The following is a 144,179-nucleotide window of genomic DNA, read 5'->3' on the forward strand; positions in this document are numbered from 1 at the left end:
CTTCTCTAATCACAGTAACAAAATTCCTTATTACAACATTAGAAAGAAGAGCACTAATATCTAGAATATATAAAGATTCAAAATATTAGACTCCCAAAATAAAAGGCTCAATAAAAAAGTGGGCAAATGCAACAAATAGACACTTCTCAAAACAAGAAGTACAAATGGCCAATAAATAAATGAAAAAATGTTTATCATCTCAGGCTATTAGCGATATGCAAATTGAAATCATAATAAGATTCCATCTCACTCTGGAAAGAATGACATTATCATGAAATCAAATAGTAAGAAATACTGGTGAGGCTATGGGAAAAAAGATGCTTCACATTATCAATAGATAAGTAAACTAGTACAACCATTTTTGAAATCAATATTCAGATTCCTGAAAAAACTAAAACCACAAATTCCATTTGACCAAGCTATTCCCCCTCTAGATGTCTTCCCAAAGAGTTTAAGTCATCATATTACAGTAAAATATGTATACCCATGTTTATAGCACCACAATTCATAATAGCTAAATCTTGAAATGGCCTATATGCCCATCCACAGCTGAATAGGTAAAGGAAATATAGTACTTATACACAATGAAGTATTACTCTGCCACAAAGAAGCATAAACTTGAATCATTTTCAGGAAAGTGGATGGACCTTCAGACCATAATGTTAAGTGGAATATACCAGACACACAATGTTAAATATTTCATGGTTTGTCTGATGTAAGAAACCTCAGTATAAATAAAAAGCAAAATAAAAAACAAGAAGAAGAAGAGAGATTGAGCTTTCTCATATGAGATTAAGAGATTTTTTTAAAAAATGACTCAAGATGTGTCATGTACACGTACCGCATCTTCATAGTGAATGTTGTCATTATGTCTTGGAACCATCTGCTAAAAAATAAAAACTTTTTTAAAAACTTTATTGAATAAGGTAAGATGGGAAGCATTGTGGCCTATGTAGGCGAATCCTCTAAAACAGCTCTACTAAGGAACAGTTCTGAACAGGATTACACTGAGAACCACTGAGTCCTTCTGCCTGCAACCTCTGCCCATAGAAACATTTCCCAGTGAGGAGTAGGAAGCCTGGCTTCTCAAAGTCTGCAGAATGAGCTCCACTCACTACATCAATTTTGCTGTCAGCAAGTGTCATCAAGGTGAGAATTGTCTATTTTTAGCCTATGTCAGCCTTCAGCTCCAGCAAAAAAGATAAGAAAAAATGTTCGCGCCCCCTGCAATAACAAGCCTTGTCCACGGAGGCTTCCTGTGCGCTCCCTCAGCATCTAGGAGCTCTGCCGCGATCATTCAGGCTGCTCAAGGTTGAGCATCTATTCACACCACTTTGAAACTGAAACACTCAGCTTTTCCAAAACAACCCACCTATTAGGTCTAGGCCTCTCCACCCCCTGCCTTGGGAAAAATAATCAGAACAGCTTCCTCTTCTCTTTTCTTCACTTTATTATGTATTTCAAGGTTGAAAGGAAATGCAAGATCAATGATTTTCCTTTAGAATATGACACGGATTTTTTTTGCCCACAAAATAGGTACCATAGATGTTGTGCAGGCACTGGTTATGACACCTGATGAGGCCGGCTTTAACAAGTTCTCTCAGGCTGCTTGCTGTTCTACTCTTGGAGTGGTTCACTTGCTGTCTTTACTTGTGTTCCTGCTGACGCTTTAAAGCAATGTGTTTGTCTCCATTTAAGCCAGTACACAAAACCAGTCTCAGCAGTTTTATTCACCCAGAGGCCAACATCATATTTCAAGAGCTAAAAATAGAAGAATTTAGAAAAGATGCATCAGAGGGTTTAAGGCATTAACTCTGGATTTGCCCAATATATCCCCAAACAAGGACAACAGTGTTCATCCTGAGGTGTCATCCTCAGTAACGGATTACATTCTGTGATTTAGAAAGTCTTTGTTTTAAATTACCAGTTCATTTAACTATTATATCTTCTGCCAGCAAATTTTATTTTTTTCTTTATGAGTGTTTTTACTCATCAGTAATTTCCCTAATTCTTCCTGTTTTCTTTATATCTTCTTTTTGCTTACCGATTCTTCAAGGAAATGTGGCCTACAGATGTTTTAAACAGTAACAAGTTCATACTCACCAAGCAAACATTAAGAAGCATCTACCTTATTAAGGTAGCTAAGAATGGCCACATAGAATAAACAGTATGAAGCTTTGTCCTCAAGGATCTCATATAACAGAAAAATAGCAATGTATTCATCCCACACAATAATATGACAGATTCTGTTAAATTCCTTAATGTTGTCATTTCATTGGCTCATGGTAACTGATTTCAGCATCTGCAATTTTGCCTGGTTGTAATGTACACCTTCTTCTGGAGTCACAGCAGTCTTTAAAAACCCCAAATCAGATCACTGCTTGCTCTAAAACCTTCTTAGAGTGTTCACATTTGCTATCAAGGAAAACTTCAGTCTCCATAGAAATAGACTCAGTGCTTTTCATGGTTTGAACTTGGCTGAGCTCTCCATTCTCTCAGTGCTCACTCACTTTCTGTTTTCTTTTTTCCACCAAAGAAACAAAGTCCCCTTACTGTGCTACCCTTAGTGTTTGGTAGTGTCTGGATTATTGAACATTATTTGTAACTATCTTTTTTAAATGGAAAATGTTCAGTCTTTACTTGAAAAGATAAAATTCAAGTTTACAACTTAACATTCACTATGCCCAAGGGGCAACTTGGAATGTTGCATTGATTCATCCTTGACATAAAACCCAGAGTTCCTTGCAGAAACAACACAGATCTGGAGTTCTGTGGAAACACATGACCCTCTGAAGCACAGCAACAGACAATAAACAGAGAAGAGAGTCTAAGATGGTGCTAGATGCTGAGTCAAACACATTTAACTCACTTCCTTATTCTAGGATTTTTAAAAATCAAGCACACTATGGTGAATCTTCAAACAAGTTATAATTTATAGTATGTAATTAACTTGACCAAAAAATACGTTTCCTAATACTGGCTTGCAAACAATAAAGGAAAGAGAAAGGGGAAAACTAAATAAGAAGTGATCAAAACGTTAAAACAAGAATTGGATAAGGAAAGCATCCTGAAAGCAAAAGGATCAGTTTCTAGCCAAAGTTCAGAGAAAGGGGTGCAATGGATGAGAAGGGAACACAGTGGGAGAGGCGGCTCACAGTGAGGTGCAATGACACAGCACCACTGCGGAGAAAGTGTTGTAAGCCCTGAACACAGGGCAGCCGCCCAGAGCTGTCCCCATGCTGGATGAGGTGGAGGCAGCTTTCAGCTTCCACTGCACAGCCCACACCCACAGGGCCAAGAGCTCTGCAGTCTTAATTCAGTTCAGTCTGTGCATGTAGACAGGACCCCAGATGGAGCCAGGGTGATGCTTCTGCCTGTTGGAATTATATAACTGATGGACCATAGTCCCCAAATTGAGCATATTTATTTATTTTTGACAATCTCATTCATTAGAGCAAGCATATTGACTGTTTAACATTCCAGAATTATTTGCTAAGAGGCAAATAACAAATATGACCCCAGAGAGATTGCTGACTGCCAGTATATCTGTGCTTATTTTACATTCCCCATCCACCCCCCCCACACACACACACACGCACACGCACACACTTCCGTTCTATTTTATGTGCCATTTCTCTGTTTTACTTCACTTTTTCCCTTTGGAATCAGGCTTTTAGAGAGTCTCATTTTCTGCATATTTTCCACCTTCCTTTTTTCCTGCCTTCTCCCTGACCAACAAATGCTGTAGAGTAGACACACTCATTCATCTCTAAAACCTTATCTGGGGGAGCACATGTTTCCTTTCTTTGAGGTCAGATTAACTATTCCTTATATGCAACACAAAGAAGAAATATGCATTGGCAGCAAATTCTGCTACGGTAAACCAGCATTTCTGTCCACTTTGTTAAGCCAATTTCACATGCTTAAACATGCCTTTTGTCATTGACAACAAAAGCAAAAGGCAGCTGAACTCTGGTTAATAAATCATTTTCTGAGGCAGAAAAAATTGCTTGCAAAATATGATGCCAGACATTTAAGACTATTCTATAGAGTTTCAGTCATGAGTCTACCCAATTTCCTTATGATTAAAACTGTTTCAACAAAAGACATTTAAAGGAACACAAGGAGTAACTAAATTTAAAAACAAGCTTATTGAGTACTTGAGGTAGACCTTATATTTGCAGAAGGGTTTATGGGATAAATTATTTTTCCACAGAGAATCAGTAATAAGAAGATATTATAGAAGTATTTCAAGAAGATATCAATTGCAAGAAATATCAGCAAGTTTTTTTAAAATCCTGAATCACCTACTTCCCTGATCTGTGCTCTCATTAAATTCAGTGCATGGCTCACTATTACAAGAGCATCTAAAAGTGTGTTATAAAGAATTTACCATAAGACAGAATACTTCAGCAGAAAAATGAAAGAATTCTACCTGCTGGCAGGCTGAAAATATAGACAGCAGACCTCTGGAAATGACACATTCAGCTGAAATATATTTGACAACACACACACACACACACAAACACACACACACACACACACACACACACACACAAATACAGTGAGCTGCCCAAATGCCAGATTCTAGTTAGAGTGGCACTCTCAAATATTTGAGATGACAGCATAAACAGGACTAACTAGTCATATTCTCCCATTTAATTTTATTACAACATGAGAAATTATGCTGTGTTCCCTATTCATTCAGGTTAGGTAGTTCATGCAACTCATTTGAGGTAGAACATTTTCAGCTCAAGTGCTATGTTCAAAAATCTATCTTCAATTGGTCTGGGATGAGTATTTGTGGCCTGATTTTTAACATCTCCTCCCACCCAGCTGCTGCGTGACTTTTAGAGGTTGGCCACACTTCCAAATTCTGAGCAAAGAGGAGTAAAAGCTTTTGAATACGCAGGTGCCATTGTATGCAGAATTCCCTCTTGCCACCTTACTGATGAATGTTAGAAGCACAGACAACTCCAGCCAGGTAGACAGTCATCTCCGGTCTCTGAAAATTACATTGTTTCCTGATCAGATGAGTAATACACAAAATGCCATCATCCATATGGACACCTACACGATAACTGGTTTGAATGGCTTTCAGGAGCTACAGCAAGCTGTGCTTTGAAAAGGACTGTCTGTAGCCAGTAGGGATAAGTAGCAAATGTCTGGCTAGTGGATTACTTTCCATTGCATAACAACCTGCTATATTTATGCAAATGCTTCAGTCTTAAAATAATAGATCCTTAATTTAGCTAACTGCCAGTATAATAACCATAACACTTATGTGCCAGTTACTGCACAGGGTGCTGCACATTCATTATCTCTCTTACATGAGAATGCTGACCTGAGAGAGTGAGTTACCCCACGCATCCTTTTGAATGTAGCTTCACTGGCTTTCTGCAGTGGAGAGAATGCTATGGGATGCTGGTGTCAGAGTTTCAAGCAGTTCTATGCCTACTATCTTCTAAGTCATTCTTGCTTAAGAAAGTCATTCTTTGCTGCTGGAGTTAGTCCAACACCTTATGTCCTTAACACTGACAGTGCAACTCTAATACATTATCTATCTTACAGATGATAAAACAGGGGCAGAGAGGTTACTGGCAAGAAACTGTACACATGGTGAGACGCAAAGATGTGACTTCTGTGCCAGCACCATGCAAGTCCTGAGTCACTTTAATCTGCCACCTCTCCTAAAACCCTGGAATGGTTGGCTTTTAAATGTAATTTTTCAACAAAATAATGTTGATTAAAAGGAGTTTTATACTCTGAAAAGTATTTTTCAAGTGATGATGCAATTTATTAGTGTGTCCATCCATCCATTTATTCATTTATGGCTTTGTTTTTTTTAAAAAAAGTAATCTAAATCACTGCAATGCTGATTTATCAAGCCTATATATTTTTTTCATATGCTAGATTGACTTCTTGTTCTCATCTAGCAGTGAAGGGGAAATAATATTGACTAAAATGTGTTCATTTCCAGCCAGCCATGGTGGTACATGCCTGTAATCCCAGCCTTCTGGAGGCTGAGGCAGAAGGATTGCGATGAGTTTCAGATCAGCCTGAGCTACATAGTGAGTTCCAGACAAGCCTGGACTATATAGCAAGACCCAGTCTCAAAAAACTAAAATAAATTCATTTCTAAAATTACATCTGGCTAGTCCACATGTGGTCTTACATGTGCCAGTTCTTCTCTGACCACTTTCTTGAGAATGCTTCAAACACAAACACTTGAAATAGAAAGGAACTTTCAAACATGTGTCAATGAGGCACACGGTTTGAAACTGATTTAACACCACCTGCTTCAGTTCTCCAAATTTCCAGGTACACCTGAAGAAGGTACTCAATTCATTGATGTAAATGTGAACATAGCAGAGAAAATAACAACTTAAAATTGATTGTATGTGGTGCCCCATTTAATCAAGTACAGTCTATCCCAGGCATGCCTAGTGGGATTAGCATAAGAAATTTCTCAGGAAAGTTAGTCACATCATCATGTAAAAAAAAAAAAAAAAAAAAGGTAAAATTCATAAGCAGTAGGACAATTTTTTAAAATTTATTATTTATTCCAAATGTCTTTTTAAAAACACTTAGGCACACTCGCTTGCTGAGTATTCTCCAGCAGCTTCCTGTACACTAGCAATAAACTCTTTATCATGTCCTAGAACAAGTGACGTCAGCTGGCCTCAAGTTATCTTCATGATTCCATCTTTTGACCCCTTCCCATTTCATTCTTGTGAGCTGCTCTGAATATTCATTGTCTTTGTTTCTCAGGGCTGTGGCGTTGATATTTTTCCGCCCCAAAACCACTTCCTTCAGATCTTTAACTCCTTTGCCTCACTAATTCATTCATGTTACTGCTTAAGTAACACTCTTTGGAGAAGCTCTGACTGCTCCTTCAGAAATTATCTTTCCTCTTCCTCTCCCTATGTAAGTAATTCCCTACTCTGCTATACTTTAAGACATGTGTACCAGTGGGAAATCATATTTTATGTTTATGTGTTATGTGTTTTTCCAATAGGTAAGGGTCTCTTGTGGGCTAGATATTCCACAATTACTAGCTGAATGAAAGGGAAATACCTACTCTACATATTATTACAGATAGAAAGCCAAGGCATTAACCTCATCAAGGCCAGTTAAGGCAAATCAATAGACAGTGTATATCTACAATGAAATGTTATATGCATATGAAATTCTATTCACAGCACAAAATTATAACTTTAGCAAAAAAACTAAAGATACATATGTGTAAAAGAAATATTTGAAAAAATTATACCTACCTGTTAGGAGTAGAGTTTTAAGTAGTATAATTTCAGTTTTGCTCTTTTATTTTCTTTATTGTTGGTCATTATTTTTTTCATTATATTGCACACAATGAATTTCTGATATTCTACAACCATATGGTGGTACAGAGTATGTACTGACAGAGAAAATGTGTGGTTAGTGCTATAGACCGAATGTGTATGTTGAAATCTTAACATTCAGTATGACTGTATTTGGAGATGAGACCTCTAAGGAAACTTTAGTGTTGAATGAGGTCATAAAATTGAGTCCCTGATGCAGTAAGATTATTGTCCTCATGAAAGGACAGTAGGGATCTCCCTCTCTCCAGGCATTAAAGACAGGCCCTGTGAGCATGCCAGGGAAAAGAAAACAGACCTCAGAATGAAACCCATGACACATGAGTCTTGATACTGGACTTCTAGCCTTCAGAATACTGAGAAGGTAAATTTCTGTTTCTTCAGTCTCCCAGCCTGTGGTTTCCCAGGAAAAGTAATCAAGTCAGGAGTAAGTTGCTCACTATTCAGTTACATTTTGAATATAATGACAACCACCATACAACCTTTGACATTCTGTAATGTTTAAATTATGTGTATTAAATTTATTAAATATTATTAAATAAATTTATTAATTATTAAATAAATTTATTAAATTATATTTATTTAATAAAAATTTATTTAACATTAAGTGAAAACATTTCTATATGTCCAGACACTTTAGTGGTAAAAAAGAAAAAATTTAAAATGTATAAATTATTTTTCACTGGCCTCTTTAAACTTTTCTGTACCCAGTACATACAAAAATCCATTCAAAAGAAATATGCAAATATTCTTATATAAAGATATTTGGTTCAATATTGTTTATAATAGCAATGACCAAATAATGTAAAAATTTAAGGTACAGTCTTACAATAAATGTATATGTAATAAAACCTACATTTTAAAGACTACAATGGAAAACCACTCACAACATAAAATAACAAAAAGAAAAGAAAAGAATGCATTACAGGGTTTTACACATTGTGCTAATATTTTGGATTAGTTCTTCTTTTTTTTATTTAAAAGAGTAAAAGAAGGATAACATAGTAATAGGGGGATTTACCAAATTACAGTCAAAGTGGTAGGACATTATCAATTGTTGTTATTTTACCTATTGGTATCTTCAAGATAGTTTCTCAGGAAAACAAAGAGACAAATAATAGTGAGTTACAGACAAAAATGGTAGGAAATTATCAGTGGTTGTTATACTATACTTTGGTTTCTTCAAAGTGGTTTCTAGGGAAAACAAATAGAGCTATACATGAGTGATCAATTAAATAATCATTGACTATTCTCAATGGTTGTTGAAAACACATAGTAATACACATACATCCATTTACGAAATAGCATAGGAACAATAGAAACATTACAGAGTTACGGACAGATTAGTAGGAAATTATCAATGGCTGCTGTAATACCTGTTGGTATCTTCAAAGTGGTTTCTCAGGAAAACAAAGATATGCAAGAAAGATCTAACAAGTAGTTACAGCCTAAAGGTTGTGAAAAATAGCAGATTACCTTCTTATTAGTGACTCCTTCCACTGAGGTATGATGGCTGGAAGGAAGGCCAGGATTGAAAAGAAGGACCGAGAGACTAGCACCAGTGTCCAGCAATAAGCTGTTTACTTTTTCCTCTATAGTCATGATTACCTGGGGCTCCTCCATGGAGATGATGGTCTGGCCAGAGGGAGAAGGCAGAGTATGCCTTAGGCCCCTTCATTCCTGTTGGACCAGCTGGTAGGAGGGGTCCGAGCTCTGGGGCCTTCACTTCAGAGGGCAGTCCGACCTCTAGTGGTCACCTTCACAGTCAGGGCATGGCCCAGGGGGCTTCTTAGGGCAGTCCCTCTTGAGGTGGCTTGGCTTTTGACAGTGGTAGCAGATGAATGTAGTTGATGAGTTCTTCTTGGGGCCCTGAGAATCAGACTTAGGGTGTGTTTCTCTTAGTGCTGCAACAAAGGCAGCTGGTTTTTCTCAGTCTCTTTGTTTTCTGTCCTTGGCCTCTTCCTCCTCACGCCTATAAAATACCGAGGAGGCAATTCCTACTAACATCTCAAGTGAGCTATCTGGGGCAAAAGCCATTTTTTGTAGCTTTTTTCTACTATTTGGGGCTGACTGAGTAATAAGCTTATCTGTAAGAATAGTTTGTCCCTCTACTGAACTGGGATCCAGGGAAGTATGCTTTATCAATGCCTCTTGTTTAAGAAAGCAGACTGGTGTTCTCTCCAGCCTCCCAGCACACTGGGTGGATTAGTTTTTCTTTATATATATTTATGATTTCAAAATTTTTCACACTTAACATAGTCAGACAAAACTATGAGTTTATTTTTAAAGTATAGCCTTTATCTCCCACTATATATCTGAGACATATTAAAGATTTAATATTTTATAAATGAAAATAACATACAGTAAATCACATAGAGAAATATCCATGTTTTTCCATTTGGCAGAAATAAACACAGAGATAAAAAAGGAAAAAAGGTAACATAATTGGCTATTCAAGAAAATACACTTGAATCTCTTTCCATAAGTCAAAGTGAAGGTATTTTGTGAAGCAACCCCTTTCTACCAGTTCAGCATCAATTTCAACTCCCAAGTGCTGAGCAAATCCCATTTCTTTCCCCCTGCAGACTTTCTCCCGACTATACTCTCCTTCCTCCTATAGAGCTTAGACACTGAAGCCAAACTCTTTTCTTTCAAAACAAAATTGTATCTTGGCCTCACTTCTGTCCTCAGACTTTCTGTGGTCCTCCACTGATCATTTAATAAAGACACGCTTTCCTCTAGGCTCTGGATGACCCCGCCTGCACCCTAAGGCATAGTGCTCTTCTTAGGGACACAATCACAGTGACTGTATTGCAGCTACTCAAAAGAACCACAGCCCTCTGCACACAGAGATTAGAAGAGGCTCTGCTGTACTGACAGTGTAAGTTATTCTTCAAATCTTCGCTCACTAATAACCCCACCAAATCTTTCCCTACCTGGTCAGCAGATTGTGTTCCCTTACTAAAAACACACTTAACAATGTGTTTCCTTCACAATTAGCTTGGAATAATGCATTTACTTCTGTGATTTTCTTACAAATGTGGCTCCTCTGTGGACTTGAACCTCAGTGAAGCTCTAGAAGGTGGTTACTAGTTTCATTTACTGCTTTTATTTATTGCTTTACCCTCAGGACCTGCAAAATGCATAGCATGTAATAAGTGGCTAATATACATATTGAATGAATATTTTGGAATATTTATATAAAAATATATAGTTTTTCAAATCACATTTACAAAAATTATATTCTACATATTCAAATGCTGAAAAACTTCAGTTTACATCTGAATATTAACAGTAGCACTCCAAATGTTGCTATTCCAGATATTTTTATAAAAGAAAGAAACCTCTCCAATTGCAAATGGACAAACCTAGTTCATATGCCTACCTCTGGACAAGTAATGTCACCAGGATTGTGTCATACAATCATTGGCTTTAGTAAGTTAGCCTGTGGTCTTTGTCACCTTTCTGGAGTCACATGGGGCATAGTGTTGTAACCGAAAAGAAAGAGGAGGAGAGATGAGAGGAGAGGGAAAGAAAACAAGAGAGACAGAGACAGAGATTGAAGTTAGATAAGCAAGTGAGAGGGTCCCTGTCTTCTTTTATTGGGACACATTAAATTCCTAAAAAGACAGAGCAGTGGACATAACATGGTCAAATAACCAAGCCCATGAATGGTATGCTTTACATCTTTCGGCTTACATAATTTACATATTAAAAGAATACACTTGAATTTTACCCCAGCCCAAATACATCAATTTTATGTCTTCCTAGATTTCTTCACTCTGGGTAAGGAATAAAAATTTACATTTTAAAGTATATACAACTGGTCTATATGCTACACATATAATTCAGGGTAGCATCTATGCAGATCTACAAAAATAGTAGGGTGTGGATATGAAAATCCAGTTGGTTCAACAACATGGTGCGAATAACCTAATTAAGTTCACCCAACCTACTTTAACAGTTGCACATGACTCCCTACTATAAGAACCTGAAAGAGTAGATAAAACCCAAAGTGTACAATAGATATTATGAAAGGGACAGAAATTGCTCAAAGAAAGGAACAACTGGGATGAGGGAAAGGAAAAAAAGAAAGAAGAGAATATATGGTGGGAGAAAAGGATAACTGGGATAATTGTACTGCTGATGTCTATTGGTTTATTGAAAGGAACAGTTAATGATTAAATTTTTTGACCAGTTTTGCATGCTTATATATTGCATGCATGATAATCTGAACAACTAATTTGAAGACAACAGTATGCAGTTAAATTCTTACCATCTTGCTTAGTGAAGCTCTGTATCATTTCTAATTTTTTTTTACTATTTTTTATTCTACTTAATGGTTGAACAATCTTGCATTCTTACATCTGGTAATCTGAGCAACTTTGTTGAAGATAACAATATGTAATGTGACAGCCTCTGTTAATTTCTATCATTCTGTTTTGAAATCCTTTATCCTTTTTATTGTTTTGGGGTTGTTATTTTGCTACTGTTTTATATACAGCTTATAAAATAACACATAGTTGCACATGATGAAATCAATGCTATTGTGAAGATTGAAAGCTTATGCCCTCCTTGTTTCTAGTGTACAGTGAGCAGGTTTTGTTACTGTCTTGATATTAATACAATGGAAAGTGACAGTATTTACAATGCACTCATGATGCAGCTGCCCATTAACATGTTAAAAATTGGGATTTTGGAGAACACTAGAAGTCATGGCATTATACTTCAGAAATTATGGCTTTATTTTATATTTATTGATATCAATTGCTGAGCATATATATTGGTGGGAAGATATGCATACAAATAGATCTTATAAAATTTGCATCTTTGCTGGTGTGGATATTTAGATGGTGATCATTTGTGTAGTGCAATAGTTCTGAATATTTTCTATTATTGGAATTTGACTGTTACCACACACTGACTCCGCTTTCTCCTGTTAGGATTAAATGAAAGAGCACTGCTGCCACAGACAACGCAGAGCCTAGCTGGGTCAACACAAGTTGGAGTCTCATGTAACTGCTATAGGGAGCAAAAATCAAACTAGTTTTTATCTTCTCAGAAGTTTCTCCAGGTGACCTCTGGTTCTCAAAAGACTTTGCAAAGGAATCAAAATAAAACTCCTAGATTTGGATATGCTTGCAGAGCATGAAATCCACTATACATTTCCGAACTTGGACATCAAAATATTGTGACACTGTTTCTACTTCATTCTAAAGCAGTAGGGTGGAGGAAAAGGCTGTCATTTGTGAAAGTCCATAGTGGAATATGAAGTTTATTTCTTCCAGTACCATGAGAGGAATGTGTTTACTAGTTTCACCCAGGTACATCCCTGGACTGGGAGCTGCTGTCCATGGCACCTTGTAAATTTAACTGAAGAGATTCTCATATAGTATTCATTGCATGAGGAATGAAAACACATAAATAAAGAAAACATTAAGAAAGATTAAGCTACTGTCATTTTGAAACGATATGATTTTTATCTTTTGAATATTAAATGTTCTCCCCCACAGCCCATGTGTTGAAGACTTGGTCCTAAAGCAGCAGTGCTGAGTGAAACATTTGAGAGCCAATTAGATCCCAAGCATCCCAACTTCATGACTGGATTAACCTAAGGGATTCATAGCTTAATGGGTTCAGACACAGTGGCTTTGACATAGAAAATGAGCTATCTCTCTTTCTGCTCTGTGGTTTCTAGGAAGTAAGCAGTTACTCTTCCTCTGCCATGTGTTTTTGCCTGGATATAACCTCTGAAAATATGAAACAAACTAAACTTTTCTTCTTCTTAATCTTACTATTCAGGAAATTTGTTAGAGCAACTGAAATCTGACTGACACAAGCATATCCCGTGTGTGTATATATATATATATATATATATATATATATATCCCGTGTGTTTTATATATATATATATATATATATATATATATAAAACAACTATACATCCATAGTCTCCACATAATAATGAATATGTTCATAAAAATTCTACTGAAAGGCTTAATATAGTATACAACAAATTTTCAGGCACAAAGTTATTGTCAGAAAACAAAATATTTCTCATACCCTATGATTTCATTTCTCCTTAAAAAAGTGTAGTTCTGTCAAAAAGGAGAGCCTTATTCAAGTACAATTAAGAAATCAATGTGAAATGGATTGATCAAATAATATTAATAGGTACAGTAATCATGCCTAATTGAAAACAAGTCCTGCTAACAAAATAAGATTTCTATGAAGAAAAAAATTAGCTTAAGATAAGAGCTTCCTTTCGAACAATTGAATACTTTACAGTAAAGAGACCAGCTTGTCATAAATGCATCATTTGAATGATTCCACTATTTTCTTACATACAAAAAAAGATTGCAAATGAAAATCCAGTGGGTGGGTTGATCAATATGGGAAAACATGGAAAGTTTTTTTGCCTAAAAGAAGCAGAATTTTAGAGAACTAATGGCTATGATGTAAACTATAAGGTACAACCTCTATTCTCATTTTCTTCTTAAGTGGCATTATGGAAAGTTTTAGAGACATGATCACTCATAATAAAAGATTACAGTTCTTACCCTCCTATTCAGCAAGTTCTGGCCAATCAGATGTAAGATGAACTAGAAGAATGTTAAGCATCCCAGAAGCATGCTTTATGACATAACTGGAATAAACTGAATGAAACTCCTTTTTTCATTTGTTTTCTCCACTGTGGGGCCCAAAGTTTAACTGTGATGACATTAAAATTCCATCATCATCCCAGAAGCAGCAATTTGAAATCAAGATGGTTTTGACCAGCTCTGTAACACCTGGGCCTTAGAGGACATTTACATTCAAACTATAACCAAAAGTAATGAACTCCTATCTTGTTTATATTACTTCCAGTTAAAAATATGCAGCCAAAACTAAACTGACTACGGAAGCCAGATAGAGATGGGGAAGGAAAATGTTTCTACATGAGCATGAATGAGGAATTTTCTGCTGCCTTGGAGGGATGAGGAGAGGCCACACCTACTATCAGGGATCCCACCCCAGAAAAGAGGCAAGAACACTGCTTCTTCCCTTGGCATCACTTCCCAAGATGACCTTGAAGGGGCAGTAACTGAATGGACTTGAGTGTTTTTTGTTAATAGGATGGATGTTAATTTCACATATGTTAGCTTTGCTGGAAAGGTTAAGTGGTCATAAATAATTTTAATCATTATGTTCTTTCCTGCATATGTGTTCAAAAATCAATAGGAACCTCTGAATAAGATTTTACTTGATAAAATGGGAGATATAAGGACAGAAGCATATGGGGAAGGTGGAATCATCCAAAGAATTTCACAAATAAAGGATTTTTAAAAATAAAAAAGAGTATATTTAAAAAGTTTGCATCCTCTTTCAATCATTGATTCAGTATGATTTATTCTAGGCAGAGAATCATAAGAAAACAGTAAAGTGAAGTAATGCTTAAGATTTTCTTTTTAATCTGCCTTTTGGAATAAATGTCTCTGAAATGTTTAACAGGTAAAATTTCTAAAGTATATTTTCAACATGCAGAACAGTTCACATTACCTTTACAATAAACTGAAATATTCTATTAGACATTTATACACATGTTTTCTGTAATAAAAAGGAAAAAATACAACTGAACATTTGTAAATACAAAACAAGCATAGATATCACATTCCACAGATTGCAGGAATATACAGGGCCTTTCAGGTTTGTTTTTGTGTCTCTGCTGTTCTTGAAGATTAGAGCTGCCTGTAGCCTCAAGTACAGATTCACCTGTCACTGAGATAAAACCCAGATTCATTATGAAACTTATAAGGAAACAAATACAACCAACTGTGAATTTAATACAGGCAAAAGAAAAACTGAACTGTATCAATTAAAATGTGAGCATACATTTAATTATAAAAGGGGCACAGACTGGAATACGGGGGGGGGGGGTAAAAATATAAGCCAATCATAAACTATATTGTAAAATAAACATAAATGTGATAGCACATCATGGAGAGATGCTGAAGGGACACACAAAAAAAGTGAAGCTCAGGTGGCTGCAGAATCCAAGTGTCATCTAACTGTAGCCTGAGAAGTTCATGGAGATCATTTTATTAGCATCTAATAAAACGATAATGATAGGGTTCGTCCTGTGTTCCTAGTACTAATCTGATCGCTTGGAAGAGATCTGTATTAAGAGGAGCACACAGATGTGAATTAATGAGCGTGGTCACACAGGTCATTTTCTCTCAGCAGAGGAATAATTGCCTATCGTGATGGTATCTTAGAGTGTGAAGACAAGTCTTAGCACAGTAAGTGCAAGAACAAATGTGTCATGCTGTATGTTTGTGTGGTGTAGAAAGCTACAAAAGTAGTAATCTATCTTGAGATCTGTAGTCTGTAATTAACGATTTAATAAACTTAACATCAGTTGCGGATATCTATAGACACAGGTATTTTATTGTAAATATGAATTCTGATAATGCAATACCTTAGGAGACAACCTGAAGGCATTTTCTGAATAATAATTCCAAATGAAAAATTTCACCATGAACAAGAATCCTTGCAATTGTTTTTTTCTTTTGGCTTGAAATCTTGATTTCATCATCAACAATTAATCAGTGTAACTTAGCATGATCAATTGGTTTCCATCCTGAGTCTGTGATTGAGGTTGGCAGTTGGTGTACTGGTAGAGACTGTGCCACTTGCACTGGGGAGCACATGGCAAGTCAACTGGGTGTAGGTGAGTAGTCCGGAGAGGTCCACATTAAGTGACATCTCCCAGCAGGAAATCGATTTCCTTGGGCACTAGTGCCATCTTGCACACCACCCAGCTATCTGCCGCTTTCCACTAAACCTGTTGCCACTGACACATGAAGGTAGAGAATCTTAGGAAGTCAGCAAGATAATCACATCACGGATTACTGGAGATTTATTATGAAGATACTCATCTTCCAGGAGAAATTTTTCAAACACAGAAGGCAGTTTAGTTCTACTCCACACTCTAGAAAAACTATTAGTTTAACAGACTAGAATGCGTCTTCTCTACGGCAGCAGATATACAACTCACAATTTTTCTTCAAGGCTGAAAAATAGACCAATACAATACAGTATTCTCTTTACCACTTAAAGTGTAGTTGCCTAGGATACTTAAAAATCAGCTCTTTCATAGTAAAATAATAAAATCAATAACAATGAATAAAATTCCTCATCATATTATGTTCTTACCAAATGAAAATATATCTGGCATCTTGTGTAACTCATGTTAAATTTGACATGAAATTGTACATCCTGGACATTAACCAGAAGCAGAAATAATGTTGCTTTGCATTCTTATGGAATCCTGGCATTTATTTGAGTTCAGTTCATCACTGCCCTTTTTGTACCAGAATGTGAAAGCCCACTGGTATTCAACTCCTGTGAACTGAAAGAATGTCTCAGCCAGCAGTTCCAGTGGGTATCATGTATGTGGCAGGCACAACACTGTGCTCTGCCAACATTCCACTTCATCTTTCCTGGGCAGCTTTATTATTGTGCATATGTTTATGGGCATGAATTTTCCTGTCTAAAGATTAGAGCACAAAAAGAAATAGGTCTCTGACTCTGAACAGAATATTAAAGCTTTAGAATGTGGTACCTTTGATAGCAAAATTTGTAGCTGGGCAATTTACATTCTAGAGCAAGACTACTTACCTTTTTGTCAGATTGTAATCAATTTCAAAATGGTCTCTATTTTACTGGCTGAAAGAAACACATAAATTGCCTTTCATCAGCACCTTTTAAAATTATTTTAATACCTGTCTCATTATTTTTTGAATAAAATAGAAGCTCCACTGCTTTCTGTATTTAATTTTTATGATATCATTAAAAGTGATTGTGATCGTTTGTGTTCAGTCCAGTGTACCTGAGTTCACATTGTGAATTACCAACGTTTTTTAGAGAGAAAAGTACTAAGCATTTGCCATTGCCATCTCTGTCTCTTGGCTTCACTTTAAAAATCATGTTAAATATACCAGCCTCTGTCAGGAACAGCCAGTACACTTTGTTTAAATCCAAATCCACAGAGCATTGTTGCTGGCCAGGCAGACGAAGGAAGTGATAAGCACAATGGCCGTGGGTCTATATTTTACCCAGGATTGCTGTGGGGACCACAGCACCACATTCCATGTGTCTGTGACTTGGTAATGCTACATCACTTTGGTCTCTCTTCCTGCACAGGGCACCTTAAAAGAATAATGGTCATTTTGGCTCATGTTCCTGACATGCCTCCATCTTATCCTCCACCCTCAACCTAAAGGCCAAATTGGACTTGTTGCTCTGCTTCTTTGGCCACAGGGAAAGTAAGGAGACTGCACAAGGAAGGCAGGTGCACATGCAGAGGCACACCCTCTGGAAGACTCACTTCCTTCTCATGGCCACTGTGAGAGCAGGCAATCTTAGCTTAATTCAGTGGTTAAAAGAACAAAGTTCATCAAACACAGTAACTCATCAAGACTCATATTTGCAAGGAGAGCAAAGTGGAAGATCTGAGCCCGTGTCTAAAAGATGTCAGAATTCATGCTTTCCACCCCCCTAATTGCAACGGCAAAAGTTTTCCGTCTTTTGATGTCAAATACAAATGATTGGCAGGGGCTTTCTCAAATTTTGCCTTTACAAGGATTCTGAGGTCAAGTTAAAGTCCAGGAGGGAAAAATAGTAGGATGTCAATAATTAGGGAAGCGGGTGTTTTGTCAGAGATTCTGTGTGATTGATGTGACACTCCTCGGTCTCCCAGTAGCAGGCTGTAATCTAATCTACATGTTAGAAAACAGAGGTGTGTATTTCTCCATGTTACACAGTTGCAGTGATACACAGTGGTTTCAACTATAATGTTTGCTTTGAGAATAAAATTTTTTTCCTATGAGACTTATATGTTGAAGAACAATTCTGCAAACATAATTTCAAATTTGTTTATGTACAATTTCATGAGTGAAAAAAGCTACTTGAGCAAAAATCTGTTCTCTATTCAACTGAGGCATATAGATATGCATAAAACACACACACACACACACACACACACACACACTTTACACCCACCAGTTACCACAGTTCACGAAGTATGACAAGCTGCACCTGCTCATCTCTAGTGTTCCTATTTTCCGACTGATTTCAGACAAGCCTTTCTTTACCTTTCTCAGCAATTCTCAGGCTACAGTCCTTCCAAGGACATTTCCAAGACAATTTGAGGTGTATGTCAAGGTAATGCACCATACTGAATTATTTGTTCTTAGAACCAGCTAGTCCATGTTTATAGGAGTCCTTTTTTAACTTTATTTTTATTAGCACATATTTGTTATACATCTTGGTCATGTTCATCACAGGGAATATGTTTCTGTACACAATAAAGGTTCTTATTCCGCCATTCCACTCTCCACCCTTTAGCACCTACTCCCCTCCCATTTGCAAAAGCTTTGATTCCATTTTTTCCTTCCATTCTTTTTTCCTTTTGCTAAGTGGAGTTCTTTCTGTGTGTAACTGAAGAGGTTTTTGAGTACTGTGCCTCTGCACCCATTTTCTGCATAAGCCCTGAGATTTTGATTGTGGCAAATTCCATGGTAATTTTCAGGAATGCAAATGTTTATAGCAGCACTGCCTGTCTTTGCCAGATTCAACTTTGTTTTTTTTTTTATTTTAAAAATTTAAAAAACTAACAAAACAACAATGAAGACAAAGTCAAAACAACACAAAAACAATACATGACCTCAAAACAAAAACTTTTATAAACATGCATTTAAAAAAGAAGTACCTTGAAAGACAGTAATTGATTCAGTGCTCAACAAAGCATGGAGCATTAGGAATTGTCACCTTTGGGTGTAGGTAGTAAGGGGCAGTAACTGCACTAGAAATTCTAAACAATGCTGGTGGAAAACAACTCCTCCATGAAAAAAGAATCTCTTCGTAGTCTACATTTTAAACAATTTCCGTAGTATTACTAATCTACAATTTAAATTTAACATTCACACATTTTTATTGCCTGTCCTTTATTTCTTTAATTTTTTTATTTTAAAGATAAGAGAATGAAAGCATATTAACAAACACACATTTAGAAAATAACACAATAGCAATACAAGCAATGTAGAATTTCAGACAAGGTGATGGGCAATGTATTAATTTCCTGTGGAATAGTTTAATAACTCTGTTAGCATCAAAAAACGCCCTTTGGGGTCCGTCGACATTCTATCACCTTTACATGCTATCTGTCCTGATTTATTAATACTCTTCTGCTGCTCCCTCTGTATTATCCACTTAAAACTCTAAATGACTGGGTTAAAAACAATTTTGTAAAGAATTATATCAATATAGTTATACTATAAGTAGAAAAAGACAAATTGCTTTCATAGCGTGGAAAACCACTATGATTTCTTTGCAGGTGGGGGCCATGCCTCATTCTTCCTCCCTCCCAACACAAAATATGGAATCTCATTTCTAAGTGGCAATAATAAATTTTGATTGAAAAATAAAATATAGGGCCAGAGATATAGCTCAGCCACACAATACCTGCCTGGCAAATGTGAGGTTGTGAGTTCAATTCCCAGTACCAAAAACAAAGTTTAAAAAATAAAATATAAAAATAAAAATTCTATATTTTAAAAATCCCTACTGTAATGGTTGATACATTGTGTCAACTTGAGAATTGAGAAGTTTAGAAACTTAACTAAGTGACTCAGCAGTGGGCCACGGCCCTCACTTTGTAAACACCCTGAGCTTGTGCAAAAGGAGGTCACAGAAATGGTGTGGGCAGATAGAGGGCATACAATATAAGGGAGGAAAAGAGGATTGTTTTCCCCGCTTTTGCTGTCTTCTGCTGCCTTGAACTGTTGCCCCGGTGCCATGCCACCCTGCCTTGGAGCCAGCTGATTATGGACTGAAACCTCCACAGACTGTAAGCTAAATAAACCTTTCCTTCCTTAATTTTGGGCATCAAGTATTTTGTCTCAGGAATGAGAGAAAAGTAACCAAGGCACAAACTCCCAAGATATCTCTTACCTAACTCCAAGTATCTTAACATTCTGCTTCAAAGTCAGATGTTCACCAACATATTCCCGGGTACCCTCTGCCTAGAACTAAGTACATTCTTCCCTAGATTATCATGGATACTCGTCCCACTATAAAGTTATTTATTACTGTAGTGTGCCACATAGTAAAATTAATTATATGTTATTTAATTTCTCTGCTAAATTATAAACTCTTAGTGATCAATGCATGCCATTTATTCAAACCTGTGGTCACTATACAACCTACAGGAAAATTCACAAATTTGTATAATTAATAAATTATTATTCAATATACATTAAATTTGACATCACATTATCAATTTTATTTCTATGAAGTTATGTTTTTAAAGGTACAAATATCTTTACACAGGCTTTCAAATCTACACATATAAGACCCTACCTTCCCTCAGTATCTTCTTTTGGGTTATGCTATAGTGCATCGAATGAAATTTCCCATAGATTTCAAAGTATGTTAACATACTTCTTTTTGGCCCTGGATATAAATGAGTCACTTTTTGTTTCCTTATCAACATTGAACTGTTCAAATGTCGTTTTGATGTAAAAGCATTTCAAGGACTTTGTCCTGCTTTTTTTCTCTCTAAATCCTCATCATACCCCTGCCCACATTGTATTACTGCATGTTATACCATTATTCCCTCTAAATGGCCTATCAAGATTTGTGGAGGCTAAAGACCTTAGTAGAAGATTTGATGTGAATTGTCTTTGCAATTTAAGAATGCGTCTTCCTTCATCTTTCCTGGGAACTAAAATTATCTGGATATCAACCTTATCACCACCTGTACACAAGAGGTAGGCAGCCGCAGTACTAGTCAGGCTGTCTACACATCCTCCTCCCTTCACCATTCTCCCAGACTCAAAGCCAGTGGCACCACCATTTGCATATGATACTAACATAGTTTCTCCAAAGGCTCACAGAGAACTGGCTGCTTTTCTGAAGCCTACGGGAAAACTAAACAAAGCAATAGAAGAGCTGTTACAAAAAATAGATCCAGCTCTGACTCTGCAAGGCCTATCACAGTGCACACTGTGCTACTCAGATAAACTGAGTCCTGGATGTTTTGCAAAATTATGTAGCAATTCCCCATAAGAAATGTAATTATATAGTACAACCACATACCAAAAAAATGAAAAAGTGCTAAGCTTTTACAAAAGCCTGAAGAGGCTTTCAAAGCTAGTATGAAAAGAACATTTGAGAAAAGTGTGTGTGGCTGGAGGATGTCAAGGTAAAGTCTCCTGTCACAGAGGCTGTTCTCTGAAGTACCAAAACACTGCAGTGAGAGGCAGAAAGCACATTGTTACAGGTGTAAAACCTGTACTTCTGCCTTGCCATAAATTTAAAATTTGTGTTAAGTGCAAACAGTGGTTTCATAGATTGAAGGTTAAAATGTCTCAGATGACATTTGCAGATTTTTCTCCTCAGAAAACATGGGAAATAAACCATCTTGACAAGCTTACCCCCAGCAAGAACAACTTGGCATGTTTCTCCAGCAATGAGAGTGGGGAAGGCAGTGGTAACTCCAACAGATAACGAAAATGTAGGCCTTTAAAATGGGCTGTGATGTGCTGGATCACGAGTGCTGGGGAATTCTGCGAATGTTAACGAATTCCACCAAACTTGGTAGCTAGGAGCTGACCACACAGTTTGTATTTGAAGCACAGAAATCAGTAAGCACTACCTTAGGACAGCTCCACCCACTCAGCACACTCAGGTTAGTGGTACATCATCGAGACCAGGAAAGAATAGTTCGATAACAGCTTTTGCTTTATAGGGAAAGACAGAATGTTTTATTGAGATTGTGGTGTGATTCACACTAAAAACAACTGAGAAAGTTATTCTAAGCAGAACCGTGAGAATCTATTTCATACAACTTTAATCTTTACAAAAGTGAATCTGCTTTTAATTGGGTTTCGCTATAACACAGTGAATTATAATCTAGAAAAAGGTGATATTATGTTTATTTTTTCTCAGAAGTAATTACTGAAGGAGTAGAAATCCATAAGAGTAAGGAAGATGAAAATGCTCTAAGGAGTCAACTTTTAAACCACCTCATTCCCATCAAGGTCAGTTTGCATATCTAATATGAGTGCTATGCAGTTTGGGAATTTGCAACTCTCACAACTTAGTACTTTGAAATGACATCATTCTTATTTATGCATAATTATTTAGCACACTTTAATTTATGGAGCACTATTTAGCCTAGTGTGAGTTGTTATATATACTTGAAAGAATAAAATAGCTACTTAAATAATTTAGATGGAGTTACCACTCCTTAGCACTCATTATAAAGCTTTACTGCACGAGGTGACAGTTGTTTTTGTAATTATTAGGAGCTTGTTTTATGTGCTTATGTTGTATCTCCTCAAATGTTTCTAAAGGCCTCATCGACAGGATCATATTTCCTCTCTAAAAGACCTGCATCCTTTATCAGTTGTGAGATTGTACTGAAAGCTTAGTTGATGGCACATTGTTAGATACATACTTGAAAGAAAGTTACTAGCATTCTCAAGGGGAAAACAAATATACAGCAGACTATATTTTAGTAGAATCAAAAACAGTTTCAAAAACAATATGTTACAAAAATACAATGTTAAGAAATGTGCTTCATCATTATTTTAGTGTTAAAATCTTCCTCACCTTCCTAGACTGTTCTGTTGAAGCAAGGTTGATATTTTGTCTTTTTAATACCATTGCGTGTCAGTCACCTATGGTGATGTATTTTACTTGTCACTAAATGCTCGTTAAATGACTCACTAGTTATCTCTTAATAGCCACAGAGGAACAAGAGACTAAAGGTCTAAGTTCCTATGTTTCCATTGGCCAGTTTCTTTTTGGTCAATTTTACTCTCTATTAAAATGGAAATGGAGAAAGCCAATGATATTTGTAAGATTATTTGGTGAATAATTATTATTCAGCATGCTTTTGGTTTTACTAGTCTGTTGATTCTGATGCTCTTTCTAAGAACAATCCTGTCTAAAAATAAATGTAGGTGTGTGTATGTGTTTGTAGGTGTACAGATGTGTGTACACGTACACCAAAGCCAGGATAGACAGTCTCAGTGACAAAGCACATCTTTTGTCCCTGCACTTTTAAAGATAAGCATTTAGCATGGTGTTTGCTTAAAATGGTTTGGCAAATACTCTTTATCAAATTGTTCATAATTTTCATATACCTTTTTATTATAAAATTAATTTTGAACCTCAGCACACATATTAGGTAGATATATGATTTTAATAATTTAAACAATTTCTATGTTAAGTTACAATAATACATTTATGACAATGAACCATTTATACAGTTGAGAATTAAATTCTATTTGGTCATGTTATATTACATTTTAATATGATGCTGTAGTCACTTTTCTAATAATTCATTCAGGAATCATCCATGTTTTTGAGTTAAGTAGGCCTATGGTTTTGTTTTCCTACATATACGGCTCAGATTTCATTAGGCCCTACTCGGTATTGAACGCTGCTGCCTTCTGTGCTAATATAACTAATTTGCTCAGCACAGTGATCCTCTCAGCAGTATACACAACTTGATCAATCTAGGCCATAGATTTCTATTTCTTTTTACCCCAAGGATACTTTTACATTTTTAAAAAGTCTGTAGAACCCAAAGTCCTTAATTCCATTGATATAATGATATGTGATGATTTATAATTACTAATGATTCATAATATATAATGAAAATTTAAACTATTCCATAGGCATCAGGGCAATGATGTTATATATCATGAAGTCACTGGGAACGCCACTGAACTCTTACAAAAAAGTAAGGGTGAAAAAGGCAAATAGCATCTCAATCTTACTGTGAGAGTTGTTTTGAACTTGTAAATCACTGAAAATGGGAAGTTTCTAAGTTGCACTTTGAGAATTGCTGATGAATGTAGTTAGTTGCATATCTAGTTTTCCAAATCTCGGCAAGTCACATTTGCCCCCGCAATGTAACGTTGCTATGGGCTTTATGCACAAGGCAAGTACAGAGTTCTGAAGGGTTACCCTGGGTCTCCTCTCCCTTTCATTCTCCAGAAGGTGGTTATGAAATGGGAGCCATAACAGCCCCAGTAACCATGAGACTACAAGGACAAGGGTGAAAGCCAAACAGCCCAGAGAAGAATGAGGAGATAAAAGTAGGCCCACATCTCTTATTTTATTGTTAAGTAGCTGAATAAATATGGGAAAATCATACCTCTGGAAGTCAAGTTATGAGGGAAAGTAAATCCCAAAACCATTATAAATTAGCTTTTTCTGTGATTTGAAGCTAAACACACTCATTGTCTTTAATCAGTTTTGGTATCAAAGTTTTACTAGTGTCACAAAAAGTTCAGAAGCTTCCCTCTGTTTTTGTGGAACAACTTATAGGAAACAAAGAGGACATTTTAAAGGAAAATTAGGTTGATCTTTCAGGTTAATATTGTACATGACTGCCTGTGACTAGAGTCCTTTTGTTTAAAGCACCATTTATAAGCTGTGCTGGTCAGCTTTTGTTGCTGTGATCCAATACTTGAGACAAACAATTTAAAAAGAAGCAATGGCTCGAAGTTTCAGAGGTTTCCGTCCTTGTTTCTAAGCTTTCAGTGATGTGGCTCGAAGTTTCAGAGGTTTCCGTCCTTGTTTCTAAGCTTTCAGTGATGTTTCTGCCATAGATCATAGCAGAAAGTTTGGCAAGGCAAGGTTGCTCACTTCATGGGAGCTGGGAAGCACAGAGAGAATAAACAGAGAGAAGGGGACCAGGGACAAGATACAAACTCTAAGGCCAAACCCCCAAGACCCAGTCCTTTCAACTAAGCTACTCCTCTTGCCTCCATTGCCTTACAATAACGCCATCAGATGATGATCTCCTGGCCAAAGCCCTCACGACCCGATCATTCAGCAGCCAAACAAGCATGCTTTCAGCACAATGAGCATTTGGGAACCATTGCAGACCCCAAACCATAGCATAAGGTATCGCCCTAAAATTATATTCTTGCCTCTTTAGCTGTTTGGTTGGTTTCTTTTTATACATTGTGGCCTGGCCAAGTGTTAATGCCTTCTAAAACTACTTTTTATTGGTATATCAACATGTATTTTGGAAGAAATATTTTTTTATCTAGTTTTCAGATGTATTCATGTTCTCAATATTTTAGTATGTTTCTTTGAATTTTCTTATGCCTGGCTAGTTCTAGTTCTTTGTCTTTGATCTGTCTTGCTATAGGATTGCCTAATATTCTCGGAGCTGGGGATTTAGCTCAGTGGCACCGCATGCTGTCTCACAAGAGTAAGTCCTGAGTTCAATTTCTGATACCAAAAACAGCAAAAGAAAGGATTGCCTAGCATTCTTTTGAAAAATCTCTTAAATTTTTAAGATATGTTCCACATTTTTCTCTATTATATTTTGTGAGTTTATTTGGTTGTCACATACTTGTTTTGGGAGTGAAAGATTTGACTCTTTTGCTTTTTGTTTTTGCAAAGCTGTACTTGGAGATACAAATTATGCTAAATACTTTTTTGTTTACCTGTTTTGGATAACATTTGGTGGTGTTTACAATTTAACTCAATCCTAATAGGTTTGATTCCCCCTTTCCCTTAACTCTATTATTAGTGTTCCTTCAGTTTGGAGATAGGTAACACTTTCTGAGCTATCGATGTTGTATTTCAAATTTTATTATTCTATAGATTTTCAAATTGCACAGTTTTGTCGGTCATTTTTAAGAGTGCAGAGCCTTAAACATGGTCACTTTTTGGAGTAAGCTCGAAATAAATGTATATTCACCAGTTACAAAAGTTTTACTTGACTTTATAATTTCTACTCTAGATTTTCTTTTGAATAATATTTCCCTCGTCTGTATTTTCATACATTTAATGAAAAAGGTACATCTAACACATAATGTAAGCACATGGGCAACAGTTAAATGTGAAAATTAATATTCGACCAAGACTGAGGCACAAATTTAAATATCATCAATAATAAATATGACAATATAATGTTTTATCTAACAGTTATAATTTTATTTTGTGCTCAAATTTGAAATAGTTGGCATTTTAATTTAGAAACAAGTTTTTAGCACTGCTGACCTCTGGGCAGTCACACAGTCGCGATGGACGTGGGACGCTGAAAACAACGTCGGCTCCCTGCGAAGGCTGGAGGAGAAGCGCAAGCGTCCGACACCGAACTGCTTCAGCCATCGAGATACTTTGCTTGATAAAGTTCTACATTCTCAATGTCTATCCTACCTGTGAAATGATAGGAAAACACGCAAGGATAAAGGGCAACTGGCATGTGGGAAAAGAGAAAGGAAACAAGGAGAAATCTTGTATGTATGTATACAGGATAGGTAACATAGATGTTCTACTGTCTTCTATTTCTTTGCTGAAAGAAACTGTCAGTGAGTCCTTGATTGGTCAATATTGCATGTCTCTATCTGTGTTCATGAGAAACCACTTTGAAGATATCAATATGTAATACCAGAAGCATTGTTAATTTCCTACCACTTTGTATCTCTGTACTGCCTGCACTGTTCTTCTGCTATTTTGTAAAAGGTTGTCTGTCTGTTAAAGTTTTCCTCCTTTTATTTTTATTTTTTTTATTTTTTTTTGGGGGGGGGGGTAGTTTCCTCCTGTATCAAGAACCGAACTCACGACCTTGCGCTTGCCAGGTAGGCGCTTTGCCGCTGAGCTAAATCCCCAGCCCCCTCCTTTATTTATTTATTTATTTTTTTAAAAAGTTCTACGTTTTTTCAGGTCCAGACTTAAACAAGCTAAAAGTGTGGTATAATGTTTGCAATTATGCCAAAGCTGTGCCCACCCTTTGAATAGGATTTCTAAATATATGTAAATATATTTGAATGTAGGAGATAGAAACATAGACGGATTTGACTCTGAATGTTTTCTGCAAGAACTCCTCCCTGTACTCATGAAGAAATATCTAAACCATTAAGGCAGAAAAATTTCAGCAAGTCAACAACAAACCTACTGTTTATGCAAGTCACACTTCACTGATAATAAGTTCTCTCAAGTTGGTATTGAAGAGTGTATTTCCCTGAAGCGGTCTTTTAGATATGTAAAACCTGATATTTCATCATGTTTGAAAATCTTAGATGAATATAAGTCTAAATGGAATAACAGAGTTGAAATGAGCATTCAGCTGTTTGCCCTTCCAATATCTGAGACAAAACCCAATATCAAGTAACAGATTTTGGAAAAAAAAAATGTGGGAGCTAAAATTACAATTAAGTGCATTCCTCATTTCCAAACCTTCATCATTAAAATTCTAAATCTTTCTCTCCTAGTAAATACATTTTCGGATCATGTTTTTGATTTACAATTCTATATGAGAATCTCCACTGTATAATTGTTCAGTTTAATCTACATTCATTCATTGTAATTAATGTTTAATTGAAATCTCTCTATTATCTAACGATGTTGAGCATTTTTTATATGTGTTTGGTCATCTGTATGGCTTCTATTCAGATCCTTTGCACACTTACATTTAGTTGTCTTTTGTTGTTGACTTTTTAAAAAATTCTTTATATATTCTATCACACATACTATTTTATAATCTGACATATATACTGTGTATCACCAATATTTTTTCCACTCTCTGAGATCTCTTTTCAGTTTTTTGATGTTGTACCTGTAACATAATAAAAATTATTAAATAGAGTTTGCAGATTAAATGAACTAATGTTTTCTTCATGTCAGTGAATGCACTTTTCACATATAAATTACTGTTTTGTTTGAAGTCTTCTCTGAATGTGTCAACTACATTGACTGGCTCTTTGTCCCTTATGGGAGGAGCTAAACATACTTGGAAACTTTCCCTCTGATGGGTTATGGCTTGAAGATGTGGGTCACAGGACAGGGAGGAATATTGCTATTATGGTTTGCTCAACCACCCCGCCCACACTCACCCTAACAAAATGACCCTCTTTCAGCCCCAAATTCCTATATATTGAGCAGTATAATGTTCTTCTTTAGATTCTATTTTAAGTTTAATATCAACATCACAGCTTTTCATTGAGATAATATTTTCCTGGTTTATCTTTTTTGATCTTTGATTATGTTCTTTACCCTGAACTGCACTGCTCAGTCAAAACTGCTTAGAAAAGGAGGAGCATATTCTTAGGACATAACCCCCTATTTCATTTAGATGTCATCCTCTCACCCTCTCAGCTGGACCCCAGTACTGTCCACCTCTGGCTGTTTGCCTCTGCTTGGCTCTGCAATGATACCATTACACTTTATGTCCACAATGCTACCATGATGGACAACTGTTCACATCATGGGTAAGAAGCGGACAGGAAAAGCCCCAGCTGGAAAGTCTTCACCCAGTCTGTGCCTTCTGACTCTCTTCTGACCTCTGCTTCCAGGGTCACTATTATAGATGGTGTCCCAAATATGTTCTCTCCACAGGGGTTGCTGACAACTTGTCTCGAGCCATACAATCCATCAGTGTCATTCTCTTTTCTATTTGTGGTTCTGCATGTGAGGGGCCAGCCTGCAGCCAAGCTAGTGCATCTTGTTGAGAATTGAAAACACCTTTTTCTATTAACCGTTACTGAAAATTTCATCATGCTTAAGAGATTCTTACAAGCTATCACTAACTATGCTTGTCACTCTCCCTAAAGACTTGATAACATTTAACTAAGATCTAGAAATAACCTTTAAAGTGTTGTTTACAAAGTGTCACTAGGGATTTCTGGCAGACTTGCAACTTAAATAATGTAATAAAGAAGACTCAGAAAGGAAGAGCGTGGGAGGAAAGAGCGATCTCTCTCATCTCAGAGCAACACCTCACCATAGACAAATTGTGGATGCAGTCTCCACTGAAGGCAATATTTTAGAAACAAGTGCAACACTGGGAAATGTCAACAGAACGTAAGGGATATTTAAGCTCATTGCCCCTCAGGGTCCTTCAAATGTTGATTGTTGCTTTGTTACTGAATCTAGACCAAGATAAACAACTATGTCATATAAAACATAAAGTACATTTCCAATGATTTCTCCATTATAGATATTTTGAGACTTCTGAAACTTCTAAAAGATTGAAGAATAGTGATTTTCTAACTCAACTTTAAGCAGTGTTTATGCATCTATTCTTCTAAAACATTCTTAAAGAATAAGAAGAAGGAGTTTCCCAATCCCTCCATCTCAGATTTTTTTCCTCTTTTGCAGTGAGGGGCATTTGAAATGCTTGCCAAGAAATTTAGATCCAGTCAACATTAACGTGATAGGGACAGTTTCTTAGAGTTACTTACGTACCATAAGTAAAAGAAGTGAAGAAGAATCTGCTACCTAGACGGTCACATTATTAACTGTATTTGGTAAGTGACTAATTCAGTATGGATAAAATTAAATTTAAAACATCCTGGGGTTTACAAACTTAATGCTAAATCTCCCTCTTAATACAGTGCGTACTTGACTATTTCACTGCCACCTCAAAATATGTCATTTCCATAGTTATTTACATGCACCACACAGGTAAATTATATTCTGAACAGATTACAAATAATACCCTGCATGTTCTACTCCAAAACACAACCTGTGATTATTATGTAGATGAATCCAAACTTTTAAAAAATAGACCTTTTTTGGTTATTTATTTAGCTTCATTTTTGTTTTTATATTTCAACTTTTTATCAGACTGTGTTTGGGTGACCTGTTCATCTCAGTCCCCAGCGGGGTCGGTGCAAGTGCAGAACACACCTTGGCTCTCTTCATCCCTTCTCATCTCCTCCATCCTCTACTCCTGCATCTCAGGCTGCCTTCCCTTTTGCAAAAGTTTTATTCCCTTCTTCCCTATTATCTATCTTTTATTTTCTCTTTATTTATATTTTGAGTTTCTCATACAAGAGAAAACTATGTGATATTTAAGCTTGTTTGTCTGATTTATTTCACTTAACATTATGGTCTCAAGTTGCATCCATTTTCCTAATACACTCATTGTGTACAAGCACGCCATTTTAACTTTTAACATACATTCAAATCTAACGAAGTTATAACAACATATAAATCTCAAATAATTTACACTTTAAATTCAAGTCATTTCTTGTCCCTTCTAGTTTCATGTCTAAACTCCTATTTACATAATGGCCTAACTGGTCGTGCTATGTTGTGAGTTGTTTATTTATGAACTTATTATGCTAACACTTTCCTTTCTCTTGAGGTTGCATTTGTGATAAAAAGACAATTCAACAAGTCAGTTAGCAAATCAGATCATTTCATCTCATGATTGCAACTGCAGGAAAAGAAAGCAGTAGAAGGGTGAACTCTTGTGTGTGACAGTGGAGTGGGTGGCATAATTCTATAATTAAACTCAAAACAGAAAACTGTTTTCACTCATTACAATCTGTTTTCTTAGAAAAATAATTTGAATTCAGAACAATCCAATTTGTTTACCATCTTTGCCTATGATTCTTATACTATCATCTGTTAATTTTCTAGCTATCTACTCCAAACCTGTAGAATAGGAAATGAAAGTTAAATCAAATCCAAGAAACAAAACATAAAAATAAACCCATTATGAGGCTTCCTTAATTATCATTACTATCATCATAATATTTATTATGTGCTTTGGAAGTAGGGGTATGCAAATGCAAGTGATTGACTGGACTCATACTATGCTCCCTCCTGTGTGTTAATCCATGAATCCACCAGGTTTCTGCATGCAAAGTCTCGGATGCTCCGAAGGCAGTGTGAAGGCTTACAGCTCAGACTCCCAGCTGACCAAGGACACCAACACTTGATGTAGAAAGCCCAGAGCAAACACCACAAAACGTTGTTCTTTCAGTTGCCAACTCTTTACAGCCATGTCCATGTTGAAGAAACTGTTTAGCACATCTGTCAGTGACCAGCCATGTGTTCATATGTGTATTGTACTCTGTATACAGGGGGGTACAATTTTTATTAGACTCCAAGTACAATGAAAAGTAAATAAAACTCTTTAAAAATTTCTATGAACTCAAATGCCTTGAAAATTTAAAAGCATAAATGTTCAGCAACATAGGTCAAATAGAAAAGATCCCCAAAAGTTTAAGATTTTTCATGAGAAAGTTTCATGTATATTTATGTTAAAACGTCACTCTCATGTGAGCATTTTTCTCTTTTTTGATCTGGAAATTCAAGAAATTCTAAGACATTCAAATATGTAGTCTCAAGGAGCCTAGGAGATAAATTTGGCAGAGCCACATGACATTACTTTGTATCCCTTTTAACAACCTATTTGCAGAGTTGGAGAGGTGGCTAGTGATAATGTACTTCCTTAGCATGCAGGAGGCCTCGGGGCTGATCTCCAACAACAACAAAAACAACAACACCAAAAAGCCTACGTGGATGTATATGCATTAGGCAATGGTATGGATATTCAGAAGTCAACTTATAAACAGCACAGTTAGTTAACCTAACGATATGTGTCCATCACTGGGTTAATGTGATTTTACATTGCATCAATTAGTGTACTATATTAGAGTTCTGTAGAGGAACAGAATCAATAGAAAATACATTTATAATTATGCCAGGGATTTATCAGGGAGGGTCACATGAATAGAAGTTCCCACTAGCTTCACAGAGGAGCCCATAGCATCGGTCTGTGTGCTGGGAGTTGGCAGACCCAGGACCTGTCCCACCCAATAACATGGCACCACAGAAGAGGAAGGGGCAAAGATGCAGTGACAGTCCAGGACTGAAAGTCTTGAGCCTCACTGTTGCATCACTGGTCCAAGTCTGTGCCTGGGGTGGGAGAAATTGGAGGCTAATGCCCAAGGTGATGGAGCAGACCAGAGCTTTTCTAAAATAGGCGCACTTCCTTTTTAATCCCTTTTTTATTCCATTGAAGCTACAAGTCCATTATCTGGCAAACCCAGGTCCAATGTGAGTCTTCTCCACTCAGTTTGCTGGCTTACATGTCAGTCATCCACAGACTCTCCCACACCCATACCCAGTGCCTGCTTCACTAACCTGCTGGGCATTTCTTCATTCATTCAAGTTGATACACCACGATTAAATGTCAGGATCTACCCACTGCCAATTTGACAAGTACACAACCTCCTTTAATCTCCAAATACAATAGCAAGTTCATAATTATACCTAACTTGATACAAATGTTCTGCACCGAAACAGAAATATGTTAAATCCATCCCCAGAATGGAAGGCAAAGTTAGTTTTTCATTAAATGATGCTTATTCTTCTCCTGACATTCCATAACTTATCACAATACAGATTTAATAATATTTAAGTGCTGATATTAAATCAACATTATGTTACAAACAAAACAAAGATATCTGCTTAGTATATATGTACATATATACAAGCACTCTAACAAAATATAAGGAATACTCATGATAATTACAGCCCTTGTTTCTGTCACTGTTCACACAGCCATAACTGGTATTTCTACCTACCTTTTCCTAATATCCGTTCTGTATGGTGCCTTCAAGAAGCACCTCAGCAGGTATCTGCTCTATACCTGGTGGGGTGACCCATATTTTCATTCCCAAAGGTTCTGGGCCATTTGTCATCCTGCCTAGATTGGGTTGTTGCAGTTCCCACTGACCACAGAGGCAAGGCATGGAGGACATGCACTGCAAACATATTCTTCCTTCTCTCCGTTGCACTGCAATTTCCCTTGGAAGTCTGGATTCTTTGTCCCTGCCAACACCATAACTGCTATTTAGCACCTTGATTCAGAGGCATGAAGAGCCCAAAATGAGGATGGAGAAGTCTTACCTTCGAGATCACTGGATCGCCACTGCGCCCCCAGGTGCAAGCCTTCTCCACTTCTGCAACTAAGATTTCTGTCCCAACACAGCATGAGGCTCCATAAGTTCTGTGCACTGTGCTTTAAGAGCAATGAAAGCATGCAAAATAATGACTACTTGGATTAGTTGAAATTACAACATTTTTAAGATATGAAGTATGTGGTAAATATAATATGTATCTAAAATTTATTCTTCAAATTGCTCAGCATCTACTATATACTAGGCATTTTGTTATAAGGCTTGGAAAAATTAATACTATTCACATACTTCACATATTAAGATATTAGCAATGGAAAACTTAAACTGTGCAAAAGACTACATATTCAAAAAATTATTTAGTATATGTTGTCTTAGAAGGGCAACAATAGTCAGGAGACTTAAGCCAGACCTAGCAGAAGAGGGTAGAAATGATAAGACTAAGGTTCATTTTCAATTTCAATTCCAAGCATTTGATCAACTCCATAGCAAATATTTGTCTTTATACATTCAACACGCTTACTGGGCACATGTACTAGGGTCTGTATTATTCAGCTTTTTGTTACTGTAATAAAACACCTGAAGTAGATAACTTCTAAAGAGAAAAGGTTTATTTAGCTCACAGGTTGGGAAGGTCAAAGTCCATGGTTAGGTGGCCCCATTGGCTTAGCCTCCAGTGTGGGCAGATGTAAGTTTACCACGGTGGTAGCAGATGCAGAAGCAAATGGTCACATCTCAAACTAAAGCAAAGAGAGAACACCAAGTCCCTCAACCCCTTTGAGTGCATGCTTTCAGTGATGCAAGGCCACCCCAATAATCTCCACCACCTAAAGCTTCTCCACCTCCCCTCAATGCCACCCAAAGGACCATGCCTTTAACACGGGAACTTTGCAGGAGGCTTGACAGCCAAACTACAGCAGAATCCTGGCTTTAAACCAAGGATAACATTAGTATTCTCGCATGTGTATCATCTAATTCTTGTTTCAGAGACTAGGTTTCTACATCCCTCTAATAAACATCTGTTCATGATATTGGACTATGAGTAGCTCAAATATATTTTTATGACCAGTTTTGTTTTTTTTTTTTTTTTTTTGGTTTTTCTCCGGTACCGGGAACTGAACTCACGACCTTGCACTTGCCAGGCAGGTGTTTTGCCGCTGAGCTAAATCCCCAGCCCCTTTTATGACCAGTTTTTAATGTAAATTTCCTACAATAAATTTACTTTCTTAAAAACAAAAACACCAAGGCAATGCACGTTACCTGCAAGTACTATTTTGTCCACATTAGCATATTAGAAGTACCAAGGGTATACCAGAAAAGAAAACATGTCAAAGTGAAAATGTGAATACCAGTATTCATGGCACCTTGAATGTTGCTTGAGATAGTGACTTCTGGTATTCATGGTTATTCTGCCAGGATCATTTGCTAACCTGAAGTTGCTGATATAATTCAATGCTACTTTTTATCAAAATTAAATTCTAAATTTCTTAATATGTTGGTAGGAAAAAACAATGTTATTCACAGCATTGCTAAATTCTTACACATCCCCACACTTAACTTGACACTAGAAACAATAAATAAGAATATTTTCCTGCCTGAATTATTCCCTAACTTGTGGCTATAGTTTCCAAAGAGACTTTTTAAATCAAAATTTTTCTTGCCTTTGAGGATTTAGTTCTAAGCCAGAAACCTATGTCGGCTTCCTCAGATACAGGCCATGCCCACGCTTGTCTGACGCCCCTCACGGGGGCTGTCGTCACCCAGGACAGTGGGGCACAGCAGCGTCACGTAAGCAGTTGTGTGCAGTTGAGGGCTCAGCCCCAGCCCATTTCCCTAAGCCGAGCTCGGGCAGACTCAGCTCCTGCGCCTCGGCCCAGGCTCTCCCGCGCAGATGCTGCTGTCCCAGCTCCTCCAGGGAGGCTCTTCTGCCCCCTGACTCAGCGCTCTTCTGCTCCTCCCCTTCTCACTTTCTGTGTCTGGGCTTGCAAGTCCATCAGAAGGAGGGAAACTGTTGTGTGGAGCTCCTCGGGTGTGAGACGATTCCCTCATCCGCCTGCACCTGACCCAGGGCTCATCTTGAAGGGAAAAATTAACCAGCAGGGAGCCAGGGCCCCTCTTCTTTCCTTACGTTTTATTTGAATTGATGAGTAATAACTGTGTATTTACGGGGTACCAAGTGCTGTTTTGATAGATGTGTGGATTTTGCCTTTTGTTTGTACTATTTTGGTAAGTGAGGACCTGCACATTATTTTTCTTTTGGTTCATTGTCCTGGTTCACCTCCTGAGCACCTGATAGCACAATAGCCACTAACGTGGCTTCTGGACACCAAATTTATCCTGCAAGTTGTACAGGAAAAGAGGCTGCAGCACCCCTTCTCCAAGCATGAGAAGGGGAATTAGAGCACATGGTCCCCCCAAACAAATGACTGTTGCTAAGAAAACAAATTGGCAAACACTAAGCACAACACAAGAATTTCCGCACAGCCCACGTTGTTTCAGCATTTATTCCTTTAAAAAACTCAGTCAAAGAAAAGGCACATATTTGTGGAATTTTTTTAAAAGAATCTTAACTTTAAAAAAAAATTAGACCATCTTTTCTTCTGCACACCCAGTTTCCACATTTCCAACAAAGAGGTTTGGCTAATCTGCCCCTTCCTCCAGTTTTATATTTTTCACAAATCCAAACCCTCATGTTTGCTATCAGTTCATTCAGAATATAAGTATTTGTATACCTCTTTCTCTCTCTCCATAGATGCAAACTCCTAGAATACAACTTTGTATCCACCACCTATCCAAATCACTTTAACCAGCACCGTGTAAGCCCAATCTTTCATTCTTATTTCAAATTTTTTTAAGAGAAATGTATCACTAGAATGTTTCAAACCCAAGTCTTGTCCAGGAGATACATTCTGAGAGCATAACCAGCCTTTTATCTTTTATCCTTTTTTTGTTAAGTGTAGACTTACACACAGTTCTGTGAAATGATACAGAGATGTCCTCCCAGTGGTTTCTGTCTTAGTGATTTTTCACGTTACTGAGACAAAACACCTAGTACACGCCAGTTAAAGGAGCAGAGGTATATTTCAGCTCAGTATGTAGAGGTTTCAGTCCACAGTTGGCTGGTTCCAAGGCAGGGTGGCCTGGCAGAGAAACATCAGAGAGGACAAAGAGTCCTTGGTATGGCTGGCAGAAGGTAACGAGCAGCAAGTAGCCGCAGCATTACCTCTATTTTATCCCCTTCAGGCTACCAGTCTTTTGGATGGTGCCACCCAGAACAATGCTAAACCAATCAATGGATTTATTTAGTAGCACGCAACCTCAATCCCAGCATCCCACACCCTAGGTCCCGCCAACTCTAAAAAGCCCCACCTATGAGCACATGAGGCCTTTGGGGGGGACATCTAGACATAAGCCATACAGTATCACTTGCAAAACCATAGGACAACATCACAACCAAGATCTTGATACCACATGGTCCCTCCCCATGGGGATTCTTCCTGTTCTTCTTTTGTGGTCATGCCCATCACCTTATTACTCCCCCCCCCCCGCAACCCATAATCAGTTATCAGTTCTAAAATTTTATAATTTCAAAAATGCTGCATGAATGGAATCATCCAGTACTGTGTACAATCTTTTGGAACTGGCTTTTTTCACTCAGAATTTCTGAAGATTCATCGAGGTTGCCCTGTGTTTCAATATGTGTTCCTTCTTGCTAGATAATAATGTATGGCAATAATTCAATTATTCATTGATTGAAGTCATTTGAGTTGTTTCCAGTTTGGGAATTATATGTAACTACAAATGTTTATGCACAACCTTTTTATCCCCACTTAAGTCCTCATCTTGCTGGAATTAGTGTCCACTTGCACAATTGTTCAGTCATATATTAGTTATAAGTGATTAAGAAACCATCAAGTTGTATTTCAGAAGCCTTTACATCCCCACCAGCAGACATGAGTGATCTAGTTTCTCCACATCCTTGTTAGTATTTAGTGTTGTCACTTTGTAAATATTTTATTGGGTTTTTTTTTTGTTTGTTTGTTTGTTTGTTTGTTTTGCCTTTTGGAGACACAATGTAGATGTGTACTTTGGGCTAGCCTTGAACTCATTCTATAGCCCAGTCTGGCCTTGAATTTGTGATGCCTCAGCCTCCTGACTGCTGCAATTAAGGCATCCACCATGATCCACTCCTAGTCTTTAAAATATTACTATTTTAATCCTTCTGACAGGTGTTAGAGTTATCTCATTGTGATTTCAGTTTGCATTCCTTGATAAGGAACTGTGTTGAAATGGCTTTTCTGTCCATATTTGTCATTTGCATATTCTCTTTGATAAAATGTCTGTATATCTTTGGTTGATTTTTGAACCAGAATGTTTCTTTCTTTTGGTTGTTATGGAGTTTTTTCTGTGTGCTTTTGCTTCATTTGTCTTTGTTTCTGCTTTTGGTACTTGAGAAGATTTTACATATTCTCAATATTAGTCCTCTGACAATACATGGTTTACAAATATTTTCACCCATCTGAACTCACCCCTGCATCATCTTCAGGGTCTGTTGTGAAGCAAGTGCTCCTTGACTCAAATGCAGCTCATTTTATCAATTTTATTTGTTTAGTTTTTGGTATTAGGGATGCTGCTTTGAAGTCAAATCTAAGAACTCCACCCAGCCCTGGCTTTACATCCATGGTCTATTCTGAGCTGAAGGCTTGTTGTCACTGTTTTGTGTGAATCTATAGATGTCCAATTGCCCCAGAATCATTTTTAGAAATGTCATTTTTTTCCCACTGAATCATTTTTGCATCATTGTCAAGTGCCAGTAGAGTACTGCAGAGGAAAATAAGTCAAAGCACTTTCACCCCCGTCCTCTCACACAGCACTCAGCACCGAGTCCCGATACTGAATGTTGGGGTCAGTTTTCCCACATGCTGGCGACCCTCCTTCAGCCTTGAGCTGAAAGCCCAGTAACTCAGTTCGGTTCTGATGCTGTGTGAGTGGTGTCAGATCCTACAGATGAAGAGCCGGCCTCCCCAGCCTCAGATTGCAATCTCAGCCTCAGGTTGTGGACCAAAACTTCCTCTCTGGGTTCAATTAACTTGCTAAGCTGGAGTGCAGGACTTGGGAGAACATTTTGGTAAAATTTACCCATTTATTATTAAAGATATTTCAAAGGATACAGATGAAAGCTGGATTGAAGATGTGCATGACTGAGGAGGGGAGAGGAGCACGGCGTGTCCTTGTCCTCTCTGGGCAGCAGTGTCCAGGGAGCTCTGTGTGACCACCTGGCCCCTGGGGTCTCACAAAGGAAGGGTTACAGAGTCGTGACCAATTGCAGTATCACCTCTGGGGTTCAACTCATTTCTTCCCTCCCACTCCCCAGAAGTCAAGGGCGGGGCTGGAAGTTTCAGTGCTGTAATCACAGGGTTGGTCCCTGGCAGCCACTTCCATCTTGGGACATTCAAAAGGTCACCCAAGGTCACTCTACTGAAATGGAAGATGTTCTTGTCACCTAGGAAATTCCAAGGGACTGAGAAGCTGTGTGCCAGGAGCCAGGGGCGGAGATCAGATATATATATATGATATCAGAATACCAAGCACACCTGTCAGTTATTCTTGGTTCTCTGTTCTCTTCCATTGAGCTCCACCCCATCCCTTCTGATGATAGCACAAACCCTGCATACTGTAGCTGTATAATACTTTGAGGTTCAGTGGACCAATCCAGCTCACTTTTTTCTTTTTCAAAATTGTTTCATATTCAAAAGGATACAGGATATATAAATTTTATTTTTATTTATTTATTATTTGTTTTGTTTTATTTTTTTGAGTCAGGGTCTCACTATGAACTTACAGTGTAGCCTAGGCTGGCTTCAAGCTAGTGGCAGTCCTCCTGCCTCAGCCTCCTGAGTGCTGTGATTACAGCTGTGTGCCACTACACCCATCTCCATTTAAATTTTAGAATGATCTTGCCATTATCTATGAAAATTATCTTGCTAGAATTTCAATGGAAATTGTGTTAAGCCTGCATATTAGGAAACTGAAATATTTACTACACTGAATATTCCAATCTATGAATAGAGTACAGTAATACGTCAGTTCATGACAGCTTCCATTCTTGAATCATTTGGTTAGCAAAGAGAAGTGTTCAGCAAAATTTTGAACTCCCATATGTGAACTCCGTATCAGATGAGGACATGACCGCACCCATCTTCCCCAGCGTCATGGGATGAAGTAAGTTCCTGTGCCGAGGCACCACTGTCTATCTCCCCATCGACTTATTTAGATTCACTTTGGCTTCCTTCTTCAGCCTCCTGTAGTTTTCAGCAGTCACTCCCTATATGATGCGTTAGGTCCACCCCCGGAAGTTAATTTGCAGTGCTTGCTGATGCTGCTGTCTTATTAATTTTGGTGTCCACGTACTAGTTTCTAATATGAAAAGGAATGAATGATCTCTGTTTATACTGTTGTGCATCTAGGGATCCTACTGAACACACTAGTTCTAGGAATGGGTCCTGGGAATTTTCTATGTAGATAATTATGCCATCTGAAAATAGAGACATTTGTGTTTCTTCCTTTCCAATCAACGTTTATTGTTGTTGTTGTTCTTATTTTCTACACGCACTAGAACTCCCCACACTGTGTTAATAAAAGCAAGGTGTGGACACCCAGGCCTCGCTCCTGACCTTTGAGGAGAAGCGATTATTTGGTCCTTTCACCATGAAGAATAAGGTTAGCTACAGCGAGTTTCTGTTATGTACATGGTCCCTACCAGGTTAAGGAAGTTTCCTTACTTACTTTTCCTAAGTGTGTTTTTTTTTAAATGAATGAGTGTTGAATGTTGAATTTTGTGCAATTATTTGTCTACCTCCAATTGATATAATCGTGAGTTTTATTTAGCCATCTAAGCATAGAGATTTCTTTGGGGAGAATTTTTAACTATTGAACTCAATTTCCCTATGGGTTATATAGCTATACTGCTTTATCTATATCATACAAGTTTTAATGTTATATTTTAATGTGTATTATGTTCCATGTATTGACTCATGGATTGTTTAAAAGCTTATTTAGTTTCTAAGCATCACAGATTTTCCATTACCTTTCTCTTACTGACTTTAGTTTGACTCCATCATGCTCACATAATATACACTTAATTCTTTTAAATGTGTTAAGGTCCAAGTATTCCCAGGTTGCCAGTATATTTTCTAGCAGCCAAAAGAAATCCCTCGGGTTCAGAGGTCTCACACCTTCCGGCCTTTTTTCTACTCCAGTGTCCTGGATGTACAAGGTGAGGTCTTCTTGTATTTACCACCGATGATGGCATTCATTATATCTTTTATGTATCATTGTCACATTGTGCTTGTTGAAGTTGATTTGTGAAGGCATCTGACAGGTACCTGTGAAATCTGTTGTACAGTGCAAACGGTGAAGAAAACAGCGTCAGACTGACCCCATCACGTTCTTCCAACTTCCCTGAACCCTCTTTACTGCCCCTTATCTCCTTAGAGTTTCCATCATCCCTCACCCTCCTCCAAACATTTGACTTCAATGGCACTCAGTCAGCTATTTGGTCATTGTGGTGGTTCAGGTAAAGAAGAGGTAAAATATATTTATGTATGTGTGTTAGCCCAGACTCTTTAATAAATCCCTATATAAATTCACTGTGTATTACTAAAGAAGTACTTGGGACAATTCAACTATATTGTAGAAAGGAGTTTATTTAGTTAGCTCATGAGTAAAACACCTCACTAGGGGAAGGGCCTGCGAGAGAGCTGGCCACATTGATGGGAACTAAATAAAAATAAACAATTGGACTTTGGACCAATAATGAACATCCTCAGGCAACATGTGATGCAGCCAACTCCCTAATAAAGGGATGCACGGCGTCTCTATTATGATCATGAGTTCTGAGGAACTTAAAACACAAAATGACCAGTTACCCCTCCCCATAAAATCCTAGTTTCCTTAAACCCTACAAGTTGAACTGAGTTAGAAATCTGAGATCCAGTTGGTCATTGTAAACCCATAGAGTCACAGTAATGGGTGGCCCTAAACAGCAGAGGAATCCCTCCGCCCTGTTTACCTTTAAGTGGCTCTGGATCAAGGGTCATGTGGCCAACACTTTGCACTCCTCCTGGAAACACAGGAGCTATTCTCCTTTTTCATATTTCCAATTATTTATGGTTTATTATTGATTACTGTATACATATTTTATTGCCAAACAATGGGAAAATATGCATTTGAATTCTATGAATATCCATATAATAGAACATTCTTATATCTGCACCTTGGAACATTTTGTTTCAATGATGATAATCATCTTTAAGACAACATACCATCTAATCAGTAACATTTCCATATTATTTGTTCATAATTCTCCAATAATTAAAATTAAATAAGCACAAGTGGGTTATTTGAAAACTATCAGTCTGAGAAGATGCAGAGGAGTCCAAATTGGGTCACCACAATATGGTCAGGAACCTGAAGAATCTAGTATCTTTCATCTTGAATTCCTAGTTGTATGTACTACTGAATGAATTATGAGTATTAAGATAATTAGATTATATTGTAATGAAGTGAATTGCTATGAAGCATAAGAGAAGCTGATGATATCATGGTCTCAAAGCATTCCTATCAACCAAAAATGCTTTATGGCTCTTTGGATATCACCAGAGAGCCTTGACAACTCTGACATCTGGGGCTCTCTCAAGCCAGTGAATTTCTGACAGGGCTAAGACTTTTGTCTTTGAATGGTTCACAGTCCCAATTAGGAACAAAATTAGCCACTATCACAGGATAGATGCTTTTTTTCACAGAAGATGTCTTCTGAGTATATTTGAATTGCAAATGTCAAAACCCCTAAAGAAAATGAAGCCAAAATAATAAATAAATAGTGCAAGATTTTTAAGAGCAGCAGTAATTCATTATCAAGCAATTAACCTGTAACAAGCTCTCATTTCTGCATTCAGAATATTTCATTCAATATTAGAAATATAATTATGATAAAGGTTGAAGACACAGTGCAATACTCAAATGTTAACCATTTACAAACAATTTGTCTTTAATGACAGACAGGAGAGCCATCTAGTTACACTCAGAAGTTCAAGAAAGCTATTTGCCAAACAGCGCTCCATCTGAGTGCCTTTAAAATGCAGCCTGGGTTGTAAAGGCAAAATAGAACTTGTGGCTGCAGGTAATTAAGTTTCCCAGTATTCCTTTCTTAGATCCTAATGAAGGTCTGTTGAAGTCTTCATTACCGAGGGGAAAAAAAAAAAATGCAGTGCCCCAAATTGTTCATCTAACGATTTCCTTGTTCCCTTTATCATTCTAAGTAAGATGTTTAAAATGACTAATGAAGTTCTAAAAAGTAAAGGGGCCAGAAGAGTCATCCGTAAGGCTGGTACATGGTGGCCAAGGAAAGGAAAGAAATTCTAAACTGGAGGAGGAAAGGTGAGTTATTTGAAATTTAAATTCTCTCAACAATGGCTCACTCTTCAAAGATTTTTGGGAAAACATAAAGAAAAAACAAGTGTGAAATGTAAAGATGGGGCATAAAAGCCCATTTTAAATGGTTATATGATCTCAGTTCAGTGCACCATGAATGGGCCGATGCTTAGTGGCATCTGCCTTGAGATAGAAATAAGGCCTCACCCAGTTACAGAGTTAGTGTGCTCCATTTCTCTCAAAGATCATCAGGTAATTTCTGGCACTTCTTTCTCTACCAGGAGTCTACCATTTATACTATCTATCCGAAGAGAATTTACTAGTGTTTCATGAACTCTTGATGAGCTGTCAGAATGGTGTAGCATTGTACACTGGGTTCCTCGAGCCCTTTCCTTTATTAGGGGCATGGATGGATTGTGAAGTACTGATTTGCCTTTGTGAAAGTCTTCTGTCCCATGTCTACAATGTTCGATTTGAGACAATGTGCTCAGAACTGGAAATGTGTAACTTTAACACATGTTGGCATCTCATTTTCTGTTATCTATTTCTGGATATTCAGAAAAGAAAAATCTAGCATTAATGGAATATGTTTTGTGCTGTGACATTATTTTCTCACTTTAGCCTTCCAGCATTTTCTAGGTTGTAGGCAGCCAAGTTAGACAGAAAAGCCCCTGTTCTATATTCCTGTCTGCTTGCTACATGACTCGCTTCCCCATTTGATCCCAATTTAATCAATTTCACCTGAGCAATTATACTCCAAGAATCTGGATGGAATGTTTGAAGTCAAAATTACAATGACAATCAGCACTGGTGTGTACATAGTGCTGACCTGGGAAGACTGCCATCCGGTCCTAAATTTGTTTACGGCCCTTAGTTCTTGTTTGCTTAGGGCATCCTAAATGCCTGTTGTTTGTAGTGGGAAGCCCAGCTCTTTCTCAGGTCTGCCCCTATAGGTCAACTCCAAAAGGATCTCTTGTTCCTTAGTGGACAAGACTCACTCCTTCCTTGATTTCCTTAGTTGATAGCAGTTCCATCTCAGATTCCTCTTCTAGGCTATTCATTCCACCTCCAGAGCTTGAATTCCAATGTTTAGTAAAATCAGTCTTGACTCATTTCTCTTCTTAGTGAACCCCTTTTGGGATTGCTACATTCCCTAATGATACTCACTACCTATGGCTGGAGCCAGGTCTCACTTTTGAGCCAAGATATGTGATTTAAACTTGAATTGTAAACCTAGGAATCCTGTGTGGACTGTCATGTTCTTTCTCTCCCACCTTCCATACTCCAATATATGTTCTTCCTGACAAGTCACAGATCTGATTAACAGTATGATTACCCACCTAGGTCAGATTATAAACTCAGTACAGCGAAAGACTAGAGAGGGTAATGACCTAAAACTGGGCTCAAGTCTGCTTTTCTCCAGTCTGATGAGTTTCCTAAAACATGATCATAGCACTACCTACCCCTCAAAAACCCTTCTGCGACTCCTTATCACCTTCAGAGTAAACTCCAATGTCCGTAAGGCAGCAACAGATCCAACAGAAGCAGGGTCCCACTGACATCGGAAATCTCGTTTGTGAGTTTTTCCTCCTCCTTTCTAATTCTTGAAGGATTTCTAATTCTTCAAGTATCTATTTTTTCCCTATCTATGCCTTCGGCATAGGACATTTTTAATCCTATCTTCATCATGATGTCATTTCTCTCCACACACTCAGTCTGCAGACCTTACTGATTCCATTTTCAAGACACATACATACTTCAACCAATTCCTTACCAACCCTTCCATCAACAGAATTTAAATCACCATGATCTTTCAAATACAATATTGTGGTTTACATCTGACTACTGTGTTGATTTCTACCCTTGATCATGCCCAAGGTGAGTTCTTCTCACAAATAACAGCCAGAAAGACCCTTGGAATCCTATGTGAACCAAGACAAGAGTAGCCTCCCTGAGTGGGTGATTGAAAGTGCAGATAGTATTGAACCTAACATGTACTATGTTTAATCTATACCTCCAAACCTATGGTAAAATTTAATATGTAACTAGGCTCAGTAATAGATTCACAATAACTAAGAATAAAATAGGACAGTTATAACAATATACTATAATAACAGTTATGCAAATGAGATTTCTTGCTCAAAATATCCTCTTATACTTGTATGCTTTCACTTCAAAGGATTATTTTGCAGTTCATTTTTGCCATAGGAAAACTACCAGCATCACTAACTTTGTGCTTAAGGCCTCTGTGAAGTAAAATAAGAGTAAATTGAGCTCAGGTACAATAGCGCAGCAGTTGATGTGATAATCAAGATGACTGCAGCGTGGCTAACAGTCAGGTGGCCTATACAGCACAGATACATTAGAGACAGGGAGGTTCCTGTCCCAGGTGGGATGGGACAGAGCAGAGTGGGTTTGCTCCCCATTCTGACACATTTGAACCCCAGAAGCTATGGGCGCGCATGCTCATCCCTTTGTTCTCTCCAAGGAGCCCCCATTCCAGTTGTATGCCCCATTAGGAGGCCATTACCACCCCTGAGAACCTTATAGAGCATGGGCTCCCCAAATGACTACCTTATTTGCTTTTATTTTCTTGTTTAAATCAATTTTAATTTCAATTTGGAGATAACCATGAATAATAAAAATAAAATGAGTCAAACCTAGTAAGTGTATTAGTTTATTAGAATTACCCTAAGAAGGCTCCACAAACTAGGTGGCTGTAGACAATGGAAATTTCTTCCATCATAACTCTGGCGGCAGAAATCCAAAGCCCAGGTGTTGGAAGGGCCACACCCTCTGAGCCCACCAGAGAACCTGTTCTATTCTCTTCCAGATTCTGGTGCCCTCCTCTGCCCTTCGGCTTGCAGCAGCAAAGCTCTGATGTCTCCCATGTCCTCCCGTGGTGATCATCCCCCCGTCCGTAGGATATTGAGCCCACCCTCTCCTACTATGTTGGCACTTGAATTAATTATACTTGCAATGACCTTATTTCTAAAAAAGGTCACATTCTGAGGCACTGTAACTCAGGATATCAACATATTATTTGGGAGGACAATACTCATGCACTACAAAGACAAAGTTTTGTTATAGAGGTTTGTCTCCTACTCATTTCAAAGTCATTTATTGAAGAATTTTGTTTGTAAACAGAATGCCAGATTTTAAGTCATAAAACTGCATTGCATCTATTTCTTACCTATAAGAAAATGCAGAAACAAGTACTTAAAATACCATGCTCCAGTGTGATAGAAGTAATAGAAGCAGAGAGCCCTGGGAAAACAGATTAAGGTGTGATTAATTCAGCTCGTGAGATCAGGCAAGGCATTACAAAGATAATGTTTTAAACTTAATGCTGATGAAAGTATAATAGCTAGGCAGGCAGAAAGATCTGAAGAAACATCCCAGCTATAAATCCCTTACACACATACACACATTGGGCACCTGCTGTGTGCCAAACATCAGAGTTAGGCGCTGGCACACAGGAATAACTTATGTTAGTGTCTGAGGAAGCAGCATTAAATGCTCCTGTCTTGATGGAATTTTAATTTAGGAAGGAAAACGGAAAAGTAAAACAGATGACAATAACAGAATGTGATAGGTGCTATGATGGATCTATCAAAGAGTACGAGAAGAGAAATAATTAGGCCTGAGTACCATGCTAAGTGACACGGCACCACTGTGCAGGCGATTATGTGTGGATGTGAAATGATTAGACAGTTGTCTAAAATTTAAACAAAAGACACCCATAGAGCATGCGAGTGCAGAATGAATGCCTCAGACAGTGCACTGTCAATCACTTCCTTATAGTAAGTCCAGATTTTCATGTATTCATATCCATGTGCCCTTTGCTAGATGTTGCCAGCATGGTGTGCTTTTTATCATCATCCATAAATTAGCCACCCAGGGTCTAAAACAAACAGATGATAAGAAACAAATAAATAAATAGAGCCAAGTTTCTATCATTCCTTTAGGCATCAAGCTACGAAAAACGGAAAGGCAGAGGCAGTATCAAGTCAAAAATGCTTTGTTAATGTGAGCTTGAATTGAATGTTTTTCAGTGCATCTGATACAAAATGTCTCCTTTTGAATCACTGAGTTATGTAATCAGAAAGAATTTAGAGAAAATTCTTATTTACCAGAGATCAGAGTTTTCAATAAACATATTTTTTTCATGATTCTCCCTTTGCTTCAAAAGGATCTTGGAGAAGTACTACATTTTCATACAAATGGATATATGTAAAATTTGATAAAATAAATGAGTGCATACATATGTGTGTGCATGGTATAACTGTGTGTATGTGTGTGTGTGTGTGTGTGTGTGTGTGTGTGTGTGTGCTTATAATATTTTGGAAGCCAGTGAAAAGAATGGCAGAAAATTTTGCTGAAATTTTAAAGCAGAAACATAAAACCCTGTAAGGGAAGGAAAGCTTGCCTTTCACACTGAAGCTCTTCAATCAAGAGTCTGAGCTTTAAACTGACAAAAGAAAAAAGTTATTAATGAAAAAGACAAGTTTTACTCATTCATGTACATAAGGAGTTCACAAAGAAATGCAACTGAAAATGTCTGGCAAAGGTGAGGCTTATCCACCTTCTAACTAGGTGAAGGGGAACACAAAGGGCAGCTATGGGGAAACTAAGACTTCAGAAGAGGCGAGGGCCAGGGAAAGGGCACACATACGGGAAAGCAGATTGCTCTCTGGAAAGATGCATGGTGCTCAGGACAGCTGGGAGACAGGGTCCTCCTGTGACAGTCTGCTCAGATGTGATGCCAACTCCCCACAGCCTCCGGTGATGAGTCTGGGTTCTCCAGGTGCTCTCTGAAAGGAGGTTCATAAAAACTGAATCTTTTAAGTTTTGGGGGAAGGCTTATCTTTTAAATTTATAAAAGATTTTGGGAGCCAAATGCCTTCAGTTTGAAATAATTTTTATCCCACAACGGCAAAACCTAAATCCCTTTTAATTCAGAGAACAGAAAGATGGGCAGAGGGTTCAACAGAAAAGCAAGGGCAATAGGATTTTTGCTTTGTGCTAAGCACCCTAGGGTCACGGGGAGCAGCCTAATCTTGTGCCCTCACTTGGCAGCAGGATAGCTGTCACCTCCAATGGAGCATTTAAAGGTAGAGGAATAGGTTTCACCTCCAAGATTTAACGAAGAGGATATGGGCCAGCAGCTTTTGTCCTTGTCTCTTTCTTTCTTTCCCCTTGCATTTCACAGGAATAAAAACAGATTAGATTAACATGACTCTTCTTTGCCCATGTTGTTTCCTAATGAGCTTTATGGTTTAGAAAAAGCCTGCACTGCGCTAAGGATACGTTCGTTCAGTGGTAGAATTCCTATTTATCATGCACAAGGTCCTGGGTTCCATCTCCACCAGAGGAAGGGAGGAAAGGAGCAGCAGAGACAGACAAGGAGAGAGAGGCTTCTTTTGCTAGAAGTGAGGGAACTTTAATTAGGATGAATCACAACACAGCCCCACGCAGCAGGGAAGGAAATCATCCAGGGCGTGGGTAGTTGGCTGGGAGGTCAGGTAAAGAGAACGCACTTGAGGCACTCACTCAGAGCGCAGCCTACACTTCCGGCCCTACAGGAAGGAGGAGCCTGCAGGGGCAGTGATTGCTGAGCAGGAGTGCCGAGAAGGAAACCTGCAAACTCCGACCATCACCTCCCCTCACGGCACAAGCTGAGGAGACACCACCACCATCAAACACTCTGAAATTATCTACACTGCACATGTGCTGCAAACTGTAATCTATAGAGTTTCTTTGTATAAAAATATTAAAAATGAATTTCTATTTCTTTCATGGGCCACTGCTTTCTACATTCCTATCACAAATTCAGTGACTGTAGCTTCTGTTCTTTTCTACATTTTACTCACTTTTATACACAGATGAGAGTTTTTAAAGGCGTTCTCATCTGCTGAATACAAACACTGAAATCCTCAGGGGAGCAAACTACGTCTACCACACCCCATTACTTCCTGCCCTGTCTGTGATTGCTTCGCTTGAGCTTAACAAAAGACTCCCTAAGAGACAAGGGCAAAAGCCCACCTTTTTGAAATAATCTATTGAATAAAACCAAACCCATGAGATTTGGAAAGAAAAAAAAAGAAAGATCTGACCCGTTTTTTAGCATGGCAAAATAAAGCACCAGCACCATCTATCAGGAGGAGTCAAACAACGGCAATAGAACCAAGACAGTCTGGAGAGGAAAGGAATTTGTATTAAGCCTTGTTATGTCCTACAGTCTTTAATTAATTAGCTATTTAATTAATAACTGTCATTCACCATAATAAGCTCAAAACACATTTCTGGTATGCACATTATAAAAACATGTCAAGGCATATATGTGTGTGTGTGTATATCTGCATGTTCGTAGTGGAGACAGCATATATGTGTGTATGTGTATATCTGCATGTATGTAGCAGAGATAGCACACACCGACACAGTAAAGTCATTGGGTGAATTTTAAAAATATACTCATAAAGACTTATTAAGAGACTCAATGTGAGCTCTCAGGCTTCAAATGCCAACCAAAGAAATATTATTACTTGTAAGATTTACAATGGCGCAGGACTTATAAACCTATCCTGATAAAAGTATTACCTCTATTTTAACCTCCCAAAGCCTATAACTAATCAGACTTCTTCTCTGGGTGTATATCCAATACCCAGCAAGTTTCTGTGCACAACCAGGGAAAGGGGATGCAGTCACAGAAGTTTTCAGAACAAACATTTGTGGCTGGGCACGGACACCTCGGCTTCTGTCACCAGTTCTACCGCTCTGATAGCTGTCTTCAACTGAGTCCTTTCCAGAAAATAAGGCCTGAGGAAAGAGAATACATACACATGGATATAATTATCTCATTTGTAAAATAAAAAAGTTTAATTTAAAAAACTTGAAAAATGAAAAATAAGAAAACGAGAATTTTTTTCCTTTTAATTATAAGAAAAACTTTTTGGTATTGTAAATCTACTTCTTTCTCAGCAATTTCATCTAATGTCAAATTTTCACCTTTCTGATGAAAAAATCCTAGCATAGAATGACTTTATAAGAAATGATATTTGATCCAGGCCCTTACACCATCCTGACCCAGGACCCTATTTTGAATGCATGAGTTTAAGTCACAAGAAACAAGTGAAAACTGAAACCCTTAGACAAAGCAGTCTGTTTGCTATATGTGAGACCTTCCTCTTGTCATGATTGCTCTGCTGGCATTTGGGGGAGAGGTGTAAATTAGGAGTCCAACTAAAGAATTATACTGTAAGTACAAACAGCCTTGGCTGTGGCAACATCTATTGTGAAGGCTGGTTAGAACCAGCACTGTTTGTTTCAAGGAAATATCAAAACAGTCTTTATTGTCCTGCTATGGTTCTGCAATAAAAGTGAAGTATTTTATTCAGCAATTTTCCATCCAGTCACGACACAGCAGGACTCATAATGGGTGATGGACAGGTGGATGATTGAGTTGTTTTTGAGATAAGAACTGCTTAACAGAAGAGTTATGGAGCAAAGCAGCCAATAAAACCATCTGCACAGACTAATGGACAGTGATGACAGAGCTCTAAGCACAGCAGGAAACATCCTCAGCTCCTTTTACTGTCATTGGGGTGCACTTTCATTTGCATTAGCAAGGGTTGGGTCAACACCTGCAATATAATGCATTTTAAATCTCGAAGGCAAGATCACCCTGGACTTGGAAGAATGCTGTGTTAGACTCCACCTTCAGCTTTGTGCAACCCATGTAATTGTGGAACTGACAAAGCATCGTGGTGCAAGTCACAGAAAGGAAACATGCCAAGTTATGGTGAGTTTTAGCATGTGGTAGACTCATCTGGCTTACACAAAAAGTTTGAGAAAATTATCAAAACTTCAGTTCTCCCTCAACCCTATGCATAGAAAAAGTACCAAGTAGCTACATTGTATTTGTAAGTCCTCATTTATTTTGTTGCTATCATCATATTCCAAGTGATTATTGAAAGAGATAGGTGAGAGTAATGGGGGCGTAAATGAAATTCTGACTTAAACTTAAGCTGTCAGAACTCTTTGATCCTAAGTGGGAAGTGGGAAGAGCAGGGAAGCCTAATTTTTTAAAAAATTAACAATTTTCTGGGAAATAATTCATACCTTGGAACACGTGTTACTCTTTCAAGAGCATGCGCAAAGCCAGTCATTATGATCGTACCCAGTGGGCATGCAGCTGAGTGGAGCGTGGCCAGACTGAAAATGCAAAGGAAATTCTGCTTAACTGAAAATGCAACAACGCATTCAGACCAAGGTAGGACAGAAGGGCTTTGTCCCTGGATGGGCTTTTATTTGCTGCTACTTCAAACAGGTTTAACGTATCTTTTCCCATTCTGTGTATGCTTAATACAGGTAAAATGAAGTTGATTCCCCCCTTTATATTGTTTTAAAAGCTAATAATTTCTTTTCCACTCTCTGAGTCAGACTTGGTGTCCTAAATATATAGTAATTTGCAAACCATCTCACTATTCCTTTGTACTTGTCCTTTTTAGCACTGTTACAGTTTTCTAAAGCTTCTGGAGAGGCACATTAGACTACTTACAATGTAGAAAATACAAGAGGAAAATTACTTCCAGCAAACACCATCATGCCGTGGATTATGAAATTCAAGTTTTCCATGATCTGTGACCCCCAGTCATCAATAAACCAAGGCGTGTGACTTTACACAACCACCCAGCACAAGAACAACTGCGCAGGCGGGAATTGTTGCTGCCGCCAAGCATGCTGCCCTCTGGCTGAGTTTTGGACCCCTGCACAGACAGTGAACAACCCACACACTCCTCAGATTCTGTATTCCTGAACAGAGTTTTGCAGGGTTGGGAAATGACTATCAGGAGGGCGTTCCTGACACAGACATTGTTAAGTAATAATACGTGTTGCTTAAACCAATGAGCTTATAATTATGCAGCGATAGATAACTAAAAAGTAATTAAAGCTGATATTTTATTTCTACACTGAGCTCCTCTGCCCTTTTTTTTTTTTTGAGACAGAGTCTTGTCATATATTTCAGGCTGGTCTTGAACTCATATGAAGCCAACGCTGGCATCTAACTCACTGTGCTCCTCCTGCCTCAGCCTCCCAAGTACTAGGATTACAGGTGTGGGCCACCACACCCGGCCTTCTGCCTGTGTTTTAATCAGCTGTTGAGGAGGAGAGGAAAGTGCAAGCCATGTGGCCCAATTTCAGCCCCCTACCTGCCACTGTTTCCAGGGAAGATGAGCCTGGCAGGTGCCTAGGACCTTGTAGAGAAAGGCGATCATGAGAAAAAAAATCTCAGAAATTTGGATGGCATTTGGCAGCTGGTGGAGAATGATTATGAAAAAGTGAGGGAAGGAAGCATACAGAAAAACTCAGGGGGGAAAGGTCAGGAGTGTAACGAACTTGTGAGCAATACATCAAGATGCTTCAAGTCATTATTCTGATGTCTCAGACTAGCACAACCAGGGGGTTGCCTGTGCATATATTACAGATAGAAGCAATTTATTTGTTTCAAATGTGGAAAGGACCTATGATTTGCTTTTACACATGGGATTCAGCAAAAGTGATAGATTTTCCTTTTCTTTTTACTTTACAAGGGACTGTAATTTCCACTTTGTAGCAGATTCTTGTGATTAGCTCTCTGGCTTGCTAGCACTGACAGCATGAACTACCACATGAACAGGTTGTATGGTGAAGAACTGCAGGAGGCCTTTAGCCAAGAGTAGGGAAGGGGCTGACTCAGCAACAGACACATGAGTTCAGATGTGGACTTTTCCTCAGTCAGACCTGAGCCTAGGGAAAGATCTCAGGCAGAGGTCCCACCTAAGCCAGGCCTGGACTCTTGACCACAGAAACTATTAGGTAATAAATTCATTGTGTGAGCCACTAAGTTCATGATAACTTGTTATGCTGCAATAGATAACTAAACAGTCATGTCTCCATTTTTTGCAATACACAACAGAAATCCCCTAGTAGGTAAAAGCTACAAACAGGCCTAACTGACATTCCCCTCCTCCTCTTGCTTTTATACGGCATAACTTGCACTGGCTCTACCATGAGCACTTGTGGCCGGTGATCTTGTTGTGTTCTTTCTTCCTTTCCTGGTAGAATTAATGCTCAGTTGTCTACTGCCAGACACTGCAAGGCCCCAATCATTTATTACAGTGTTTAAGAATGGTCCTGTATTAACAAGTACGTCTGCTATCAACATTAATGGAAGGCATACCTCAGTCTCAAGGCACCTTACAGAACATTTACCCTGAAGTGCTTTCCCAAGGCCTAGGAACAGGTGATCAGCACACTCCTCCGCTGATCCACGGAGCCCAGCACTCTCGTTACAGGGAAAGGGAGAGAGGAAGAGGGGAAGAAGATGTCAGCCTTCAAGTTCCCAGGCAGTTTTTCATTTAGAGGGTCTTTTTTTTCACTAATATATCTTTTTCCTTTTCAAGTATGAAAATGAGAAAAAAAAATGGTTTAATCATTTTCTGAAAAATCAGCTAAACTCTAATGTTGTTTGGTCACATCCAGTGCAAAAATGTCCAGAGCATTTCCATTTAGAGTGCTTGCTTAAGCAGCCGTGCAAACGGGGAGCACCGGAAATCAGCACATATCACAAGAGAGCTCAGAGCACACACTTGTATTAATCCACTTTCTTACTCTTGAAAATAATGCATTTTTCCAGCACATCATTCCTTAAATGAGGGTGATCCATCACCCCCAGAGATTCACCACTGAGTCACATTTATAAAAACAGACAGCTTCTCTTGTGTTTTCCTTGGAAATGTTTCTTCCTTATGACTACAATGCTTGGCTGCTTGTGCCAAAATTCCAACCCAGATGTTTCTACAACTTCTGTTTCCCTTGCTGGGACATTTCCCTAGGTGATAATGCATGACAGCTCTCATTCCAGTCTTCATTAAAAAGCTGTTCATCTCAAACCATTCCATTCAATACACAGAAATGAGATTTTTCCCTCCTCTTTTGAAAATTGAAGAATTAAAAACTCTTATAGCAACTCTAAAACATCCTACTCTCTGATTAGCTCAAGACTATAATGTGATTAAAACACATTCACACATTCAAATCCCTATCTGAACGGCAATCAGTATAACTTGAGCATCTGGAATTGACTCCAATTTCAAACTTTTACCAAATGTTTATCAAAATTTAAATATAATCTGGATTATTTGCTTTGGCTAAATATGTAATAACTATCTACGGAAGAACCCAATACTTGAATTTCAATAAGTAATTGGATTAAAAATGAGCTAAGTGATATTCTGGAAAATGAGTTTATATGGCCCTTTTTCTCCCAATTAAAATCAATTTTTTTATCTCAAAATGTTCAAATACATCATCTATCTAGGCAGCACTACTGAATATATGCAGTTGAATGCCTATGTTCTGCTGCTGTATTTTACAGTCTGGATTTTCCATATAGTGAAAAAACCCTCAGACCAAGCAACATTTTAACATTAATGAAAATAAGAATTTAACTCTTCATATTCATTTTCACAACTCCACACTTAATTTAAACTCTGTGTGATGTTTAAACTGAAGATCTAAGATCACAGTATTGAATCAAATATTTAATCACCTTAATATTGAACACAGAAATACTAATCTGTAAGTCATCAAATAATCACCATTTAACTCCACATTAAAGTTATAAAATTTAAGGAGATATGAAAATATAACAAAACTCCCTATAACAGATTACATTTTGGGTTTTTTTGTATTGATTCATGGCAAATGCATTCAAGAAAACTCAATCAAGTAAAATAAGTTGAGAAAATATGTGTTGGTTAATTAAAGCAACATATTTAAATGGCAAGTGCGTGGACCTTGCTTATTTGAATGATGATACACAAAAATTCAAAGTAGGAACTATGTCGAGTATCTAATTGCCTGAAGTTGCCAAGATATGGGAAGGGGTTTAAAGAAATGACCAAAAGACCCAGACTTAGGATCAAATTGTATGTCTTTATATAAAGAAAAGCTGTCTTTAAGACAAGGAATGGTGCTAGAGGGCTTGCCTCACTTGTACAGGGCCCTGGGTTCCAACCCCAGCACCATAAAAGGCAAAAATAACAACAAAAACAGATTTAAAAGAAACTACTAATTTAAGCCAGTTGAGGAAGTCCCCACAGAGAAATACACTGAAGAAATAAATTGGAATTCATAAGGAAAACCACTCAATATTAAAACAACAACAATATGGGGTAAAACAAAAGAAGAGATTGGAAATAGATAAAATTGCATGCTCAGTATTTTTCTAATAATTTTCTGAGGTTGGCTGTGAATTTCATGGCATCCCAGAGTTTAAATAATACTAATTCTTGAGGCTTTACTCCCCATATCCACCACTGGAGTCAGCGTGTAGAAAGTCACAAAGGAGTGTTAATCCACTGAGCAACAAAAATAACCTGTGTAAATTGAAAATTCCTGATTAAAATAAATCAGAGAATAGAGTATGCAAGAAACCAAAACGAACTAAGATCCAGAATGTTGTGAACACTTGGGCAGCTGCTTTCACCCCTGATGAGAGGAGCTTTCCAGAAATAAGGGCAAAGAATATAGAAGCTTGGCAGATCTCTACTGATATTTCGCAGCTGTGCGTACAGGGTGTGACTGATGTGAATCGCATGGAATTTCAGCCACAGTGTGGACTAACTGCCAAATCTGTGCCCATGTGTTCCTCAGCAGGAAGAGGAAAAGAGTAAGATGTGCCTTCAAAGTGCAGGGAGACTTTTCTAAGAGCAAAGCAGCTACACTCAAAAGCAGGACTCCAGAGGAGAAATGAAAGGTACACATTGACTCTGGGCTTTTGCCAGTTGCATGACAGTGTGCCAAAGGCTGAGGACAAGGCTGCAGGAGGAGAGAAGCTTCTCTGAGAAACTCTGGCCCTGCACCAGAGACACAGCAGCATCCTGAGCCGCCAGGCTGGCTGCAGGAAAGAAAGAGATGCCGAGGAGGAGTAGGACTAGCAGGCACAGAGAGCCCCGCGTGACCCAGAGAGCTGGAAGACAGGTATACCACGCTCTTCCTTTGCTCATCTCGAGCCTTACTAAAGGGAGCCATCTCAAGTCAGATTTTCAAAGTATTTTAAGACAGTGATGAATTGGATTTACTAAAGACACAAGAAAGTCCAGATGGAGATCAAATTAGGCCAATTTAGTCCTCATCACTAAGAGCTGAGAAAATAAAGACAACCTTCTCCTACATTAGTCTCTTACCTGTAATGGTTTCATTAAAAATTACGAATGAGAGAAAAACAAAATAATTACAGAAAAAGAAAAAAAGTGTGACTTTTGTTGAAGAGGAGGAAAATGAACATCAATCTAAAATTGGCTCAGATGTTGGACTTCTCGGGCAGGGACATCCAAGTAACTAGGAGGAGCACCACAAGGAGACAAGGTGGGCCACAGCACAGATGGGACTCAGCAGAGAAGCAGATGCTACAAAAGTAAACAAAACAGAAAATCTAGAAATGAAAAATACAGTTATTGGAAAACTTTCTACAAAACTAGCAACTGTCCAGTTACAACAGAATAATCAGTGATTTTGAAGATAATTGTCAACAGAAATTATTCAGAGTAAACCACAGGAAGAAGAAAACAAAGGAACAAAAAAACTGGAGTGCTTGAGCCTTGTGAAGTAGTCTCAAGTGGTGTGATATATGGGTCATCCCAACACTATAGAACGTAGAAAATAAGCCAGAATATTATTTCAAAAGATTATGGCTGAGATTTTTCTCCAAAATGATAAGCTGTTACCATTTTACAGTCTGAAAAGCTCAGTAAACCCCAATCAGCATAACTGCAAAGAAAACTCTAACTAGTTTCATCATGGTTAAAGTGGTACAAACTACATATAAAGAAGAAAAATCTTAGACGCAGCCAAAGGAAAAATAAATGATTGTACAGAGTTATATTTATAACTAACTTCTCAGCAGAAACAATGAGGAACAAGTACAACTGAATGACATCTTTAAAGTGATGAGGGAAAAAAAAAAAAGAACTGTCAAATTAGAATTCCATAGCAAGAGAAAATATTCCTCAAGAAGTAAGGCAAAGGAAAGGCATTTTCAGACCAAAAGCAGGTGAAAAAATTCTTTTCTACCAAAACTGCATGAGATGTAATGCTAGAAATATTTTTCAGGAATTGGTAACATTTGGATGAAATGAGAATAAGGAAATAAATAAATAAACCAGTTAGGATAAAAATATCAATAATACAAAATACCTTTTTGTTTTATTTATATATGCACATAATAATTTATCTTAAAGTATTTTTGAATACTGATTTATTAAAGCAATATGTTTCTAGCACATAGAGGGGCAAAATATGATAATAAGAGCATATTCTTTTTTTACACAATCAATGAAATTGGATAATATTTAAAGATATGCCCTAAAAAATTAATATTACATATTATTGCACATGGAGTTATAATTTGATGAAGGTAATAAAATGGCATATAAAAATTCCCAATTTATATAAAGAAAATAGGAAAAGAGATAAGTTACAAAAATCAAATAGGACAAATAGGAAACAAATATGAGGTCAGTAATAGATAAACAAAACCATGTTCATAAGTATATCAAAGGATTAATCATAAAGCCATAATAAATTGTTCAATAAATATGGTTTTGTGAAGTAAATGCACAAAAATATTTACTTCAACCTCCTGAAGTATCCTTGATAGAAATGAGTAAGGCATACAAAAATAAAAAAATTCATAATGATTATAATACCTACATCTACAGAATAACCTGACCAGAGATACTTCTGGAGTATTGGGCCTATTTTTTGTGTGTAATTAATTTTCTTCCTTCTTTGGAAGAGATTTTTGCTCTTCAGACTGTTCCTACAATTAATGTAACCTTGTTGTACTTTTACAAAGTTAATACTTGGAGATTACTGGAGAGATCACATATGGAAAAGTCTATACTGAAGAAATGTGTGAAAGAAAAGCAAAGTGGCTCCTCAAATCACCCTACAGGCCGTCAGCTTTTGCAGTCTGTAGATATCTAGTCAGATTTGTTATGCACATAAACAAAAATTGTATATATACATATGCATGTGTGTGTGAAGTATTCATCATACATGCAGGTAATTATAAAGTATACATCTACATATTCAACCTGTATTCTGATTTATTCACTTTACTATCTATATAATGTGCTATACATAATAAAATCTGACATTTTTAATAACTTTATGTTGCACTTCTTTCTCAGTACTTGACAGAAATGCTCTGATTTTAACTGTACAGTAACCAGTGTGTTAGCTACAATTATCCTCATGTACATATGAGAAAATAAAATGCAAAGATGTCAGGTACATTGTCCAAGGTCACCTCACTAAGGAGTGGAACCTCAGCGTTCCTCTCCCTCCCTAATGATTGCTTAGTTGCCTGCTCTGTGTTGATGTGCCTTGGCTTATGTAGTTAATCCTATGTGGATAATCACCCAAATTACTTCTGCTATTACAATCAGTGCTGCAGGAAACATTCTTGATTCTCAGGTATTTAAGGAGCATGTAGGCCCTGGAAAATCTAACCCACTCGGGGTTAGCAAATTTCTAAAGATAGTAAGCATCTTACTTGAGAACTATCTTTTACTGGCAATCAAACAGCGAGAAGTCTAGAGCCCCAACCATCTCCTCCGTATCCGACTCTCACACAATAAGCTTGTATTTTCCTGGCCTGCCTCCTCCCAGGCTGGATACCAGGCCACTGAAGGCCAATGCTTGAAGCCCCACGCAGTTCATCAAACCAGCCCACTGTGGACCATTCCTCTTCCCTTTCCATGGAAACTCCAACAGGTTCCGGGCTGTGTGTCCTCCCACACGGTGCCCCCGGGCTTTCCACCGAGTGCTCTTGGGCCCTCTCTCCAGCGATTGTAAGTAGTAAATTTTTTTCAGTGGTATAACCTCTCTGTGCGGTCATTCAGTTACCTTCATAAATTAAAATCTTGCAAGTACGCATGAATGAATTTGTCCTTCCTTATCTTAAAAATAAGTTTTGCAAAAGAGACCGACAAAATTTTCAAATTGTTTCTCACATTATCAAGCTAGTATGCATCTTTTAATAAAGTTTATTAGCTTATGTGTTTCTTTTTCTTCCCCAAGAACATTTGGTCGTGTTGTCCCTGTGCTTTGGGGGACCCACACTCCCCACGGAGGGCGCAGGTTGGGGACTGTGCTTGCTGGGCCTAGTGTTCTCTCTCAGAAGGAAAGCTCATGCTCCCTGTCAATCACCCGCAAGTGAAGTGCCGCGCAGGGAGGATGGCCGTGTGTGCTGGCCATGTACGTGAGACGTCTGTTCAGGGACCTACTGTCTCTCAGCAGGCTCGAGCTCTGACTCGGAGCTCAGGCATCAAAGGATCCCCGCAAAACAAGCTGGGCAGCATCCTCAAGCCATTCTGAGACAACAGCACAGAGGGGCTTTGAGGTTGAAAATACACTGAATACAACTCCTGCCAAGCAACTTTGGGGAGCTTTCCAATAAATTTAGGGTCTCATTCAATAAAGGAAAAGTTGATGCTATACAGAGGCCAAGCTGCCTATCATTTCCCTTCCCATTGCAACCTCAGCAGTGGGAGTCCTAATCTAGAAATGACACCGATCTCCTTACTTGCTCGGAATAGACACCAATGTTCTGTTTTTCAGGTTTACCACAAAGAATTTAATGATGATCATCATTACTGGGTCTAAAAACTATACCTTAAAACAGACTTCATTATTCATATAATGAAATTTGGTATTCAATGCACAGGCTATACTTGGATTGTCTTTAAAAGTATATCCTACTTAAGAGTGATCCTTCTGAAGTACTTTATGTACTAAACTATGGCAACTCCAGGACAATATGTTTTAAAGTCACAGGTTCTGAAAAATATAAACCAGAGATTGCTAATGTACCAAAATCATTCCCAATCCTCTGGATATCCTGAGTGATTGCCCAAAGCTGAATAAGAACCAAATCCAAACTAAAATATAGTAAAATAGAAATTATTGCCCTATGTAGTGATACCTCAGATCATGAACACTTTTGACTGCAAACAATTTGATTTGCAAACAAGCGTTTGGCAAGATTTTACTTTTATTTATGAACTCAGCATTGGGTGATGGACATGACCCTGTCCATCTTTCCTGCACAAACACAAATTCGGCTGCTTTTCCAGAATCATGGGATAAGTTACATTTATGAACAAAGGCACCACTGGAGATTTTTTAATTAGTAAGAAAAATAAAAACAATCAAAGGGAAAAAAATAAACGGTAAAGCTAAAAACAGGAAACGTTATCAAGAACATGGTTTATAAATATTTATTTTCAGTGATAAGGGCCAGTGATGCCAGGCTGAGAGTGCCAGCTCAGGAGGGAGAACTCCTGCAACATGTGTAAGGTAGCCCAAGTCTCAGTGTCTTTTGTTTTCATTAAAGAAAAACAGTCTGACTTCATACTTCAGAAGGTTCGGTGTGACTTACAAGATGAATACATTGGTGGCTAACACATAGAAAGAATTAGAAGTACTAGTTAGTATAAAAATGAGCATTAAAATAACAGTGACAGCTTTATTAGTCCAAGATTTAAATGATGTTAATATTGAATGATTTTGAGAAATCAACATACTATCTTACATAGTCTTTGATGTACAAAACCAATACACATTTTGTAGAAATGATACCTTATATTTTGGATTTCAATCTTTTCCAGGCTGGTGACACACTTTCTCATAGTTCTGGAATCCAGGATAGGGGCAGAGACATGCAGCTGTCTGTCAGCCCCCTGGTCAGAGGGCGAACAATTGATAACCACATGGTGTGCTGTGTTACTCTGCTATGATGTTTAGTGGATTAGACGTATGAAATGCATTTTCAACTACCAATATTTCAACTCAAAATGAGTTTATAAGGGCATAATCCCATTGTATGTTGAGGAACATCTCTATATAATTCTTGGTTATGACAACAAAACACCTGGCCTTGTAAACTGGTATGTGTTAATGTCTATTGTGGGGGCTTAGGAAGCACCTTGGTGTGCTAATCATTGTAAAGACACTGGGGCTTCTGCAGATGCTGGGTAAGGCTTTTGTCTGAATTTCACTTACCTATTTAAAGACTGAATTCACCAAAAAGGAATACAGTTGCTTTCAATCTTGTTGAAATTTTATGAAGCAAGGAATATTACACTCATACCACCAAGGACATTTTACTTAGGTCTGAGAGTGACATTTCTCAGGCAATTGTTTGTACTTTAGGCATATGCATTTCCTCCAAAATCATTTACTACTCCTCTAAATTTGCCTATGTCCTGTGGTTTCTCTCCCGTGAAAGGGCATTTAGGCAGCAACCATCAGACTTTTAGCTATGGCTTTGACTTGAAATGCCCCTCAACGGCAAGGTAGGTCTTCCACCTGTGGTGCTATTAAGAGATGGGGAAAATTTAGTGGGTGGGGCCTCCTGGTAGGAAGTGAGGTCACTGGGGGAGTTTCCTTGATGGGAACCTGAGAATGCCCTCTCCTCCTCTCCTGCTTCCTGGCAACCATGAGGTGAGCAGTTTCCCCACCTCACTCCCCTGCCATGATGTCCTGTGTTGCCACAGACCTAAAGCAACAGATCCAAACAACCATCAGTTTGAACCTCTCAACCTGTGAACCAAAATAAACCTTTATTTATTTTAGGTACTGTGTCACATGTCACATCAAGGGAAAGTCAACTCAAACATCTTTGATGTTTATATTTTGTGTGACTCCTATGCACATTAATAAATTTGTATCTCTTTTCTCTTGTTAATCTATTTTTAGTTTATTTTCACAGACTCAATCATCAAATCTAAAGAGGGAAATTTTGAACTTCCCTCCACAATTTACATGCCTCATATCATTCCTTGACAGGTAAATTAAATCTTGTTGAACTACTCAACCAGTCCTCTCAATATTCTCTTTGTCTTTGGTAGGATGATTTACTGCAAAGGAGGAGAAGATTATTTTGAAGTAAGGACCACTGCTAGGTTTACCTTTCCCCTTGTTAAATTTTATCCCTCAAATTTCAAGAAATGTTACAAAACACATCAACAGATCACAATACTAGCTTTTTGTGCTAAAATTTCTGATCTCATTACTGACTCAAAAAGCAAAGAAATCAATGTTGTCTTACGTTTTCATTTATTGATCTAAGAAATGTTAAGGGAATACCTATTATGGCAACCATAGACTTAGAGTAGAAACCCAGAGGTAAAAGAGGACTAGGTATTTCACTTGATTTCTAAAAGTGTTACTAATGAAAGAAGCTGAAGATGAAAGAAATGCTAATTCTATTATTACTTTTTTCCCAAGTCACCATATGCAATAATCTGAAGACAAAAATTTAGAAAATTTCTATCCAAGGATCATATCATTTTAAAGGTAATTTTTCTCTTTTCCTATTTTATCTCTTATTTTCAACTTTTGACTACTAGGTTTCACTTTAATGTTGTAAAGGTTATAATGATGATATTTTCATTACCCATAGACAGAGTAGAGAGAGAGACAATAGGGAAAGCAAGGCAGAATTATCATACCACCTATGTTGTGAGTCCTACAAACCATAGTCATGGTTTCTTTCTAAGACAGGTGCAGCTCTGATAATATGAGACAGTACCATGCTATGTGACCATGACTACTGTGCTCAAAGGTGTAAATCTGGGAACATTATGACTTTGCTTAATGAATTGGTTTCTTTCTTTATAAAATGCAAAATTATGGAGAAAAAAGCAAAATGAGCCGCCTATAACAAGCTCAAACCAAATGTATTGACTCAACTCACTTGAATTCATAGATGTTTACTAAGCACACACTGCGTACCAATCTTGGTGCTGGAGTGATCGTTTCATGGTGGCCTGGATGGTGGCACGGTGGCTTTCAGTGATGGCATTTTCAATTTTGGGAGTGGTCCTAATTTGGAGATAATTAGCATTTTAAAATCAAGTTAGTTCTTGGAGGAATGACACAGAAAGAGAAGTAAGTTACTCTCTGCACTCATGAGCATCATTTCTTTTGCAACAACCTATTTGTTAGAAAATTGTATGTTAAAAACAAAAATGAAAAATTCATAGTTGACAAATGCAAATGGGAATCAGCTTGCAAATTATTTTGAAACTAAAAAAATTCTTAAAAATCAACATCTGCTCCTAGAAAGTTACTCAGACATTCTAATAAATAAAGATGAAGATGCACATAAAATTATGAGGCTAAATCAGACTTCAGAATGGGTCTTTTTTTTTTCTTTTGTCCTCTCAGAAATACCTTCACCAAATTCTTCACAGAAGATTTGACTATTTTGTTGATGTACAATGATTATTAAAAAGGAAAATATTCTGACAGGAGATTAATTTGTTTACTTAAGCAATATTTATTGAGTTTCATGGAAAGTTTAGTATCTCTTCATATAATCAAAACTCACTGGGCTTACATTTAGCATGACTTCTTTTTTCAAAAAATTACTAAACTTCGTTTTCATATCACACAGCTAGATCTTTTCAGTGACCTCTTTAAATCTACTCTTAAAATTATCTCATGGTTGTTTTAATATATACAATGCGTAAGCAGCTATAATATAATCAGTATGTAATTGCAGTAGATAAACGCACAGTAGAAAAAGCATACACACACACACACACACACACACACACACACACACGCACACATGAATCCAATATTTTTAATATTCAGTTCTGTCCCACCAGTGTTTTGCTCAATTCTAGGCATCAGGGAAGGAGACTACCGGGATATGGACTTCTCAGATTTACGAATGAGGTTGGATCTCTGTTTATTGCATGAGTAACCACGGGTGGTACAAACATCAAAGTAACTCCGGTAGGGGGTCTCAGTCACTGATGGCTCATTGCTTCCTGCTCATTTGCTCCCCATGTGACAGCAGAGCTTGGAAGAGAGGTTTTCTCCCAGAGTGGGGCATGTAAGAATATCCAAATTCACACTCCGAATGCTGTGTATTTGCCTTTAATGAGAAACCGATGATGACAGGTGACCCTGCTGGAAACCCCGATACTCAACCCCAGTAGCTCAGTCTCTTCCCACCTCTCCTCACTTGGCTCACCCGACTGCGAGTGAAAAATTAAACATATGTAAAAATGCAAAGAATTCAAGAGAAAAAAAGCTGACAAACCAATAATTGGCCAAGGAATTTAACTGACCCATGACAGCTTGTCACTCTTGATGCTCACCATTGTGCTGATTTCCTCTCTGTTAGTGCATTCCTCAGTAACTATAGGTCTGGCTTCAAGTCTTCTAGAGCATGCCCTTGAGTATCAAACATAGAGTCAATTAATTCTCTTTTAAAAATGTGCTGGCAGTGGAGGAGTATGAAAACCAGGGTCATGCATATGCCAGCCACACTCTCTACCACTGGGGCCTCCTGGCCCATGTCCAACCATGTCTTTATCTCTTAGTTAAGAAGTCTAATACCCATCTCAAACACATCCTGTCCCAAACAGACATCCTGAAAACTTTCCCCAGATCTGATTCCTTTCTGTCTTTAATTCTACTGGTATTTTCCTAGAGGATCAGGCCCCAATTCTGGGAGTCGCCCTTATTTTCTCTTTTGTATGTGTGTCTTTCACATCCATATTTAATCTGCCAGCAAATCCTATTGGCTCTACTTTCACAATATGTTCTGCATCTTACCACCACCTTCTACCTCCTTCCTCTGCTTTCATCCACCTCTGCAGTCTCCCTATTTCTGTCTTTCACCTCTGCTCATTCTCCTCTCAAGAGAGAGCGTGAGCTTGTGGAGACCTAAGTCAAACGCCTTATCACTGTGCAGAACTCTTTCCTGGCTTCCTAGATCACTCAGAGCAGAAGCCAAAGCTTAGACAGTGCCACTCCCATTGCCTCTCTGACTTCATTTTCTAATCACTGTTCCTACTTCACTTCACTTGCTTTGACATGCTACTGTAATTGCCATTCTTCATCTACTGGACCTGATTCTGACTTCACAGGGCACTTGTACTGTGCCTGGATTTCCTTTTCTTCTGATCTCCACATAGTTCACTTCAGTCTTCCCTTTGATCTCCTACCAAATGCCCCCTTCTCAGGAGCCCTCTCACTGCCCCTGAACAAAGTCACACCACATCCCTTAGCCAGTCTCCTGCTCTGCTCTTTGCCTATGTCCCGTCATATCATTATGCTGATACCCGGCGCTCCTACACCACCCCCATCTATGGAAGCCTAACAACGGCAGAGTAATTTTGTCTGTTTTGTTCATGGCCTCATGCCAAGTGGTTAACAGAGATGACGCGTGCATTGTTGATACACAATAGATATACGTTAAGTGAGTAAGTAAATGACTCTTAGAAGAATGACGGTAAGGTGGGGAGGAATCTGAGCAGAGTGAGAGGAGGGAAGGGAGGTGTAGATTTCGGCCTGCTGCGCAAAAAGCAATAAAACAATAGGGCACGGAAAAGATTACAGAGAGAAACAAAATCTTCTAAGGGCCAGGCTAAGGGAACAATGGTTAAATATGGCCAGGCTAGAGGCAGGGTTTAGGGGGTGGGCTAGCTGAAGTGGCAGGCTAGCATTGAGCAGGAGCGTGGGAAAATGAAACAGGATATTACATAAAGGGGAGTAGGAAGTTGTAATTTGACTCTGGGAAGAAGGGTGGGACTCAGCACAGGGCTCTAAGGGCCAATGCCATATTGGCATAGTCTCCAGTAGGTGGCGCCACAGCAACTCTAAAGGAATTATAGTAATGGAGAAAACCTATCAGGAGGAAGGAAAACAGTTTAAGAATATCTGGGCAACGCAGGTATTATTTTTCCCTTCAAATAACTTAATTTGAAAATAAATCACTACTAACCAATTTTTGTTTCATTTTCTTTATTTACCCTCCTGACTGTCAAAATATCCTGAAGGACCAATTTGCTGTGTACTGGTAATTTATGGCAATCTCATCACAACTAAACTGTTCTCAGGGTACCCCGCTCCCAGCCAAAGCACGAACTCAAAAAGGGGCTCTCCAACAATACCTGGATAGAAGGGGTGCATTTTTCAATGTTCAGATTTACATAATAAAGGGTTAATTGCTGAAGAGGTTAATCACTAGAGCCATTTACACTGGAGTTACTTTAACTGGAATGGAAATGGTTTTGGAAATGATAGTTGGATATTCAGAATTGAGAATATAAGATGAGGATAAATAATTAGAAGATCAGATAATAATAAAATGTACACTTACTTTTACATTTCAGCAAGATCACCTGATAGGACTTTTGACCATGTTTTATAGAAATCAAAGTTTTGATTAAGTAAGCTCAAGCAAGCATAACTGTGACCTGTTTCTCTCTCTCTGAGGCTCGAGCGACAATGATTCAGAAATGCCATATTCAGAATATAATTCTCAGACAATTATGCTCAGTATTTGTGAGAATCTAGTACATAAATCTTAAATGAACCAATTTAGCTAACTTTGAAAGAATGAACAGCTGAATGGAATTGTAATGATATAATGTAGATGCATAAAAATTGAAAGACTGTGGTCACCTTGTAAATTTCTGCCATTTCATATTTATGCTCTCTCCTCTATTTATTGTCTCATATATCAAATGATTCTGCTCCTGTGGAAATCCATTCTTATACACACAGTGTGAGCGATGTGCTGCGTAACTCTGGAGGAGGAACTGGAGACCCCCGCATCAATGCTCCAGAAGTCCTGAAGGGGTCTTTTTGAAATGCAATGAAGCCCGAGAGCTACAACTCAGACAATGACATTGAAATGTTCTCCTAAGATTTTCTTGGGTGAGGAAGGAGTCTGAGCACATGCACCCCTTAGGAAGCCACTGGAGAGCTAGCTATTTCACAGGTCTGCTGGTATGAATCATGAGTAATGTGGTGGGCTTCCAAACAAAAATAAGTCACATTGTACTTTGAACTAATCCTTCAGTGTGACTGTCAAATTAAGACAGATAATATATCCACTGGTCTTAGAAATAGCCTGGATAGCTGTTGATAAGACTGAATTACTTAAATTACCACTAAATTGCCCCCTTCAATTCATTGTGTTATGATCAACACAAGCTCACCGCACTTCATGAGGCTGTGTCTAGTGCCATTGCACCAGGAGATGGAGCAAGCATCTAGTATCACCATACTTAGAGGACATTTGTGTCATAAAGTTAGAATTATAATTTTTAAGATGTCCTGCCTCCTGTTGCTAATAACCACTTTCAGTGCACTTTGAGTAAGTATTACCGAGCATTCATATTTATTGTTTATCATACATTTATTGCCCTCCCACATTTCACCTATGCATATTCTTTTCTTAAAGAAATAAAAATGATTGGGTTACTTCTTAGAGAAAGTCTATGCTACCCATTTTTCTTTATCTATAATAATTCAGATGTGTAAACATTTGTAATTTATAAAGCAGTTGTATTTACAATGCTACCAAATGCCAGAAAATCCTTAAACTCAAAGCATATCTTTGCATAATATCCGTTTTACTCAGAAGTGAATATAAAACACTTTTACAGATACTAAGGCAATGTAGTAGTATTATAGGGAGCTAAGTTGGATAGAAATTAATATACAGTCAGAGAGGGGTTGAACATTCAAGGAGGTCAGCACAACATATAAAGACATCAGAATTGTGGCTGCAGGCGCATCTGAAGAAGGCCAGGCCTCAAAACAGAGACTCAATGACCAGGACTCCTGGCCTCCCTAAAGAATAACAGTAACTTGAGATTATACTGTGATCAGCACCGCCTGGCTCAGTGAGTGCAGACAGGCATCTGTCGGCCAAGTGGGTGACGAGAGCATCTGGACCCATCCCTTCCCCAAATGCCTTTGTTCTTTCCGTATATCCCTGCTACAGACTCTATTCCTTACTGGATCGTTATTAGCTAAGTGCTGTACTGGTAACCCTATAGTTTTGTAGTTTAACCCACATTATGACTTTGCTGTATAAATTACCACTGACATAGGGCTTTGCTGGTCACCCATTCAGGACCTCTCCTGGAAATCTAGGAGCTATTTTTCTCTCATTATTTCCAAGAAAATGCTTGTGACTTCTTCCTGTGGTGTGCAACTTCACTCCTCAATGTTGTGGGACCACGAACTTGGCACATCTGACATCTAGCACACTGGGAGTTATATTCCTTGTCAGTTATATTCCTTATCTAATCAGTAGGAGTAAAATTAAAAATGTACATGCATTTTTCATATAAAAATAATAAATAAAATTGTGTTTGTGTGGCTGATTCAGATTCAGCCAGTGCTCCCAGGACAAAACAGTAATGGTGAGATACACTGCATGTGTTAACTATGTCATAGTAGAAAAGAAATGTAGCAGCTCCTTTTTTATAAGAGAAGAAACTGAGGTTCAGTAGAATCTGTGATTACGAATTGTGAGATCCACCCACACCTTGGAACTACAAGTCTATATCTCATTCTTAATTTTCATGATTGTTTTAATAATGGTCATGAAGGACAAAGAACCGTAATGAAAAAAAGCATTAAAACCCAGACAAATGTGGACCATAAGTATCAAACCAAGAATTAACATGCTCCACTAATTCTAATATACAATTTTCTGACTTATACAAATTCATTTCAACCAATGGTATCAGTAAAAAGTGCTGTTCAGTTACCCAAAGAATCCAGCCCAAATCACTCACAAGAAGAATCTGTCATCTATTTGTCTGTCTGCCGTCTGTCTATCATCTCTCTGTCTACCATGAGTGAAGAATCAAAAGTTAAAATGAAATACTGCCTGACTATGACAATGACTACAATAAAATTCTTCTCTGCAAGACAGCCTTGGCCTGATGTGATCTGTATTCGATGCTATGATCTAAATGAAATGCAGTACATTAGCCAAAGGGTTTTAGCAGCATATGCAGCTGTTAATGGACAAAAATAAATTCAGCTGGTACATGAACTCATACTGAGAACCAAGCTTTCTGCTTCAACAATTTACGTGAAACTGAATGAAGCCCACAAGAGCTAACAGTAGTTGTTAGAAAAATTGCACCCTTTGCTGTCACTTGATTTGCATATTTCAGGATTTGTATGACTTCATACATCATGCAGACAAATTTGTTACTTAAGGGGGAGTCAGCAAGAAGAAATAAAAAATCATTCTGAAGGTCAATTATTATGTATCTCTGCTAAACAAATTTTAGAGACTTATTTAAAAATGTGAGATTTAACCTTTAATTGGAAATTTATGAAATTTAATTTCTAAAATCTTATATTAATTTATATTAATAAAGAATGATCTAAAATGAAATTTATAATCAGTAAAATCTTTTACTATACCATATGCTGCACTTGTTTGACAGACTGGGTTATGCTGTCCTATGCCATGTAAAACAGGTATTATTTTGCCCAGAATACTAATTTTAACTCTTGCCTGAAAATTAGGAGATTTTTTTTATAAAAACAAATACATAGATGAATTAAATCATTACTGTACTTTCTCAATTTTGTTGTTTTACTTAACCAAATATGCTACTTATATCCTGTCATTTGATTCTCATAGGAAAAAAACTAGTGAATAGGGTAACTAGGGTAATAAATAGAGTAACTATTTAATAGGTGATTTTATCTACACTTTCCATGGAGCAGTTTGAGCCTTTGAGCAGTTAGACAACTACCCCAAAGTTCCACATTAGAACTGACACTTGAGCCTAGGTGTTCAGTCCCATTGCTCCTAACCAAGCTTCCTATATTTGTCTCTAAATGAGCATATGAATTTTTTTAAACAGCAACCCAAGTCTAGTCATCTTTTTATTTTAGAAGCACAAGAATGCAGTATAGAATCTTTAAATCTGTGGGAGATTCTAATGGGACCCTTGCCTCACTGTGAAATTCCTGCTTGTATGTGGAAGCAACCCAAATGTCCATCCACCGAGAATTGGATAAGAAAATTGTGGTACTTTTATATAATGGAATATTACTCAGCTATAAAGAAAGATAAACTCGAGGCCTTTATATTTAAATGGTCACAACTAGAGACCATACTCATAAGTGAAATAAATCAAACATACATGTGCAAGCATCGCATTGTTTCACTAGTATAAAACTTGAACGAGTTAATTTAAACTCAGAGGTATGATAGACACTGTGAAATGATAGGAAAGCAATAAAGAGTAAAGGGCTTCTGGGATGTGGGAAAAGAGAAGGGAAAGAAGGAGAAATTTTGTATGTATGTATATACAGGATAGTTAACATGGTTGTTCTTCTGTCTTCTATTTCTATGCTGAAAGAAACTGTCAATGAGTCTTTGGTTGACCAGTATTGCATGTTTATATCTGTTTTCACGAGAAGCCACTTTGAAGATATCAATATGTAATACAACCACCATTGTTAATTCCCTACCACTTTGTTTGTAACTCTGTATTGTCTGTATTGTGCTTGTGATATGTTGTAAAATGTTGTATGTCTGTTAATGTTTCCCTCCTTTTATCTTTAAAATAAAAAAAAAAAAAAGAAATTCCTGCGTGTTTGTTGTTTGACCTTCGGAAAACTGCTTCCCTTTAGTAGAGGTGCAAGCTGAGATTTGCTTCCAATAGTACAGAAAAAGATGGTGCTCCATCCTCCTGTGATTACTCCCATACTCCTTCCATTCCGACCTGGTCCTGGCTGGATGGTGAAGCCGAGAAAGCCACCGGGCCAGAAGCTGATGGTGCCCTCAGGACTTGAGGGCTCCTCAAGCTGATGTGATGACCAGCAAAATGTCAAGGCCTTGGCCTTCAGTCACATAACCACAAGGAAATGAATTCCCTCAGAATCCGGCAGAGCTTGAAACAGTTTTCCCAGTTGAGTTTCCAGCTGAAAGCACAGCTCAGCCAATGTTCTGAGCACAGCATGGAGCGTTTGAGCAGAGAACCATGCAGACTGTGCTAGGACCCCTCACCTATGGGAACTCCAATGTGACAAATATGTGTCTCTTCAACCACTAAGGTTACAACAGTGAGTTACCTAGTAATATAAAACTAGTATTGTAGGTGGGAAGGAGAAATTTTAGGAATAAATCAAAGGGAAAAGAAGACATCTCTCTTTCAGCTCGCTTGCGTCTGAATCAAATCTGTGTGTATTTCCCATCTTTGAGACATTTACTCTAGGCTTCTGGGGCTACCCCTGCTGTCTTGGCCTTAAGCTTCAGAGTGAGTCCTAAGAGAAATAGTGCTCATGGGGCCATCATGCAAACTGCACAGAAATTTTGCTTTGTCTCAAAGTATTTTTATTTTGAAAGTGAAAAATCATCTCCTGAGTCATTATTATTCAGCATGAAATATGTAATATTTGAGTTGAGATTTTGCTAGCTCACTAGGAAAAAAAATAACAATATTCTTTTATTTTTCTTTTACCCCTTGATTTTCTTGGTGCCCTTTATGAAAAGTCAAAATATACCCAGGGAAAAGGAACGGAATTGCAAAGACTTTGGAAGTTTGTTGTTTAATTTTAGAGATTATGAGATGTCAGATAATCCTCCAAAAGAAAGATTAAAAATTTTGAAAATTATATTCTTTTGGTTGGTATTAAATTATAAATACTGTTTAAAACATTTAGCAAGATCTACTAACAAACTTTGCAGTTTTCTGGTTTATTATTTGCACAGTTTTTATCATTGCCATGACAGACCGCAATTCAGCACCTTAAAAACCTGAATTTCTTATCTCCCATTTCTATAGGCAAGAAATTCAGTAGATTTAGTGGGTCGTTGTGCTCTGAGTCCCACAAAATCAAAACCAAGGTGTCATCAGGGCTTTTTTTCTGGAGGGTCTGTCTAAGAAAGTACTCATTTCCTGGCTCTCTTAGAATGCTCTCCTCTGGTAGAGCTCACTTTGCTGGAATCCTTACACTGAGATTCCCATCTCCTTATTGACTGTCAGATGGGGGTGATTTTCAGCTTCTAGCTGACCACTCGCCTCATGGCCACCTCCTTCCCTTTTCAAAGCAAGCAATAATAGCTCATACCGTCCTCACATTTAAAACTTCTCTGCTTCCTCTCTTTCCCGACCTTTCTTTTCTGTGGCATCTCTCTTATTGTAGCCAGAAAACTTCTATACTTGTCAGGGATGTGGGGTTAGATTGACCATACCTCAGTAAACCAGGGTGATCTCCCTATCACCAGTACAGGAACCTTCTCCTGTCTGCAGAATCCTTTGACCATATGTTTCTAGGTTTGGGGACCAGGAGGTGGACACCACTGGAGGGCCACTATCCTGCCTACCATAGTATTCCTTAGACAAATTGAGATAGCTTATCAAATCAGGCTGAAGTATGGTAAAAACATTGGTGATATATAATAACAAAAGTTTGAAGCAAAAAAACACATACCTTTAGTGGGATTATTTTCTTAAACATTATTGTGCATATCTGATATTATAATATGATCTTATGGGATACATATATATAGTAAAATGGTTTCTATAATGGAGAAGACCAACATCAATCATGGTGCATTTACTTTTTTGTGACAAGAACCCTAAAAAGCTACATATTTAAGAGAAATCTCTGCACAATTATATTAACAGTTTTCTTTATGCTATAATCAAACTCTACACATTTTCTTTTTTATTTTAAAGATTAAAAAATTAACAAAACAACAATGAAGACAAAATCAAAACAACACAAAAACAACAAAATGATACATGACCTCAAAACAGAATAATAGGAATTAATAATAGTTGCTACATTACCTACATTTTTTCATATATTTGTTCACCATTAGTATTTTTTCTGGGAAGTGTGTATTCATCTCAGATGCCATTTTTGTGTATGATCTTTGAATTTTGGAGACCTGATATTCTTTAATTCTTTATGTGCTCTAGACAGGAGTTCTTTGTCTGAGGGACAGTTGGATATAATCTTTTCCCAATTTGTGGGTTTTCTTTTCACCCTGTTGGTGATTTCCTTTGATGTGCAAAAACTTTTAAATGAGAAGAGATCCCAGTTGTTGTTTCTTTGAAGTATTTCCTGTGCAGTTTGGTTTTTGTTTAAGAACTCTCTATCTACCCTGTGTCTTAAAAACTTCCACCTATATTCTCTCCCAATAGATCTAGTGTTTCTAGTTAATATTTAAATCTTTAAACCACTTGAACTTTATTTTTGTGCATAGTGATGGACATGAGTCCAGTTTTAGTCTTCAGCATAATGGAAAGCCAGTTTTTCCAGTACCATTTGTCAAAGAGGCTATCATTCTTCCAGTGAACATGTTTGGCCTCTTTTTCAAAGACAAGGTGGCTGAGTGTCTTTGTGCTTGTGTCTACATCTTCTAATCTGTTCCACAGATCTTCAGGTCTGTTTTTCTGCCAATACCATGCTGATTTTATCACAGTAGCTTTGTAGTATAATTTCAAATCGAGGATTGTGATGCCTCTTGCCTTATTTTTGTTTCCCAGCATTGCTTTTGCTATTCTAGGCCTCTTCTGGTTCTAAATGAATTTTAGGAACATGTTATCTATGCCTGTGAGGTATACTAATGGAATTTTCATAGGAATTGCATTGAATCTGTATAATAATTTTGGGAGTATGACCATTTTCACAACACTGGTTCTTCCTATCCATGAGCAAGGAATATCTTTCCACTTTTTGAAATCCACTTCAATCACTTTTTTCAGAGTACTGTAATTTTCACTGTGTAGATCTTTTACTTCTTTTGTTAGATTAATTCCTAAGTAGCTCAATTTTTAGGATGCTATTGTGAAGAGTATGGTTTCCCTTATTTCTCTTTCAGTATATTTGTTGTTTTTGTATAGGAATGCTATTGATTTTTGAGTGTTGCCTTTGCATCCAGCTGTGCTACTGAATTTGCTGATTAATTCTAGAAGTCTTTTGGCGGAGTTTTTGAGGTCTTCTAAGTAGAGTATCATGTCATCTGCAAATAATGATAATTTCACTTCTTCATTTCCTATCATTATTCCTTTAATACCTCTCTCTTGCCTAATTGCTTTGGCTAGTGTTTCCAGAATTATGTTGAATAGGAGTGGTGACTGTGAACATCCTTGTCTTGTTCCTAATTTTAAAGTGAAAGCTTTTAGTTTTTGCCCATTTAGTATGATGTTGGATTTTGGTCTGTCATAGATGGCTTTTATCAGATTGAGGCAAAGTCCATCTATGCCATTTTTCTGTAAGATTTTTATCATGGATAATTGTTGGACTTTTATCAAAAGCTTTTTCAACATCTATTGAGATGGTCATGTGATTCTTATCTTTACCTCTGTTGAAACAGTGTATTGCATGGATTGATTTGCATACATTGAACCATCCCTGCATTCTTGGGATGAATCCCACTTGGTCATGGTGCATTATATTCTTGATGATTTGCTGCATTCTATTAGCTAGTATTTTATTGAGAATTTTTGCATCTATGTTCATTAGGAAGATTGGCCTGTAGTTCTCTTTTTTGGTTGTATCTTTCTCTGGTTTTGGTATCAGGGCAATATTTGCCTCCATGAATGAGTTTGGGAGATTTGCTTCCCTTTCTACTTCTTCAAAGAGTTTGAGAAGAATTGACATTAAATCTTCTCTAAATTTCTTGTAGAATTCAACTGTGAATTGATCAGGACCTGGGATTTTTTTGATGGTAAATTTTTTTATTACATTTTCAATTTCATTGACTGACGTCAGTTATTCAAAATTTTTATAACTTCCTGATTCAGCTTTGGTAATTCATATATATCTAGGAATCTGTCCATTTCTTCTGTATTTTCCATTCAATGAGAGTAAAGATTTTTGGAGTAGGTATTGATGATCTTCTGAATTTCTACAAGATCTGTAGTGATATCATCCCTCTCATTCCTTATTGCATAGATTTGAATTTTTCTTTCCTTTTTTCATAAGGTTGGCTAGGGGTTTATCAATTTTATTTATTTTTTTAAAGAACCAACTCTTTGATTCATTAATTCCTTGCATTGTTTTCTTAGTTTCAATTGTGTTAATTTCTGCTCTGATCTTTATAATTTCCTCCCATATTGGGGCTTTGAGATTAACTTGCTCTTCTTTTTCAAGAAGTTTGAGGTCTAACAAATGTTGTTCATTATTGTTCATTCTGTTTTCCTGATGTGGGAATCTACTGCTGTAAATTTCCCTCTTATGACTGCTTTCATTGTGTCCCACAGTTTCCAGTAGTTTGTACCTGCAATTTCATTCCAGTGTAAATAGTGTTTAATTTCCACTTTAATTTCTTGTATGACCCACTGGTTGTTAAGGAGAGTGTTATTTAATTTCCATGTGTTTATGGAGTTTTTGCAATTTCTTGTATTGTTTATTCCCAGGTTCATTGCACTATGGTCTGATAATATGCATGGGATAATTTCAATTCCTTTGCATTTACTTAAGCATGTTCTATGTGCTAGAATGTTGTGTATTTTAGAGAATATCCCATGCACTACTGAGAAGAATATGTATTCTAATGTTGTTGGGTAGATTACTCTGTAAAGGTCTATTAAGTGCATTTGTACACACATTTGCTTTAATCTTGTTATTTCATTGTTAATGTTTTGTCTAGTTGGTCTATGTCTTTGTGACAGTGGTGTGTTAAAATCCCCTGTTACAATTGTGTTATTACTTGATTTTTCATGTCTGTTAAAATTTGCCTTATATAATTGGGTGCTCCCACATTTGGTGCATATATATCTATGATTGCTATCACTTCCTCTTGCAGTTTTTCCTTAACAAGGATATAGTGACCTCCTTTATCTCTCTTGATCTTTATTTGTTTGAAATTCACCTTGTGTGCTACACCTGTTTTTTTCTGGGTTCCGGTCACATGGAGTATTGTTTTCCATTCTTTGACTTTAAGGCCATGGATTTCCTTTTGAGTTAAAGGCATTTCTTGTAAACAGCATATTGTTGGATTTTGTTTCTTGATCCACTCTGCCAGTCTGTTTCTTTTGATTGGTGAATTGAGGCCATTCACATTAATGGTTATTACTGATATGTATTGACTTAACATTGTCATGTTACTTTCCCACTGTTGATTCTACACTTTCCCCCTCTGTTTAGTTGGTTACTTTGCTTGGTAGTTCTTTTCTGTTGTTGGTCTTGTGATCATGGTCATTTTTATCTCTTTGTAGAATATGTTTCAGTACTCTTTGTAGGAATTCTTTGACACTCATGAATTTCTTCATTTTTATCTTTGTCATGAAAGTATTTTATTTCCCCATCAACTTTGAAAGATAGCTTTGCAGAATACAGCAGTCTGGGTTGGAAGTTGTTTTTCTTTCAGGACCTGAAATATTTCCCTTCAAGCTGTTCTTGACTGGATGGTTTGTGTTGAGAAGTCTGCAGTGATTCTGATTGGATTTCCTTCAGGTGATCTGTTTCTTTTCTCTAACAGCTTTTAATATTCTCTTCTTTGCTGAATTCTGGGATTTGGTTATTATGTATCTGGGTGTAGATTTATTTTGGTTATGGCTAAATGGAGTTCTATATGCCTCACTTATGTGTGTATAAGTTTCTTGTCCCATGCTTGGGAATTTTTCTGCTATTACTGCTGCAAATAGTCTTTTTATGTCATTCATATTTCCTCCTGCACTTTCATTGACAGCCTTATATTGTTTTGCTTTTGCCTCATCTTGCAGGTGTTGAACTGTTATTTGCTGGAATTTTGTTATTTTTAGGAGATCTTTTCTTTCACAATCACTAGCTGCAATGCTGTCTTCAAGGTCTGAGAGTCAATCTTCTGTTTCATTAAAGCAGTTCTTCCAGATTTCAATGAAATTTTTAATTTCCTGAATGTCTCTTTGAATCTGTTTCATGCATTCTAGTTCTTTCCTATACTGTTCATTCAAGGTTTCCATCCTTTTTCTGTGCTCCTCTATTTTTTTTTTAATCTGCCTTCTTTAGATACATCAAGCAGTTCTTTCATTATGGTTGTCATTTCTTTCTTACCTGAGCAATTATTTCTGATCTGATTTCTTCTATAGCCTGATGTAGTTGGTTCTTTACTTCTGTTGCTATCATTTCAGAGATTTCAGGTGTGTGACTTCCATGTTCTTCCATGTTGATGATTCCTGGACTTGTTCTGGATGTGGTGTTTGGCTGAGATTGCAATTTGCTTCTTCTTCTTCTCATTTTCAAATCTCCCTACATTTCCAGGGATTCAGGTTCATTCCAGAGATGGCAGCAGGAGGTGGAAACAGAGTCCTGGGCTCTGAGACAGCTCACTAAGGCCTCCCAAGTCCAAGGACCCTTCCCATGGTGGCAGTAGGGGGATGGAGCCAGAGGACCCAGGCACCCAGAAAGCTCATCAAACTTCCTCCTCCAGAAAACCTTCCCAAGATGGTAGTAGGGGGTGGGGCCAAAGAATCTGTGCTCCCAGGCTGCTCACCAAGGGCTCACAAATCCCTAGACATTTTCATTTTACTTATTGTCTCTACTGTGTCCTTTGACCTACGTGTCCATTCCTAGCCCTCCTTCTCTGTAAACCTTGGTTAATTCCTGTGTTATTTTGTTTTATTTTATCTCTATGTAGATTTGACCTTTGTTTTAGGTTCACATATAAGTGAAATCATACTTTTTTCTCTGTATCTGGCTTTATCTAATATGATGTCTTCAGATCCATTCATGCTCTGATTTTGTATTTTTTGTTTTGATTTATTTATGGTTTTCTGTCTATTAGTAAGTCTTCGAATTCCATTGCTAGTATTTCAACTAATCTGAGAGAAAGTAGAGGTTTTTCTCAAATGTCTAAATAATTTGAAAGAAAGAGATCAATTGGTCTGCAATATTGCTCCCCAATATCTGTTTATAATGATTTTTTTCAGATATGTAATTGCTTAAATCTAGCTCCAAATAAATCATTTTTCAAACAGAGAACAGCTATGTTATATTGAAACATATATTTCTAGTGAGAAATTCAGTTTTATTTTATTTTCAGTTACCATTTATTAATTTTGTGTATTAGTGTGGTTCAGTATATGGCTTCATCACATGCATACACCACACACTGATCAAAGCCAATCTCCCTTTATCCACTATCCCACTCCCCTTACCAACATCTAGTAATCATTAATCTACATTCAGGCCAATGTTTTTCTTTTTTACTTCCACATATGTGAGAAAAACATTGAGAATTTATCTTTATACATCTGGCTTAACGCACTGATGTAATGACCTCCCATCCCATTCTTCTTATGGTAAAATAGTTTTCCATTGTGTGTATATAACACATCTTTCTCATTTATTAATCCATTATTGTTACATTCTTGTAATTTGGGGTTAAAGTTAATTATATCAGCCTAGGGAAAAGCCTGCAATCATTATCACACATACTAACAGAGTTCAAAGCACATAAAGTAAAATTTTATATCAGTTCTTTTTCTTCCTTGTGAAGTGGCTCACTTGAAAGCATCTTGGCAATTACAAAACATAAACATTTTATTTTATATTTTTACTTCCCATTTGTCTAACAATAACACAGTCTTTTATTATTTTCCCTGAAAGTCTAGTTCACTAACTTTTTAAAAATTGTGATAAAATATATGTTATATAAAATTAAAAATTTTAGGACTGGGGGTATAACTCACTGGCACAGCACCTGCCTGGCAAGTACAAGGTACTGAGTTCAATTCCTCATACCAAAAAAGAAAAAATAAACAAAAATTTAAAAATTTTAACCATTTTAACTGTCTCACTCAGAGACATATGCTATGCACACGCTTATGTAACTATCACCACTGTCTTCTTTTCTTTTTGAACAGAGGACTTTGTGCTGAGCTACATCCTCAGTCCTTATTTTAGTTTGAGACAAGGTTTTGCTAAGTGGCTAAATTACCCCAGATGTAGTCAAACTTCTGATCCTTTTACCTCAGCCTCCCAGAGTGCTGGGGTTGTAGGTGATCACCATGATTCCAGGCCCCTATCACCTGAATTTCTACAATTTTTCATTATCCTGAATAAAAATGCTGTATTCATTGACCAAAATCTACTACATCTTACATTATTGCAGGCTTTGGTGACTACCATTATACTTATTATTTCTAAAATTTTGCCTATTTTAGGGTTATGGTTTGTGTCTATATGTCTCCCCAAAGCCTCATGCAGTTATAGGGTGGGCTTCTACAGTTTATGATTGATTCATGGTCCAGTGCTGGGGTCATGGGTGTGAGTGCTACATCCACCATGGGGCACATAGCTTGCATGAAATCCAAGGGAGGGATAGAGGCTTGCTCACTGCTGCTACCCCTTTTTGCTCTTGCTGTTTTTGCTGTCTTCTGACACCTTGAACTGTTGCCCTTTGCCATGTGCCACTCTGACTTGGAGCCAGCCAATTGTGGACTGAAACCTCCACCAACTGTGAGCTAAATAAGCCTCTCTCTCATTAATTTGAGTGTTGGGTATTTTGTCTCAGCAATGAGAGAAAAGTAAGAAATTTAGATACCTGCTTCAAGTGAATCATGCAATAATTTTCTTTTTGGTGTCCAGATTATTTCAGTTAACAAAATATTTTCAAAGTTCATCTTGTAGCGTGTATCAGAACTTCATTTTTTTAACTGGTGAATACCAGCTCCTTGTGCCTTTATGCCACATTTTGTTTATCTCTCCACGTGTAAATGGATACTTGGGTTCTTTCTACTTCTTTCCTTAGTAAATAATGCTTCTAAGACCCTACTTCACTTCTTTTAGGTATATACCACGAAGCAAAATTGCCAGGTCAAATGGAAAATTCTATTTTGAAATTTTTGAGGAACTCTGTTTCATAGTAGCCACATTGTTCTGTGTTCCCTCTAACAATGAACAAGTGCTCCAACTCACTGCATCCTACCAGTATTTAAATACTTGTTATTATGCTTTTTATAGTTAACCTCCTAGGATAAATACCTAGTGGTACTGCACAACAGATTTGATTTGTACTTCCCTAATGATTATTGCCATGGTCTGAATGTTTACAACACCCACTAAATTATGTGTTCAAACAAACCATCAATGTGCTACTAATAAGAAGTGGGCTTTTTAAGGATAATTAGGTCACAGGAACTCCAATCTCTGAGTGCAACCAATGCCCAGGGAGCAAGCACTAAGGAAGCCATGTAAGGACACACACACAATAAAATCTCTGAGACAGAAAGCTTCAGTCCAGTATCAAACCAGGGGTGCCTTACTCTTGCTCTTCTCAACCTCCAGAACTATGAGAAGTAAATTTCTCCTCTTTATAAATCATATATTCTGGGCATGGTGCCTCTGTGGTCAAAAAGACCATCACATATACTAACCTTCCCAGTGGTCCATGTGGAGGTCCAGATTGTAAAACTTGAAGGTTTGATCTTGTTGACCTGGAAATACTTCCCACATGAGACAAAACTCTTGATCTGAAGTCCCTGAATTAGTCATCCCAGACAAACTAGTACAGTTGGATCCATATGGTGCCACAAAAAGGAAGGTTCTGCTAAGTTGTTAAATTGCCTACGATGGGGTCAATGGTTGTGATAGGTTGTGACCCTCCTATCTCAACTTTCCAGACTGCTAGGATTACAGATGTGCACCACCATGCCCAATTTTAATTTGAAATCTGATCTACTAGATATAAGTGACTGGGTTTAAGGTTATTAAATTCAGTAGATTGAAAAGGTAAATAATAGGCACAAACAAGGCCAAGATCATATCATTGGAAAGCAGATACTAATTAAAGAGATCTCAATTTCAGTGACAGTATTTTTACTAAGTTGATTCTCAATCCTCAGAACACAAAAAAGATAGAAGCATACTAAAACAAGGCAAAAAAAAGCTGCCAAAAACTTCCAATTCATCCAAAGCAGATTGAAAGGATATCATTGGGAAGGAAATAGAAATCTGAATGTCTGAATTGTATGAAATGATAAAAAGAAGCAAGAAACTTAGTGAACACAAAGATGATACACCTAAAGAGATAGTGGTATTAATAAACAAATTGATTGATGAGCTTCAAGATAAAAATTAAAATTAGACATAACCAAAATGGTTCAAAACAAGAATGATCAAGTTAGCAAAGAACTAGAGTGCACCAAAGTGAATAAATGAATAAAGAATTCTACTGAAGGTATAAGCAGGTGAATTGAACAATATGAGCAGGAAAGCATATCAGTAATAGAAGATAAACCTGATCCATGTGACCATATACTCAGAGATACCTTAGAAAAAGATAAGAAGAAAGAAAAACATGTCTGAAAGTTGCTAAATGATGCAAAGAAGACTAACCTAAGAAAAACTGGAGTTAGAGAAAAGTCAGAAGATAGTGTAAATGGCATTAAATCATAGAAATCAGAGCAAAGGCTGCCCCTCCCCCACGAGCTTGGGAGCCAGGCAGAACTCTGGACAGCTTTAGGAGTCTGGGGGCCACTCCCCACAATTCCCCCCATTGGAGCTCAGCTGAACCTTGGACAGCTTTGGAAACACCAGGCAACTGGCCCCACCTCTGCCTCACCAGCTTGGGAGCCAGGAGGGCCCCCAGACAACCTCAAGGGCTTGGGTGCTCCTCCCTTCTCCCACCCCACACCCTCAGGGGAGCTAAACTGAAACTCAGACAGCTTCAGTTGCCTCAGTGACTGTGCACTTACCCCCACACACTGATGTGGGAACCAGGCTGGGTAGGGTCAGTACAGGGAGCCATGGTGACCACAACCAGCCCACTACTAGACCCCAGTGGAAAGAGGTTGGAAACCCAGACAGCTTTGGGAACATGTGAGTGGGAGCCAAGCTGAGAGCCAGACAGCTGTGGGAGCATTGGGGCTCACACCCTGCCCACACATACACACTATCAAGGGAGTCACACTGAGCACTGGGGACATTTGGGTCCTTGCTCTGCTACTACAACACCATCCTGGGAGTGAGGCTGAGCTCCAGGGAACCTCTGGATCTCTGAAAATGACAAAAAAAGGAGCAAAATGCAATCATAGACTTCTACCCCACCCTGAACAAGTCCAGGAGATATGGACACAGAAGAACTTGGAAGTCATACATCTGAAATTTCTGAAATGATAGCAGCTAAAGTAAAGAAACAACTCCATTAGGCCATGGATGACATCAGATCAGAAATAACCTCTGAGGTAAAAAGAAATGACAACAATAATGAAAGATTTGCTTAGCACATCTAAAGAAGACATAGAAAAAAAATAGAAGAGCATAGTACACCAATGGAAATCTTGAAAGAACAATATAGAAAAGAACTAGAATGCATGAAACAGATTCAAACAGATATCCAGGAAATTAAAACTTCCATCAAAAACTGGCAAAACCACTTGAACGAAGATGAAGATAGACTCTCAGACCTTGAAGACAGCATTGTTGTGTGTAACCATGAAAGGATCTCTTAAAAATAATAAGAACCAAGAAATAGCAATCCAACAGCTGCAAAACAAAGCAAAGAAAAACGGTATAAAGTTAATAGTTATCAATAAAATTTCAGGTGTCTGCACAAATGACATAAAAAGACTACTTGTGGAAGTAATAGCAGAAAATTTCACAAGCATGGAAAAGGACTTGAACATCAAGTTAAATGAGGCATATAGAACTCCAACTAACCATAACCAAAATAAATCTACACCCAGACATATAGTGATCATGATTCCAGAAATTCAACAAAAGAACAGAATATTAAAAGCTGTTGGAGAAAAAAAATAAAGCAACTATAAAAGAAAGCCCATCAGAATCACAGTAGATTTCTCAACACAAACCATCAAGTTAAGAAGAATGTGGAGTGAAATATTTCAGGTCCTGAAAGAAAACAATTTCCAACCCAGATTGATGTACCCTGCAAAACTACCCTTCACAATTTTTTTTTTTTTTTTTTTTGGTTTTTCTGCGGTACCAGGAACCGAACTCACGACCTTGCGCTTGCCAGGCAGGCGCTTTTGCCACTGAGCTAAATCCCCAGCCCTTATCCTTCACAATTAATGGAGAAATAAAATATTTCCATGATGAAGAGCAAATGAAGAACTTCATGAGCACCAGACCACTGCAACAAAGACTACTAAAAGATACTCTAGAAAGAGATAAAAATGACCACAACTTTAAGAACAAAAACAGAAAGGAATCACGAAGCAGAGCAAGCAATTAAAGAGGGGGGAACAAGAGGAACCAACAGCAAGAAAACAACATGACAAAGATAAGCCAATAAACATCAGTTATAACCATCAATGTAAACAGTCTCAATCACCAACCAAAAGAAGTACACTGGTGGATTGCATCAAGAAACAAAATCCAGCAATATGCTGTACACAAGAAACACATTTAACTCAAAGGAAATTCATAGGCTGAAAACCAAAGGATAGAAAACAATACTTTACGTGATAGGTACCCAGAAAAAAGTAGGTGTAGCTATTCTGTTGGCAGACAATGGAAACTTCAAACAGACAACAATCAAAAGAGATAAAGAAGGTCACTACAAACTTGCGAAGGGAAAAGTTCAAGAGGAAGAGATAACAATCCTAAACATCTATGCACAAAACACAGAAGCACTCAAGTATATGAGACGAATTTTAATGGACTTCAAAAATGAAATAAGCAGCAACATAATCAAAACAGGGGACTTTAATACCTCATTGTCAGTAAGAGATAGATCAACTAGAAAAAAATTAGCAAAGAAATAGCAGAACTAAACTAAAATGTGGAAGAAAGGACTTAGTAGACCTGTACAGAGTATTCCATCCACCAGCATCAGAATATGCACTCTTCTCAGTTGTACATGGTATATTCTCTGAAATAGACCATATACTAGCACATAGAACATGCTTAAGTAAATGAAAAGGAGTTGAAATTATCTCATGCATACTATCAGACTGTAGTGCAATGAAATTGGAAACTAATGAAAAAGGAAATTGCAAGAACTCCATAAACACATGGAAATTAAACAGCACCCTCATGAGCAATCAATGGGTCACAGATGAAATCACAGGAGAAATTAAACACTATGTACAATCAAATGAAAATGTAGATACAACTTACAGGAACCTGTAGGATACAATGAAAGCATTCCTCAGAGGGAAACTTACAGCAATGAATTCTCACCTCAGGAAAACAGAATGAGCACAAATAATCTTATGCTGCACCTCAATCTTCCAGAAAAAGAAGAACTAATCAAACCCAAAGCCCAGAAAAGGCAGGAAATTACGAAGCTCCGGGCAGAATTTAATGCAATTGAGACTAAAAAAAGCAATACAAAGAATTAATGAATCAAAAAGTTGGTTCTTTGAAAAACTAAATAAAATTGATAAACCCCTAGCCAAACTTGTTTTAAAGAAAGGAGTGAAAAAACTGAAATACATGCAAGAAGGAATGAAAGAGGTGAAATCAGTACATATCCTGTAGAAATTCAGAAGATCATCAATACCAGTTTGAAAATCTTTACTCTCATAGAATGGAAAACACAGATGAAACAGACAGATTTCTAGATACATATGAACTACCAAACCTGAATGAAGAAAATATAAAAATCCTGAATAACTCCATATCAGCAAGCAAAATTGAAAACATAATTTAAAAAAACCTTGCTAATGAAGAAAATCAAGGTCCTGATGGATTTACAGCTGAATTCTACAAGAAATTTAGAGAAGATTTAACACCAATTCTTCTTAATCTCTTTAAGGAAATTGGAACAGAAGGAATTCTCCCAAATTCATTCATGAAGTCAAGTATTACCCTCATACCAAAACTAGCGAAAGACTCAACCAAAAAAGAGAACTACAGGCCAATCCTCCTAATGAATATAGATGCAAAAATGCTTAATAAAATACTAGCAAATAGAATGCAACAAATCATCAAGAAGATTATACACCATGACCAAGTGGGATTTATACCAGGAATGCAGGGATGGTTCAATATATGCAAATCAATTAATGTAATACACCATATCAATACAGTCAAAGACAAAAATCACATGATCATCTCAACTGATGCAGGAAAAGCTTTTGATAAAAGTCCAACACTTATTCATGATAAAAACCCTACAGAAAATTGGCATAGATGGACTTTGCCTCAATCTGATAAAAGCCATCTATGACAAACCATCAGCTAACATCATTCTCAATGGACAAAAACTGAAAGGGTTTACTTTGAAATCAGGAACAAGACAAGGATATCTATTCACCACTCTTATTCAATATAGTTCTGGAAATATTAGCCAGAGAAATTAGACAAGAGAGCTAAATAAGAGGAATAAGGACAGGAAAAGAAGTGAAATTATCATTATTTGCAGATGACATGATATTCTACATAGAAGATCAAAAGACCAAAAACTCCATCAAAAGGCTTATAGATTTAATAAACAAATTCAGTAGCATAGCTGGATACAAAATCAACACTCAAAATTCAATAGCATTTCCGTACACAAACAACAAGCAGACTGAGATAGAAATTAGTGAAACCACACCTTTCATAATAGCATCTAACAAATGAAATATTTAGGAATCTATCTAACGAAGTAAAAGTTCTATACAGTGAGAATTACAGCACTCTGAAAAGAGAGACTGAAGAGGATTTCAAAAAACTGAAAAATATTCCTTGCTCATCTGTAAGAAGAACCAACATTGTGAAAATAGCCATACTCCCAAAATTGTTGTATAGATTCAGTGCGATCTCAATTAAAATACCATTAGTATACCTCACAGATCTAAAGAAAACATTCCTAAAATTCATCTGGAACCAGAAGAGACACAGAATAGCAAAAGAAATCCTGGGCAACAATGGAAAGGCCGGAAGCATCATAATCCCTGCCTTGAAGTTATATTACAAAGCTACTGTGATAAAATCAGCATGGTACTGGTAAAAAAAAACAGACATGAAGATCAATGGAACAGGTAACAAGATGCAGACACAGCTATAAACACACTCAGCCACCTTATTTTTGGCAAAGAGGTCAAACATGTCCACTGGAAGAAAGACATCCTGTTTAACAAACGGTGCTAGAAAAACTAAACCCTTGTCTGTCACCATGCACTAGACTAAAGTCAAAATAGGTCAGAGATCTAAATATCAAAACAGAAACACTAAATCTACTGGAAGTGAAAGTAGGTAAAACTCTCAAAGACATAGGGGTAGGCAAAGAGTTCATGAACAAAACCCAAACTGTATGGGAAATACTTCAAAGAATCAACAGCTGGGATCTCATCTTATTGAAAAGTTTCTGCACATCAAAAGAAATCACCAACAGAGTAAGAAGGAACCCACGAATTAGGAAAAAAATTTATCCAACTGCCCCTCAGACAAAGGAATTTTATCTAGAACATATAAAGAATTTAAAAAAATCAGGCCCCCAAATTCAAAGACCCAATCCAAAAATGGGCATCTGAGATGCATATGCACTTCTCAGAGGAATAAATACTAATGGTGAATAAATATATGAAAAAATGTTCAACATCATTAGTCATTTGAGAAATGCAAATTAAAACAACACTGAGATTCCATCTCACCCCCTAAAGCATGGCTGTCATTAAGAAATCAACTAATAACAAATGCTGGAGAGACAGTGGGGAGAAAAGAAAATTTCTCCATTGCTGGTGGGAGTGTTGATTGTTGAAACCAGTTAAGAGGTTCCTTACAAAACTAGGAATAGAAGTCCCACTTAACCCAGCTATTTCCCTTCTGGGAATTTTTCCAGAAGAATTAAAAACATCATACCACAGCAATATATGTGCACCCATGTTTATAGCAGCACAATTTGTCACAGCTAAATCTTGGAAACAACTCAAATGCCCATCAACTAAGGAATGAATAAAAAAGATGTGGTATTTTTATACAATGGAATATTACTCAGTTATAAAAAAAGATATACTCAAGGCTTTTGTAGGTAAATGGATGGAACTAGTGACCATACTCATAAGTGAAATAAATTGGACCCACATGTGTAAACATCATATTGTCTCCCTAGTGTAAGGACACAAAAGAATAAATAAAGCCCAAAATGTACAACAGATAATATGAAAGGGAAAGAAATTGCTCAAAGGAAGGAACAACTGTGATGAAGGAAAGAAGAAAAAGAAAGTACTAAGGTTATATATATATATATATATATATATATGTATACATATATATACATAGCTGGCATTACTGTACTACTGATTTTGGTTGTTTATTGAGGGGGACAGTTAATGATTAAATTTTTTTTATATTTTCACCAATTTTGCATGCTTATATCTGGTAATCTGGACAACTTATATGAAGACAACAATTTGCAGTATAATAACAATTGGTGAATTCCTACAATCCTGTCTAGCGACACTATGTATTGTTTCTAATGCTCTTTAAATTATTATTTTCTTATTCCCTTTAATAGTTTGATCAATCTTCTATTTTTTCATCTGGTAATCTGAGCAACTTCTTTGAAGATAACAATATGTAATATAACAACCACTGTTAATCCCTGTCCTTTGGTTTGAAAGCCTGAATCATTTTTAATGTCCTGGCTTTGTTTTGTTTGTATTTTGCTATTGTTCTTTTTTAACTATTCTCTTTAAAATAAAAAAAGTCGTGTCTAAAACAAATAAGAAATCAGAGCAAAAAATTTCCATGTATGGGGAAATAATTCAACATAAAGATGCATAAAGACTGTAAAACCTCAAATAACTATGACCAGAAAATAAATGCTTGGTATGAGGGCAATCTGGCTGTGACATCTGTCATACAACCATGGCCAGGGTTGGGTTGGATGATCTGGCTTTTCTCCCCACCACTCCCTGTGCATCCCTCCCAAAGCTGTGTGGGTCGAAGAGAACTACCAACCCAGATACAGGAGGACTGTTTGTTTCCTCAGTCAAGAGTGTACTAGATACAGAAGGACTGTTTTCTTAGTCAAGTGTATACTGGGCACCCCTGCCAGAACCTCCAAAAAGTACTCAAGAAATATTCCATAACACATCATAGTCAAAATCTAAGAAATCTAGAACAGGAAAAGAATCTGTCAAGCTGTTAGAAAAAAGCCACAAATCACCTAAAAATTAAGATTATGGTACACTTATCAACAAAAACCTTAAAGGCCAAGAAAGCAAGGAAGGAAGTATTTTGAGCACTAAAAAGCAAATTTCAATGTAGAATACTAATATATTCTCAAAAATTATCCTTCAAACATAATTGAGAAATACAGACCTTCCATGAAAAAACATCTTAGGAAATTCATGAAAATCAGTCCAGCACTGCAAAAATTCTCAAGGATATCCTAGAGAAAGATAATGAAGTTGACAATGCCACGAAGTCAATGGAATAAATATGCCATTAGTTTAATTGTGCCATATATGAGCTATTACACAGAAGGGAAAATAAAGGAATTGTCAACAGAAAAATAATAAAATAGCAGGAAAAAGTCAATAACTTTCTCTTTTAATTCCTTATGTAGGTTGCTTCAGCTCCCCAATTCAAAGACACAAATTGGTAGATTGGAACAAAAGCTCAAAATCTATTGACATTCTGCATATAAGAGACACATTTAATCCAAAAAGAAACTCATAGACTAAGAATCAAAAGATGGAAAACCATATTTCATGCAATGGGAGCCCAAAAGCAGCAAGAGTAGCTATCCTCTTTTCAGACAAAGCATCTTCAAGCCAAAATTCATCAAAAGATGCAAAGAATTCCACTACATGTTGGTAAAAAGAAAACTCAACAGGAAGAGTTAATAATTGTAAATATACACACACTGAATACAAGTGCTCCCAGCATTATAAAACCAACACTACAGTACATAAAAGATCTGATAAACAAATAAGCACAATCAGAGTGGAGAACCTCAACACTTTACTTATATATATTGACAGATCAAGTAGACAAAAATTTAGTAAAGAAATATCAGAGTTAAACAATATCTTCCCACAGATGGACTTAATAGATGTCTATTGAGTGTTCTTCCCAATAACAAGAAGATCTACACTATTCTCAGCAGCACATGGCACTTCTTCCAAACAGACACATACTAGTCCACAAAACTTGCTTAAGTAAATCCAAAAGAATCAAAATTGTCTCATACATGTTATCAGCACATATGTAATGAAATAAGATATCAATGTCAAAAGAAATCACAGAAATTTTTCAACCACATGGAGATTAAATAGTCTAGTACATTCTTGAATAATCAGTTGTCTACAGAAGAAATCAAGAAAAGAATTACACTATTCCTAAGCTCTAATGATAATGCCAGTACAATATACCAGAATCAAAGGGACACAATGAAAGTAGTCCTAAGAGGGAAGTCCATGATTGTGAATGCTCACAGTAGAAAAACAGAGCAGGCCTAAATAACTACCCTAATCGTGTACCTTGAAGTCCTAGAAAAGTCCTAGAAAAGCAACAACAATACAAATCCAAAGCCAGTACATGGAGGAAAATTATAAAATCAGAATGAAAATGAATTAAAATGAAACTAAAAAAAGTCAATGAATTGAAGAGCTGTTTCTTAAAAAAAGTAAACAATATAGAAAAACCCTTAGGCAAACTTACAGAAAGGAGGAGAGGAAAGACCCATATCAAGGCAATTAGAAATAAGAGATTAAGTCACAGCAGATACCACTGAAAGCCAAAAGATAACAAACTGCTCTCTAATAAATCAGAGAATCCGAAAGAAATGGGTAGAATCCTATACACATATGAATTACCAAAACTGAACCAAAAATATAACAGTCTGAACACTCCAATAACAGAAATGAAATTAAAACAATAACTTTAAAACTCTATCACGTACAGCATGCCCAGGACCCAATGGATTCACTGCTGAATATTATAAGAACTTCGGGGACAACCTAACACCAACACTTCTCAAACACTTTCATGAAATTGAAAGGGAAAGATTCTTCCAAATTCATTTCTGGAAGCTAGCATTAACTTGATTCCAAAACCAGACTACCACTCAACTAAAAATAAAAATTACAGGCCAATATGCTTAACGAACATAACTACAAAAATCTTCAACAAGTTACTAGCAAACAGAGTGTACCAAGTCACCACAAAGATCGTACATCAAATAAGGTTGACCAAATAAGATTCGTCCCAGGGAAGGAAGTATGGCCCAACATATAAAAATCACTAAATGTAGTGCTTCACAAAAACAGAAGCAAGGACAAAAGTCATATGATCATCTCAATGGATGCAGAAAGGGTTTTTGACAAAACCTAGCATCCATTCAGGACAAAATTGCTGAAGGAAATAGACACAGAAGGATCTTATGTCAGTCTGATTAATGCCATTTATGAGAAACCTGTTAGCAAAATTACATTAAATGGAAAACTGTCCCTCTAAAGTCAGAAAAAAGACAAGGATGTCCTCTATCACCACTCTTGTTCAATGAACACTGAAAACTGTAGCTAGCCTGATCAGGTAAGCGAAGTAAAGCAAAGGGATATGCAAAGACAAGGGAAAAGTCCAACTATTGCTATTTGAACATTGTATGATCCTTCACATAGAAGACTTTAAAGTTTCTACCAAAAGAGTCAAGAACTAATAGTAAATTCAGCAGTGCAATGAAATAAAAAAGTCAATAGTGTTCCTATACACCAATAATGAACTCATCAAGAAAGAAATTGAACAAACAATAACATTCACAATACTTTCAAGAAACATTAAATACCTAATCACGAAAGGGAGAAATCTTTACAATGAAAATTACAATGGTCTGAAAAAGGAGATCACAGATGACTTCAGAAAATGGAAAGATATCCCCTATCCCTGGTGAGCCCAAACCAACATGGTTTAGATGCCCATTCCACCAAATCTGGTATATAGATTGTCTTAGCTACATTCTTATTACTGAGACAAAATATTCAACAGCCACAAGTTAACAAAGGAAAAGTTCATTATAGTTTACAGTTCATAGAGGTTTCAGCCTAGAGTTGGCTCCAGTGCAGAGTGGCATGGCAGAGGGTGGGACAGAGGAGAATGAGCCCATGGCATGGAGGCAGAAAGCTGAGCAGCAGCAAAGAAGGAAGAAAGATGTATTTACACCCTCCCAGGCCAGGCCTACAAGGACCCATCTCTCCCCACCAGGCTGTGCCTCCCAACACCACACCCAGCTATAAACTCTTCAGAGGCCTAATGCGAGCCACACACCCATAGTCCAACCATCCTGCAAAAGCCCCACCTATGAGCTCATGCTGCTTTGGGGTCATCTAGATACAAGACACACACACATTTAGTGTAATTTCCTCACAGAACTATAAAAATTTCCTAAAATTTATACTGCGTCAGGAGTGACCCAGAATAGTGAAAGCTATCTTGGGAAACATGAATAAAACAGGAGGCATCACAATCCGAGACCTCACATTGCAGTTCAAAGATACAGTGATTAAAAAAAAGTGCCACCCTGGCATAAAAACTGACACGTGGGCCAGTAGAGCAAGATAGAGGACGCAGAAACAACCTTAGGCACACACAGTCATTAGACCACTTACAAAGAGGCTAAAACATATGCTGGAGGAAAGATCACCTTTATAACAAATGGCATGTAGACAGCTGGTTACACACATGCAGAAGACTGAATTTAGACCCATATCTGTCACCATATGCTAAAACAAAATCAAAACCTGGATATTAAATAGAAACACTTATCTGCCAGAAGATAAAAAGGTGAAACTCCTGAAGATGTTAGCATAAGTTTTGAACAGAACAAGATATAACTTCAAGAAATACCATCAAAAACCAATAAATGGGTGTTAGGAGTGGTGGCTCATGCCTGTAATCCCAGCATTCGGGAGGCTGAGGGAGGAGGATTGTTGTGAGTTTGAGGCCACCCTGGGCTACCATATGAGTTCAAGGCCATTTTAAATTGCATAGCAAAACCTGTCTCAAAAACACACACAAATAAAAAGAAGAAACAAAAAGAAAAGAAAAGAAAAAAGAAAAAGAGAAAGAAAATCAACAAATGAGATTTATCAAGTTGGAAAGCTTTTGCTCAGGAAGGGAAAGAGCCAACTTCGTGAAGAGGCTACAGAATGGGGAAAAATTTTTGCCAGCTGCTCCTGGAACAGGGCTAATATCTAAACAAAGAACTTCTACAAATAGATCTGACAGAATAGAAGAAGCAATCAGAAAGAGAGCGACTGAAATGAATAGATACTTCTGAGAAGTAGTACAAGTGGCTAATAAATACACAAAAAATTATTCAACATCAATGGCCATAAGAGAAATGCAAATTAGAACACTGAGATTCCATCTTACTTCAGAAAGAATGGCCATATTAAGAAATCAAATAATAACAAAAGCTGGACAGGCTGAGAAATACACAATTTTTAGTGAGAATTTACAATCTCTTGGAGGTTGTAAACTAGTACAACCACTAGGAAATCAATATAAAAATTCCTCAAAAACTTAAATATAGAAATTCTATTCAACCCCTATTCCCCTTTGTCTTCATAAAGAATTAAAGACATCATATGAGTGACATATGTATATCCATGTTTATAGGAGCACAATACATAATAGCTAAATCTTGGAAGCAGCCTGTATGTCAAACAAAAGATGAATGGATAAAGAAAATGTGATATGTATACACTGTGGAGTACTACTCAGCCACAAAAAGGGAAAATTTCAGTCATTTGTAGGAAAACATATGCACCTTAAAATCATAACATTAAGTGAAATAAATTAGACACACAGGCACAAATGTTTCAGGCTTTCTTTTATAGGAGGAACTTGAAATATAAATAATTTAAACAGCAAAATAAAATATACATAATATGAAATAAGGAGAGAGAACTAATGATAGAGGAGGGACAAGGGAAAGATAGTCAAAGGGAAATGAAACAATTAAGCTGTGCTGTGTACCCATACCAGCCCTCCACAATGGACATGATTATGCATGGCAAACTCCTACTATTAAACATAATAAAATAAAATAGGTACTAATAAATTATAGATTTCAAGGTGTTTTGTTTTGACAGTCTGAGTTGATCAAAATTAGTGGCCAATATCTTTTCATATTTTGGTTGTCTATCTGCATGTCTTCTTTGGAGAAATATGCATTCCTTGGCTTATTTGTTAAAATAGGTTGTTTGTAAATTTTATTTAATTCTAGGAGTTTTTCACAGACTCACAGTACCAAACCCGTATCAGTTATATTATTTGATAACATTTTCTTACCACTCTGTAAGTTGTCCTTTCTGTCTCTTGATAGTGTTCTTTGATATGCAAACATTTTTAATTTAAAAGAAGTCCAATTCATGTATTTCCTTTTATCACCTCTGCTTTTGGTGCCCTATTTTAAAAACTATTGCCAAATGCAAGGTCATTAAGATTATCTCAAGTGGTTTTTTTTTTTTTTTTGTCTTTTTTTATAAGAGTTTTATCATTTCAGTTCTTAAATTTAGGTCTTTGGTCTATTTTGAGTTTTCACTAACTCTCCAGCTTATAATATACTCTTTTAAGATTTCAATTTAGATAGAAAAAAAGTGTTACTTCATTATTGTTGTTTTCAATGGCTTGGTACAAAAAAGACCCAATCATAGAAGATATTTTCCATTTCAAAAAGAAATCCAGAAAATAAATAACATTTGATTGCATGGTATTATGTTTTATTCATTTTAATAAATGTAGTAAAGAATGAAGATATAAACACTCAGTAAATTATAGCCCCTAAATTCTTTTAATGCAGTTTCAAGATGCACAAACAGAAATTCAGGGAGCTAAACTTTCTTTTGCTCAATGAAAGTGTGTTCGATTTATGTATATACTGTTGTGTAATTAAGGATTTGTCTGACATCCCCTGGAAGGTAACTGTATTAGTTAGCTTCCCATGGCTAAATAGAATATATAAGGAAATTAACTTACACAGTGAAAAGGATTATATCGGTTCACAGTTCTGGAATTTTCAGTGCACATACTGCGGCCCCATTCTTTTGGCTCCCTGTGAGGATCGTCATTATGGAAGGACTGCACAGGGGGGCAGAAATCTCACCTCTTGAGCCAAGAAACCAGGAAGGGAAAGATCCACAGCCCTTCTCAGGGCCCTGACCCCGGTTACCCAAGGACCCTGCTCCAGGGCCCCTCTCAAAGGACTCCCACCTGCACAGGGCCCCACCCGGGAAACTAAGCCTTTAACACATGGATTTTTGGGTGATATTCATCCACACCATAGCAGAAATCTTGGAATTTTTTGAGAAGTAGGCATATTTCTGTTTTCTGTGGTGCGCTCATGGGTAGCTTACGCTGCTGAGATGACTCAAAATGAGAGCTGGCCGTGACTGAGAACCCACTGTGTGTTTAGATGGGGGGACCAGTGGTATCAACTCCGCTGTGGGAAATCGAGCCCAACCACACTGCCAGTGTTTAGGTCAGTCACAGCTACAGAACAAAGGCTTAGTGAGATCTCCGGAAATGGAAACTTGGGTGAACTAAACTATTCGTCAATTAAATGATCCTCAACTTATAATCATGCAATTTATGAGTTTTCAACTTGATGATATGTGAAAGTGTACTTACACAACCATGTCACTTTTCACCTTCCATACAGTAGTCAATGAATTACATGAAATATTCAACATTTCACTACTTTATAAAAAGCCTTCTGTTCAGTGATTTTTCCACAAGTGAGTACATTTAAGGTAGATTAGGCCAAGCTATGGGGTTCAGTATGCTGAGTACATTGAGTATTTTTTGAAATACGATATTTTCAATTTATGATGGCCTCATTCAGATGTAACTGCATCATAAATGGAGGAACATTACACTTTGATACTGAAAAGGTAGCATTTCCCTGAGAACAATGGAACATTTACATTTGGAACTCACCCAAACTCTCCTTCCAGCTGCTTCTAGTCTGCATCTGTAGTTATATGTGTGAGGTTTTCAGTAGGTCCTGTAAATCTTTTCCACAAATCATTTAACCTGAGGGTGTTGGGAACTACTGTGTCAGCTGACAGTGACTCTTAGGAACCTCACTCACATCACTGACATCAAAAGTGAGAGAAGTCTTATGGAGAACTGTGCTCTGAACCTCTAATTTTGCCAGATCCTGGCACTTGTGAAATACTGCATGGCAAAGGCAATATCCATCTGCTTAGATGCCTGAATTTCCCTAGTGTACCAGCCCCATCCCAAGAAACTGTGGTTCTACCACTAAAGAGATGCAATTGAAAATCATGTGCATTTAGAAATATCTTAAAACTTAAACTTACCTGTGATTAGTAACAGTGTTTTTAATCACCCATGCCTATGGATATTTTCTTCTGTTAAATGAGTAAATGCAACTTGAAATCATAGTGTAAAGAAATAAGAGTTTAAAGAAAAGATAGTAGCCTGGGACAATTTTCAAACTTGGGATTTCATGAGGGTCCCTGGAAAGTTTCATGTGCCCTGGAGAGGTCAGTAGAAGAATGAGACTAAATAGACAAAGGAGACAGGGGGCTGTCCAGCACAGTGGGGGTGTCCCCAGGGAAAGTCACCAGCCTCCTCACCTTGCCTCGGGATAAATGCACATTATGGAATAAAAGTCCCTACTCTCAAAATCCCTATCAGATGCAATGGGCATTTTCTTTCCTTTTGTAAGGAAGCCTCCTGCACCATTCACCTTAAGAGAGATAACATGAAAACAGCAGGCTGTCTCAAGTTGCAAACCAGCGATAAACCCAGGGACCTTTATTTGTTGCTATCAGACCTTACTGACTTACAGACAAATGAACTGAGTACCTGTGGAGCCAACTCCATGACTGTGATCCACCACAGGGACTTCTGAGTTGTGAAACTCCCACACTGACTATTCGTTGAGCAGTGTCCATAGTTCTCCCTTGTGCTAGCCTTCATTGGATATTCAAAAGAAAAATAAAAGCCAGACTGTATTAAGGAATCTTATAATTCTATGCATTTATAATTGTATTATGTAATGATTACACCGTTTCACTTATGCACTCATTATAAACCTACACATATGTATTTTATTCTGATGAGGATGTTGAAAAGGAACAAGCCTAGAAAGTCATTAGCGTCACTAGTTTTAATGGGTAAGTATTTCAGCAAAGGCTTTTGCATGAAATTATTTCAAAGCAGGAAATACCTAGCAAGTTCATTGGCAAATCATAGATGGATGAGTGTTTGAAGAACAAAAGAGAGTGGGAGCATAGATTAAAATAGAGAATAAGACATATATGGAAACTAGCGGGGCAGTCTCTAGCCCTAAAGCAAGAGTCAGATCCAATGACCTGTGTACGGGTTCCCTGTACCCCTGAGAAAGGGAGCTTTGTCATGTAGCAGGAGCCAAATAAATGTCAACATTAACAGTGATAACCGCTAAAAACAGAACATAACTCTGGCTTTAGTGTGTAAGAAGTTTAGATGGGAGTGCAATAGATACAGGGAGGCAAGAGGCTGTTGCAATAGTCTTTCTAAATAATGATGAGTACTTAATAGTTGATTCTTATAGGATCACACAGAGAAAGGAGGAGAAAGTGAAAACAATTCAAGATTCTTCCTTAGGGATTTGGTAGGTGGTGATGTCACCAAGCATCAAAGAAATATAAAAAACTTCCCAAGTTATAATTTGAGGAGGGCACTGAAGATTAACTGTTTGTGTTCCTCAAAAACTCTGTTGAAATCCTAGCCATGGAGGGGATGGCACTAGGAGATAGGGTTGTTGGGCCTGTTTAGGCCAGGAGAGTAGACTCCTCCTGAATGCACTGGTGTCATTTACAAAAGACCAAGGAAGTCTCCTTCCTTCTACTGACTAAGGACACAGCAAGAAGGAAACGGGCCCTCACTAAACACTGTATCTTTTCATTTCTCCATCTTGGACTTCCAGCCTCCACAAAGAATCTCTGTGGTTTAGCAGCTACCAAGTTTATGATGTTTAGTTACAACCACTGGAACAGATCAAAATGGTAGTATGAGTAACCTTTAGTCAACTTAACACACAATATATTAGGTATCTGTGAAACACTCAAGCATACAATTTCATAGGAAAGTTGGAGATAAAGGCATGGACCTCAGGAGAAAAATTTTATCCTGATTCATATAATGGAGAACTCCCAGTAGAAGCTCCAAGAATGGTTGAACACACCTAGAGTAAGCAAGTGAGATCAACTGAAGACAAGAAAGGAAACAAAAACCTGTTCTGAGGAACTTGAACTTGATATGAGGAGGAAAAGATGGAGAATGCATATAGAAAACTTAGAAAATGACCTAAAAAGTACAAGGAAATAAAAAGAGAAGGTGTGCTAATCAAAGGAAGAGCATTTCACAAAGTGGCAGCTGCATTATCATTTACCACATGAAAGTTGTAGACAAAACGCCAAAAATTGCTAGGTGGACTTGAGAATCAGAAGATTTGAGAAGCCAGCAGACATATAGTCATAGCTTGAGGTTAAAACATAACCTCCATGATTTAAAGACTGGAAAACCAAAAGCCTCATGGCCAAGCTTGGCTGAGAGGACCAAGCTAGTACTACGAGCCAATACAGCAAGCAGAGAGAGGTGGTGTGTGTGTGCATTACAGAAAAGGGCCCCATGGAGATGGGAAGGATAGATCCATGGGGATAAAAGACAATAAATGGAAAAGAAGTGAGATACAGTCAAGGGCTCAAGTGGAGGGCTGAGTCTCACAATTAGGGTGAACACAAAATGGGCTGAATATGAAAAAGCCTTACTCTGGACTGGAGAAATTAGGAGAAATGCTGAAGGTGTCAAGGTTTCTGCAGGATCTTGAGGACACATCAAGTTTAGAGGAAAGAACATGCAAGAATGTTCCAGAACATTCCAGAACAGGAAGGAATGTGAGGACAGGCACCACACTGCACACCAGTTTTCAGAGAACTCATGGTGTAAGGCTGTAGACACACCAAGGGAAACTGAAAAGTGGCTTTGTTTCTTCTAGAATTTCTCTAAAAGAGTTATAAACTAAACCACAAGAGGCTGATAACCAACAGAACAGGTGATGGCACAGTGCCATGTTTTTTATTTCACTATTATAATATGAAACACAGAATCAGAAAGGGAAGATCATCAGCTACAAAATATACCACTCACACCACCTCATTGGCGGGGTACCTGACTTCATTTCCTGCCTTTTAATTTTACTTGTAGGTTAATTTTTAAATTTTTAAATATTGTAAAAGTATGCATGTGTGGTATTGATTTCATATTTAATAAGGATAATGTAAAGAAACAAAAAGTCAACCACATGACTTTCTCCCAAAGACAACAGCAAGGATAACCTATAGGTTAAAATCTTTCTAGTCTGTGTACTCTTTATATAATTTAGATATTATATATAGAGAGAATTGCTTTGAATATATGAATTTATCAGCAGTTTTCTTTTAAGAGTCTTATAAAACATTTTTATGAGATGTAAAGCATGCTATAATACATTTAACCACTTGTCTATTATTAAATATTCAGTTTGTATTTTTCACAATTCTAAATGTTAATGTGCTTAAATCACTGTGTATATTGCATATCTTACCATAAATTTCTAACCATTGTATCTCAGAATCAATGAATGTAACAATATATTTTATTTTAACAAATAACTTCTTCATCAAACTCCTAAATACGTTTTACATAATTTAACACATTACCAAAAAGCAAATCATTCCTCAGTGCACACAAAGAGGTGCTAGATTTCTTCTCCTGGGGTCTCTTCGGTAAAAATGCTAGCACAAGTTTCTTAGGAAATCATTTTGTGAAAACACTTGATTTATTTAGGTGAACTTAGGGAATGGAATCAAAATAGTTACATCAGATACCTGCAACAGCAGGGAACATCCACTGTGATGTTTGCAACTAAAATAAAATATGATTTATAATGCCATTTAGGACAAAAGACATGCTGTCAGCAGCTTCCATGAAGGAATCTTGCCAGGAGTCTAAACTAAAGAAAGTTCCCTTTCCTTCAAGAGCTTAATGCAATCCCATAATAAAGTGCAGTTTGCAGAGAGAAAGATAGAGAGAGACAGACAGACAGAGAGACAGAAACCAAGACAGAGATAGAGACAGAAACAGAGACAGAGATAGAGACTGATAGTACATGGATAAGGTGGTAATTTTATGTATAAGCTTGGTTAGGCTAGGATGCCCAGTTGCCGGGGTCAGATGCCAAGCTAGATGTTATTGTGAGATGTGATTAATACGTGATTAAATAGACTGCATAAAGTTTCCTTTGTGCCCTGTAGCTTCTAAGTAACACAGACTTGTTTTACACAGCTCCAGAGTTTGGCTCAGCTGAGATAGATGCCACAGATTCCATCTGACGGACAACATCATCACAGGGCAGGGGACTATAGCCAGCTCTCCAGGGTCTCTTTACAATAGCAGCAATTAGGTGCAGACCTCATGATATAATCAGTTCCCAAAGGCTCTGCCTTCTAATACCATCACTCTAGGGATCAGATTTTGAGGTGCCTCGGTTACTTTCTCTCCTTGCTGAATCAAAATACCTGTCGCTCAGAATTAAGGAAGGAAAAGTTTATTTAGCTCACAGTTTGTGGAAGTTTCAGTCTATAATCAGCAGGCTCCAAGACAGAGTGGCACATGCCAGAGGGCAATAGTTCCTGGTGGTGGAAGACAGCAAAAGCAGCAAGAGCAAAAGGAAGGAGTAGTGGTGAGCAGCCTCTTTCCCTCCCTTACATTATATGCAAACTATCTGCCCCAGGGTGGGTGTAGCACTCACACCCATAATCCCAGCATTGGACCATGAGTCAATCATAAACTCCTGAAGCATGCCCCATGACTGCTTGAGGCTTTGGTGGGACATCCAAATACAAACCATAACACAAGATATATCTTTTTAGGAAGGAGCTGGGAACACAAACACTCAGGCCAGTAAGAGCATTCAGAGCAAAAATTGAAGTATTCTGAAAACGATGGCATTCTGCTGCTAAAGAAACTAGATTCAAAACTGCAGCATGAACTCACTCAAGAATTGCCAGCCTACATACAAGCTTGCCCTACAAATTTCAGATTTGTGTGTCCCACAATGATTCAAGTCAGTTTGTTAAAATATGTCTTTCTAGATGGATGGACAGGTGAGCGGATGGATGGACAGATAGATAAAACAGTGTTGCTGTATCTTATCCAGTGTTTTGAGGTAGTGTACTGAAACTACATTGCAAAAATAGTCAAAAGACTGGGGTTTGAGATTTGACCCTGCATTTATTCTGCATGGTCCCAGAAAAGCCTGTTAGCCTCTTTGAACCAGTTTCCTTACTTATAACATAAAATCAATAGTTTGTTCTCCACTTATTAGAAAATTATGAAGAATTATAATAAATATAATATGCGTAATGACTGCTAATATTTATTCAGTGTTAGGAGTCACGTATCAGTGATCACTTTGTACACATTATATCATTTAACCTTCACTCAATCTTGCAGGTGACCCATTTTTCTGATTTTATGGACAAAATCTCAGCACAGATATTTTTTCTTCAGAGACCATTCTCCATCATCGTACCTAAAGGAGCAGCCTTTCTCTGTAACTCACTTCTATCTGTTTAATATTTTCAGAGTACTAATCATAAAGATTATCTTGCTTTTATGATTTGTTTCTATTTCCCAATGTGAAATAGTAGGCTTTCCTGTAATACTTAACAAATGAATACAAAATATTTTAGGGAAACAATGAGTAAATATGGATAATTCAACATAGTAACCATTAAAACTTAGTAAAGCTCTAGAAATGAGCATTCCTGGAGCTTACTTCACCAAAAAAGCAACACAGCTTAAAAGATTCATTCCTACCCTTGTTGAAAGGGTCTGAAATGCAAATCTATGTTCATGGCTCCTACTTCTACTTTCCTAAGGAGCCTAAGGGCTGCAAGACCAGGCCCAAGGTGGGAGATACATTTCTGTGTAGCCCATGGGACACTTTCCAAGCCCTCCAGGGAGCCTGAACCTGCATCTATTGTGTACTACTGTATACTATTACTGTGTACTAGTACATCTACTGTGGTTTTCTTCCCTATGCATACATATCTATGAGAAAGTTTAATTTAGAAATTAGGCACAGTAAGAGATTAACAATAACTAATAATAAAATAAAACAATACACTTAAACAAGGGTTATGAGAATTTGGTCTCTCAAAATAGTATACCATGCTGTACTCACACTTTGTGTGGTGATGTGAGTTGATTCAACACTTACCTGAGAAGATGAATTGAGATGAAGGAAGAAACAGAACCACTGAGGAACCACGCACTGCAATTGATCAGTAACCCACCCAGATAGTTAATGACTAATGGACAGGTAGCATACACAACATGGATACTCCAGAAAAAAAGGGTAATTCAAGTCCCAGGCAAGGCAGAGCACAATTACATGAGATTTCACCATGCTTCTCAGAACTACACACAATGTAAAACTTATAAATTATTTCTGAAAATTTCTATTTAATATTTTTGGACTATAGTTGACCACAGATAACTGAAACTGTGGAAAGTGAAGCCATGCATGGAAGTTGGAAGTAATAGAGTTCTTTCTCTCTGAGAAGTACTTACTTTGGAAAAGATATTATTTAATTCATAGTACTGACTTTTGCCCTCATATCATTATTACTCTTTTAATGTACCCCAGTTCAACAAAATGGTTTCTTTGGTTCTGCCACTTTGTCATATTTGAAGCCCCTAGACTGCAAGCAGGAGGGAGGGCTTGTCCTACCTGAGGCACTCCAGCTACTCTCAATGAAAGCAGACCGCAACCCAGGGAGAAGGGATTCTGCAGGCAGTGTCATAGCAGAGGTCCAGAGGCGCTGGGAACCCAAGCAAATCAAATCAACCACGGTGCAGCACTTGCACTGCTGACCTCAAACCGATGGATGAGACTGAGGAATGAGGTGGGGGCTACTGAAAATGAAGTTTTACTCCTAGGAAACTGGCCAGACAGGTCATGAATTATCTGAGTTTACATGTTAATTAAAGAGGAAGGGCTAGAATTTCACCAGTTGGTTTTCATTTTTTTTCTTAATTGACATGACTATTACAATGCTCATTCTCAGTACCTAACCTATGTTTGAATAATGAAAAGAAGAAAATGATATTTCAGACTTTGATAGATGAGGACTGGCATTTAGCAAGGCACTCTCCTCCCGGAGGTCTAATTAGTCTATAATTTCCAAAGGTTCCTCAAGTGGCTCTCTGATGATGCCTCTGCTGTACTTTCATGCTTCATTTCTTACATGCCTCCCCCCAAATGGTGCTACACATGGTCCATCAGCTGTTTTAACCGGTCATCAAATTTTCCTTTTATTTGTGATTTTACAGAAATTCTAGCTTAGGCACTCTTATTTCTCGGGGTAAAATCAAAATATGACTTTCTTGTCTTCCACAATTAATGCTTTCAGACTCAAGATGTAAAGAGTGCTCTTTGTTTTCTTATGAGTTGAGTTTTAAGATCCCATCTACCAAATTAAGCATCACTAGTAGATTGGTGGTTCTCTTATTTGAGAAGTTATGCTTGAAATTCTGTGAACGATCACTGAAAGGATTAATCAAGCTGAGTGCGACACGGAGAGCTCTCATATGATGTGGCACACATATCTCAAGCCTCATGTCCCTTCAGCGTCCATGGACAGCTTGTGAACTGCTGGTCTCAAAGGCTTCCTTATTTATCTTTTTGATAACAGTTTATAATTCAGTAGCTCTTCTTATCCTACATATGTTCATACCTTGGGTCACAGAATCTTTTCTTTCTCTGTTATTTTGTATTACTTATTAATTCATTCTACTATCATTTTTTATGTCCTAGACCCTTGACCTTACTCATTCTTTTCTCCATTTTTGAACAAATTTCCCATAGAAAGAAAATGATATTTCAATGCTTGTATTGGTACATGGGGATTTTATAAGAATGCAACAAATGTGGAATCTCCTATGAAGTGTGCCTGGTTTCTCAGAGGTCTTAATTATATATTTCTTTTTCATTGAACAAAATGACTCTTAAAATAAAACTTCCCCTGGTGTTACTGTGAGAACAGTAACCATCTAATTAAATCTGTCCCTCAGACGAAAGAGATCATATGAAAATACCTAGGGGGGCTCCAGGTAGGATCTAGTCTATGCTTTCTCTAATTTTTATTTATCTTACTTTACACAGAGAGGGAAGAGGGAGTACTTATTTGTAGAAGTTTAAAGAAATCTGTGAAAATGGCCACCAGTGACCAGCTGAAATATATTCCACAGTGAAACAGAATGTATAGAAACAAGTACCTATACAACATTTTCATTAATTGTGCTAAGACTGACAAAAGCCATAAATGTGAGTATACATTTTGTGTTAAAAAATGTTTAGAAATAAGGATCACTTTTCAGAGAATGTACATATACAAAGGCACTATACTTACATCAGTGTTCCAGGAAATCCTGTTAAGCTACCTTAAAACAGATCCTGACTGTGGTCAGTGCTCTGCACCTTGCTCTGAACCCCATGAATTCACACCTCACTTATATCAATGACCTAAGTTTCTTTTCTTCCACCACTTACCTTCACAGTGTTTTGATCAAATCAGCATTCATAGCAATTTTTCTAAAATACCAGTCAGGTCAAAGCAATCTTAAGTACAAACTTGGAAGTCTTTTACTCAGTGTTAAACCCTTGTAGTGTCCTAAGGAACTTCACCAAAGAAGACCCTTTTGCTTATTTTATCCATTGCTGTGAAACAAATCACCCTAGAAGTTACTGGATGCAAACACCAGCAATTATTTGTTATTATACCTCATGGTTCTGGGACTGATTTTGCCCAACTAGATGGTCATATTCAGGTTCTTTCAAGTATTTTGGGTCTGATGGTGGTGAGGGTTGGCATCATTGACGTGTTTTCAACCAGAAGTCCAGCAACTGATGCTTGTGGTTGGAGGCTTGTAGGTGACAACTTGTAGGTAGCCTTTCTGTGTGGACTGTAAGGTCCATGCTGGCCATTGTGCCCCAAGAGCAAGCATCTCAATGTACACAACGTAGGTGCTATTTTCTTAAGTTTAGTCCAGCCAACTGGCACTGCATCCTTCCAGCCATATCATCCTGGTTGTTATGGTTTCTATCTGGATGTCCCCCCTTAGTCTCATTGTTGGGGCTTTGGGAGGTGATTGGATAATGGAGTCTGGTACTCATCAGTAGACTGATGAATTCATAGCTAAATGGAATGTTGAGGTGATGAGGCCTGGTCAGAGGAGGTGGGCATAGGGGAGTGGTGCAGAACCGCCTACAGTATCTCCCTCCTACTCCCTTGATCACTCTCTGCTTCCTGGCTGCCCTGCCCTGGGCTGTTTCTCCTGTGTGAGGTCCTCTGCTCTGCTGCCTGCCTTGCAGCCAACACACTATGGACTGACATGCTACACACCATGAGCCAAGTAAACCTTCCTCCTTCAAGCTGTGGGTGTTGGGTATTTTATCTCAGCAATGAGAAAGGAGCTAAGACACTTCAAGCACTCACCAAGTCTAGCCTCAAGGGATAAGATCCAGACCTTCATCCTCACTGGCAGTAGTGTCAGATAATTTGGGAGTGGTGTTTTAAAACCATTGTAGTCAGTTACTTCTAGACATTCTCTTCTTTATCTTCCACCTTTGTTCTCTCAAATCTTGTTCTGTTTATCTCTTGGCTATTGCTGGAACACACCAGGCATATTCCGTCCCTCAGCCCTCTCACGGCTGTGGTCTTAGGCCACAAAATGGAAATCTCCCTTTCTCTTCAGCACACACAAGCTGTCAGCACCCTACAGTGTTACTAAAAGCAGAATCCAAAATTCTACTTGGAAATTCTGTTATTTTGTATTCTGTGTCACTAGTTTGTTAAAGAAATTTGATGTTATTCTTCCTTTAGCATGCTTAACCGATCAAGTCATTACTGAATATAACTGGGTTGAAGAGTGATTAATCATTGATATTTACAATAATGATTTAAAGGTATAAAATATATTTGAGTCATCAAAAAATTAGATTATGTTTGCTACAGTATAATTAATAAGGCTAAAGAATAATAATTTAATTTTAAGATTTTTATTGATACAGATTGATATCAGGAAGGAACCAAGTTTATTTTGGGTTAACTAGAAAGTCCACTTTATTTTTTTCCTTATATTGCTTTTAGTTCAGGTTTTACTGAAACAAACATGTAAAGCTATCTTATGATAGAAGGAAAATTGCTTTTTGTATTTATCTTATGTATGCTTGAATACTATGTATGCTTGAGTATTATGCTTTGTGCTGGAAAGTGGTGTGATAGTTTGTTCAAAGATATATTTTATTTTTGTTACCACAGGAATTTAAGAAGATATATAAATGGATGAATATGTTCAGGCTTTTAACAAGGTAATTGAGAAATGCATGCTTTCATGAAGAAGTATAAAAGGTGAGAGGGTAGCAGTCAGTGTTACAAAAATGTCTTTTGATGAACAATGAAAGAGGAAGGGCTAAGCCCTAATTGTCTCCTGTCACTGCTCATGTACAATTAACCACGAAGAGCTGAGGAGGAGCAGTCCCCTCAGTTTCTTCACTCTGTCCTGTCCACTCCCCCACCACCAGTACCTTGAATTAAGCATCATCCTTTTGCAGTCCACTACAGAAACATTTTCCTAAATCGTTTCCAAGACTCCTACCTTGCTCTCTTAAGTGTACCTGCAGCATTGTTACTACAATAATACTTCTGGAAAATGAATCATGCAGTGTCACAATTTCCTTCTTAAAAACCCTTCCAGAGCTCTTCTCTGGCCTAAGGGATATGAAAGTGTAAAGTCTCAGGAGACACTGGACCCTCTTAGGATCTGGCCCCGCTTCCACTCCAGCTCCATCTCTTACCCCTTCCCCTGTGCTCAGAATGTGAATTCCAGCCCTTCTAAGGCAGCTGTAGGCCCCCAAGGAGCCCTCTGCTTTCTTACCTCTTAAACTTTGCACTTGCAATTCCTCTGTCAACAGACCTCTTTGCTCTCCATTCCTCTTCCATGCAAACACATAATTTGTGTTTGTATCTGCTCACTAGTCCATTCCTTATGCATTAGATGACAATAGTTACAACAGAAAATTGTACATCGGTGGGTCCCAACAAAGGAGGGATAGTACTAAAAGCAGGAAAAGGTGATCAGCAGGAGTCACACAAAAGGCCTAGTTTAGAGAAAGCCCAACAGTATGTTTTACTGGACCGCTGAGCCTTGCAGGGTTAGTCCCTTCCTCTCAAATGGGGATAAATGAAAACATTTCCCATTCTGTTGATCCGGCCTTATTGCCAGTAATGAACATTAAGTGTGCATAGTGTCTTTGGGAAATTCTGGTTGCACTGCTTTTGGTGTTTGGGATTGGGGACCTATATCAGGAAACTACTGAATAGTAGTCAAATCTGAGGATTAATATTCATCACTATTTGGAAATGTGGCCTTATTTGGAAAGAGGGTTTCCAGAGATACACTCAAATTTAACTGAGACCATTCTGCATTGGCCTCTAACTCCACTGACAGGTGCATTATAAGGAGAGACAGAGACACACACACAAGAAGGTTACCTGGCAATTAAAGCACAAAGGGAAGCCAAGACTGCATGCAATTATCAGCATCTAGGAAAAAGCAAAGAAAAATTCTTCACCTAGAGCTTGCAGGGAGAGAATGGTTCTCTCAAAATCAGCACCTTGATTTTGTTCTTCTAGCCCCCAAAACTGAAAGAATCAGTTTTTGTTGTATTTACCCACTCATTTCTGATAATATTTTATGGCAGCTCTCTGATTAAAGGTTCCTTTAGAATGATCTGTGAAACATCTAAAATGACATATATCAAGCTCCTAGTGGGAAACACAATAAATAAGATTTTCATATGTAGGGTTGAGGTACAGTATATGCATCTGAACTCTGAAGTTTATAATGCATAGTCAAGCTTAAGACCACTGGTCTAATGGTTTTGAAGTCCTATCTCTAAAATTCAATGACACTTCAAGTCCTAGTAGAATGTTTTAAAGTGTCTTACCATGATTATTCATACAAGTCCATAAAAATCATTAGTAATTGTTTCCATGAATATATGCACAAACCTAATTGCTTTTCATGTTGGCATTCTAGGTGTTGAGCTGTCCACATTAAATTGTACATTTTGGAGTTAATATCAGTTTTAAAGACAATTTCATTTATATTTTGAAGATTTACATTCATCCTCCCAAAATTCCAGGATATGGTTTTGCTGCTATAAGTGCTCTAAGAATGAATTTTGCATGAATTTTGCTGCATTTTTTGGATTGTACTGCAAGGTGGAAAAATGATCAAGATCTGCCTTTCTAGCTTTTGCTGAAATAATTGAACAGATGCTGGATATAAATAAACATCATAAACTCAGATACGTGGGAATCTTCTGTGGATTCCAGGCACTCCTTGTAGAGATGTGTTTATGATGGCCTCAGTGAAACAATTATTTCATACTTTTCCAGGTCAGCACAGAGAGGTGACTCTCTCTCCCCAAAATACCATAGCAACAGAGAATCTGAATGTCATCAGTTTTATCTGGCACTAGGAGGGCAAACAAACCCTTTTCCCTACACAACCAGAGACTCAGAAGTCTTAAATTATTTCCAAAATAATGCTGCTCTTCTTTTTCTGTTCTCTACTGGCAGCTCTCAAAACTCAGGAAGCAAAATTTTCCTACCAAAAATAGAGATTCTCAAATTTGTTTTTATGACCTCTGAGAGAATGGATATCAATATCCTGCAGCCACATAAATCTCAATGTGCATGGCTTGTGAGAAAGGCCACCACGTCCACTGCATCATCAAATTTACCAGAGGAGAATTAGGCCAATTGACAAGTGCCATTCCAGGGCAATTAAATATAGAACTGTAATTGATACCACACTCAGTAATTTATGTAGAATAGGAGGAGTAGTCTCAGAGAAGGAGAGAAGTCAATGATCATGCTTTTAAACATCTGACAATTACTAGAGGGAAACTCTCGCTTTATGATGATTTCCACATACTCAGGTGGGCCCTGACTATAGCAGAAGAGGCGATTCACATGTGAGATTCAGTTAAGGCCATCAAGCAGTACCCAGGGAAGAAGACACAGGAGTAGGAAGGTAATTAGAACTTATTCTTAACATTCCTTAATTGACAAATCTTTATTAGTAGCAGATGGTAGGTGAGTGGGAATTGGAGGGAATAGCTACCTTTTTGACATTACGCCTAATTAAAAAGGCTTTCTCAGCTATCAGGACAAACTTTGAAATCATCATATTTTCCCCAGGTCAATATTAACTCAGAAGGTATAATGAAGTCTGTTCCCCTTCTGTCTATCATTTACTAGAGCTGCTTCCATCTGTTCTAAGGTGGAAAGATGAACTACTCAATGATTCTAGCTCACAGTGCACACTCAGGAGCTCCCAAGGACTCCGGAGTGCTGCTTCTCATTGGGTTATTTGAGGGCAGAGCTATCCTAACTACATCACTGAGGCAGACCTGGGAGAGGGAAATAAGGTCTAACACGGCAGGTGACCATTATGTTATAGCAAGGAAATGTGATGTGAAACAACAGTGGAAGAATATAATGCCACTTTGCATTCATCTTTAATACGGTAATATTCACAGGAAGGAAAAGAACCCAGGTTACAGTGCAGGTGATTTGGAGACTATTGCACACCTCTTCATGAATTTCTCTGATAAAACTTATTTTCTTTGAGATCCTCTCATTGAGAACATTTATCAGTTAATTGTTTAAATGTTGAAATCTCTAAAACTGTGATTTAAAAGGATAGTGCCCAACTGAGCAATGTCAGCATAAACTCAGACATCACTAAAATGCAGATTCTCAGGCCCTCATATCCCAGATCAACTGAGTCAGAAACTCTGGAAATAAGCTTCGGGAATCCGTGATGTAGTAAGCCCTCTAGTATTTCTTGTGCAAACTAAAGTCTAAAATCATGGTATTAGGAATGGATACTAGATACTCAGTGATGTCACATAGTGTACTAGTTACTTAATGTGGCCATTAATCGTGATATGTCAACTTCACTGAAAAAAGAAGCATCTAGCCAGTGAGTAGAGCATACTCCTGGGTGTGTTTAGTGAGCCATGCAGGTGTGGCTTTGGGAACAGTACGGTCCCTATCTCTTCCTCTCTTGCACTGGTCCATGCCCTGCTTCTTAGCTGCCATGAACTAAGCAGCTTTGCTCCCCTGTGCCCCTCCACCATGATGTTCTTGCCTTGGACCCTGCTCACCATGTAATCTCCTGAAACCACAAGCTAGATTCCATCATTCCTCCTTCAAGTTGTAGGTGTCAGTGCTGTGTGTCCATGCAGGAAAGCTGCCAAGTACACTCAATAAGCATGATGCCATTAACCATCATAATAACCATACAAAACAAACTTTACCCTTAACTTGATTTGTCAGCATAAAGACACGTGGTCATAATCCCAGAGCTGACAAATGGAAACAAGGCTGCCAGTCATATTCTGACCAGTCTAACGCTCACACTTGTAGCCACTGAATAATACTGAGAACTAAAGGTAGAGGCAAGAATTTCCACAGTTTTAGGCAGACACGCTGTCGGGACTACATAAAAGTCAACTATGGACCTCAGATACAAAAAGCTACAGATACTCTTCAAAAACACCTGTGTCTGAGGGTCAGCAATTGATCCAATGCTTAGAAAAAATGACTTACATTGTAGAAGTAAAATTTCCAGTCATGGGATTAGAAAAAAACCCATGTTTCATTTTTAAAACATAATGTAAGCCTATGTTAATAAGTGCTTGCCAAAATCTAAGGTGGGGAGCAAGTAATCTGACATATGGATCTCATGGACCCTAACCTTAGACACTGTGGCAGGTGACACCTGTATTCCATCCACATTCTCCCTAGTGACCACTGGAAGATTACATGAACAGTAGTTCATCTCTCTTCAAGACCTTCTTTAACACATTATATGTATTTCTGTGCTAAACATGCTATGAAAAAATAGTGTGGTGTTTATTTTTTGGATTTGTATAAAGGAAATATGATATTCATTTAGCACTTCTGCAAGGAACTACATTAAGCAAGACATTAGTAAGACTGTTCGTTAATAAGACATGAATAAAGGTGATTCGTGGTGAGGTACTAGCTCAGCAAGATTTGAGTGGATCTTCCAGAACACATTGTTCTTGTTGAATAGTTCTGCAAGTACTGCATTATGCCTACCTCTATTTATGCATTTATTCACAAAGGCTTTAGCGTGCTTTGTGAATTCCCAAGGAGTTATAATAGGGGATGTTCTCTATGTGCAAGAAATACTTAGTAGGTGATAATTGTGGGAGACTAGGTCTGTTCTGGTTGCTGAACAAAATACCTGAGACAAGCTACAATTATAAAGAAAAGAAGTCTATTGAACTCATGGTTCTGCAGACTCAGAAGTAGGGCACATCTGCTCAGCTCTGGTGACTGCTGAACTATTTTATGTTTCCCAGCACGCTAGACAGCAACTGCAGGGACACACAGAATCACTTCTCCAGACAGGAATCCGGAAAGACTGGTGGGGCCACCATCAGGCTTTTGTAACAACACTCTCATAAAAATGAATAGGGTCTGTCTGGAACTGCCTTAGTCACCTCCCAGCGTGTGCCTCCAATGACCTCGTACAGAGGACTTCTCACTAGGTTCCACCTTCTAAAACTCCATACCATCTCCAAAGACCACCTTCCTCTTGATGAGGCCTCTAATGAATGAAACTTCACAGGGACAAACACAACCCAAACCATAACTCCCTGATTCTGTGGAATAAGAGGTAGGACATATTTTTATAATTAAATATCAGCAGAGTGCAGAAGGAAAAGCATTGGCTTCAAAACTTGTCAGTCTGTACTCAAGTCCTAGTCTTGCTGCTTGTTAGGTACCTGACTCTAGCAAGATTGTAACTCTCTAGGCTTTGGTTTTCTGATTAGGAAATTCAGCTTTTTAATAACCGCTTCTTGAGGTTGTTTTGAAGCTCACCATTTATAAAGTGTTTAGAAGAGTGCCTGGGATGTAGTGAATACCACACACACATTTATCAACTAATTGTACTTAAGAATTTGTTAACTAATTAAATTAATTCTCATGACTAAAGTTGTTGTTTTTTCTCTTTGGATCCAGCTTCTGCTTGTCAGTGTCTATTTCTGCTTCATTAATTTTGTGGACCCAACTCACTGGTGGGTGGCATGCTTTTTGGGATTATATAAATGATATAATGAGGGCATGCTTCAAAATGAAGCAGGTGGGATAAAAAGGGACTTTCAAATTAAAATTCCTCTGTCAGTGTTCTGAGAACAGTTCTGGGAAACACGTGCTCTATCAGTTTAATGGGAATATGGTCAGTGGAGTCCTTCCAGGGGAACTGGTTGGTTGCCGGTAGGTGCCAACTTTGTAGGACTCCTCCAAACTTGGTATCATCTACCTCCATTTGCTCTGCCTTAGATTACTTGAATACATTTACATCAGTGTGATTTCCCAAGAAAACTTTTTATTTTTTTATTTTGTATGTTTTAAAAGGAAAAAAATGTAACAATGAAACAGAGTTTCAAAACAGGTTAGGAGGGCAGTTATAATAGTGGATACATCGTGTATTATTGTCTTCCTAGTAGTTATTCAGAGTAGAACAATTGTGGGGCTGCTCTAGTTTTCTTAAGAGCATTTTGGTGTATTTACCATTCTTTCCTAAATGTGGGCCACGCACATTAGTTTACTAGGAGTTGAAGACTCTGAGTGAATATGAAGAAGCAAGTGTTTACCCTGGCAAAGGTGAGGCCCAGAAGGCTGCAGAGGAAGCAGAAACAACAACTGCGGTGCCCACCCCAAGGCTACGTTGTCCTCGCTATACTGCACCAGCCACTGGCGTTGCTTCCTTCTCTGCAGCCAGCACAGACCCTTCCACCAAAGATGGGGCGATGAAGGCACTGAATCAGGAAGTGAAGAAAAGGTGTTTGCAACCTGACAAGAGCACTGTTGTGAGGAAATGATCAAATCAAGCTGCAGATCAGGTTTGGATCCTGCCGATGTTAATGAAGATTTATTCACTAGCGACATTTGATCAGATCTGCTGGGTGGATCCTTAGGTTTCATTAGTTAAAGACGTAAAGCAGTCTGTTTGATTAAAGAGGGGAAAAACAGTGGGGAGCGCCCATAAATTACCATGGCTCAATTAGGTACAGACAGTTTAGTGAGTGTTTATGACTAGTACAAAGGGAGATTTTCCAATTAGTTTAAAAGGTTTTGAAAACAACAGTTATAGGCACAGTGATTTAGGCCAATTGCTAGAATAATGCATCGTGAGAAACTTTATTGATTACAAGTAAACCAGTAAGTTATTTGTAGTGTTCATGGTTTATCAGCAGATCCCCTACTGTGAAGTACAATTTCCCCACAAGATCAATGGGAGAACTAGACTAATTTCTTCTCACCATGAAAAGGGATAAGAACATAAAGGGCAGCTCTATTACTGCTGAAATACCAGTATGATTTATGCAAGTTAATCATCAAGAAAGTGACATTGCACAAATCACTGGGGATGTGCCCTGCCGGGCCAGGCCCTTCAGGCTGGCTTCACAGTCATAAGTTAGGGCAAAGAAAGACACAAAAAGGCTGGGATTTAATCAGAGGAAGCTTTTCACTAGCTCACTTGCCATATGCTATTGTCAAACCTGGGAATGGTCAGAAACCAAGCAGAAGTTGCATACACACATTCTCCAGTACTGGGCACTGGCATGCATGAGGCTAATTTGGTGGATGAAGCCCAGCATGCAGCCTGGTAGCTCGTGAGCCTGTGCACCTTCAAGTGTCCAGGTGACTTCCAGGAGCACTGAATGAGCTGGAAATTGTTCATCTTCTCAAGAGTTTTTGGACCAGCATCTCACTAACCACTAACCACTGCTTTCTCATGACACACAATTAAATATGCAAAGAAGCAATGAAAAGTACAGAACTGGTAGCTTCATTCCTGGATACTGCAGAAGAAAGAACCACTGACATAATCTTTGCACAGGTATTACAACATATACGACAGAAGCCTGGGTAAACAATGACAGAACCAATTTTTTTTCCATAAAACTCTTGTCCTTTAAAAAGTAGAGGTAGGCAGTATACCTTTTTCCTTATTGAAGAATATTCTGAACGTATTTTTCTGGTACATTTTTCCCCCTTGTAGTTCTATGCTTTCTCAGGTACTTTCATTTTCTTAATTGAAATTTTGAAGCAGGAAGCAGCAGTTTGAAACATCCAAAGGGCAGAATAAGACAACACTCCACCTGCTGTGTCATTCACTATTGGATTTTGCTTTTCCTGAAATACTGCTCAGTGAATCAATTTCATATTGGCATTATGAAATTAAGATCTTGGTTCACATTACACACACACACACACACACACACACACACAATTTCCCCTGAATCTGAAATCAGGCTGCCTGGCTTGAATATCTACTCTGTTCCTCCTACTTATATGGTGTGACACTGGGCTAATCTCTTGGTCTCTGCAAGCCTCAGTTTGCTAATCTGTAAAATGGCAATAATAATCTCTAACATGGAAGATTATTGGAAGGAAGGACTAGGAGAATATTTGGAAAGTACCCTACACAAAACCTTACACACAAGAAGTGCTCAATATACCTTAATATTTTTTACTTTTATTCTTTTTGATGTTTTTCTATAACTATATTGACTAAAAATCCATTGATTATTAAACATTTTTCAATCTTTCACTTTATGTCTAATGTTCTCAGCATTAAACTAATTCTTCATGCATTTTCTCTCTCTATGTGTTAAAACCTAGAGAAAACAGAAAATTAACTTCTTATTATTTTTAAAGTCAACGTTCTTAAGAGAAAAAATGCAGTACTGCCCTGGCACACACCCCATGTGCTGTGGCTCCGAGGTGAGAGTGACATCAAATAAATCCCAGATACACTGCCTCAAGAGCTGGCGTCCTTCAGAGGATGAATCACTGTTGCAAATGCACAGCACTCTTTTGACCCAGCTAAACAAGCCTTCGAAGCAGATAGAAACCAGTGGTCAGTTAAAAATATCAGTTAAACTAAGTAAACTGCTTTGTATGTGGACAGAAGAAGGAAATGAAAAGAAAGAAAAGGACTGAGAGGCAAAGATCCTTGCTAAAGATCAGGAAAGGGGCATTATGCGTGTCATAGTATATGTGTGAGGTGTTGAGTGAATATTCTCCCCTCTAAACTGTAAGAGAGCACTGAAAACTATCACTTGCTCCAGGGAGGGTTAAACTGGGCCTCCGACTGAGCTTATGAATTCAACACAGTCTTTGGCTTTTCTAGGAATCACTTTTTAGAGAAACAAATGTCACAGTTTAAAATAGGCTCAAACTACCTTCCACTAATAATTTCTACCTTAAAATAGTTTAAATTTATTCATAGAAACTCAACAAATTAACTTCACTTCTGGTTCCAGATATACAGCTTTTAGTTTCTAAAATATTTCATAAATCTACTATTGCCACCTACAACATCTTTATTAAAATTGGCTCTTTCAGCGAGAATGCTTTATTGCCACATACTTCTCAGTTGTCTCCCCTAACAGTATTTGGGTCTGAGAACACAATCAGTTTTGCTATCTGAAAATCACTTGTTCTTCTTTTTAGTATACATCTTGAAATAGAAGTAGCATTATACTGAAAATGAGGAGCAATCTGAACAATAAATTTTAGAACTGCCATTTTCTGTCATCAAGCCCTACCGTGATGCCTTGGAATAACATGGATACCTATTATTTGTTTATGGTTACAATCTTCACTGTCATTTTATGCTGTTATTTCCTCTCTTCTAAACTAAGGTTACTGTCTTATAAATGGCTCCATTGCACTTGATTTCTCTCCATTCAAACCCATGATCTTAAAATATTTTGCAAGCTACTATTTGATGAGCATTTATTGTGTCACACGTCATGATGAAGGCTGGATACAGAGAAGCTCATCGAACACTTACAGTCACCCTGGAGGTGGGAGGTGTGAGGGAGCCATGTCTGCCCCACAGCTATTCTTTCCTTTTCCCAGTGCACCCTCCTGGGGCCAGTGGTTCAACATCTGCATGCCATGCCACATCTCCTCACTGCCACTCACCAAGTTTTCAGACACTATTATTTGGTACAGTGTTCACGTACATTCATACAAACTTGAGCTAGAACTTAGTGAAGTTTGGAAAGATATAGAACTGGAAGGGCTCTGCTTTCCACTGTAAACCATGGAAGTGATTTAGAGATCTGGATATGAGCCACAGTGGCAACTTCTGGATATAGAAGAGCCTTCCTAATTATGGCAGGAACAGCATATCTATGTTGGTCCAGTTATTTAGTGTGGTTGGGGCATCATTTTTATACTCAGTATCAAGATTGAGTATCAGTATCTGTCCATCTAATGTCTCCAAAGATCACTTGAGAGTCTGTAAAGTAACTATCTCCATGGTTAAACCAGCCAGAGCAGAATGTAGGAACTACTGAGGGTCAACTGTATACAAAATACACTTCCACCGCACATTTGATATAGAATAGATAAATTTCTCTTAAATTTATGTAGGTAGTAAGTAGCGGTTTGGGATTCAAATCCACACAGAAATCGCTGAGTCTGTGCTTTTAACCCCTATGAGACACAATGTGTCCACATTCACTATTCAGTCTCCACTGTACACACATTACTGCAGAAAAGATAAAGTCCAAATACTTCTGCTTCTCATCAAAAACCACTGTTAATTCATCCCAAGTTTTTTTCCTGTTCATTTTTTCCTCCCCAAAGCACTCAAGTCACACAGCCATTTTTCTCTCTTGAAGCTTACAAATAATTTAAAGTAACTAATTTGTCAGCAAAATAATTTTTATTTTCTGTCCTCATGGAGTTCAGAATGTGTGTGTGTGTGTGTGTGACTCTGGATTGAACCTAGGGTCTTTGAACTAAACTCTTTTTTATTGTTTTATTTGGAGACAAGGTCTCACTAAGTTGCTAAGCTGTCCTGACCGGGAACTTGGGACCTCCCTGTGTCACAAAGCACTCAGGATTTCAGGCATGCATCACAATGCCCAGCTAAGATTTTATCATAGACTTATTTAATAATATTTAGCTTATTAAATGGATGTCAAGTTCCATATAACTGATCAAATAAAAATTTTATAGAAGAAAAGAAAGAGTAGGAGGGAAATGGAATTCATCCATACATATCTCCCTGCTAGTACAAGTGATGCTAGAAAACTGCTTTTTAATAAAGACTGTTTCAGTTACAAATGACAGACTCCCAGGTCAAATGAGTTTAAGCAAAAAAGGAAGTCCAGGGACCTGAGTTCACTTAAAGATGCTTAAGCAGTCCTTGCTTATATTTTTCTCTTTAATTGTTGGCATTTCTTTTACATTATCTAGAAAATTTTCATTTTAGCTGTATATCCTCAAGGTAGCCAACGAGTCCCCTAAAGCTCTAGGTATGTATCTTAGCAGTTCATAAACTCCATAAAAATAGAGATTATCTTTCCCCACAGTTCTTGCAAAAGTTGCCAGACATACATTTATTTCTTCTAATTAGCTCAGTTTGAGTCATATACTCACCCTAGAATAAATTAGTATAACACTTTAAAGTACAGAATACTCAAAAGAGACATGGGAACTGAAAAATGGTTAATAGATAATTTTAAAAATAATTAGGGTACCATTATCAAAATTTAGAAAAATTTTCTAAAGAGGCAAAAACAAAAAATGTCTAACATACTACTAAATATTTTTACATAATTTATGAAACAGGCAACATACATATCCAAAGAAAGTTAGTTTAAAGGATTTACATATAGCAATACTGTAATAAATGTGGATATAAGTATGATGACTAGATGTTTTTCAAATGTCTGTGATGAGGGAAATTGATATTAGTCATTTCAAGATTATGGTCATTGTATTTTCTAAGAGATTAGAAAAAACAACAGAAAGAATATAGGTATAGTGGTACCCTGTTTATCTGAAGGGGATACTTCCAAGACCCTAGTGGATGCTTAAAATTGTGAATGATATCAAAACCCCTATATACTATGTCTTTTCCTATACATATATTCCTATGATAAAGTTTAATTTGTAGATTAGACTGGCTTGGTTACTTTCTTTTTGCTGAGACACAATACCTGACACCCACAAGTTAAACAAGGAAAAGTTTATTTAGCTCACAATTTGTGGAGGTTTCAGTCACAGTCACCTAGGCCCAAGGCAGGGTGGCATGGCAGACAGTCATTGCAGAGGACAAACAGTCCATGGCAGGCATATAGGAAACAGAGACCAAGGATGGAGGGAGGGACAGACCCTTCTAGGCCACACCTCCAGTGACTTACCTCCTCCAACCAGGCTCTGTCTCCCAACACCACATTTAGCTGACATTAACTTTGCAGTGATCCACTGATGAGAACCACATTCCCATGATTGAAAACTTCCCAAAACCCCATCTATGAGCATGTGAGGATTTGGTGGGACACATAGATATTAACCACATCAACCACAGTAACATATAGATAATAACCATATCAACCACAGTGAGAAACTTATAAGCATATTAATAAAATATAACAATTATAACAACATATTGTAATGAAAATTATATGAATGTGGTATCTCTCAAAATATCTTATTGCACTTTTTTTTCCACTTCTGTTGGTGGGAGTGTAGACTGGGGCAACTGCTGTGGAGATCAATCTGGAGATGCCTCAGTAAACTAGGATTAGAGGTCCCATTCAACCTAGCTATTTCCCTTTTGAATATTTTTCTAGAAGGACTGGAACATCATGCCACAGTGATATATGTACACCCATGTTTGTAGCAGTGAAATTTGTAATAGCTAAATAGTGGAAACACCCCAAATGTCCATCAATGGAGGAATGGACAAAAAAGATGTGGCATTTTTATATAATGGAATACTACTCAACTATAAAGAAAGATAAACTCGAGGCTTTTATAGGCAAGTGGATGCAACTAGAAGCCATACTCACAAGTGAAATAAATCAGACTCAGATGTGTAAACATCATATTGTCTCCCTAGTGTAAGAACCTGAAAGAGTCAATAAAATCTGAAAGGTCCAACAGATACCATGAAAGGGAAAGAAAGTGCTCAAAAAGAAAGAACTGGGATGGGGGAAAAGAGGAAAGTAAGAAAATAGGAAGAGAGTAATTATGTATATATATCTACACAAGATAGCTAAGATAATTGTACTACTAATTTATATTGGTTTATTGAAAGAACAATTAATGTTTAATTGTTTGATCAATCTTATATGCCTAGATCTGATTATCTGAGTAACCACTTTAAGGATAACAATATGTAATACAACAACCATTCTTAATTTCCTACCACCTTGTTTGTTATTCTGTATCATTTTTCTTGCTTTTGTATTGTTTTGCTTATGTCTTTTATTTGCGAATTTGTTTTTGTTCTTTTCTCATTAAAATAAAAAAGAATACAAGTATAAAATCATAAAAAGCAATTTATGGCTCTTTTTGACATATCAAAATTGCCAGAATCAACACTATTTGTTTTGTGGTCATTATTTAGTAAAGGAGGAGTTACTTAAGCACGGCACTGTGGAGCCTTGACAGTTAATCCGAAAAACAAAGCCGCTACTCAACTACTAGCAGGCTGGTACCAGAGACGATGTGGATGTGCGAGACTTAGGGAGGATTTGAGTCCTGGCTGAGGCTGAGCAGGAAGTGTGAGATTTCATCATGCTGTTAAGAAAAGCTCACAATTTAAAACTTGTACATTCTTTATTTCTGAAATTTTCCATTTAATATTTTCAGACCACAGTTGACTACAAGTAACTGAAACCATAGAAAATGGAAGTACAGACAAGGGCAAACTACTATAGAAATAAAAGGGCAATACACGTACGAAGACAAAAATACCAAAGCTTCTCAGCTATCAGAGCTAGGGTGGCTCTGTGTGGTAAATTGTATTGTGCTCCAAATCCTTTTCTCCTTGTTTCCTGTTGGGAGAGCTCACGTTTCTCCCTTTCATCGCGAGACTGGCAGAGCCTTTCTGTTGCAGGAACACACATGCAGCACCCCGCAGCACCGTACTTTTCCAAACGATCTTTTTTTGGATGACAGACATGGGAAGAAGAGACAGTATGTCAACGTGACCGAAGCATCAGTGGCTATCCTGTCCTTTTCTTTGGTCTCCTTTCTGCTGATGAGGATAGCATGCCCTAGGGTTTTCAGGTTCTACTTTTAAGCTGAATTCTAGACAGGAAGAAAGGTGAGGCTGGAGCAGAAATACTGCTGACAAACAGATACTACAAAACAGGAGCCAGGAAAAAACAAAAGCCAAAAGGCACTGCTCTTATAAACTACTTAAAACTTTGAGTGATATTTGTTACAGCAAAGTAATGTAGTAAAAACCTGACACAATCTAAGGAAAATTTCATTTAATGACCTAGTGAAAAAGCTGCATATTTATCCTTCAGTATGGAGATAATACCAAGACATTTGAATAATAAAACAGAACCAGGTACATTGCCTTAGCAATGGCTCAGGCAGAATGCTAATACTGTTTTTCACTTTATTGTCAGTATCTTCTTTAGTACTCTCTAAAACTCTATTTTAAATATTATTAATCCATTTGTAGGTAAAGAAACTGACTTCCCTGAGGTTACATATATCTACAAACAAGCAGATTAAAACCATGACTTCCAGTGCCTGGCTTTCAAGCTTTGATGAGTGTTGGAGTGAATAGCTAATACTTAACACATGTACTCAGAGGTTATTCGAGCAATTGGAATGGAACTGAGGACCCTAAAACTGTAGAAATTACTGCAGAAAGGGTAGGAAAGGGTGTCTGTGAAACGGATGAGTCAAGTCAGTGGGAATGCCATAAATGTGGGATGCCATAAAAGCTGAAAGGAGATTAGCTAAAATATAAAAACATGACTATGAAAAATGAAATGGCCTCAAATGCAAGTGTCAGACTATAATCAGTTGTTATTTCTTGTTGCTTAAAAACATTGAATAAAATTATATTGGTGCTGAAGTATGTCTCCCCTCCCCCAAATTCATAGGTGACCTGGGGGTGGGGGAAGACAGAAGTCTGAGCAGGGAAAGTGGAGGTGGCAAGGATCAAGATGCACTTCTCCGCATTGACTATTCTTATGTACACAGATGCGTGCTGACAAATATTTTAAAAAGATGTTTCAACCCCTAGTGCCCTACACATGGCCTTATTTGGAAATAAGGTCATTACAGATGAAATTAGCTAAGTCAAAATGAGGTCACGTTGGAGTAAGGAAGGGTTCTAAAGGAGCAGAATGGGTGTCTTTATAAAAAGCGAACTTTGGGCTCAGACTCCCATGCAGAAGAATGCTGGTTAAGATAAAGCAGGGAGCAGGGAGAGGCAGCAGGAATCTGGGACCTCAGGTAACTGTAAACAGCACACCTGATGCTAGGACAGCCCGCAGTCGATCGAGTGGTTGCTCATAGTTCTTGGAAGGGAGCAACCCTACCAACAACTGGAGCTCAGGTTTCTGGTCTCCAGAACCATGAGACAGTACCTTTCTTTTGCCTAAGCTGTCCAGTTTGTAACAGTTTATTACAGTCACCCCAGCAAACTAATTCAAATTGCTCATTGACGTAGAAAAGAAATTGTAAACTTAATACACATTACTACAAAGCGATGATAATTTTCAATAGAATAAAAAGAAGTTTCTATAAATTTATAAATCATAAAATTTGTATGAATTTATAAACAATGAGCTGTGACAAACAAATGCAATATTATTGTTTATGCTTCTGGCCTTGAAACTGATCTCTGGGAGAACTTCATAGAGAGCATACAAGGATTTTAAGTTATTTTAAAGGAATAAACACTGGAGCTTAGCCACATCAATCTTTAAATATAAAACAGGATGGCTTTCCAGATTTAAATTTCAGAATTTCTTAAGAGTATCTAATATATCCTTGTATATTTTTGTTAGTTTTAAAATGCAGGCATAAGAGGAAGGGCAGAAGTACTCACATGGAAATAGTATATTCTGTCATATCTTCTAGTGCTCAGCTAAAAATGCCTAGAGAGAGTTAATTCACATCCCAGATGCCTACCTCACTCCCTGGGAGTAGATTGCTCTTTGGCATGACAAGGTCATTCTTCATTCGAACCATACTGTAGCACTTTATATTGTTAAGTGCTATGAGGTTCCTCAATCCTCAGCTCCCCGAGTGAAGGAAGGGGTTGACATCTGCAATGATGTCTGATTTACTGGTTGGGGAACTGGGGCACTGGCAAGAGACAAAGCCATCACTGGCAAGGGCCACCGCAGGAGGCAGGAGCTGCTGCCCAGGTCTGTGTTTATCGTGAGAAGCGCAGGGGAAGACTGAAGGGATATTAGCTATGCACACAAATTCTTATATTTCATGGAACTTTAGCTCCCCACCCATGCTTTCTCTTGGCAGCAGCCATCTGTCAAAGACTAAAGGTACAAAGAGAGTAAAAAACAAACTACGTCCTGTGTGTTACAATTTCAGCTCTTCACAATTGGAGGTGCCTGCGTAGTTAAAATGAAATACACGTTGTTAATGTTGACTCTAAAAGTCTTAGTCAACCAGGTCGACTAAGGACAAATATTCTTTATTGTTTGCCACTACTTGAACAAATGAGTCCACTTAAAACATCCGAGTAGGAGTGTGGGGACCAGAAGTTGCTGAGACAAAAATTCCATTACTCACTAAAATTTCATCTAAAAATCCATATGAATTTGAGAAAAAAAAATCACATTTCTATTGTGTTATTTAATTGTGAGCGCTACCTGTGACTTGGCACTTATCCAAAAGCATATTTTACCTGCTTTTGTGGTGTGTAAACTCTGCATTTGTCAGGTTACTGCTTGTAAAACAACACTGGGCTTTTTGTTGTGTCATAAGGGAGAACTTTGGTAGTCAAACCCAGAGTGGAAGATCTTCACGTTGAAAACTGATAAAAATTTCAAATAAAATATCTGAGAGACTCTTTGGGAATAAGTCGACGTTTGGATCTCAACTGTAATCTTAAGTTATAATATCAGGGTGGCTGGTTAAATTTCAAATTTCTGAAGTTGAATGTTGAACTTTTTGTGTCTGTTTCAAGCTACGTCCTAAAATAGAAGCAGCCGCATTAATTGTGATTTCATGCAATTCAGGTTTACTTGCTTTCATTTCACAAAGTTTGAAATATTCTACCCTCCTTTTCTGCTGCCAGTCAGCAGCCCCATGTTACCCTGGTGTCCCATTGACTCCAGAATCAGGGGTTGCTGCCAAATGTTTTGGAGTGCGGTTGCCCGCGCACAGCGGCTCTGGGTGAAGTGGCTCTTCCGAACTGGAGCAGTTTTCACACAGCGAGGCAGACTTGAGGGTCATTGTAACGATTTATAATGATTCACGCAGGCCTAGAGTTCTACTGTGGTAAAGATGTGCAAATGAAAAGTATACTGTGCTTAGTGACAAGTGTGGAAATAACAGCCACAAACCTATAATACAAACATTTTAATAATTTTATAGTTCAATAAAATAGCACCTAATTAGACTAATTATATGATCCAGAGTATTCTCCTTAACCCAATGGTAAAATATCTAGTTTGGGGCCATGCTTGTTATCTGCTAAGTTAAATTATTTGCTAATAGAATAAGCATGATGACCACCAGTGTCTGCTATCTTCTGCAATCAGTGGAGGAGAGACCTTCAATGTTCTGTCACTTCAATTTTAAGAAAACATCCTGTCCATTTCAAATATTTGGAAAGAAGTTTCTATTTTACAGAGAAACTAAGCTTCAAAAAAATGTAAACCATCCACATTTTGGTAGGGCACCTTTTTCATTAAACACTTTCTGAATGGTATTGTATATCTTACTCCTCTCTACCCTCCTTTCTTTTAATTTTGAGACAAGGTGTCTCTTTCTAAGTCACTAAGTTGTCCAGGTTATGCTCAAACTTGTGATCCTTCTGCCTCAACCTCCCATATTTCTGGGATTAATATTTGTTTTTTGATTGTGGTAAATTTTACACTAGCCAGCCACCCTGACCTGCTGGCCTAATGCCAAAGATTTTAGATGAGACTCAACTCTTGACTAATAAGATTCACTCTTTTTAACTATTTTGAAAGGTGCTGTTCAGTGGCATTTAGTACATTTAAATTATGCAACTATCATCCCTGTCAAATGTCAGTATGTTTTCATCATCACAAAGGGAAATTCTATTCTCATTAAGCACTCACTCTCCATTACTCCCAGCCCACAAACTCTGGCCACTCACTAATCTGCTCTCTGCCACAATGGATTTGCCTAATTTAGATAATTCATAGAAGTAAAATCACTTTCATTGACCTTAGTGTTTTCAAAGTTCACTCAAGTTATGGCATGTAACCATTCTTTTACTCCTTTTAGCGGCTGGAAAATATTGTGCTGCACAGATGTACTGCATGTGGTTTATGCTTTCACAGATTCACTGATATCTGATTTGCTTCCATCATTTGATGCTAGAAGAATATAAATCATGCTGCTGCAAACAATCATGGACAAAGCTATGAATAATCATGGACAAAGCTATGTATAATCATGGACTAAGTTTTGTTTTGAGCATGTTTTTAATTCTTTAGCTTATATAAAGAATGAAATAGCTGGGTCCACAAAGTAATTTTATGGGGGCTGGGGATTTAGCTCAGCGGCAAAATCACCTGCCCGGCAAGCACAAAGTCGTGACGTGAGTTCGGTTCCCAGGACCGGAGAAAAACCAAAAAAAAAAAAAAAAAGTAATTTTATGTTTAAATTATCCAAACTTTTCCACAGTAGTTGTACCATTGAAAATTACCATCAGTAATGTCTGAGTGTTCCAATTTCTCCACATCATTTCAAATATTTGTTATTTATAATTTATCATATGATAGTCATTGTATTGGGTACAAAGTGATATCGTACCATGTGTGATTTGCTTTCTTCAAGTGACTCATGCTAGTGAGCATCTTCCCATGTACCTGTGGACTGTCCTCTTTGGAGTAGTGTCCATTCAGGTACTTCACCCAAATTTAATTGATTGTTATTGAGTTTAAAAGGTTCTTTATATACAGTGAATACCAGACCCTTTTCATTTATATGAAGTGCAAATATTTACACACACCTATGGGTTGCTTTTTACTTTTCTGAAACTATTTTGATGTAAAACATTTCCAATTTATTTATATTTTTGTTGTTTGTGCTTTTAGTGTCTTATCTAAAACACCATTGTCAAATCCAAGGCAGTGAAGATATATTTCTGTTTTTTTCTAATACTTTATTGTTTTAACTCTTAATTTTAATTCTTTGTTTTATTTTGATTGAATTTCACATATAAGAAAGGGTCCAATTTCATTCTGCATAAAATTATCCAATTTTCCCATCTGTTAAAAGACTACTCTTCTCTCATTGAACCATCTTGGCACCCTTCTTAAAACTTGACTGATTCTCAGTTCTAGTCTGTTTATTATGCTTATCCTTATGTTAAGATGACATTATTTTTATTAATGTGGCTTAGAAAGGAGTTTTAGAGTTAAGACCCCAAATCCTAAAATTTATTCTTCATTTTCAAGATTGAGCTCTTTGAAATTCCATGTAAATTTTAGTATGAGTTCTTTCATTTCTACAAAATAAAAAAGGGCATTGAGAGTTTAATAGGGATTATGTTTATTTGAGTGATGTTTTAGAGAATAATTTTTGTTGACAAAATTAATCCTCTAATCCATGAATAAAGGATTTTTATTTATTAATTTCTTCTTCATATCTTTTAGCAGAGTTTTATAGTTTTTCATGAAAAGGTGTTTTATCTTTTTATTTAAATATACTTTTAATATTTTATTCCTTTTCATGCTATTATACATACAATTCATTTTAAAATTCTTTTTGGACCATTTATTCCTAATGTAGATAAATGCAAGTGAGTTTGGCATGTTGATCTTACATCCTGCCATTTTGTTTAATTTCATATGTCAGCATCTATGTTATTGCAACCGATCCAATAAACAATGGGATGGCTTCCTAACTTGAGTACAGTAGACTACTAAAAATAAGCCAAAGGTTTTTTTAAAAATATAATATTTTCTTATATCTTTATTGTAATTGATATTACAACTGTGTTAGGTGTTTGTTACTATAAAATACTTGAAATAATGAGCCTATGGAGGGAAGGTTTATGCTGGCTCACAGTTTCCGCGGTTTCCATCCTTGATTACCTGGCACTACCACCAGCTATATCAGGGTCTACAAATCATTGGAAAAGTAAGAAAGAACCTAATTGTTGAGCAAAGAGATTTGCATAGAAAGAAATGGTTATTTTAACCCTGTATGTCTGTCTAGACTTGTAGATATTTCTCGTGCAAATTTATCTTAAGTAGCGCACAGTACAGTGAGGCCATAGGTCTTCTTTGTCTTTTCCTTGGTAAAAACTTCCAAGTGCTGCACTTACAAAAGGTTTACAGAAGAGCAACAGAGATCCTGTGCTACAAAGAAACCACATAAAGGAAATCCCTGTTATAAAGAGTTCAGTCAACTTGATTGTAAGCAGGAAGGATTTATACAAATTTAAAGCATAAAGATGATAAGGGAGAAATAATCAAATGCCACAGAAAGAGCCTCATTCAGAGATAATGTGATTAGATAATACAGAAATAACAATTTAATTCTCTAGAAATAAATAAAAAGTTCTCAAGAGAGAAATAACTTGATTCAGGAATAAAACTGATCATGAGGGAAAACTGAAGGACCGAAAAGCATCATAGACAAATACAGCAGCCAAAATCCTGGGGAAGAACCAGAAATGAAATGAAAGCATCACAAAACTAATACGCTATGTGCAGACCTCTCAGGCAATGTAATTATGAGCCTATGAGATACCTATGTGTGATTCTGCCAACATGGTACCTGAGGTCTGTATGCACAAGTATAAGGTTTTAAGTATAAGGTTTATAGTACCAACAACATGTTATTTAAAGTAACTTATTGTGATAGTTAACTAATTGTGGCAACTTGAGGGACAAACCTCCCACTAAGTTGGATTAGCACAGTTCTAGAAGTGGCTAAAGACAGAAGACCTAGCGTAACCGGCATTGACCAATAGGCTTGTTACCTGAATGGATCAAAAGGGGAAAAAATAAGGAAGGTCTAATTCCATTTCTTCGGACGAGCTCCAGTCTTCACATTCACCTTGGACTTTGTGTCCTAGTTTCCAGCACAGACCCTTCAGCCTCCTGCTATAGACTCCCATGGGACACTACAACAAGCTCCCAGCCTCCAACTGGACCACTTGGATCTCCAGTACTCAGACAGCCCTTTGGCACTTCTCCACACCTGATTTGTGTGTAGCCATTATAATCCAGTCTTGTAAATTCTTATATATTTGTATATCTTGCATTAAAACTATTTCTGTAGTCAGCACTTACTGGTACAGATTTTGGTTTTGGGAGTGACTCTAGAGAAACAGAACTGTAATGATGAAATTCTTTATTGCCTTTAGTAGTTCCTGGCATTGGCTCCTTAATTTGATGAGACCTAAATATGTTCTGGTCCCTTCTTCTGCAGGGAAGGCTGAGAGTCCTCAGCATGAATTATTCAAAGTAATACTCAGTGTGGATCCATTTGATTGTCCTAATTCATCACTTGTGAAATGTAAGAAATTTAATGACTCCATACATGATACTTATGAATATTTTTGGCAGAATGGGAAATAATGATGCTGCCTGGTTGCTCTTAGCATCTTTGGACAAACTAGTGAAGGAAAATAATGAGCTAAAAATATGATAGAAAATGTAAAGACTTCTAACTGTTGGGACAAATTAATAAATGAAAATAAGAAGTTCACAGTTTTAAATTCCTCTCTCCAGACACAAAAGTTTAACACAAAAGTTAAATTTCTAATTGTGTCCTGAAAGAGACTCTCCTCTCCCTTAGCCAGAGAACTGAGATTCCAGAAACCCAAACCCAGCCATTCGTAATTCAACTGCCTGAAATACAGAGTAAATTTAATGCTCAGCCTCAAATGCTATCTGAAGTAAAGATGAGGGCACTGATCAGAAAAGAATGGGATCCTGCAGATTGCGATGGAGATGTTTGGGAGGATCGTAAGGAGGCTGAGGATGCTGAACTCCCACACTCTCATGAGTTTATTTTGCCAGAGGAGGAATTTCCTCACCCCCATGCCCTGTGGTGTTGGCCTCTCCTTGTATCCAGAAGACACTAACCCTGTGCTGACCATGCAGGATAACACTGACAATCTTCAGGACCCACGCTCATCTCCACCTTTAGCAGAGGCTCCTAAGGGTGAGGCACATACTGTGACTCAAAAGGAGGTCCGCTATTCTCCCAAAAATCTTCTTGAATTTCCTAACTTTTACTACTGAAGGCTTGATGAGCAAGTGTGGGAATGGATTTTATAGGTGGGAGGCATAATGGTGGCAAAAATATACATCCAGACCAGACTGCTGATATGGGCCCATTAAGGAGGGACTCCGAATTTAATGTTGTAGTTCATGGAATAGAAAAGGTGTTAATAGTTTATTAAGCTGGTTGGTAGAAGTATGGATCAAAGGTAGCTCACTGTGAATGCGTTAGAGATTCCTGATATTTCATGGCTTGTTGATGAAGGGATTCGATTTTTCAGGGAAATGGGAATGCTGGGAAAGTATTTGTCACGTTAAACCTAATCCTCCACACTGGGATTATCTAGAAAATGTACCTTTCACTAATCCCCTGAGAAACATATTTGTGAGGGGAGCACCAGTACCCTGTCATTGCTCTTCTCTGCATGCCAGACTTTACAGTAGGGACTATGGTTGCACAACTGGGAAACTTAAGGGCAATGGGATCGATTGGATCCAGAATGGCAGGGTTCAAGTGGCAGCACATAATCACCCAAGGCAAGGTGCACATACTTACTCTAATGGACAGCAGAAGGAGAACAATGACCAGAACGCTCTGACATGTGCAGCTACAGTGTTCCCACAAATGAAATAGAAAACCTATAAAATTTTTAGTAAACTTACATAACTGAAAAAAATTTAGGGCAAATGAACAGAAACCTATTTCAAATTGTAGTAACAGAGAATCATAGCCTCTCAAGCTCTTCCTAGATTTGAGAAAGTTTACAGACCCAGAACCCGCGGAATGAAGGAGAGGCCAGGTCTCCTTTAAGAAGGACGCTGTTGCAACACCAAAATTTATACAGTCAATCTTTCTTCCAGCCCTCACCAAAGGGACCTGAGGCCTTTTACCAAGGTAACTGCACATGGAGGGAAAGAAACTGATCAGACATTTTGGGGACTCCCTGACACTGGTTCTGAGCTAACACTGACTCCAAGGAATCCAAAACATCATTGTGACCCTCCAGTAAGGGTGAAGGACTATGGAGGTCAGGCGATTAATGGAGTTCTAGCCAAGATCCAATTCATAGTGGGTTGAATAGGTCCTCAAATTCGTGTTCCCTCTTCTAGAATGCATAATTGGTACTGATACATTTAGTAGAAGGAAAAATACTCACATTGGTTCCTTAACTTGTAGTGTGAGAGCTATTATGATTAGAAAGGCCAAACGGAAGCCATTAGAGTTGCTTTGCCTAGTAAAATAGTAAACCAAAAACAATATTTCATCCCTGGAGGGGTTTCCGAGATTAGAGCCACTACCAAGAACTTGAAGATGCAGAGATGGTGGTTTCCACCACATCTGTATTTATTTCGCTCATTTGGTGTGTGCAGAAGATGGATGGGAGTTAGAGAATGATGGTAGATAATACTAAACTATATTAAGTGGTGATTCTAATTGCAGCTGCTGTACCAGATGTGCTGTCCTTGCTTAAGCAGATTAATGTATCTCCTGGTACTTGGTATACAGCTATTGATTTGGCAAGTAACGTTGTCTTAGTTACTTTTTTATTGCTGAGACCAAATATGTAACACCCAAAGTTAAAGGAGGAAAGTTTCATTGGCTCACAGTTCATAGAGATTTCAGTCCATAATCAGCTGGCTCCAAAGCGGAGCAGCATGGCAGGCAGGTATCACAGAGGAGAAACAGGTAATGGCAGACAGAAGGTGGCACAATAAGCGAGCAAGGGATGGACAAGCCTCTTTCTGTCTCTTATATCCTAGGGCCGTTAATCCTAGCATCTCATCCTTGACCCCAGCAGAACTATGCCAAACCAATCAGTGGACTCACTTAGTAATCACACACTCTAGATCCAGCCACCTCTGTAAAAGTCACATGTATGACTGCATGAGGCTTTGGGGAGACTCAAGCTGCAACAGCCTTTTTATTCACACCTGTATGTAAGGACCATTAGGAATAATTTGCTTTCAGATGACAAGGCCAGGAATACATTTTCACTGTCCTATCTAGGGATTATATAAACTCTGCATCCCTGTGTCACAGCATAGTTCGCAGGGAATTTGATAACCATTTTTTCCTACAAGGTATCACACTGGTCCATTGCATGGATGACATTAAGCTGATGGGACCAAGGAAGCATTTGCAGGCCAGAGGACAGGAAATAAATCCAATGAAAATTCAAAGTCCTACTGCCTCACCGAAATTTCTGCAGCCCAGTGGTGTGGGACTTGTAGAAATATCCCATCTAAGGTAAATGATAAGTTGTTGCATCTGGCTTCCTCTACAACTAAAATAGAGGCACAACACCTACTGGGCCTATTTGGATTTTGGAGGCAATATTCCTCACTTAGGTGTCTTACTCCACTCTATTTACAAGTGACCCAGAAAGCCGATAGTTTTGAGTGGGGCCCAGAACAAGAGAAGGCTCTGCAACACCTCCAGGCTGCTGTGCAGATGCTTTACCATGCTAATACAGACTCCCACTCACCAAGGCTTATCTGGCTCAGCCATCACTGAATGCCCATTAGCCAGCAGCGCAAACCAACACTGAGCCCCCAGTAAGGCACCGTTCCCCAGGGTGATCAGCTGGTGACCTGGTGGCAGATTGATTGCATTGGATCACTTCCACCATGGAAGGGACTGCACTTTGTCCTTATTGGCGTAGACACTTTTTCTGGATGTGGATTTGCCTTACTGCACATAAGGCATCTGCCAAAACTATCATCTGTGGACTCACAGAATGCCTTATCTACTTACTCTATGATAATTCCTTATCATGGAATTGCACACAGCATTGCTTCTGACCACAGAACACATTTTATGGCCAAAGGAGTGAGGCGATGGGCTCATGCTCATGGAACTCACTGGTCCTCTCATGTTTCTCAGCATTCCAGAGCAGCTAGATTGATAGAAAGGTGTGATAGTCTCTTGATGATGCAGTTACAGTGCCAGCTGGGTGGCAACAGAAGCAGTTTGGGAGCAAGGTTCTTCAAAAGGCTGTGTATGCTTTCAAACAGCATCCATTATGTGGTACTGTGTCTCCCATAGCCAGGGTTCACAGGTCCAGGAATCAAGGGATGGAAGTGGGCGTGATACCACTCATCAGTCATTACCCTCAGTGACTCACTAGGAAAAATTTTTTTCACTAGCAAAATTTTTGTTTCCTGTTTCTACAACTTTATGCTCTACTGGCCTAGAAGTCTTAGTTCACAGTGGGAAGTACAGCAATGATTCCACTGAACTGGAAGCTGAGACTTCCTCCTGGCTATTTTGGTCTCCTCAGGCCTCTCAGTAAACACACTAAAAACAGAGTCACAGTGCTGGCAAGGGTAATTGACCTGGACTACCATGGAGACACTGTACTACCATTTCACGATGGAGGAAAGGAAGAACATACATGGAGTGTAGGGCATCCCTTTGGGCACATCCTCATAGAAACAAGAACAACCCAAGCCAGGCAGGATGACAAGTTGTCTAGAAATTTCAGAAATGAAGGTATGAATCACACCACCAGGAAAAGAATCAAGACACACTGAGGTTTTTGCTGAAGGCAGAGGGAATACAGAATGGGTAGTAGAAGAAGGTAGGTCTAAATACCAGTTGCAACCCCATGATCAGTTACAGAAATGAGGATTATAATTGTAATAGTTCCCTCTTAATATGCTTTCTATGTAATATAAGGTTGATAGACTTCACATTGGTTCTTAAGTATTGCTAAACCTATGTCACAATGTTCAAATTACAAAATACGAAGACTAAGCACGTGGACACAACAGTGAACTCCAGGTCTGCACCTGAGTCCTTCACATCTCCAGCACACGGGCAGCGCTTTTGCACACTTCACACCTGACTCTGTGGGAGCCAACTGTAAGTCAGTCTTGCAAATTCTTCTATATTTGCATATTTTGCATTAAATCTGTTCCTCTAGTAAGCATGGACTAATACACTTCTTATTTAGCTCTCCAACTAAACTTCTTGGAATGATAGTAGTAACAGGGGACCAGTGGCCAAATAACAAATCTAGTCTGCTCTTTAGGGGCTTCTGTAAGCATTTTTTATCATGCTTACCCAGCAGTGTTTGAAATTGTAGGTCAGCAACCATCCATATAAGAGTACCTTAGTATTCAAAATTTCACAGGGCCTTTATACATAGAGGTGAACTCTCCTTCCAAAAAAGTCAACATGTTATAATATTTAGCCTGAGCAAACACAAAGAAAAGAATACCTTCCCTTGTTTTGTTGAATTTCTCATTTTATCATTGTCATGGGCAGAATTTTTCTAGTAAAACAATATATACTACTTGCCTGTTATATGCAAAATATTTTGCTGTACACTTTGGATGATATAAAGATATACAGACTGAGCAGTTTACATTGGAAGATTTTATAATATGTTTATAAAGTAGCATGGATATAAAAGCATTGAAGTTTATGTAGTTTAAGAAAAATACATAGTTCTATGGTTTTATACATGTCATCATTGTTGAATTTGGTTTTTACTTGATGTCTAGAAGTTGTTAAAAGTTTTTCCTTGAATTTTGAAATGCTGTGAGTTTATACTACCATAAGTATACTAGAAGCAGAAGTTACCAATTGTTAAAGAAAACATAAACATTTTTATAGCTGAATAAGATAATAATGTCCAAAATTTTAAATTGGGCAAGGCCTAGAAGTTTACATTTATCTGAAACTCATGAACAATTATCCTTAGGTAATAATTTCAAATCTTTTGATGAAAATACTAGCTTTAGACACAGGACCTGGAAAAGTAGAATGTTTTCTTCTAAAATTTTGCTGTGTGATTTCTTAGCAAACAATATCTACCCAGCGTCATTCTTACATAAAAACAGTAATTAATGCTCTCTTTGATTTTCTGGGTCTCAATATTGTTGAAAACAGTAAAAATGAAGGCCTATAAAAATCACTGTTTAAAATGGGCTTCTGTCACATCTCACACAATCCTATAGACTAGATAGATCACTACTCACTTGTGAAACAGTTCACAAGATTAAATTTGAATTGAGGAAATTTGTATTTTTAGAATAGAGCCTTTCTTTTTATAAATCATGTTATTGCAAGATTTAAAACATATTTAAACCCTGAGAGGAGAAGCTCCAGCAATAGATTTACATATCTCCAATGTTATGATGAAAGAGGTTAAATAAGGGTAGGCATAACATCAACATTTTATTATTAGATTATAGAAAAAATTATATATATAGAGAGAGAGAGAGGGAGAGAGAGAGAGAGGGAGAGAGAGAGAGGTTCAGCATAAAGATAGCTGATCAAAAATAGCTAAGTATAGAACCACAGACAGCTTCAGCAGCCTTGGTGATTGGGCCCTCCCCCCTCCCCCACTGAGTGGGAACCTAGTTGGGCACCGGACAGCTTCAGGAGCCTGGGCAACTTTGACCCGCCCACACCAGCATGCTTGCAGAAGTTGTGCTGAACTCTGGACAGCTCTGGGAACCTCGTGTGGGAACTGGGCTGGGTCCCAGACAGCTTCAGGAGCCTCTGTGACCACAGCCCCCCACGCCCTACACCCTCAGGGAAGACAGGCTGAACAATGGACAGCTTCAGGAACCTTGGTGAAGTGGCCCCGCCCCTAACCCACCAGCATGGGAGCCATGCTGATCCCTGGTCAGCTTCAGGAGCCGCGGTAACAATGCCCCCCACTCACACCATGGCAGGAGCCACGCTGAGTACTAGGGACCTTAGAGTTCTTGCCCTACCACTCCCACACCATCACAGGGCTAAGGGTGAGCTCCAGGGAACACCCAGATCTTCAAAATGACAAAAAGAATGAGCAAAATGCAACCTCAGACCTTTGCCCCACCCAGAACAAGTCTAGGAGACATCAACACAGAAGAGATTCGAAGTCATACACCTGAAATTTCTCAAACGACAGCAATTGAAATAAAGAAACAACTTATTCAGGCCTTAGAAGGCATCAGATCAGAAATAATCTCTCAGGTTAAAAGAAAGAAGTTACACCATAATGAAAGAATTGCTTAGCACATCTAAAGAAGACCTAAATAGAAAATATGGAGGAGCACAGAAAAATGAGGGAAACATTGAACAAACAATATAGGAAATAATTAGAATGCTTGAAACAGATTCAAACAGATATCCAGGAAATTAAAAATTCAATCAAAAGCTGGCAAAATCATTTGAATGAAGCAGAAGAAAGACTTTCAGATATTGAAGACAGCATTGCAGTTAACAATAATTTGGATGATTATGATCCTTGTGGTCCATGAATCACACTCAGAGAAAGATTAATTTAAGACATATGATACAAACCAACCCTACAAAGAGTACTAAAAGAAACTCTAGAAAAAAGATAAAAATGACCACAATTTCAAGAACAACAATAGAAAGGAACCTTCAAGTGGAGGAAGCCATTAATCTGAGGGGAAAAGGAGGAGCCAACAGCAGGAAAATAACATGACAAAGATAAGCCAGAACATATCAGTTATAACCATGAATGTAAACAGTCTCAATTCACCAATTAAAAGAAGCAGACGGACATCGTAGATCAAGAGACAAAATCCAACAATATGCTGTAGACAAGAAACACACCTTAGCAAAAAGGAAATTCATAGACTGAAAATCAAAGGGTGGAAAACAATACTCCATGCAAAAGGAACCCAGAGAAAAGTGGGTGTAGCTATTCTGTTTGCAGACAATGTGAACTTCAAATCAAGAATGATCAAAAAAGATAAAGTTGATGCATACATGTTAGGGGAAAAATGCAACAAGAAGAGATGGCATTCATAAATATCTATGTACAAAATATAGGAGCACCCAACTATATTAGAAACATTTTAACAGATGTGAAAAATCAATTAAGCAGTAATACAATCATAACAGGGGCTTTTAACACCCACAATCACAAAGAGAGAGATCAACAAGACAAAAAACCAGCGAAGAAATAACAGAACTAAACCAAACTTCTGAACAAAAGAGGACCTTTACAGAGTGTTGCACCCAGCAATATCAGAACACACATTCTTCTCAGCTGCACATGGGACATTCTCTAAAATAGACCATCTACTAGCACACAGAACATGCTTAAGGAAATGCAAGGGAATTAAAATTATCCCATGCATGCTATCAGACCATAGTGCAATGAAATTGGAAAGAAATTACAAAAGAATTCACAAAGCTCCATAAACACATGGAAATGAAATAACACCCTCCTGAACAACCAATGGGCCACAGAAGAAATTAAATAATATGTACAATCAAACAAAAACTCAGATACAACTTACAGGAACCTGTGGGACATAATGAAAGCAGTCCTCAGAGGGAAATTTGTAACAGTGAATTCCCACATGAGGAAAACAGAATGAACACGAATAAACAATCTTATTCTGCACCTCAACCTTCTAGAGAAAGAAGAGCAACTCAAGACCAAAGCCAAAGCCCTAAGAAGACAGGAAATTATAAAGATCAGAGCAGAGATTAATGCAATGGAGACTAAGAAAACAATACAAAGAATTAATGAATCATAAGTTGGTTTTTTAAAAGAATAAATAAAATTGATAAACCCCTAGCCAACCCTATCAAAAAAAAGGAAAGAAAAAATGAAATTCATGCAATAAGGAATGAAAGGGATGAAATCACTACAGATCCTGTAGAAATTCAGAAGGTCATAAATACCTACTTTGAAAATCATTACTCCCATAGGATGGAAAACACAGAGGATATGGACAGATTCCTAGACACATATAAATTACCAAAGTTTAATGAAGGAGATATAAAAATAATGAATAACTCTATATCAGCCAGTGCAATTGACAATTAAAAGAAAAAAACTTACCAATGAAGAGAAGCCCAGGTCCTGATGGATTCACATCTAAATTCTACAAGAAATTTAGAGAAGATTTAATGTCAATTCTTCTCTAACTCTTTAATGAAATCAAAAGGGAAGCAATTCTCCCTAACACATTCCTGGACACAAGTTTTACCGTGATACAAAACCAGAGAAAAACCCAACCAAAAAAGAGAACTACAGGCCAATCTCCTTAATGAATATAGCTGCAAAACTTCTAAATAAAATACTAGTGAATAGAATGTAGTAAATCATCAAGAAGAATAGACAACGTGGACAAGTAGGATTCATCCCAAGGATGCAGGTATGGTTCAGCATATGCAAATTAATAAATGTAATATATCATATCAAGAGAGCCAAAGATGAGAATCACATGATCTTCTCAATAGATGCGGAAAAGCCTTTTTGATAAAGTTCAACATCTATTCATGATAAAAACCCTACTGACAATTGGTATACTTGGACTTACCTCACTTTGATCAAAGCCATCTATGACAAACCAACAGCCAATATCATACTGAATGGACAAAAACTAAAAGTTTCCACTTTAAAATTAGGAATAAGACAAGGATGTCCACTGTAACCACTCCTATACAACATAGTTCTGGAGATATTATCCAGAGCAATTAGACAAGAGAGAGAAATAAAAGGAATAAGAACAGGAAAGGAGGAAGTGAAGTTATTGTTATTCACAGATTACGTTATACTGTACATAGAAGACCCCAAAGACTCCACTAAAAGACTTGTAGATTTAATAACAAGGGCTGGGAATATAGCTCAGTGGTATAAGTGCCTGCCTGGCAAGCACAAGGTCCTGAGTTCGACTCCTGGTACCAAAAAATAAAAGTATAACAAAGGGCCAGGGATGTAGCTCAGCAGTACAAGCACCTGCCTGGCCAGTGCAAGGTCCCTAGTTTGATTCCCCATACAAAAAAAGGAAAAAGATTTAATAACAAAATTCAGTAGCGTAGCTGGATAGAAAGTCAACACTCAAAAATCAGTAGCATTCCTGTACAAAAACAACAAACACACTGAGAGAGAAATTAGGGAAAACACACCTTTGGCAATAGCATCCAAAACAAACAAACAAAAATGAAACACTTAGCAAGCAATCTAATACAGGAAGTAAAAGAGCTATACAGTGAGAACTACAGTACTTTGAAAAAAGAAATCAAAGGGAATTTTCAAAAATGGAAAGATATTTCTTTCTCATGGATGGGAAGAACCAACATTGTAAAAATGTCCATGCTCCCAAAATTGTTGTAAAGATTCAATGCAATCCCAACTAAAATGCCGTCAGTATACCTCACAGATCCAGAGAAAATATTCCTCAAATTTATCTGGAACCAGAAGAGGCCTGGAATAGCAAAAGCAATCCTTGGAAACAAAGGCAAGGCAGGAAGCATCACAATCCCTGACTTGAAATTTTCAACAAATATGCTGTGATAAAATCATCATGGTACTGTAAAAAATAAACAGCCCTAAAGATCAATGGTACAGATTAGAAGACACAGAAACAACTACAAACACACTCAGCCATGTTATCTTTCACAAAGGAGCCAAACATGTTCACTGGAAGAAAGACAGCCTCTTTCATAAATGGTGCTGGAAAAACTGGCTTTCCACATGCCAAAGAGTAAAACTAGACCCATGTCTTTCACTATGCACTAAGTTAAAATCAAAATGGATCAAAGATCTACGTATTAAAACAGAAACACTCAATCCATTGGACAAGAAAGTAGATAGAAATCTTGAAAAAATAGGGGTAGGCAGAGAGTTCATGAACAAAAACCAAACTGTATGAGAAATACTTCAAAGAATCAGCAACTGGGATCTCATCTTATTAAAAAGCTTCTGCACATCAAAAGAAATCACCAAAAGAGTAAACAGAAAGCCCACAAATTGGGAAAAAATTATAACCAACTGTCCCTCAGACAAAGGATTTCAATCTAGAACATATAAAAAAATTCAGGGCCCCAAAATTCAAAGGCCCACTGGAAAAAATGGTCATCTGAGATGAGTACACAATTCTCAGATGAAGAAATACTAATGGTGAATAAATACATGAAAAAATACTCAACATCGCTGGTCATTTGAGAATGCATATTAAAACAACACTGAGATTCCATCTCCCTCCAGAAAGAATGGCTATCCTCAAGAAATCAACCAATAACAAATACTGGAGAGGCTGTGGGGAAAAAGGAACGCTTCTCCACTGCTGGTGGAAGTGTAAATTGGTGAAACCACTGTGGAAATCATTGTGAAGTTTCCTCAGAAAACTGGGATTAGAACTCCCTCTTAAGCCAGCTATTACCCTTCTGGGTATTTTCCAAGAAAAGTTAAAAACATTGTACCACAGTGATATATGTGCACCCATGTTTATAGCAGCACAATTTGTTATAGGTAAATCTTGGAAAAAACCAAAATGCCAATCAGTTGAGGAATGGAGAAAAATGGTGTAATATTTTTATGCAATGGAGTATTATTCAGCTATAAGAAAAGATAAACTTGAGGTTTTTATAGATAAATGGATGCAAGTAGAGACCATACTCATAAATGAAATAAATTGGACTAACTTGTGTAAACATCATACTGTCTCCCTAGTGTAAGAATCTCAAAATTGTAAATAAAAACAAAATGTACAACAGATATTTTGAAAAGGAAAGAAATTGCTCAAGATAAGGAACAAATGAGATGAGGGAAAGGATAAAAAAGAAAGAAGGAAGGGAAAACATATATATATATATATATATATATATAAAGGATAGCTGGGATAACTGTATTGCTGATGTACAATGGTTTATTGAAAGGAAAAATTAATGCTTAATTATTTTGACCAACTTTGGGTGCTTATATCTGCTAATCTGAACAATTAATTTGAAGACAACAATATGCAGTACAACAACTATTGGTGAATTCTTACCATCTTGTTTAGTGAAGCTCTGTATCATTTCTATTTTTTTATTATTTTATGTTCTCTTTAATGGTTTGATCAATCTTGCATTCTTACATCTGGTAATCTGAGCAACTTTGTTAACTACAGAGAACAACATGTAATATAACAACCACTGTTAGTATATATCACTAGAGATAGCTGCATTGTTGAGATAGCTTAAATTATTATCAGTGGAAATATTTCATCGTTTATTTAATGAATACATGTCTTAAATATACTATGTTCTTTATCATCAAGTAGTTGTCCAATCAAAGTGTTTGCCACAAAAGCTGTTGTTACATAACATTTATTGATAAATATAGAATATCATTTTAGATACAGGTGTGTAATGAGGATATTTATTCCTGAGAGGATCTCGACCAATGTATAAGTCCTTTGTTTTTTTCTTTCTTCCAGTACCAGGAATCAAACTCACAACCTTGCACTTGCCAGGCAGGCACTTTGCCGCTGAGCTAAATCCCCAGTTCCCTAATGTATAAGTGCTAAATTTCAATATGCAGGGCCTGAATTTTGCTTTGTTGTTGTCACTTTGTTTTTCAATTGTTTTCTTATAACAAGAGTTGCCTGGTAAAATAGCTTGGATTTTAATTCACCCAGCATGGGTTATTAGGATTTATCTTCTTCTGTGAGGCTTTAATGTTGTTCAAAAAACCTTCTTCTTACTGTGTTAATCACCACCACTCAAAGTTTTGAACTTCTCCAACTGAGCACTTCAAAAATACATATCCTTTTTCAGAAGTAAATTGCCCAGAGCATAAAGTAGATATATTCTTCACCTTTTAAAGAATTAGGTTCAAAAATTACAAATAGCATAGTATAAATTATACTGCATACATGTGTGTGTACACACACATGAATTAGATAATTGCATAGAAAAAAACACAAGATAGTTTATAGGACAAAGGCTTCAAACACTGAATTTCAAAGTAATTTCTTGGATATAAAATCAAAGGCAGAGGCAACAAAAGAAAAGTTAGATAATTTTGACTTCATGGAAATTTTACAATTTTATGTGTCAAAATATCAACAGATTAAAAATCACAGAATGTGATAAAATATTTATAAATCATATATCTGAGAACATCAATATCCACAATATACAGATGTTTCATAACCTATGATGTTGTGCTCCATCATGAGTTGAAGTGCCGTAAGTCAAAACTGCATTTCACATGTGTAACTGCTGAACATCATAGGTCAATATCCTGCCTTAAACATGATCAAAGCACTTATTTAGCCTAGGGAACAAAACTGATATTTGGACATATTTTTAACTTCTGGGGACTTACTATTAAACCCCATGAAAACTGCTTAATGCATTTTCTCCAAATTTAGGAATAATCACTGAGAAGATCTGATTTAAAATAATGGAAAATAGGTTATATAATATATACATCCAGCACCTTGAAGACATGTCAAAGAGGTAGATAATCTTTTCTCAGAACTGCTAAGACTAAAGTACAGTATTCATTTTTAAATAGCTGCTGATAGGGAAAAATATACTATAATAATCAATATGCCATAGAGTGGAGTGAAATATCAATGTTTTTAAAATCAGACACAAGTTACATGAGAGGACTGTTCAAATTACAGATTCTGTTAGCAATTTTAGATGTCCCTCAGAGGGAACTCTAGGTAGCATAACTACGTGTAAAAGCTGGGATTTATTTATGTTACCATGGCTAAGGATAACCCTGGGCAACATGGCATAAACCTAGCACTGTAGTGGTAACAGCATAAATCTTGATATTACTCACATGATGGATTATCCTGCTTATGAAATCCCTTTAGTAATAACATTTAATATTCTGAACATTAGCACATTAAGGAAAGGTTAAGTTGGTCAGCAACACTAATGCATAAGAGATGATTAAAAGTGTCCTACTGCAGAAACTCAATGGAAAGAAAACAAATCACTGTGCTAACGAAATGGGCAAAGAATTTAATAGACATTTCTAAAAAGAAGTCATACAAATGGTCACCTGTTGGATATACTAAAAAGTGTGCAAATTACTAATTTGTTAGTCCATTTTCTGTAATAACACAATACCACAGACCAGATACATTACAAAGAAGACAGGTTTATTTGCACTCACAATTCTGGTCTAAGGTCAACGGGTCACATCTCCTGATTACATTCTTGCTGACAGACTGAGATGGGGCAGGGCAGCACATGGTGAGGGCTGGGGATCACAAGAGAGATCTAGTCAGACTGGCTTTTATACCAACCCACTCTGAAGTCAACCCACAAGTCCACTGACCCATTAATTGAATGGACTGATAACTCCATTGATGAAGGCAGAGCACTAATCACTCCTTAAAGGTCCTACCTCTTACTATCTCAAACTAAGATTAGATTTTATCATGAGTTTTACAAGGGAAAGACCATAGCACAAATTATGAGGGAAATGAAAATTAAATCATAATGAGGTAACACCTCATTCTTGTTTGAATGGCTTTTGAGGATGTGGAGAAAAGGGAACCCTTGAATACTGTGAGTGGGATTGTAAATCAGAGCGGCTCCTCATGAAAAGCATTTTGGTCCTCATAGGTTAAAAACAGAACTATGATATAATATATTTCTGGGTTTCTATGCAAAGGAAATAAAATCAGTGTCACGATATAGCTGCATTATTCACAGTAATGAAGAAGCAGAATTACTCTAAGTGTCTGTAATGGGACACTACACAGCCTTAAAACTCCTTTGTGACCTACAGATGAGCCCACAGGGCTGCTCGTGCTTGGACCTTGAATATCTCCCACAGCCCCATATGCTCAAGCTTGGCATCCAGGGCAGCACCGTTAGGAGGGAGAAAAACTTTAAGAGGCAGGAGGCCTCCATGTCAGTGGGTGCCCTAGAGTGGCACAGCAAGACCACAGCCCCTTCCTCTTTCCCCTCTTCCGCTTCCTGGCCATCAAATGAGCAGTCTTCCTCTATTGTGTACTCCTACCACAAGATGCTGCCTTGCCACAGGTTCAAAAGCATGGAGCCAATTGTGCTGAAACATAGGCCCAAATAAATCCTCCTCCTTGTCACTTCATCATCTCACATATCTGCTATAGTAATGGAAAGCTAAATAACACAAGGGCAAGACGCTATTTAGAATAAGTTAGTCACAGAAAGACCACACATGTTCCCAGTTATATGTGGGATTTTAAAAAGCTGAACTCACTGAAGCAAAGAATGGAATAGTAGTTATCAGGGCCTGAAGTAAGTGGTTTGGGAGATGGTGGTCAAAGGATACAAGATTTCAGTCAGATAGGGTGGAATAAGTTCAGTGATTCTACTTAATAACTATGTACTATCTTCTTAAAAATCATTTAAAAAGTAGATTAAGTGCTCTCAAAAGATGACATTATTTATTTATTCCACAAATTGTAGTTTAAAACATCATGTTGAACATGAATACATATGATTTTTGTCAATTTAATTTTTTTAAAAAAATAGTATTTGCCAGAGGTTAGTGACTAGAAAGGGAGTGGAAAGATGCTGGTCAGAGCTCAGCTTGAATTAGACAAGTTGAGTAAACTCTAGAAAATAAATATCTATTGTAGCATATTTATAGTTAATGCTACTTGAAAGCTGCTAAGAAGAGAACTTAATATTCTTATCACAAAAAAATGCTAGCAGTGTTAAGGGAAGGATGGGAAAATTTGGTTATAGTAATCATTTTACAATGTATACAGGGTCAAGGATTTAGCTCAGCAGCACAGCGCCTGCCTGGTAAGCTCAAGGTCATGAGTTTGATTCCTGGTACCAAAAAAAATTTTTACAATGTATTCATACATCTAAACATCATGTTGTATTACATAAATGTATGCAATTTTAATTTTTCAATTATACCTCCATATAGCTTTAAAAATCAGTAAAAGAGGAAGAATTAGAAAATATTCCTAGATAACAGAATGGCCTCATCAAAATGAGCTCTATAATTATGAAAAAAAGTTTACTCAAGTAAATTTAATGTTAAATAACAATAATAATTCAACAGAGATAAATAAAAAGAAGGAAAGTGAAGTAAATAAGAGACTTCTTGGAGGACAGTAATGTTTAGCCAGTTTCTTCTTGGAAAAGATTCCTCGGTAGTGAAGGAACATTCACATCACCCCCTCCTCTTTCCTCTGCCCATCTCCCTGCTCTCTCCCTTTCTCCTTCCCTTCTTGCCCTTAAAGATTTTCTCCAGTTTTGCTAGGGATGATCTCCAACCAAAAGGTAGTTATGAGCAGCCTCAGTTATTACATCCTTCAACAGTCACAAAAAGAGATGAACCCCGAGAAGTTTTATTTTTTCTTGCCATATATTTTTTCCGGTCATGTGTCCATCCACTTGGTACAAGGTGGTGAAGATTTCTAAGCAGACACATTATACCATGTGCTATCCACCTTGTTTGGAGCTGTGACAGTAGTGGAAGCCTCTTTATAGAGGACTGTGTTCATTTGTGTATGTGGTGGGGTGGAAGACAGGATAAGAGGGAGAGCAAGAGGATGTATTAAGTAGAGAAAAACATTACAATGCTCTATACATTGGGAATATGCAATAAAAATGTTTAAAATTACAATGGCATTTTTGATATGTATTGTCATATCAAAAATGTTGTTGCCACTTTGGAAAATATGTTTGATTTCTGTTAATAAAGACTGTTCATAAAATCTAAGAGAAATAGCAACAACAAATATTTTTTCACCTAGAAACCGAAAACAATAGAAATAAAATATGAGATGTAAACATATTTGTAATATTAAATATATATAAGTAAAAATAACTTCAACAGAAATAATACTAGAGAAAAGTTTGCTCTAAACAGCAAATACATGTGTGAACATAATTTAAAGCCCTAAAGCCATGACATTTCCTGCCATGTAGCTTCATTCTCAGAGGATTGACAGCAATCACACCTGCAATGGAAACAAACCTTCTCACTCATCTCAAATAAAAAAAATCTCAGTGTAACTGAAACAAACCTCCTCAAAATTATTAATTTGTTCAATAATTTAAATTTCATTTTGTGAATATTTTATTTTAATGCTACTAATTTGTTTTTAATTAACCCTGTCTTGAAACTAAGAAAAGACATATTCTGCGAGCTGATTTCAATAACAAAAATGACAGAACTGTCATTTTCACACCTTGGATGCAAAGGGTTGCATTTCTTGTGTTTTGTTGCTAAGGATAGAGGGTATCACAGATAGTCTCACCACCTGGCTCAGAGAAGGAGGACTTCATGCTCACTCGCTGGCATCTTTTCTCCCAGGACATGGTCCCTCTGCACACCAGGCTGGATCTGCCCAGGCCCTGCACCTCGAGAGAGCACAGCGGTCCTAACCGTGCAGAGACCTCTTCTGCTTACGCATGGAGGCGACAAGAGTCCATGAAGTAGGTCAGCGTCACAGCCAATCCACCATGGAATATTTGTAATATCTGAAAGCTTCTTATTCTTGTAATGTTCAGTGTGCATAATCCAGTGGTCCTTCGTGTTTCGGCTCTGTTCTTTTCTACCTCCTCAAGGCTTCGCTGGAGTCTTCCGCTGAATTCCTTGGCATCCAGTTGGAAGACAGGGAAAAGGAGAACAGAACATTAACTGAGAAGTTGTTTGTGATCTAAATCCGGACATAATATATGTAATTTCCTCTCCTACTCCACTGGATATGACTCGATCATCTATCTGCAGATAATTATCATGTTAGAAGCGAAATTGACAAAATTAACAAGAGCCAGTTGGTAAAACCATAAGAAGATACAGATATAACAAAAACTTCCACAATCATAAAACTTTATAAACTAAATCACAGTAACCTTCCCTGCAGACACCAGCAACTTAGTCTTCATTCATGCAACTACTTGCATGTGAAGTAGCCTAGCTGCTTATTTTACTGTAGCTGTAAAACAGAAAATGAGTACTAATACATAACTGAAAAAGCTGGTGTTAAAGATATTGATGGATCAGTAAAATTGTATTTTAGTTGTTTTGCTATTCAAACTAAAAAGCAGCTATTCAGTTATTTAAACAAAATTTAGTCGAAGTTACAGAGAGGGGCATCCCTTCCAACCTTTCTAATTTGAAGCACTTACTGTGTTCTGCATATGCACACTCAGGAAAAGACTGAAACAGAGTCACACATCTAGTCCAAATCTTTGAAAACAGGAGATCTCATTTTCCTAGAGTGAACTGCCACCACAAGGGTTATAAATGCAAAAATGTATATTTAAGTTCCCCTCCAAACCTAATTTAATCATTATTTATATTATTTATGGCTTTCCTGTGAATAATGCAAGCACTACTAAAGTTGAACATTTATTTGTTTGTTTATTAATTTATGTATTTATTTATAGGAGACACCATATTGCTACCTTATCCACACTGGCCCTTAACTCCTGGGCTCAAGTGACCCTTCTGCTTCAGCCTCCTAAGTAGCTGAGACAGAGGTGCACAGCCTCATGCCTGGTCTGAAACAGAACTTTCACATCACCAATTGAATTTTAAGAATTTCCTTAGTAACAATAGCGTGGATTTTATTTGGCCTATCTGGATTTTGCTTATGATACTTTGTTTCAGCTTGCTCCATCTTCTAAATCATTTACTTCTTATTGATGGATTGACTGATTTTTTTTGTCTTTTTGAGACAGGGTTTCACTCTGCAGTTCAGGCTGGCTTTGACCTCATTCTGTAGCCCAGGCTGGCCTCAAATTTG

The sequence above is a fragment of the Chinchilla lanigera genome, unplaced genomic scaffold (assembly GCF_000276665.1).
Source record: "Chinchilla lanigera isolate Chin_1 unplaced genomic scaffold, ChiLan1.0 scaffold00004, whole genome shotgun sequence".
In the NCBI taxonomy this organism is placed as follows: domain Eukaryota; kingdom Metazoa; phylum Chordata; class Mammalia; order Rodentia; family Chinchillidae; genus Chinchilla; species Chinchilla lanigera.